This window comes from Zeugodacus cucurbitae, chromosome 3 (genome assembly GCF_028554725.1).
Source record: "Zeugodacus cucurbitae isolate PBARC_wt_2022May chromosome 3, idZeuCucr1.2, whole genome shotgun sequence".
NCBI lineage: Eukaryota > Metazoa > Arthropoda > Insecta > Diptera > Tephritidae > Zeugodacus > Zeugodacus cucurbitae.
In genome coordinates, this window is record NC_071668.1 from 60,639,597 (window position 1) to 60,783,775 (window position 144,179).

Genomic DNA, 144,179 nt, shown 5'->3' on the forward strand with positions numbered 1-144,179 from the left:
TTATATAAATAGACACTTTTTTTTAAATGTATGTATGTAAGTGAATAAATTTATAGCAGTATAAATTTATATGTAAGTATTCTCCCTTGTCCAAAATGAGCGAATATTTAAACCAGAGGGGAGGATGAAAAGTCGAATATCGAAGCATACTTGTAGGCTATAAGTATGTAGTGTATGCCGATTTATTATTGAAAGCAATTGTGACTATGTTAAAAGGAGCAGTTCACTTTTCCACTTTTTTCCAGTGGCATTTGTTTGATTATTTTATAGTAACACGTGTCTGCTTTCGTTATTCTGCTTACCAATAACTGTGATTTCGTCAAGCTTGAAGTGTATACACCAGACCACGTATAAGTATAATAAAGACACATATATATGTGTACATAGTAAATTCTTCCACTCGTATTCCCAACCGTTTTATAAATCATACGTTAAAACGTCATTCATATAATGTCAAGGTCAATTACACTAAGTGCTGTATAACCACCTGTTGTGCATTGACATTCCTTTACAAAGATATGCAATTTTTTGCAATAGTGGAAGTGGAAATATACACAGAAAGTTCAATGCTCGCCTTTATACACATATACATACAGAAACCTTTTGTATTCTTGTCTGGGATTTTTATAGAGAACTTCAGAGTGTGTCTGGTCGTCAACATTGTACGTTTAGCAATATTATGGCTCGAAGCAAATGTCGCTTGCAGGACACAAAACTTTGTTGCTACACACTTACAGGGTAGTCATAGGATACATGGGCTTTTGCTTTCCTCGGTTTGGAAATATGTATGAGAATTACTTTATTTGTGTGACTTGCTAAACGATGGTTAAGTGACCGACTGACTTTTCCTGATTGAAACACTTTGTTAGTTAGTTTGTTCATTATGTACTTACATTTTTGGTTTTTTTGTTGAGACATTTTTTATAATACTTAATTTGTTTGGCTGACTTGTTAGTTGATTTACAAATTCATTTGAGTTGTATATGTACAAATTCGTATTACTTTTACTTCTAATGCATTAAATGTGGTGTAGGGATATGGAACTTTTAGCAAACCAAGTGTAAGTAGTTGCAAACAATACAAGAAGGTTATGTAGAGTCGACATCCATCTTGGTTTAAAAGTTGCGTATACGCCATATACTTTAGTTTGAATACATACGAATGAATATTATTTATTGATTATTTTATTATTTCGCTTTCGATTTATTGTATATGTAATATCATAACTGTTGCTATCAACGAATTTAAAAATTCATGCGCATTTTTGGTATTACATAATTTTCTTTCCACTTCTTTAGTTTTCCGTCCGTCCGTCTGTGCAAGCTGTAACTTGAGTAAAAATTAAGATATCTTGATGAAACTTGGCACACTTATTTCTTGCTTTCCATAGGAAGGTTGATTTCGAAAATGAGTAAAATCGGACCACTGCCACGCCCACAAAATGGCGAAAACCGAAAACACATAAAGTGCCATAACTAAGTTATAAATAAAGCTATGGAAATAAAATAAAATAAATAAAATTTGGTATGAAGGATCGCACTATGAAGGGGCATATTTGCATGTAATTTTTTTGGGGAAGTGGGGGTGGCCCCGCCCCCTACTAAGCTTTCTGTACATATCTCGCAAACCAATAGAGCCAAACTTTCTCCAGTCATTTTTTTTAACCACTTCCTACTGCAGTCCAAAAATGAAAGCAATCGGATCATAACCACGCCCACCTCCCATACAAAGGTTATGTTGAAAATTACTAAAAGTGGGTTAACTTAATAACGAAAAACGTCAGAAACACTAAATTTCACATAAGAAATGGCAGATTAAAGCTGCACTCAGATTTTTTTACAAAATGGAAAATGGGCGTGGCGTCGCCCACTTATGGGTCAAAAACCATACCTCAGGAACTACAGGACCGATTTCAATGAAACTTGGTTTGTAATAGTTTCCTTACACCCCAATGATATGTTGTGAAAATAGGCCAAACCGCTTCACAACCACGCCTACTTCCTTTATACCAGAACTTAGAAGATGTTCTGAATCGTTTACTTTACAATATATAAAGTAAGCACTAGTGAAGTTATCGGTGCAGAACTTTGCACAAATACTTCATTCCTTGTGTGGCAGCCCATTTCTAAAAATTCTAAAAAAGGTTTTTAAGGCCCTATATATCGAACACGAGGACCTCGGTGCTTCCAACCTAAAATTATGGTTTCCAACTTTCAATGGACTTTATACAATACATATGACGAATATGTGGATCAAATTGTGTATTATATAATATTACATATATATTTGGCGTAGGAACCGCTTTAAGCGATTATAGCCGAATCCACCAGAGCGCGCCACTCATTCCTCCTTTTTGCTTTTTGGCGCCAACTGGAAACACCAAGTGAAGCCAGGTCACTTTGCACTTGGTCTTTCCACCGGAGTGGAGGTCGTCCTCTTCCGCGGCTTCCTCCAGCGGGTACTGCATCGAATACTTTCAGAGCTGGAGTGTTTTCTTCCATCCGTACAACATGACCGTGTGGTTGTTGCTTCCGATGATATCAATATCATCGGCATACGCCAGGAGCTGTACACTCTTGTAGAAGATTGTACCCTCTCTATTTGGTTCTGCAGCTCGTATTATCTTTTCCAGCAATAGATTGAAGAAGTCGCACGATAGTGAGTCACCCTGTCTGAAGCCTCGTTTGGTATCGAACGGCTCGGAGAGGTCCTTCCCGATCATGACGGAGCTTTTGGTATTGCTCAACGTCAGCTTACATAGCCGTATTAGTTTTGCAGGGATATCAAATTCAGACATCGCGGCGTAAAGGCAGCTCCTTTTCGTGCTATCGAAGGCAGCTTTAAAATCGATAAAAAGATGGTGTGTGTCGATTCTTCTCTCACGGGTATTTTCCAAGATTTGGCGCATGGTGAATATCTGGTCCATTGTAGATTTTCCAGGTCTAAAGCCATACTGATAAGGTCCAATCAGTTCATTGACGGTGGGCTTTAGTCTTTTCTGACGGACATTAATAATAAGTTAAGTAAAAACGTTTTTCCAGTTCCTCCTGGTGCAGTCTGGGCTGGAGTCTATTTTACGTAAAACTTGATGGAAAACATGATTTTGCCCTGGAAGTAATTGAGGAACTAATTCAGTCACTTGATGTTGGAGGGCTATGAAATCATAATCTAGCTCTCGCGCAATTTCATTATCAAAATCATCCATATTGTCTCGTCGAGGGCTCGACATTCCAAAATCATCTAATTTTTTTCCAACCATCGTAAAAACCTTGTTTTCGATTATAATTAGCGTTTTATTGTAGACATGTCCATTGAAAGTAATATCTGTGTGTACTTACTGCAGTTGATGTAAAATATCTTCAGCCATGTATTCTTTATACTTATTCCAAAGAGTTTGAGGGTTAGAAAGACCGCAAGAAGATAAAAGCGTAGCGTAAAGTTCCCTGATTTTATCTGGTGATCGGCATTGTACAGCTTCCTCCATAGTTTCGTCCCAATGATGATCATTTTCAAACACTCGCCGAGCTTCACATGCTTCTCGGTATGTTTGACATTCTTGACCATTGACAATTTTAAGTTCTGTAAAGCTAATTGGACCTCTAACATGATGCAACAACATGCGCAGACAAAAGCATTCAAAATTCGAAACATGTACGGTATAGACACGACCAAGAGCATCCGATGCTTTAACCCCAGGTTGGTTTTGAACAGGTGTACCATGAATACGACGACGCCATTCTTTTTTTGTACTTTTCCATGTATAATAACGGGGAACCTCAGAGTACAATAATGTCATTGCAAAAGTATCATTCTGATAAAGGTGAAAAAAGGCAGTTAGCGTGGTCTTTGGAGGAGATAAAATCCTGTCTTGAAAGGTATTTTCATCAAAAAAGACACGCTGTCCATTTTCTAAGTGTACTGCAAGATGGGTAACAGTGGGATATCTTTCGTGTAATGGAAACCCAAGAAGCCGCCATGCAGCTTCATTAATACTGACATATCTTCCAGTTTTATCTTTCGTAAAAAAAATTTTTTTTTAAATATAAAGTACCCTATGTTGCTTCTAGTACCTATGTTTCATGATGATCGGTTCATTAGTTTTTGCGTGAAAGCGTAACAAACAAACTTACATTCGCATTTATAATATTAGTAGGGATAAAGTTGTGCCGGTTGGTGTTAATGTCTTTATGAGCTTATAATTTAATATTGATGGAAGTGTATGATATAGGAATCTTTATTGTTTCTTTTTTTTTGTAATCTGGGTGATTTAGTTGAAATTGACATAATTCTCAAGAAAAATTGTAGGTTTTCCTTTTTTTTAGAATACATGTTATTTTTCCCAAACTGTTAAAATATTTTCTTTCCGCCGAAATGTAGGCAGCTTATGCAAATAACCTATATTTATATTATATATTTTACATATATTGTTGGTTTTAGACCAATAATAAAATAAGAATTTATATATCAATTTATATATCTGTTGATTAGGTATATATAGAAATGATTAGTTGAAAATCAATTGAATATTTTGTGATTTTTACGGAAAATATTTTGATAACTTCATTCTAAATCTTTATTTTACTTATTTTTGATTGACTGCAATAATTTGAATATCACTTTTCCACTCAACTCAAATATGTTTGCAAAATTAATATTGCAATAAATGAATTTAAAAACCAATTATTGTCGGAAATCATATAAATATTTTATACTGTTAATAATAGACAGTTGAGTTTTATTTTACTGAAATTTTAACATCATAAAAATTATAAAATTTTCCAACTACTGCAATTCTAATATATTATACTCATATAACCATATACCCTGTGGTAATTGCAAAAAGTTTGAGAAATAAATCCAAAATATTGCAGAGTTGCAGTTATACACAGAACACTTTTTCGCAAATGCAATGTAATTGAATTAAATCGAAAATATATAGTTTCAAGTAGTTGTGTGGAATATTTAAATTTCTAATTAAAATGCAAAGCTTTTAATTAACTTGAAATGTAAATATGAAGTGTTCTACGTGAAATGCTCGAACGTGCATGCCAACCTCAAACTAATACCCACACAACCCATACAGTTTTATTTCTATATTGGTTTTACTTAAAAAAGTTACACAATTTTCGTGTGAGTGTAAAAGTTGGTGTGTTTTGGTTATATCGTTTCTTTAGAAATGACACTTCGTGTTCATATATTTGTATATAGTAATTATATATATTCATGTAGATTCTGAAAGAATTTGCTAAAGTGCTTAAGTCTTTATTTTTAAGAAGTGAAAAGCAGAAGGTGAAAATAATATCAAGTATTCTTAGATGTGTTCTCCCATAGTTCAATAGTTGTCCTTGGAGGCATTATTGGACAGCTGGTTCCGAATTGGCAATGGCTTGCACTGAACATTTCAGACTATTTTTTCTGATTTGAAACCTAAATATGCTACTTTCTAACTACTGCAAATTTTATGCTAAACCTTTTACTTGCAATTTGTGCATAGCACCGTCCGTCGTGTTTGGCCCAACCTTTGGCTTGGCGGTATCAACGACAAACAACACAGCAATTTTCTTAAACATGGAAATCCTTTCATCGCCTGAGCAAGTGAGTTTTGCAAACGGTTTTTTCCTCTAATATTCGGTAGCGAAATTTCTCTGACATTCAACATTCAGTACCTTTACCAATGCCGCAAGAGCCATAGAAATAAAATAACCTCGGTTCTGCATTGAGTCACCAATAGGTGAAAATTACATTGGTATATATTATATTGCTTATCGCTTACCGAGAACTGAGAACTGACTTTAGACAATATATAAGTGAGTACGATGGTAGAGTTAAGCTTTGATATATCATATTTCACTTAAAGTTGAATAAGTGCTTTCCATTTACTACTAAGTACATAAAAATAGTTCCACTTAATTTACTTTTTAATATCGCTGCTATTACAATAAATATTTCGCCACTTGCGCGGGAAATGCCATTACGCTGAAATCATAAGGCAAACAGAGATGACATTCATATTCAAGTGCGAAAATACTGCATAACACACGTATGTACAATGTAGTTGACACCAATAAAAAATTACACTTCGGGGAAGTCATTAATAACAGCGATTGAGGACAAGTACTCCGTTTTGTTCTTGATTCCGTAGCACTTTCTTGCATCTATAGACTCACACAAACCAGAATTATAGTTTCTCACAAATATTTTGCTGTTTATATATGTGAACTTTTAGTATAAAAATCGAATGCTTTAATGAATTTCTGTTCTGTCATATGTCTTTTTATACTCTCGCAACAAAAGTTGCTAAAGAGAGTATTATAGTTTTGTTCACCTAACGGTTCGTTGTAAGTCATAAAACTAAACGAGTTAGATATAGGGTTATATATATCAAAATGATCAGGATGACGAGACGAGTCAAAATCCGAATGTCTGTCTGTCCGTCCGTCCGTCCGTCCGTCCGTCCATCCGTCTGTCCGTGCAACGGATAACTCGAGTAAAAATTTAGATATCTTAACGAAACTTGGAACACGTATTCCTTGGCACCCTGAGGAGGTTGCTTTCGAAAATGGGCAAGATCGGACCATTGTCACGCAGACAAAATGGCGAAAACCAAAAACTTATAAAGTGTCATAACTAAGCCATAAATAAAGTTATGAAAGTAAAATTTGGAGCATAGGATCGTATTAGGGAGGGGCATATTTGGATGTAATTTTTTTGGAAAAGTGGGCGTGACCCCGCCCTCAAAGAGGTTTTTTGTATATAACTCGCAAACCAATAAAGCTATATAAACGAAACTTTCTGCAGTAGTGTCTTTCAGCCGTTTCCTTATACAGAAAAGAAATGAAAGAAATCGGATAATAACCACGCCCACCTCCCATACAAAGGATAGGTTGAAAATGACTAAAAGTGCGTTAACTTACTAATAAAAAACATCAGAAACACTAAATTTTACATAAGAAATAGCAGAAGGAAGCTGCACTCAGATTTTTTTACAAAATGAAAACTGGGCGTGTCATCTCCCACGTATGGGTAAAAAACCATATCTCAGGAACTACTCTACCGATTCGAATGAAATTCGGTATATAATATTTTCTTGACACCCTGATGACACATGTGAAAAATGGATGAAATCGGTTCATAACCACGACAACTTCCCATATAACTCAATTTTGAATTCCATCTGATTCCTTCACTTTATAATGCATACATAAGGAACCAATGAAGATAGAGGAATAAAACTTTACACAAATAGTACATATCATCTCTGGCCTCACTTGAGAAAAAATTGTCGAAAACGGACTATAGCTTTTCAAGACCCCAGATATCGGACATGTTGAACTCAGTGCCTATTGTATAAATTGTTTTCTTCTAATAGTGTGTCTCTGTTCCAAATATTATTAAAATCGGATAATAACATCTCCTAGCTCCCATGTACCTAATTATAGGTTTTTCAAAAATACGGTGGTCTTTAATCTACATATATGTATTGGTTAATATGTGAGATACTATATCTTTACTAAATTAAGTGCGTGTATAGTTTTGGATATAGTGTACCTAGCTCGTGAAAATAAATGAAATCGGTTCAGAAATTACCTCAGTCCTCATACACTATATAGGACGATTTTCGTTATTCTATTAAACTTTGTGCCGAATTTATAGGTAAATTGGGGTGTTATCTTATAAAAATTTCTTCAATAAATTGCGAGAGTATAAAATGTTCGGTTGCACCCGAACTTTGCCTTTCCTTACTTGTTAAACGTAAAATTTTATCGCATATCCTATCCTACACTTCGATATTCGTCCTATGTATTTGGAAATCACTGGTGGAGCCAGAAAAGCACGAAAGAACATCAAGAGTTGATAGTAAATTTCGCGCTTTACATAGTAGTGAAAAGTGCATATTAAACAAACAGCGAACGACAGTTGCAACGCCTGTCGATAGTTCAGTCTGACCAAGTTTATAATTTGATAAGGCTTTTGCGTTTCGAGCACATCCTCTTTAGTTATCAAATCTGTCATTGAAGCTGTGTTGAGTAACGAAACTGGCCAACTAGTCACGACAGCTCAAATGAAAGTAGTTATTTTAGGAAAATGTTAGATCGAACCATAATTTATTAAAACCATATTCTGGCTTAACCCAAATAATGAGTGAAAATCATTTGAAAACGCGAATATGCCACACAAAGTGTTATAGTACAGTGCAGTTATTGGAAATATTGATAATTTTTATTTAGTATCCAAATATTTATAAAATCAAATTAAAAATTTCACGTAATTGAAATTCCTCAATTTCAATTTAATTTATCAGTTGTGAGAACACTACCTTATCAAATTGACTATTTAATAACGGTTGGTTGAAATATTTTTTTTTTTTCAATATTTGTTTATTAATTGAATCTGCTCTTTGGAACCTAACAATAAGTTATTAAATCTTAATTCTAATTAAAACTAGACAAACTCAACCAAGTGATTGAGTTGTTTTGGTGAAACGTTGCTTATCAGTGTGCTGGCATATCTCTTCTTTTTAGACGTGATTGATTGCAAGAATGTACTAAAGCGTTAGCCAATGGGTTTGGGTGATCTCGGAGTTTGGATAAATATTTGTGTCTGCTGTTCTCTACTTCTTTCTTTACCATGAGAATACCAAGATCTTTATGGATATTTTCATTACTCATGTACCATGGTGAGCACGTGATTGTTCTAAGCATTTTTGATTGAAATCTCTGAATTATATCGATATTGGTTGCACAGGTCGTACCCCACAGTTGAATGCCGTACATCCAAATTAGTTTTATTATCGCGTTATATAACAGAACTTTGTTGTCTAGGCTAAGTTTTGATTTTTTGTTTAGAAGCCAATTTAAATTTGCAGCTCTTATCTTCATGTAGGTTATTTTGCTCGATATGTGTTTTCTCCACGTGAGCCTTCTATCTAAGTGAATACCAAGATATGTTACTTCAGTCGCTTGGGGCACTAAAATATTGTTCATTTTAACTGCCGGGCACGTTTTTGGTCTTAGGGAGAATGTAACATGCTTGCATTTTTGTTCGTTTACATTTATACGCCAGTTGGTTAGCCATTCTTCGACAAAAATCAAATGATCTTCTAATACTCTTGATGCTATAATTGGGCATTTGTTTCGGCTCACTAAAGCTGTGTCATCCGCAAAAGTTGATGTGAAAACATTACTAGCTGTTGGAAGGTCAGATGTATATATTATGTATAGAGTTGGCCCTAAAACACTGCCCTGAGGTACACCAGCTCTTATTGGTCGTTCTTCAGATATGAAGTCTCCTACTTTGACAGTAAACTTTCTATTTTTTAAATAAGACTCCAAGGTTTTATGCATTTCGAGAGGTAAGCTTTTTTTAATCTTATATAAAAGCCCGTCATGCCACACTTTATCGAACGCCTGAGCCACATCTAGAAATATAGCAGAACAGTACTCTCTATACTCGAACGCCCTTCTGATTTCGTTAGTAATTCTATGTACTTGTTCTACAGTGCCATGTTTTGCACGAAAACCGAATTGGTGCGTTGGTATTACATTATTTTCATGGAGGAAAGGAGACATCTTTGATAGTAACACTTTTTCAAATATTTTAGAAAGACAGGGTAGAAGACTGATTGGTCTGTATGAAGACGGCTGTGTCAAGTCTTTACCTGGTTTCTCTATCATGATGATCTGCGACTTTTTCCATGAAATTGGGTAGTACCCGAAACTGAAAATAGCGTTAAAGAGCAAGGAGAGCACTGTTAAAGCAATATTTGGTTACTCAATTATCATTTTTGGAGTAATTTTATCGTGTCCTGCCGACTTTTTTGGATTCAGCGTTGAAATATGACAGATTTCTCCACACCAGCTTTTATATTACAGGCGCAAATATTACTCATACGCAATGTATACCCATTTTATTGCAGTGGTTTATAAAATAGTGGATATCTTTTTAAAGATTATAAGAAATTAATATTGGAAAATAAAGCGTAAATAGTACAATTTAACTCGCATTTAATATAGTATTAAACATTATAATTTCTCTGCTCTTAAAATATGATATTTGCAATTTGTACCCATACCCAAATGCACTCAACACTACAAGGACTGCCTTTTGATATTATTGAGAAATAATGATACGGAATATCCACAACATACCATTCATATATTATTTCCTCTACAACGGTTCTCCGACTAGTAAATCTGCTCGGGCAGTCACCTTACTTGCCTGCCTTTTACACTTACCATGTTAGGCAAACATCATTCTGACTCCTGTTAACTGTCACTTTCTGTGTTGCTTTTGTCGACATTTCGCACCCACTGTGACTAGTTTGCCTTTTAATAATTGTTATAATTAGCCGACTGCAAGTTGGTGTCCTTTAGGAGTGCTTGGAGCTATTTATCCTTTTTCTTCTTGTTTTGTTGGTTTGTCCATTAATGGTACATGCTACAAAATGATGCTGCACGTCCTTCTATTTGTCATCATTTAACTAATCACAGCCCAAATTTGTTTTATTAAAGCACAGAATTGTCATTCGGAAGCGGTACCAGTAAGAACATCGACGAATGCCGCCCAGAAGAAATGAAAAGAGCTGAAAATATTTGCCCATTTGATACGGGACTGATGAAGGTTGTATTTGTTGCATGGTATGGAAGCACACTCAGGGTTCTATCAACACATTTGGTACATCAACCCATGGGAAGTACAATACTAAGTAAAATATTAATTATAGAAATTAAAAGAAATGTGAAGTTATAAGAAAGATGAAAATAGGTAAAACCCAAACTTTGAATGAATATGATACGTGATACAGAACATCGGTATAGGTAATGTTGACACCCAGACTTTTGGCAAAAGTCAACCAAAATGTTAATATGCCGATAATTTAAAAAATTCAGGGGTACCTATAGCATTCTTAATAGGGTTTGTTTTACAACTTGATACTTGTAAAATTATTGATCTTTGTATATTTTTTTCAACAGGATCAATAAAAGCGCCTAAAGTATGTTAACTTGACACGGTTACCGGGAATCTTGTTTGCTGTTTTCACTTCATTGTTGACGATGACTGCACACATCCTGGTTATGCTTTTAAAAAGCAATAAAGCAATTTAATAAATAAATATAATCATTATATTTGAAGGTTCATGAATTTAAAAAATGTGATCAGCGATTTAATGTAATTCTCTTTCTTGAAGTATAAATAAATTAGCATACAATTTTTTGATCGATTCATAGACTTATAAAAGGTATTAAAACGGCAAAATTTGTGTAAAAAATTAAGGCCAAATTTAAGGCGTTATAGTAAATCAGACCTTTTATATTACAATGAGTATATCGAAAAATATTTATTTTTCCAGATATTTATACAAAAAGAATGTTTATCTAAATGGAAATTGCGTACTAAAGAAAGTGTTTCCAATTTATTTAAAATGTTAAATAGAGAACATTTTATTATTTAACAGAATAATAAAATTTAATATATGAAAATATAAGATACAAACATTTATTTTAATTATAATATTATTACAATACTATGTATACTACTGTTCGCGATAGATCTTAGTTGTTTAGTTAGCTCGCTTAACACTCGTTTTATACTTACTTATTTTTCATGGTTACGTATACGACACGTATGTCACGTGTACATCATGTAATTTACTGCCATGTTTTACACCCATCCATGTTTTCGCGCAGATGTCGGTGTGCGCTCGTTTAAGTTAAGTGTTATCTACTCGTACCCTAGCTATTATTGGTTCCAAATGGGTTAGCATCAACAATATTGTAAGTAGTGCTAATTAAAGCAAAGTTTTCTAACCCAACTACATAAGATACGGTTTCATTATGGTGGCCAATGTTCTTTTGTTGTATCACTATACATATACACTTAGATCTAAATATGGTTATGTTATTAAGTATATTGGCTTCCCTACAAGCAAAACTTGTGATAATTATTCAAACAAACATACTATCAATATTTTGCAGAATGTATGTCTGCATATGGTTATGTAAAATATTCACAGAACTATGCTGGACTTGTATATCACTTTTGCACAGTTTGCTTATAAAACCATGTGACATTATATGTATATGCTAATAATCTTTATACTCACCTTAATAATTTTTAATTTTATTAATTAAATATTGTAAGTAAGCATATTTTCTATCACTGTCTGCAATGACTCTTTCTTGACGATCACTAAGGTACAACGCAATATGGTCAGTAAGCGCGTTAAGTAATTTGTGCACTGTAAGTAATTGCAACAAATAAATTCATTACAATTTAAGAGTAAACAAGTAAGGAACGGCTAAGTTCGGGTGCAACCGAATATTTTATACTCTCGCAATTCATCGAAGATAACATACAAATGTACCCATAAATTCGGCATAAATTTTAATAGAACAACGAAAATCGTCATATATAGATTGAGGGCTGAGGTAATTCCGATTTCATTCATTTTCAGTAGCAAGGTACACTATATCCAAGAATATACGCTCACTTAATTTTGCTAAGATATCTCACATATTAACCAATACATATATGAGGAATACAGCCCACCGTATTTTTGAAAAGCCTATAATTAGGTATATCGGATTTTAATAATTTTTGGAACAGAGACACACTATTACAAAAAACAATTTCCTCTGAATTACATTAAATTATCTGAGAGATTTGCCAATATTTTCGGTGAAACTTTACCCTTAAGCGCTGAGTTCATCATGTTCGATATCTGGGGCCTTGAAGAAAAGTTACAGTCGGTTTTCGACAATTTTTTCACAAGTGAATCCAGAGATGATATGCACTATTTGTGTAAAGTTTTATTCCACTATCTTCATTGGTTCCTTATGGATATATTATAAAGTGAAGGAAGAAGATGGAATTAAAAATTGAGTTATATGGAAAGTGGTCGTGGTTGTGAAACGATTTCATCCATTTTTCACACGTATCATCAGGTTGTTAGGAAAGTATTATACACCAAATTTCATTTAAATCTGTCTAGTAGTTACTGGGATATGGTTTTTGACCCATAAGTGGGCGATGCCACGGCCGTTTTTCATTTTGTAAATCTGAGTACAGCTTCCTTCTGCTATTTCTTCTGTAAAATTTAGTGTTCCTGATGTTTTTTATTAGTAAGTTAACGCACTTTTAGTAATATTCAATCAGACCTTTGTATGGGAGGTGGGCGTGGTTATTATCCGATTTTAATCATGGTGTGTAGTGGGGTACGTAAGAGAACCGACTGCAGAATGTTTGGTTTATATAGCTTCATTGGTTTGCGAGATATATACAAATGACCGATTTGAGGGCGGGGCCACGCCCACTATCCCAAAAGTAATACATCCAAATATACCGCTTCTTAGTGCAATCCTTTATTCCAAATTTTACTGTTATAACTTTATTTATGGCTTAGTTATGAAACTTTATAGGTTTTTGGTTTTCGTCATTTTGTGGGAGTGGCAATGGTCCCTTTTTGCCCATCTTCGAAAGCAATCTCCTCAGAGTGCCAAGTTTCGTTAAGATATCTCAATTTTTATTCAAGTTATCCATTGCACGGACAGACGGACGGACAGAGAGACATCCGGATTTCAACTCGTCCCGTCAACCTGATAATTTTGATATATATAACCCTATATCTAACTCCTTTAGTTTTATGACTTACAAACAAACGTTATGTGAACAAAACTATAATACTCTCTTAGCAACTTTTGTTGCGAGAGAATAAAAATCGCTTTTGAAAATTAATACCAAAATATGTAATTTAAAATAGTAGGAATACAGTGCGTTTTATGTTTATCGGTGTACCACTGAGTAATGATTTATTTTCATTTGAAATCTAATTAAAAATACAACATACTCAGACATATGTAAGTCAATGAAGCCGCGTGTAGAGTAAGTGCAGTTTGTCGTTAGTGTTTCTACAAACCGTACAAGTTAACACTGCGATGGGGACTTATCTCGTTTGCGACTCGGCAACAAGCACTTCACTTACAATCTAGCTGTTTTTTTTCTATCCAATATTCACTAGTGTACATAAGTATAAATATACATTCATAGTATAGGTAATAGATGTATGTACATACATATATGTATATGTGTACTATTTTAGCACACTAGCGATTTGGAGTGTCCGAGCGCTCTTTATTATTTGTCGAATAACTCAAAAAGTAATTATGGGATCAACTTCAAACTTTCAGATATTACACTTAGCAAAAATGCAAAAACAAGTAAATTAATTTTTTGAAAATCCTAACTACCCCTAACCCATTAACTATACTATTTACACAATTTTGTTTATATAAGAAATGAAACATTTAGTTCAATTTTTTTTTCCTAAACATACACATTTATTAAGGGATTACAAAACAATTAATCGTGCAACTTTATCAGACTGCGTCTCCACAACTATCGACTATAGAAGAATATTCTAGAAATGTCAAACCAAAGTAATCCTCATGCCATGGAATTTTTCAGGTGAACATTAGTAAAGTAAAGGAGGGTTGTGCAAACTGGGGTGCAATGGAATTAACTTGTAGCTTGTGACTACAGATATAAAGCAAGCTTCTACAAAGGGCATTTATTTATTTTTGATGGCTGTTGGAACAAATTAGGTAACAAAGCGCTTTGTGTGCGAACGAAATTCACGAGTAACATAAACGAAATGTACACTACGAGATGGAACTAGCTGACCAGTTTGTATCTGCGGACCTTTTATGTATACACTTCTCCAATCAAAGCTGACGTCCTTACACGTGCTGGCTGATGATACATATGTTGCTCCTGAGATGCGAACCTTCACACGTGATTCAAAATTTAATAGAAAGTAGTATTGAAATCGTTCAATATTGCAGGCAAAATGAATATTTGCATAATAATCAAAATACATTTTATATTTAATATTAACAATAATTCAGTTAGGAAATTTTCTATATTTACATTTCTGAAGGTTAGAAGGATTAAGAAATTCTGAATTTTCGTTTATCAAGTTTCATAAATGATTTATGTAAAATATGCATTTGCTCGTTGGTTGTTGCCAGGATGTAAACTGTTGTGATTGTGGCATAACGTTAACTCAGCATCTGAGTGTGAAGAGAGAACAAAGAGCGAGAGTACGCACACTGCACTGCACTGGAGAGAATTGCACTCATTACTTGAAAGGCAATTGATCCGAAAGACAATTGATTCGAAAGGCAATAGTCTCAATTGTATGTACATATGTATGTACATAAGTATGCATGTAATTAAAAGGAATAGCTTCTAGTGCAAGTAATTCAAAGAATGTTATTTTGTTTAATGAAAGTATGTACATTTAGATAAATATATACGTGTATATGTATGTATTAATGTAATTGTTAACATGTTCTAATTCAATTCGTTAATATCCATATTGTTATTCAGAAACATTATTTGATGTATGGAAAATGAATTACTACCAATTACACTCCGCTTTTCTAATATCAAGTGCCTAGCTGTTGAGAAAACTCTTTCTGAAGCGGCTGGAATTACTAGCAGACTACTGGCTACCTTATAAAGCAAAGGAAATTCAAATTGATTTAGATGCCACCACTGAAAGACACTGAATTCGTCATAATATAGGACATTAGTCGCTTTGTATTTAATAACCTCGGTATTGATATTATTTTCCTCATTTAAAACTTCAGGTTGATGTAGAAATGCTGTAAAAAGCTGCGATTTGCGAGTGGGTAGAGCATTGACCGATGTGCTGGGCTGATCGTGATCGTCCGCCTCGCTAATGAAATTTGACATTAGAGACTTGCATTCCGTTTTTATGATATGCTTATCGTTTTGGTTAAATGATATTAACTTGTTCGTCGGTGGAAACAAAAATACAGCAAGTTTATGATATATAGTAAGATTTTCCAAGACAACGGTGTCCAACAACTCATTTAGCTTTTCTTTAAACTTACTTATAAAAGTTAAGCTTTCACCTCTTGAACAAGTTTCTTTCAGCCTGTATACGTGGGGAAGTACCAAATGCAGAGTTGGACAATTTTCTCCTTCTAGCTCTTTGGAAGATTCTTCGAAAACCTCCAATACTTTCAAAATTTCCTCTAAATGTTTTAAGCTAATACCATTAAGTCTTGATAACTGTTGTTTGCTTTGTAAAATATTTGTAATTTCTGTCCAGTTTTTTTGGACTGACCTCAGCACGTAAAAGATAGTATTCCATCTGGTAGGTGAAAAGCTTTTTAGCGAAGTTGTAAAGCCTGAGTTCTCACTTGATTTTTTTTTTTAAATTTTGCGATTTTCGTAGCTGCTTCACACATTTCATTTAACTGCTTTTACCGATTGTTCCAATATATTATTTAATAAATGATTAATGCACGATATATTTTGATAAGGTTCAAAAGCTTTTTTCATATTTCTTCCTCTATCAGTGACAAAAACGGCTTTTTTAACAGGTAGTTCGTGAAAATTTAATATATTTAACACCTTACGCTGAATGTTTTCCCCTAAAGACAAAATCTAACAAATTCACTATCAAACATATTAAAATATATTCTGTACATCTTTCTCCTTTAAACGCAGATAGTCCTAATAAACGATTGACAAGTTCGCCCTCTTTCATATAATGGACAGTCAGACTAACATAGGACGTTCTTATGAAATTATCGGTCCAAATACCGGAAGTTAGACCATAACCCATCTTATTTCTGTTATTTATAACACTCTTCATTTCATTTCTAATTATTTGCAGATTTCATATAAACTTGATATGTTCCTCGATATTGTTGTTGAATGAGGTAGCAATGCTGCAATATTAACTTGTGGTCCATATTTTGCGCCGATTGATACGAGAAATTCCGAGAATTTTAACAGACCTGTATCTTCTACCATTTGAAAAGGGCGGCAATTTAAAATTACCCATCCCGTCAAAATTTTTATTCCAGCGTGTTTTAAATCAGCAGTAACTTCTAAATTAGTTACAGTGGTATTGGCTTTTGAATTTTTATAGCACTTATGTCTCACTAAATTAGAAGTGGTATTCTTATTGTATTTGTAAATATTCCAGCAAGTTCTACACGCAACGATATTATTTATTTCGTCGCCACTGTTAGTCTTAACTGTACCAAAAATACTCCAAACTTTGCTACGCCCTCTTTTACAACATATTTCGTATTCTTTGCTTATAATTTTAGACTTTATTTTCGAAAAGTTTAACTCTGCCATATTTTCTACATTATTCGGTGGTATCAACACATTCGAAGTTAGCTACAATATATTCTTTTAATTACTTTCTTAATACTAACACTATTTAACTAAATTTTAAAGTTACTTAATTAAATGAACTTACATTTCCTTCCATTGTAGAGACTTTATTTTCTTAACAAAGGCAGAAAGCAAATAACTGTTCAAATGATTCAATTGATTCGCTTCATTTTTTACGTTGTCATGTGTTAAATCGGTCATCACTCAAAAGGCTCGAAAGGCAATGGAAATGGACGTAAGACAAATCACTCAGTGTGCAGGCCTTTAGTTGCAACCGAACATTTTATACTCTCGCAATTTATTAAAGAAATTTTATTTAGATAACACGCAAATTTACACATAAATTCGACATAAAGTTTAATAGAATAACGAAAATCGTCATATATGTTATATGAGGGCTGAGGTAATTCCTAAACCGATTTCATTCATTTTCAGCAGCAAGGTACACTATATCCAATATACGCTCACTTATTTTTGCTAAGATATCTCACAAATAACTAATACATATATGCTTAGGCGTTGAGTTCAACATGTTCGATATCTGGTTATAGTCCGTTTTCGACAATTTTTTCACAAATGAAGCCAGAGATGATATACACTATTTATATAAAGTTTTATCCCGCTATCTTCATTGGTTCCTTATGTATATATTATAAAGTGAGGGAATAAAATGGAATTCAAACTTTAGTTATAAAGAAAGTAGTCGTGGTTGTGAACCGATTTCGCCCATTTTTTGTCCGTGTTATCAGGGTGTCAAGAAAATATATTCGGTATATTATATACCGAATTTCATTGAAATCTGTCGAGTAGTTCCAGATATATGGTTTTTGACCCATAAGTGGGCGATGCTACGCCCATTTTCCATTTTGTAAAAAAGCCTGTCAACACAATCTGTGAGTTAGATGTAGCCTTTTACAATTGTGTGCATAGTGACTTGTCATCTTTGCTGCTTTTAGAGAAACAATTGTCATGCTATTTACATACATATGTATGTATGGGTTGTCATACAAGTGAAATGATAAATGAAGAGATTTTCGTATAGTGGTTTTATATATTATTCAAGAATATTTCTACTTTTTACAGATTTACATATGTGTATTTAGCTTGAAAAGCTAAACTAACTCAAATTTTAAATAAAGATAAATATTTGTTTTTCTAGCAAAAAATTTTGAATTTAAGAGTAAAGCCGAGAACTTAAAGCACTTGCCATGCTTATGCTATTTGAGCAATTCTTGTTTTTGTAAAACAATGTTTCAATTTTTGGTTGGTGACATATTCACATGTGTACGCATTTGTAAATGAAACAAGAAATTCAGACGTTGCTATTTATCACAATGAGCAGGACAAATGTCATATTCTCACTCCTCATTTAGATATAAAGGCTCCGTACGCGAGTGATGCTGATGTGACGATATCAACATTAACAAGAATTGGCGATTTGTGTGCGGTAGAATGCAAAATGAACCCTAGCGATAATCATAACAGTAAAAAATTGAATTTAATTGCCATTTATATATCACCAAATTCATAGATGAAAGATATAAAATTGTACTTCGGTAGAGCTTTATTACCGTTGTCAACTGCAGGTTCGCAAGCTTTTGCAGATATTATCGGTACTTCTTGCAGGAGATTTCAATGTAAATTTCTCATTGCCTGAAGCTGAACAATTACTGGCATACCTCAGAGAGAAATTTTCATTAGAATTGATCAATGGAAGAAATGATCCTACGACAAAAGGAGGTACGACTATTGATGCGGTATTCGCGAGAAATATAGATAAAAAAGATGTAAGACATTTCATATCGTATTTTAGTTATCATAATCCAATTGTAAATATTATAGATATCAATCCGTCTGAACCCAGAAATGATAATTGATTTGGACTTTCTTTATAAAATGTGCATAATAAATTTATAAAACGTGAATATAAAAAAGTGTTGGACACTCCACCATATTTTTATCCTTTCCCTTTCGCCAGTTTTCTTTCACACAAAATGATATGCATTTCTTGGAATATCACTAAGAAGTATAACTTCTTCCGCGCGTAGGGACTCCAGGTACCTTTTTTTTATTGAATTGAACTGGCGTAACATAAAAACGTTCGCCACGGCTTTGACAGTCGAAACGAATTTTCTATATTCGCCAGTGATAATACCAAATATAATATTAAGTTTTGCCGGTTCATTTGCCTATACTTGGCGAATTCTCCAAGTGACAATACCAGCATAAATTAACAAAAGACAAAAGTCTTTATCTCAAACTCCCACATTATTTCAACCCTCCGAACCCTATGACATAATTACAACAACCAGAAACTTGTTAAGGTTAATATTATTTGTCAATAGACAATTCAAAAATTTATTCATCATCTTAATTTATAAAAATTTTGCCAGTATTTTTACATAGATTTGCATATTTATGACTTGGAACGCTCTCATAATAATCACATTCGGACGCTGAGGAATTGCCTTTCTTGTACGTAAAAGTACCATTTACATTAGTGGCTGAGTAATTACAGGTAACATGTATGCAATAAGGCTTTTGTGAACGGTTTCGACATATCGACAAACCACAACCGACAAAAGCTGCATGTTCGTATGCAATTGCAGAGAAGTGGGCTGTTATAGTCACGTTCAATCTTATATAGGTAATAATCAAAACTAGTACGTTATATCCATAAATTTATTAAATTATATTCTTTAAACTCACCCATCCGGATACTCGTCTACCATCGCATTGCCATCCTCTATATGTTTACTTTCCGACCACCAAGAATGTACCGAATGCAAAATCATGTCAATCACTTCCTTTGGCTTTTCTTCAAATTCCCTATGCCAAAGAACTTGATTAGAGTCTGGGAACCGTGTAGCGGCGTGGCAATCAGCGCGAAATATAGAACAACGTTTGGCATGCATTCCGGCTAGATACGCTAACTCGTCATCCCATATCATTTCACGCATGCGTGTGGCTTTAGGAAATTTTCCACCGCCTTCGAATTCTTGGTCACCTCCAGCTAATTTGTTGCGATATTCATTGTGACGATCCACATAAAGTCGCTTAATCGACCCTGTCAATGGCAAAAGACCTAGAAGTTCGCCTTCGCTAGGCTTATAAGAGAGGTTACTGGTTTAATCATGTAATAAAAATATACAAGTTACTCACCACAGCATCCGGATCACACATAAAATGCTTCTTATCACCACATAATTTATACTGCTTATCACAATAATAATAAGCGTTGGTGAAAATATAAGGCCACATCAAAACAGCGACTAAATAAAAGCGGAAATAGTGAATGTTAAACATTTTTTGGTATTTATAGTGCGATATGAAATAAATGTGTAAAACTTCTCGAAAAAATATATGTAAGTAAAAATAAAACTTCTGATTTGAAAATTTTTTGACTGAAAATTTTTCACTACAAATTACATCAAAGTGGCTTGGAGAATTTACAAGCAAGTTAATGGTACAACACAGTATGAAAATCTTAAGTTGAGTGGAAAATAATTTATAATTAATTAATTAAATACCTAGTTTATTCCAACATCAGAAGTCTCACATTTTCAATTAATTATATAACAAGTAAGGAAGGGCTAAGTTCGGGTGTAACCGAACATTTTATACTCTCGCAATTTATTTATTTAACTTTATTAATATTATATAATACACAATTTGACCCACATATTCGTCATATATATTGTATAAAGTCCATTGAAAGTAGGAAATCCCCAGGTTAGAAGCACCGAGGTCCTCATGTTCGATATATGGGGCTTTGAAACCCTATGGTCCGATTTCGGCGATTTTTAGAATGGGGCTCGGTCGAGTAGTTCTTGAGATATGGTTTTTGACCCATAAGTGGGCAATGCCACGTCTATTTTCCATTTTGTAAAAACATCTGAGTGCAGCTTCCATCTGCCATATCTTATGTGAAATGTAGTGTTTCTGGCGTTTTTCGTTAGTGAGTTAACCCACTTTTAGTAGTTTTCAACATAACCTTTGCATGGGAGGAAGGCGTGGTTATAATCCGATTTTCTCCATTTTTGGACTGTATAAGGCAGTACCTAAAGGAACGACTCCAGAAAGTTTCCTTGATATAGCTTTGTTAGTTTGCGAGATATGTACAAAAAACTTAGTAAGGGGCGGGGCCACGCCCACTTACCCAAATAAATTACATCAACATATGCCCCTTCATAGTGCCATCCTACATAGCAGATTTTACTTCCATAGCTTTATTTATAGCTTAGTTATGGCACTTTATGTGTTTTCGATTTTCGCCATTTTGTGGGCGTGGCAGTGGTCCGATTATGCCCATTTTCGAACTTAACCTTCTTATGGTGCCAAGAAATAAGTGTGCCAAGTTTTATCAAGATATCTCAATTTTTACTCAAGTTACAGCTTGCACGGACGGACGGACAGACAGACATCCGGATTTGAACTTTTCGTCACCCTGCTCATTTTGATATATATAACCCTATATCTAACTCGTTTAGTTTTAGGACTTACAACCAACCGTTATGTGGACAAAACTATAATACTCTCTTTACCAACTTTGTTGCGAGAGAATAGAAATTATATGATATGAATCTAAATTTATTAAATTCATGTTGGTTCTTTTTAAATCCGTTAAGCGTTCTATCTACCCCATCACCAATGAAAGCGAAATAAACTTTTCTCACTCACTTTTAAATGTCAAACTCTCAACACTTCCAGTATCGCATATTTGAGAAAATAATTCAGGAAATGCTAATTGCTTGACAACATTTAAATCATAAAGTTTTGTGCTGCACCAGTACTACCGATATTTACACAGCTAATTAAGTAGTAGGGAGCTTAAAGGCTTTACGTGTATTTGTATCCAAATGCAATATACTTAAATTCAGTAATTGTGACATAATTGACTGTTCTCAATTGAGACTAATCAAAATATTCTTCAATTACATTATTTGCTAAAAAATATTCTTAAAACTACTAAAAAGATCCAAAATATGCGTCTGTAATTAACAAAACGTATATTAAAGTCTTTGTGGATTTCGAAGTTGCTATATTTGCTCTTGCACTTACAATGCTTCTTAAAGTTTTCGATTGATATCTTTGGAGATTTTCAATATCAGATGTACTCGCCTTACCCCATAACTGCATTGCATACATCCATACCCGTTTTAGAATTCACTTGTAAAATTGTACTCTATTTTCAAGTTGTGATCGTTGACCTAAAATACAGTACATTATTTTAGTTTTAAATATGAGTTGCTTCGTTTTCTCTTTTATATGTGTTTTTGAAGTCGTTTGCCCACGTAAAGGCCAGGTTTTTGACAGTTTCACTTTCTGGTGTTGTAGAGCCATTTTATATTACAGGGGGACATTTCTCAGTCCTTAATTTAGATTTCTGTGTATTTACCTATAATTTCCAATTCTTTAACCCTTAACCTGGCCATGTGACAGAAATGTTACAAACCCTTTTTTCGACTGTAATTTTACCATTCTTATTTGATATAGTCATATTGGTTTTTGTAACACAACTGGTACAAACTGTGAATAGTATAAAAGTAATAAGATAGAGCGAGACATCCCTATTGTAACGTATTTTTGTGCCAAAAGTGTAGTGCATTAAGTTTGGTGATTTCACAACAAGTGCTGAAATTGGTGACGAAAAGCGGTTTTTGTGAATGTGAAAAACGTGTTTATTTGTTTAAATACATTGGGTGAGCATGTAATTTAGTGATTTTACTAAGTGCAATCGAAAAAAAATTTCATTCGTCTTTTCTATATTGTATTTATTGTTTGTTACATATATGTCACATTGCCTTACAGCGCGAGTATATTTTTAGCAGAATGTCTAAAACTTTGCGCAAGGGTGAAATTCGAGAAATTCTTGACGAGAGTGAAGATGGACTCGATTTTGATGATGATGATGATGTGGATGATCCTAATTATAATGAAGAGTTGGTACATGCTGATTTTGATGAAGTGGTTGAGAATATATTAGAAGATATTGAAAATGAAAATATGGAATTGTGTGCAGATCCTTCGAACGATGTTCCGCCCATTTTGGCAGAGAGAGCACAACAAAAAAAATGTTACAATGACATTCTCTGGAAAAAAAAGAATTTAGTTTTGGAAGAGCACCAATTGCGTTTTACAGGCAATACATCATTGCCCGATGATATAAAGATTATCGAAGCGCCAATTGAATATTTCTTGTACTTATTTCCAAAAGAATTGATAAAGTGTATTGCCAATGAAACAAATTTGTATGTTGTCCAAAAGGACGTTAATGATCCATTTCGTGTATCAGAAATGGATATTCAGCAATTTATTGGAGTAGTTTATATGATGTCCTTAGTACAACTTCCTAATGTCCAGTCATTGGGGCAAAATTGGTACATCCATGATACAAGAAGCGATGCCGCTGAAAAAATTTGAAAATTTACGACGTCGCATACACTTTAACGACAACAGCAAAAATTTGCCGTCGACTGATAAAAATATTGACAGAATGTACAAAATACGCCCAATCCTGGATGAGTTAAATAAGAATTTTGCAAAAGTGCCTCTTGAACAACATCTATGCGTCGATGAACAAATATGTTCCACAAAAGCCCGAAACCTTTTGAAACGCTACCTGCCAAACAAGCCTCATAAATGGGGCTACAAAATATTTGTTCTCTGCCGGACAACTGGATTTGCTTACAAAATTGAACCGGAAACTGGAAAAGAAAATATCGTTGGGGATAACGAGCCGGATTTGGGAGCCTCTTCCAATGTAGTCATGAGACTGTCACGTATGATTCCACGAAACCAAAATTTCAAACTTTATTTCGACAATTATTTTACTTCAATTCCACTGCTCGTATACTTGGCAAATGAAGGGATATTCAGTGTGGGAACAATTCGGAGGAATAGAATTCCCAATTGTAAACTACCAAGCGAAAAAGAAATGATGAAAAAAGAGAGAGGATCTGGCATAGAGTACGTGTGTCAGGCTGAAGGAATCGACATTTCAACAGTTTCGTGGTAGTAAGATTGTAAATCTCGCATCGACTTTCCTTGGTGAAATACCAAAACGTAAAGTAAAAAGGTACGATAAAATTCAAAAGAAGTACGTTGAAATTGATCGTCCGTCTATTGTTGGTGAATACAACGCGCATATGGGTGGTGTAGACCTTATTGATTCCATCATGGGAAGATATAAAATAAAACTTCGAAGCAGAGAACTGCAATTATTCCCTTTTTTGAGTCATTGGTTGAGTAACACAAAAAGTAGTATTAGTGCATATAAGTCAAAAATCATCAAACACAAAGATCCACTAAAACACATTTACGCACAGCACACAAAGCGAGAGCATGAAAAATGAGTAAGTTTCTCTTCATACGTATCGTTGAAGTGCTCAATTGTCTCATGAGCCAATAATTCAGTCAAGTTAAACAAAAATGAGCCATACCACCAAAATAACACCAATAGTACAGCTAAATAAATAAAGTGATACGAATAGGATCAAAGTAAAACTGACGAAGGCTGTGCTGCCGCTAGGTAAAAGTGCCCTGCGGGAAATGACTAACGATGTGTTTTGTTCTTTGATGTCGTGTATTACATTTAATGTTTTTTAATAGTAATGTATTGAAAATAAATAAAGACGCACGAAAATGCATGTTCAATGAAATAATGAAACATGTAATATGACAAAGTTCCTACTGGGTATCTTTACTTTCGTGCTCAGCTACGAAGTCACAATTCCACTCATGCCGATCAGTGTAGCGAGCTCATTCAAGTTTATTTTCATCGTGACCAATGAACAAGTGAGTAAAATGAAATTTTTAATATACGCTCGTTTGAGTCATAAATTGACGGCACATATAAGTGTAGAAATACTATGAGTTTTTTTTTGGTTTGGTGGAAATGAGTCTTTGCCATTTTTGATATTTGTATTAGTACTCATTTACACCAATTTGTTTGGCTCATGAGTTTGTGCACTAATTTCATTATTACTCAATGCAGATCTCTGCTTCGAAGTAAAAGATGGCAGGTTCGAGTATTTTACCACCTATTAGATTTAGTGATGGCAAACGCTTGGCTTCTATATAAAAAAAATCGATCCAATAACACAGAAAAGTTGTTGCCTGCGGCAGAGTTTCGCTTACAGATCGCGGAAACACTTTTAAAATACGGGCAAAAAATCAACGTCAAGAACACTAGATCCCTCGAGCCACAAACACAATATGGACGGAAAAGAGGATAAGATGCAAGATGCCTAATTGCCAAGGAGTTACCCAAACAATGTGTGAAAAATGCGGAATTGCATTGTGCTACAACAAGCATAATAACTGTTACCGTGCATACCATTTGACATAAATTTAATTTTCCTTTTCCAGGCAATGTAACATATCTGTCACAAAAGATATTTTCTTAAATAAATAGTAAAAAAAAATTAAAAAATAAAATCTAAGAAAGTTGTATTTTTATTTTGACTGACGCTACCGAAAAACAAAAAAATTTTCAAAATTTGTGGCCTTGCCCGATTAAGGGTTAACCATTTTTCGGAAATATTAGGTTGGCAAATAGCCGCCTTTTTTTGAATTTCGTGGCTAAGTATAAAGCGCTACAGAGCTCGCCTCTGGCAATACTATACATCTTTGAAAGGTCTTGACAAAACCTACAAAACGATGCCATGCATGATTAGGTTGGATATTGCGTTCAACAGTTATAGACGTGTAAATATGGAGTTCATTAACGCCGAAATCCTCGCTATTTTAAAGTTTTTGGTGACTGGCGACGAAAATTGGATCACATACGACAATATAAAACGAAAACGGTCGTGGTCGAAGGCCGGTGAATCGTTCCCAATAGTGACCAAGCCGAGATTGACGACCAGGAAGGTTGTGCGGTATGTTTGGTGGGATTGGAAGAGAATCATCCCCTATGAACTGCTCTCATATGGCCAAACGTTAAATTCTACCATCTACTGCGAACAACTGTACCGCTTAAAGCAGGCGATCGACCAGAAGCGTCCAGAATTGGCCAACAGGAAGGGTGTAGTGTTCCAAGAGGACAACGCCAGACCACACACTTCGTTGATGATTCGTCAGAAGCTACGGGAGCTCGGATGAGAGGTTTTATAGCGCCAAGTGATAGCCACTCTGAGAGCACTCATCAGCATCTCAGTATAAGGGAGCTGTGGGATGGCATACTCCTTACGTACAGCTGCAACCGAAACCATTGGTTTTCGGAAAAGTCAAAAAAACAGTTGGTATGATGAGGAGTGTCGTCTCGCAGTGGAGAGAAAACAGACTGCCTACCTCGCAATGTTTCGATCGACCGCAACACGAGCGGGATGGGAAAGATACCGAGAGCTGAAGAGGGAAGCGAGACGCATTTGCAGACAAAAAAAGAAAGAGGCCGAAATGCGTGAGTATGAAGAGCTTGACAAGCTGGCCGACAGGGGTGTTGCTCGAAAATTTTACGAAAGATCCGGCGGTTTCAAGACCGGAGCACACTCCTGTAGGACCCCCAGAGGTGATCTAGTTATTGATGACCAGAGTATACTGAGTTTGTGGAGGGAACACTTCTCCACCCTGCTGAATGGCAGTGAAAGTACAACACCAGGAGATGGCGAACCCGATTCCCCAATCGACGACGATGGAGCAGATGTTCCATTGCCCGACCGTGAAGAAATTCGAATAGCAATTACCCGCTTGAAGAACAACAAAGCGGCGGGAGCTGATGGATTACCGGCCGAGCTATTCAAATACGGCGGCGACGAGCTGATAAGGTGCATGCATCAGCTTCTTTGCAGAATATGGTAGGAAGAAAGCATGCCTGACGATTGGAATCTCAGTGTACTCTGTCCAATACACAAAAAGGGAGACCCCACAATTTGCGCCAATTACCGTGGGATAAGCCTCCTCAACATCGCGTATAAGGTTCTGTCGAGCGTATTGTGTGAAAGACTAAAGCCCACCGTCAACAAACTGATTGGACCTTATCAGTGTGGCTTTAGACCTGGAAAATCAACAACAGACCAGATATTCACCATGCGCCAAATTTTGGAGAAGACCCGTGAAAATAGGATCGACACTCACCATCTCATTGTCGACTTTAAAGCTGCTTTCGACAGCACGAAAAGGAGCTGCCTTTATGCCGCGATGTCTGAATTTGGTATCCCCGCAAAACTAATACGGCTGTGTAAGCTGACGTTGAGCAACACTAAAAGCTCCGTCAGGATCGGGAAGGACCTCTCCGAGCCGTTCGATACCAGACGAGGTTTCAGACAAGGCGACTCACTCTCATGTGATTTCTTTAACCTGATGCTGGAGAAAATAATACGAGCTGCAGAGCTAAATAGAGAAGGTACAATCTTCCATAAGAGTGTACAGCTACTGGCGTACGCCGATGATATCGATATCATCGGAAACAACACCCGCGCCGTTAGTTCTGCTTTTTCCAGACTGGATAAGGAAGCGAAGCGTATGGGTCTGGTGGTGAACGAGGACAAGACGAAATATCTCCTGTCGTCAAACAAACAGTCAGCGCATTTGCGTCTTGGCTCCCACGTCACTGTTGACAGTCATAACTTTGAAGTTGTAGATAATTTCGTCTACCTGGGAACCAGCATTAACAGCAATAACAATGTCAGCCTGGAAATCCAACGCCATCAGATTTGTTAAATCAAAATAGCTTTTCGCTACTTTATGATTTCCTTCACTTTAATTGTTTAGATATTCCGCAGCCATGTATAGAACCATTTTAGCTACCGCAGTGCGTAAAATAGAAAGAAAAAGGGAAGTGTCCATGAAAGGCACCACTTGCCTTCCGGATACTCTAACCATTTTGCTGTTGGCCACTCGCTGTGTTTGGCTTCTATTAATTATAGTAATTGTTATTTGTGCTACAATAATTAGCACTTGCTTCGTAACGCGTTGGTGTTCTTTAGAAATGTGCGAAATATTAGACTTATTTATACTACATACATACAATTGTGAATAGAAAAACTACATTAACAACAATAACAACAATACCAAGGATATTGAGCAATTAAAACAAGTATAAAGCTGAATGACAATTACCTACTCTATGTAAAATTATGCCTAAATATTTGCAATCCCTTTTCAGATCTGTAAGGCAAAATGCACTTCGTAATTCTATAAAATTTTTACCGCGAGCACTTCCTACTTGTTTTCCAAAACAATTTTTTAATTATATTGCTGGTTTGATGAATGAAACGAGTGCGGTCTCGATATGAAACAACTCATATCGACATATTAAAATATGATTAAATCGATTAGGAGTCAACATTGCAGACTGATGCGAATAATAAAGGCTCATTGGATGGGCCTTACAATTTCTATGAAGAACAATTATGTTGACGATTTCGTGTGTTATAAAATATATAAATATAGAGATCAAGTTACTCATAGTGTATAGTACCGGCCTTTCAAGACTCCTAGTGACCCAGTTATATGCTCGCGGTCTACCAGTGGCCGGCAAAAATTACGATAGCTTAGACATTATATGTAATCGATATACTTAAACTAACAGAATTTACCTTTTACTATTGTGTAAGACTACAATTGAGTTATCTTCAAAAAATATTAAATGTATAAAAAGAATTTGTAATCTCTCCGCTTTTCATATGAGTATGAGTATTGTTTTTGCTGGTGTTATTATTATTGTTATTATGTACAATATTGAAAAGCAATTGTATGCAAATTTTTATTGCTGAACATTGTTACATGTTCGTATTAGCAATTCACATTAACTGCATTTGAATATCATTCTAACAGTTGGCAAATAGACAGTCGGCTCAATTGAATCAAAGGGGTTAACAATGAAGTGAAATGAATTGTATTGAAATTGCATGGCAATTGTTTCATTTTGTTCGATGAATGAATGTGTTGTTGAAATGTGTATCTAATAGTTGCACATGCGTTCACTTTTGTTGTTACTTTTTTTTTTTGCTTGAAAAGCAGTCCATATTTCATTATTTTCAATCGCGTTGTAATATTCAATTTTTTTTTAGTTTTTGGTTAATCGAAATTGAAATCGGTAATTTGCTTGCGTAAATTGAATCGGAATGGTACATAATGCTTATTGGATAGACTTATAAATATTAGCTTTAACCTAATGTTTGAAAAACTAACAAGAGCGACAGAGCTAAATAGACAGGGTAAAATATTTTACAAAAGTGAACAATTTTTTAATGATTTCGACTTAACAACCGTGACATTAATATACTTTCTCCAGGCGTGACAAAGGAGCGAAGCGAATTTTTCTGGTGGTGAATGAGGGCAGGTGCTACTTTGGAGTGAGTAGGCAACTGAAAAGTAAATTCCTCTCTCGACGATCCGAAGCCAAACGTGCGGAAGCGTGGACGACATCCGATGAGACAACACTATCAGTTTCTGATATAAGAGTTGCGTGCTGTCTATAAATGCGTTTACCACAAACACAGGAATGTACTATTTTTTTTAGATATCCGGAGTTTTTTATTTAATTCAGACATAATAATACTAATACGACTACAAAACTAAAGTTTTTCAATTACCACTACAGAAAACAGCAACAAAACCTCACATATTCTCTCATCGCTGTGGCATTTTAGACGATTGTCTTCATCCATGCACTACTTATGGGAAAAAATGCATAAAAAAGTGTAAAGTATTTGAATTAGACTATGTACATACTACATTTCTGATATCATAAATAATTAAGTTTGAACATTTGAAATAAAAATTTAAATTGGTTTCAATTAAAGATCTAATTGAATTTAGATTAATTTAACAATTTTTACTTCATTGTTCAAATTATATCTGGTATGTTAAAACATGTTTTTTTAAGATGTGCTCATCAATTTAACTTAGACATATTCTTAGTCATAATGTTTTTATTGTATGTGATTGGCGTTGCAACCGTTTAGCCGGTTATAGCCGAATCGACGATAGTGCGCCACCTCTCTCTCTCCTTCGCAGTTCGGCGCCAGTTGGAGATCCCAAGTGTAACCAGGTCGCTCTCCACCTGGTCCCTCCAACGGAGTGGAGGCCTTCCCCTTCCTCGGCTTCCTCCGGCGGGTACTGCATCGAACACTTTCAGGGCTGGAGTGTTTTCGTCCATTCGGACAATGTTTATTAATAAACATAAAATATTTGAAACTTGAAAACATTTACATTGAAGCCTTTTATTAATATTTATTATAAGAGATTTTATAAATTGCCAAAACAAAAATTGTAATTGATTGATGGATTGATATCCTTGCAATTTAATAGGAAGTTACCTGCATTTATTTAACACGTATATGTCTGTTTACAATAGTTTTTGTTGACAAGCCATGTATGTATAAAAAAATGTAATTTGTGTTTGAAAACTTTTTAAATAAAAACTCTGCAACTTGTAAATCGGTAAATTGTTTGCTGTTTAGTCTAACTTTAATTTCTGATAACTGACATATGTATTTATAGAATTCTCACCATTTTATTGAAATACGCATACGTATGCATATAAACATGGTATTACAATCTCATCAAGGATTTACAAAATGTTTAACTTTTTTCAGTTTTGCTCAATAAACCCCACTTGTTCACACAAAGAAATTAAATCAATTGAACTTGACTCAAATCTGTCAAGATAATTTATTGTCGAATATTCGCGGCAAAATATGTGTGTCTATGTACTGTACTGTAGTGGCTGGAAAATGCGGTATTATGACATTTGGAAATTTGGAAGATCATACATTTTACAGTTTTAATTATTCTGAAATTTGCTATCGTTTACAGTGGCTATGTAATTTAATTTCCTTGTTATTTGTCTCATAATCTTTTTTCTCTTATACTGTTCTAGCTTTACAAGTAGTTATGTTTTCGTTTACATTATCTGTCTATATTACGACATATGAGGTCTATTGGTAGCCTTGGCGATGCACTGAAGTTATTTTTTAGTGACCCTTTTGGCTGGTTTGGAGTTACAAGGTCCGGAGACAAATCAAAATTTTCAAATGGTCAGATCATTGTATACACATCTGATCATGTGTGGTATTGTAAAGGAAAACTTCCAAAGCTCCAACTTTCAACTCACCAGCTGTCGTACCACACATTGAAAGCACAGCAACTTAGCTGTATTCCTTTGAAAATATGTCATAAACTTCACATAAAGTAATTAAATTCAGTAATAATTAAGTCAATTTATCACTGAGCTACCCACAGGCTTTCTAGTTAAGTCTTCTCCCCCACACAATTATTCACATATGATTGTTGTCGGTATCAATTACACATTCGCAAACTGGCAAATGAAAAAAGAAGAAAAAACTTTTTTTTTCATTCATAACTTGTCACACAGCCAAGTGCGCACATTGTAATTGTTTGTATATCTGCACATGTATGTGTAAGCAACCGGCTACTCTCCAATTTTAACCTACTCAAATATGTAGAGAGCTGGTTGTGTAAAGCAGTAGACCGAAGCATATTAATTTGTCGCAAATGCGAACAAAGGACTCAATGGAAACGATTATGTAGTTGTAGATTGAATTTGATGAAGTGTAAAGCGCGTCGGCAAATATGCAAAGCTGTTAAAAGATTTACAATTTAATAAATTTTTTTGGCTGGTTGGCGCATAATAAAATTTGATTTACCACAAGGCTTTATTGCCAAAAGCTATGACAATAATAAGAGTAATATGCGTTTACATTTGATTTTATTTTTTCGCTGCTTTTTGTTTGACTGGACTGACAGAGTGTTTTTTTTTTTAATTCCACTTATTTTATATTATTTAAGATTCTGTTAATATGAAAAGGTATTTTTTCTTAGGTACTGCAAAAAAAAGAAAAGTTATCGAATTTAAAAATTTATGAGACATGTTTAGCCTAAAATTAGGCGCTAAACTAAATGTAAGTGTCAGTTTATGCATTTTAGGAGCATAAGAATAATTGGCAAACAAGATTTTCACATTTACATTTTTTAAAGCTCCAACGTGAAATTGCTAGAAATGGTTCATGCAAATAAACAAAAAAGTTATGCGGAAAAAGTAATGAAATTTTAGTTGCGTGTTGAGAATATATTTCCTTAAGACAACAACAAATGCAATGAGCTCTTTCCCAAGGCAAATGCCAACTATTGTCCAAAAACTTTTCTAATTTAAATCAACTCGTTTTCTTAATTTCATTTCCTAATTTGTTAGTGTTTTCCACTGTTATACCTATATATATGCTTGTGACGTTCAAGAGGGGTTAAAGTTTTAAAATATAAAGAAAGAGAAAACTCGAGATCGTTTAAAATAGAAAGCTTGATTAAGTTTATGTAGCATAATATCATACGGTGGTCTGAAAGCCACAAATTGCACTTCATTACCACAAGGAAAATTAAAGAATTATATACGGGTAAAAGCTTTTAAACAATTTCAATTTCAATTTATTTTACAGAAATAAATATTTGAGTTTTAACAAAAAGAGTAAAAAAGAGAGTTAATGATGACTTTTCGGCGTGCAACAATGCAGCAGAGTATGTAAGTATGTTAGTATGTAAGCAATCGGCCACGAACATGCTTTCCCGACATTCAAACACCTCTTTGGTTTGTTTGAATGCTTCGCACTATCCACTTTATGACGGTAACATGCTTGCAAGTGCACGAAGTTGATATAAGCTTTAGCTAAGCTATAGACAGCCGGAAGGGAATGAGGAAATGAGTTGCTAGCTGTTAATCGTTCAAGTGATGTTAACCTGTTGTTGTTGTTTGATTGAAAATTGGCAACAGGTGTGTTCGTGAGGAACTTGACATAGACTGACAGAGTAACAGATAATGGTGTTTAGAACATTCACACTCAGAAATTGGATTTTTTTCTGTTTGAAAATTGGCAACAGGTGTGTTCGTGAGGAACTTGACATAGACTGACAGAGTAACAGATAATGGTGTTTAGATTATTCACACTCAGAAATTGGGTTTTTTCTGTTTCTATTCTTTAGAACATGCGGACGTTATTATATTGCAGAAAAATTTAAGAAAAATAAAAATAAAAAGAAAAGAAGAGTTCTTTCAATATATAAGTAATTGCGAAAAATTATAAATAATTTTGAAATACGTGCATTAGCACGCCATACTCAAATTTCTTGTCAAAAGAAAATTGGTTATATTTTTCCAACACTTGAGGCGAATAAGACAACTCATTAGAATAAAATTTTTGCATATTACGTGATGATAAGCTGTTTGTGAAAGAGTTTTCTCATGGTTTTTAGAAATATTTTCTTGTCACTTATATACATTTGAAATTGATAAAATTTACAGAAAAATGCAAATAAAATGTTTTCTGTCAATACATATCACACAAGCAAAACTAACACCTTAGACATCTCACTGCATAAATAAAATAAAAAATAAAAATTAAAAATATTTGAACTTTGTTGAATATGTTTCAAGGATTCATTTATACCTACTGCCAATATTATTCAGTGCGTATTTGGACATTTCTACAATATTCGAAATATTTCCACAACATGTATACTACGACAGGAAATTATTTTTTTAAGTAAACCATGATTTTAAGGCTTTTTGCACGTAAGAAAATTCTATTCAAAGCATAGAAAAAAAACTGTGAAAATTATTGATACGCAAACATACTAACACTTACTTTTCTGTCCAACACTCGTTCTTTGTGTTGATATTCAAAATTTATTGTTATTTATAATTTTAAACACAATATGTTTCCAAAATTTAGGAAGCAACATCACATATTCTACACATGTACTATTAAATTTATACATAGGTAAGCAACTTAAGTACCAGTTCATTGAAAGTATATTTTTGTGCACAAATATTTTCCGAAAATTTATTTTGTATTTTCCGTCTTCATTGAGTTTATTTTTGTCACATATTAATGTGGGTTTTAATTCTGAATAAGACTAAGTGTAAATATAAATTTTTTCATATTCAGTTCCTTTACCAAAGACAGAAGAGAAAGTTGTTATATATTAACTATGCAAACTATTTTAAAATATATGAATATGTTGCAGTCTAAGTGTACGTATATATAAGTTAAGATATACCACTATTGTTGTTGGTGGGGAACTACAATTTGTAACATGTACATCAAAATTAAATATACGTGAAGCAAACGTGTGAAGTAGGCGTATATTCATTTCTTTAGTACCTTATAGATATTAAATACGTCAAATAGACTTTCAATTTACATTATTTTTGCAGTGAAAATATATAAATACATTTCTTTCACGTTCCACGACCACACGACTACTATTAACACAATAGCTAAATTAATCATTCTCAACTTCGACGTAACCTGAACTCTAAGAACTTCGCGTCACAGTTAACGCATTGCGTTGTTTTCTTATGTAATCGCGAGATTGACAGGCGAGCGAATATTAAACAAAACAAAGCCCAAGTCCAAGTCACAAAGCATTTGTTAAGACCAAATGTCAAGAAAACGGTGAAAACAAACGAGAAGAGTATTGTTAGATAGGGAGAAAAAAGGAAGATAGTATACTACCAGAAACAAAAATTGACAACTAACAACATGGATTGCTAAATGTGACACCACCAGCAGCGTTAAATGGCACGCAGACCAAGAGTCGAACATAGTGGCTGTAAATATTTCGCCATATTATGGAAATGAGACTGAGGCTAAAGGGACTAAAGCGTAGCATCTGACATATTTGAATTTTTTATAAAAGCGTCACTAGGAATATTTTGACAGGCAGCATATGTTTCTTATATCGTGCATTTTACACACCATTTAAGCAGCAAATTTTGATTAATTGTCGCACGAAAAAATAAGGTGTTAAATGTCAACGCGCCGTCATACTCATTCCCTTAGCTTGTTGGTATGCGACAGTCGCTTTGATAGGGTGTGACCAGGGGGTGGTCAAACGGTGACACATATTTTAATATCCACGTAAAAGTTTTTTGTTGAATTTATTTATGTTGTTTATTTCATGTATCTCATTTTTGTCGTAGATTGATCGTAGAACTTGGTATACTTAATGACCGCTTTAGTAAAATAATGGATTTGATTGAGATCTCTAAAATAATTTTTTGATAAAAGCCAGAAACTAAGAATTTAACGAGGTTACATATTGAAATGATAAGTCAAAAAATGACTTATTGTTAAAAGGCTTAAGAAAATCTACTTTAGAGTCATAGTAAATTCAGTACATTACTGAATCATTCCCAATTTAAAGGAACTAAAGCAACTAAGTTTTTTATTTATCTACAAAAGAGTCGTTTTTCATGACAGTACGTGTTAACAATACTTTTAAAGTGCGAAACACTCTGCACACTCGAATCTACTTTTTTGCATAATATATTGCAGAAGTTTACAAAGTTTAAGCTTATTTACGGATACGTTTGTTTTCAAATTAAATTTCTCAAGTCAGTAAGAGTCTCTCTAAGGTCTCCTTCTTACCAGTACATCTACAACATACAACCTATATGTGCTGTTACTGTGCTATACTTAAATACTTGTGCAAAATTTCATGATACATTTTTGACAATACTATGATATACTAGGTATCTCTTGTTAGATTAGCAGTTATCTTATAGTATTTTAGTTAATGTTCTAAAGGTACAAAGAAATAAATTGAAAATTTATTGATTTTTGTAAATCTAAATCTAACTTATTACCGCTGTTTAATAGAATAAATAAATATCATCATGTTAGGTTCTTAGTTTAAGTGCTACATGGCGTATACGCAACGTGTTTACCCTTTCCATAGATTTAACTAATGTTGTGTTAAAATTATGAGCAGGCCTTGGTTTGAGAATAATCTTTTATTGTTACTAATTGAAATAAAATTTTAGTTTTCAATAAACAACACTTTTTAGACGTAAGACAAAAAGCCAATCAGTTATTGGAAAGCTTACACAATATATGTGCAATAATATTTTAAAAATATTTTGAATTTTGAAAAATATGAGAAAGTATTAGCATTACATCTTCCCCCTTTCCTTTCATTTACCCCCTACGTATTCATCTTCCATAACTACTTTCCACTTATTCACTCACATTCTTAGTTATTATCCATGGTGAATGTTTACAATCAGTCGCTCTTACAACTTTATATACGCACTCACAAACAAAAACTGCATGATAAGCGGCAATTACCCCCTTTTAATGGTTCGCCTGATTTTTGTCTCCCGTAAACGCACTTTTACTCTAGTTTTCTCTTAAACTTCTTGTTTGCTGCCGCCAGTCGACATTGAATGAGAAAAATACAACAGCAATGACGGTAATGACTTATCTTATTATGCGCAAATTTTGTGTTAGTTTGTATGTATAACATCCGTATTTAAATATTTTTGTACACTTGTTGTCCCTTTATCTTCATTTCACTTCTTGTGAGCAGCAACACAGTCAATTATAAAATTGAGTGCATACGTTTGCTATAGTTAAATTATTTTACTTTTATATAATAAATTTTTTTTATACTCTCGCAACAAAGTTGCTAGCAACAAAGTTTCTAGAGAGTATTATAGTTTTGTTCACATAACGGTTGTTTGTAACACCCAAAACTAAACGAGTTAGATATAGGGTTATGTATACCAAAGTGATCAGGGTGAAGAGTGGAATTCAAATCCGAATGTCTGTCTGTCCGTCCGTCCGTCTGTGCAAGCTGTAACTTGAGTAAAAATTAAGATATCTTGACGAAACTTGGCACAAATATTCCTTGGGGACCGTGAGAGGGTTGCTTTCGAAAATGGGCGGAAAGCACCATCGCCACGGCCACAAAATGGTTAAAACCGAAAACACATAAAGTGCCCTAACTAAGCCATAAATAAAGCTATGGAAATAAAATTTGGTATGAAGGATCGCAGTATGAAGGGGCATATTTAGATGTAATTTTTTGGGGATGTAATTTTTTTCACTCGCACATAGAATTGTGTTTGATAGACTATAAAGTACCACCAAGAGAAATGTATACACATATGGGCATATTTAGATGTAATTTTTTGGGGATGTAATTTTTTTCACTCGCACATAGAATTGTGTTTGATAGACTATAAAGTACCACCAAGAGAAATGTATACACATATGTATTTAGTTTATAAAGGCATACAAATAGTAGCATACAAATTAAAATCCAACAATTGTATAAACAAATATATATATGAATAAATGTATGAGAATTACAGAAGCAATCTAATACAAGACAATGTCAGTATTTATGAACTTATACAATAACTCAGATTTATATACATACATTTGAGTTAGCATGCGAAATTTTATTAAAACTGAAAATACGAAATTATTCAAATGGAAGATACTAACAGAGACGAAATGCATTTGCAGAAGGAATATCTTACATAAATACATATACATATGTACGAGAAGTGAAATAGACTTAAATTTGCCTAGCAATATAATTACTACGTATTTTAGGTGGTATATAATTCACAACATATATGCCTTCTAGTTGCCCATGTTAGAGTAGTGTAGTAGTTAAATTAAGCTCTAGCCAAAAGCGTATGCAACAACTCTTAGAAACACATCCATATGTATACATAAAATATAAATACATATATACGAGTATATGATATTTATAAAAACTTAATGCGCACACACCTTCTATAACTACTTTTGCCTCAAGAGTAATGAAATTGCACTGGCTACTCTGTGGTTGATATGGCGAAAGAAGAAGTTAACATACGCTCATACACATGAAATTCTAAATTTCTCGTTATTTCTTTTAACACGCCAGAAAAGCGAAAGTGGATGTTACTCATACAATATGTATGACTATTGTATTAAAAGAAATATTTTCAGTTTTTCTATATTTGCTCAACATTTGGATCTTTACATTATCTGGGGCTGATTTGCATTTACACCTGCAAGTGGGGTCAGTATTAATCCTTGTGTGTTTTATTTTTCCCATTCTACGAAAGTAAATATTTTTGATACTGCCACTACGACATTAAATAAATACACACACACTTTGAAATACATACATACATATATGCTACAAGAAACAAAAGCCAAAATTTCAAATGAAATAAATATGAATTAAATGAAAAATGTATGTTGTGGTTCGAAGCAATTTTGTAAAATATTAAAATTTCTAGTTAAAATGTAAAGCTATTAGTTAACTTGAAATGTTTGAAGCGTGCCAACGTCCTATGTGCAGATATATGGATGCCATACGCTTATCAAAGCACCCATCTGTATGACATGCGTAAAGCATGCACGTACTTATTTGTATGTTGGTTTTCATACTAAAATCTTACGATATTTTCGTGTGAAAACATGTGTGAGTCTCTGTATGTTTGGCAATTTTGCGTTCTGATTTTTTAGAAAATGGCAATTCTGACTACATTTATGGGTACGTACCGGCCAAGCATTGTGGAGGGAGTAAGGAGAGTATCAGTTGGTGTTTATTTCTAGAGAAGAACTAGGGACAAGAGTTGCTCCTAGACGAAGAGGAAATGAAAATTTGTTTGGCAAATCACGAGTCATATCGCCGCGAGGATCTGTCTGCCAACCTAATCTAACCTACTATAATAATATATCGAAGTTCTTCCAACTTCAAGCACAGAACCATTCAAAACAACAGATTTATATAAATAACATAATCGAATAGAGTCATTAAAATATGCATTCGCAATTGTTATATGGGAAGCAACTATTTAAGAATTTTTAAAGAAAACAAGTAAGGATTTATACTCTCGCAATTTATTGAAGAAATTTTATTAAGATAACATACAAATTAACCAATAAATTCGGCATAAAGTCCAATAGAAAAATGGAAATCACCATATGTAGTATATGAGGGCTGAGGTAATTCCTGAACCGATTTCGTTCATTTGCACCAGCAAGGTACTTTGGCTAAAATATCTCACATATTAACCAATGCATATATGCGGAATAAAACCCACCGTATTTTTGAAAAACCTATAATTAGGTATATGGGAGCTAGGAGAAGACATTTTTGAAAAATCTATAATTAGATATATGGGATATGATCTATACAAATAAAATGTAACAGTTTTTACCACAGAGTTTCCTCATGTGTTCTCCACTATCAAACTACTAGATACAAATTTTACATTGCCTCTTTCACCTGCAATTTGTGCAAAGTGCCGTCCTATTATTGCTAGTGGCTATCCGAACTTGTTTGCCTCACGGGTGTCAAAGACAACCAACCAACTAATTTACTAAAACACAGAAATCCTTTCATCGTCTCAAAAATTGAGTTGCAAAATCTACATTTTTTGTTTTGGGTTTGCTTCCACTTTTCGGTAGAGAAACTTCGTAGACATTCAACAACTGCCGTAGAAATAAAATAATCTCACTTCGCTCCTGCATTGAAGCAGCTGCAGTGGAAACACAAGCATGCGAGCTCAACTAATTTTGTAAGTATGTATGTATTTCCAGGTGCATATATATGTATGTGTAACACCGTTTCACAGCTCATTGCAGTCAACGCCATTATATTTTAAATAACATGTATGTACAGACACATAATCATATTGATGTTGGCATCTGCACCTACGAGCGCTTCAACTGCAAGTATATACAAGCATGGAATTAATGCTCAATGTCTGAATGAAATGTATTACGGCAAATGCTAAAACTCCATAGCTCCTTTTCTGTAATTGCTTCTTACGAGGGACGGTATATATACGATATACATATGTATAAACATATATAAGTTGGTACGTATGGTTGTGAGGAGGCAATGCATTTGCCAATATTGAAATATGAAAACCAACCGACCAACTTTTGAGTCGTCGGCATAAGGCAAAAACAATACCAAATGCTTTCAATTCATGCTTATGCCGCTTATGTGACACTGTATACTCTCGGCTATTTATATACCTATGTTTTCCAAATATGGTCTTTGCTCTAATATTTAAAGTTTTAAGTACTTGTAACTTGAGTCTATTCACCTTGTGTTTAGTACAATTTCCAAAGCAATCCTTGCTTTTGTTACGGTAATTTAAGTTCAACAATTTCTACAACTACCAGTTCCACCATTTGCACCACAACAACTAGTGAATGGAGTAGTGTATCCTACCATTCATGTTATATATATCTTAATTTAATTCAGAGGAAATCTTTTTCTTCTAATAGTGTGTCTCTGTATCAGCAATGATTAAAATCGGGTCATAACTTCCCCGAGCTCTCATATAGCTAATTATAGGATTTTAAAAATACGATGGGCTTAATAGCTTATAAATCGGCTAATATATGAAATTCTTAGCCGAATTTAATGAGATATAATGCATGTTGGTGATGAAAATGAGTTTAATCGGCTCAGGAATTACCTCAGCCTATATACCATTTATGATGATTTTCGTTTTTCTATTGGACTTTATACCGAATATATGGGTAAAATTGTGTGTTATCTCAATAAAAAGGTATCAATAAATTGCGAGACAATAAAATATTCGGTTGCACCCGAACTTAGCCTTTCCTTACTTGCAATTAAATATTAGTTATTGCCATCTATAAGACATGGTATTTTATTTAAACACCAAAAGACAACAGCAGCAATAACGTATTCTATGTAGCTAAAGTACTTCTGTATTCAACATTTAAAATTAGTCCGATATATTTCTCAACTAAATAAATTATTACATTACTCAACTAACAGATCGAATTTCGTAAACTTACTAAATTACACATTTCAGTATATTCATATTTGCCTCATCCAACAATTTCAAGTCATAACACTCTGTTCTTCTTCGACTCCAAATCTATAACCTTGTTGAAGTTGATTACTATTGTCACAATTACTTGTGTCACAATATAGATAAATTATATACCAGAAGCTGTAGAATTACTCAAATATGCGGTAATAATAAAATATTTCCTATTTTTATTTGAATTGTTTTTAATTATAGAGCTTATATACAAGACCTCTGAATTAACTTTAATACTAAAATTTGTAAAGCTCTGAAAACTACCAAACACCCCTTATGTGTTTTTAGACTTATGCCTTGCCAAGGCGCATTTTTTTTAATAATTGGAACCATATGTCAGCCATAAACCTTGTTTTGGAGTAGGTTTGTTTAGATTAGAAAGATATTTAGATATATACATTTGTAAATAAATCTGTTCATGCCTCTGTGCGTCCACTGGATATATTTTGGTTTTTCTTATGGTCGTCATCATTTCCAAGGACATCTGCTTTTGTAGTTGTTGTTGTAAAAACTTCTTGGAAATTTTTGGATTGTTGCGTCATTTTATATCGTGTCAAATTTCATTTTACGACGGCTTAAACGTGTTTTAATTTGCAGCAGAGGATATAAAAGCAGGGAATCCATCGTTCTTGCTAATATTTACTACTTTACAAAACCACAAAAACGTAGAGTAAACGTAATGTATGTGGCGTCTCGAAAATTTATAAAATCTTTGTTGTTGCGTTTGTAGAAAGAAATTTAAAATTTTACTTTGGCACTCAGTAACGGGAAGAAACTTAGGGCATTATTGGCAAGTTAATGAAGTGAAGTTACAACAAGAGTAACAAGGAAGAAACCTAAAGAGATACTCTTATACTAAGACTACTAAGTATTAGACCTATACGTCAGCTGCCAACTACCATATTTTAGGCACTTAAGCCCTTTTAGTATTAGTTCGATCACAGTAGTAATTGCAATTCACTGAGCTGTGATCGCAATAAAACAGCTAAATGAAAATATTACTCATACGCTGTGGTGTGCGATTATTTCGTTAAAGCTGTAGTAAAATAAAAGGAAATGAAATAAGGAAAAAGTTTCCTTATACACTTTTATTTCATCTTTCTGCAAATGGGTGGATTTATTGCGAATGCTAAAGGAACAAAAATATTTCTTATAAGAACGAAGCAAGAATGATTTAGTTTTTTAAGGGGAAAAAAATTTGAAAAAATTTTCCAATACCCTTTTTTTAATATTTATGCCGCGACGCCAGCTGACAATAAATTGTAGAAAAATTCAATAACGAAATGCAAATCGTTTTATTCTAACATGCGTTTATATCTATGAGACTGTGGGTAGGCACGTTGGCGCCTAACAGCATGCAACGAAATATTGTCTTTGTTCTGTATAAAAAAAAAAAAACATTTTTATAATCTCCACTTCTCTTGAGTTATGCAAACACTTTCAAAATTCAACAAACCGAAGAATATATCAATATAGACGTGACAGTATGTGACTGCTGCAAATTGTAAAGCATTATGCAAAAAAATATGCTGAGAAAGTAGAATACGAAAGCACTACGTTTGTGGCCGCAATTTCGGCAGCTGCGAGAACCAGTAAGCCAACTAACATAACCGAGACAAGAGTTGAAAGTCTTAACGTTACTTGGCGTTTTTTATATAATCATATAATGAACGTTCGATAGGCAGCGAAAAGTCAAGACGAAACATTTTATTTTGATTATATTTCCCAAAGAACAGAAATATTTTGTAGACAATGGGTTTGTGAGCCGATAGAACAAGCGCTACAAAAACTTATTTTATGCTATTGAAAATATGCAATTTTCTTAAATGTGTCTCTTTGTTATTGTTTTCATAGCTTTTATTTGTTATTGATAGTTCAAAATGCGTTATGTACTTGACGTTTTTCAATTACATAACAACAACACAAAATACTAAATTATTTCTTTATTTGATTAAAAAGCTTTCCTCTATTAAAAATATACATTTATTTATGCCAAATAGCAATGTGTAAACTAATCGTTTTTCCTCTCCGAATATATGACATCAATTTTAGCCACATGTAAATATTTGTAGGAAAGGAAATATCATAGATTTTATTGTATGAATATGTTCCAAACAAAGGGGTGCATGCGTGTCTCACTGGCACGTTGCTGCCATTTCACGCGAAAATAATATGCATAAATAGCAAACAAATACGTTATTTGCTGCTTTGAAATTGTTAATGTTAATGCTGGAAAGGAAACAATATATTGGTGGATGAAAGTTCGGCAACATGCTGTCAACATTTGGAGGGAGCACAAGCAATTTATACAAATGAAAAATTTAATTTACGGTCGTGTTTTGTACTTTTTGACATTTGGAGGAGTTTATAATATGTAGCACTAAACCAAATTAACTTTGTGTGTAAAAACATGCATACTTTGAAAGCTCTGTAATTTATATTTCAGTAATGTTTTGCTTAGTAAAGATTTTTTTGTTTTATAGATTAAAAAAAGATTTGGTATATAAAATTTTTTTAAGTAGACACATGGTATTAGCTTTCACATTGTTCGAAACGTTGCCTACTTTTGGGAACTAAAGAAAGTACTTTCATACTAACTTGCTATTGTTCACGTAATTTAATTGTACAGTTCGACAAAAGCATTCAAGTTGTTATATAATATGTCCCCATAAAACCTCTACTGCAGAAATAATAATTCAGCAAACTCTGTACGCTAATGTTCTCAAATTTAAGCCTAACATAATTCTTTATTTATTTCAGTTGCATAGAGATTATACGCCATAGCTTTAGGTATACGAGTAAATACTTCGTAGCAGCTAATATCCAGTCACTAAATAGTCAAATGCTACTATATATTTGTAGTGATAGAATTAATATTGAGAGCCTCAAGAATGAAATTGAAGTAGATTTGAAGAACGGAACAGAGAGTAAACAAGTGTGAAAGTGAATAGTTAACACTGTTAAAAATAGAATTTCCTGAAGGAGTTGTTGACAAATGTTTATATGAGTCAATGTATGATCATCTCACAATAGACGGAGAGCAGCTGTATCAATGCAAAGCAGTTGACCACAGTTACATTGCCACGGTGGACCATATGCCTGTTGGGTTATGTTGTAAGCTCGTTGATGAAATGGGTAAATCAGGCTACACTTTCAAACTGTCCGTGAATACATGAAGGACATAACTGGTGGCTACGGAAATGCACAAATGACCGACCAACTGAATGATGAACACATGTAAGTATTAATTGTCTGGCAAATGGCAAGGCAGTCAAGCGCACATATGACGCTTTACAGTAACTGGAAATCTCAATTTCAGCGCAATAATATACTAGAGCATGGAAAGTGTTTCTTTCATTTATGAATGTTTTTGTTTTTGAATGCACTTGCATTGATCATTTTAAACACACTTTTCTCCTTTACAGTCACAAACATGTTAAATGCCTAAGTACTATATTTTTTGTTGAAAATAAATCCTAAACTTTAGAAAATATAATTTCATTTTCAAAGAATGAAATAAAGTACACACGAATTCACTGCCTGATTTCAATTACTTCCAATTTCAATACAGTAATCACTTTTTGCAGAGCAATTTTTTGCGAAATTTGACCAATATAAAATTGTATTAAAACTGAAGTTTGTTTTTAATATTTCAATGTTATTGTAAGCAAAAATTCATTTACTAAAATGTCTATATATGTATACTTATATAAATATATATTCAGTCTCTCACACTCAAAATGGGATACTACGTAATATCTTCAGTTCTATATAGTGTTAGTGACTGCACATGTATACGTATTTTACCAGTATAAAATATATATTTGGTTAGGATGATGTGTATTTCTAACAAACTGCAATTTGTATAAAATTTGTTTGAATACCTTATGGCACTTGCACATATGTTATTCTCGTTGGCCTTTAGATGGAAGAGTTATTTTATTTTTTAGTAGCAAAAATGTTTTTAAAGTACTATGTGCAAGTAATAAAATATAAGCATTAATCAGAACAGCAGCACTTGTTGCTACATATCATTCTTAATGACTTTTACCATGATATAAAAAATCTGGCTGATGTATATAAAGATGTGAATATGGATATTTTATACTTTCCACGGTTGAAAGGAGTGCTGGCATAAGTGCATAATATGAAATGGGAATTATTGTGAACTCGACAACATTATTGTAGATGAATGAATAATTTTTTTTTCAAAAAACTGAAACTACTGATTCATTTTTAAAACACTTTATATTTATTTTGCTCAGCTCTTGTGTTCACCTTTGTGTTGCTAAACTCTCCGTACTCACTCTTATTGAATTATCAATTCCTCACTGCACCACTTTGCCCCCATTTCCTTTTTATCATCTACAAGGGTTACTGGCATTCGCAAATCGCTTTCTTTTTAATTAATATGCATGGCGTAAATTTTTCTTAAACCATGATCCTTAAATCGACCTTTACCGCCGCATTTAGTACGTGCCCTCCAATAACAGCGAGAGCCTCGCTGCAGTAGTTTATTTTAAAATTTTCTCATTTTATCTGCAGTTTTGCATTCCAATTCATTTCTTACACCAGTTTTGCTCCGCATTTTCTTGTTCAAGACAATATCCCATTGTCCCTACTCCAGAATACAATCAACACTTGATTTTGGTTGCGCTTTTCGGTCTGGAATATTAAACCTAAAATAATTTACACACTCCTTTTTGTGGTAGCACGGTTGTTGCTTGTTAATTTTTCACTATTTTTATATTCACTTCGTAGTTACTGCTGAATTAGCGTTTTCCGGTTATTTACCACAACTGAATTTTAAAATACTTTATCCATTCGTCTTGCTATACAAAGCACCGAGGCTAGGTTGTGGAATTTTGGTTATTAAATACGTTAGTTTCTTTTTCCTCTTTAACCCGGGTTGAAAAGTAATAAAAACGTTGAAACTACTTTTAAAACACTAGAATGTGTCTATACTTTTGACCTAGTGTATACTTTTGACCTAGCTAACTTTGAAAAAATAATTATGAAAAGCTCTAACTCAGAATAATATATTCTAAGCACCATTAACTGTACTGTACATTAAAAAATAAAAACATTTCTCTGCTAAAAATACATGATGGTTACGTAATTCTCGATATTCTAAAACTAGTGAAAGGGAATAACAGAACTCCAAACTATAATAACTACTTAACACCAAAGAGGATGCCTCAAAAACCTTTACGATAATTTTGTGTGACCACAAATATCTTATCATACACTTCTAATATACCCATACTTATTCTTTATTGAATCCATCTTCGCGAACTTCCGATCCCTTTCTTTAATTCAATGATTCGACATAGAATTAGTTTTCTTCAGCATATTTCACTGAACTCCAAATGTTCACATTTCGCTTTTCGATCTGCTGAGTGTCCGTAAATCCATATTTGTATGTGCCCCACTGTATAATCCACCATTCACCGCGAAACTCGTCACATCTTCTATTTTTATTTTTATATTCTGTTAGAGTTTATCTTCAAATTAATAAATTTTCACTAAATGTACTGGGGCACCCAACAATGGTAAAACTTTTTCTCTCCTGCGTAAGAAAAAATAAATTTATTAATGCGATAACAATTCCTAAATTATGTGTTATTCTAGTAATGAAATATAAAAAATAAAATGGTGAAAGCAAGCAGAAGGTTTCATTTTTATCACGTATCTTCTACAACACTACAACAACTGCCGACAGGCAATTATTGCTGACCATCAAAATAAGTAAAGTCATAACAACATAACAATAGCTAGGACAGTCATGGCACAATTCATAAGAAATTGAAATATTTATCAGTTTTGGTAGTGCGAAGAAGAAGCAATGTGAATGTACAGATCATACAACTTATATTATATTATTATTACAAGAAAGTATTGTAAGAGAAACAATAACGCTAATGCTTCAATGAACACCGACCATAATAGTAGAAACACAAGTACTTAATAGAAAAGAATGCTATTGAAGTAGCGGAGTTGAACATTTGATTACAACCACTGAATAAAGCGCTATAAAAGGAAAGAGAAGACAAAAAAGAATAAGAACAGTTCAGAAGTTCAGGTTGACAAATGCAGTGCCTCAGCTAAAATTGTTCGAATGGAAATAATGCTAATAATTAGCTATGAAAACAAACATCACATAATTCGGACAATGAATTGCAATGAAAATGAAAGTGAAGTGGGAATGAAGTGAAAGATCAATGGGTCAGATAATTTAAGGGTTTGCTTATAAGCCAAGAGCAGTACAGTTCAAATATATTTATTATTTATTGCAATCATGAATGCGCAAAATGTGAAAAAGACAAAAAAATTTTAATGTTCAAATATAATATGGACTAATACTACCATGTTTGTTTTTGAATAGCATGAATGTTTTAAATATCTCAATATTCATAAATTACTATCCTTATTCTAATTCATAACATTATAAAACATCACATCAAATTGTAATATTTTGCAAATCAAATTAACTTTCTTATTGCTACTACCCACAACTCCACAGTGAGTCAAACAATAACCTGGAGGAGCACAGGAGCTAATTGATCAATTAACCGGCATCTGCTCGATTAAAACGCTGCTTAAGATCAATTTACCATACAAAATAAAAATTTACATTAATTTTCTTTTATTGAATTTTAATCGACTTGATGCAACTCTACAAAGACGGTATATGTAATTATATATACGTTCTTTTTCTGAGAGTTGTTGTTCACGCTACACTACGGAAAATGTCGCTGCTGGAAATAAAAATAAAAAAATAGGAATCAGCTGATGAAACTTATAAACTTCTTATGAAAAACAAAAACAAAAATGTATAACAGCTGATCGATTATCGAGTAGCCGGCAGTGCGAAGGGCAAAAATATAATAACTAATTAATTGGTTTCTCATTTAAATTTTAATTGATAAATTAATTTGGCTGTGCGAAAAGGCTATTCAACGAAAGTCTTAAAAATGATTTCGCATACGTTACAGCCGCAACTGGCTCGAATAAATTCCAGCCAAGAGGCCAAATTTTCGACAACTTTTTCAGCAATTAGCTCCGTCAGCAAAAAGCGTTGTTCGGAATAAGTCCGTTCCTTGTGATATAGCAGATCGAAACACTGCTGTCCTGTCCTTACTGAATATTTTTCAGAAACCAAATATTTGGAGTGGAACATCATTTGCTCACATAGATGACACAGTTTTTTTATTTTATATTGCAATAAATGGAATAACAAGCAGCCAATTAAAATTTAATGAAGTGAAAATTTACAATTTCTAATAAATTTAAAATTGTCAGTGGCAACCGCATCACGCAACCGTAATATCATAAACAGCTGATTCTTAGTTGGCAGTCTCACCAGCAAGAGCAATTATAATAATAAAAGTAAATTACAAATATATAAAACAAAACAAGCGAGAATATGCCTTTATCAATTATTATTATATTTTATATACATATACCAATGTACATATAATACAAAATATTGTTATTGTTTTTTTTACAACAAAAACGTCTGACACATGTTGGTGACAAGTGAAGTCAACTACGAAATTTTAATGAATGTTCACACAAGCGTATTTACAAAATAATAAAGCTGTATTTTGTCATTTCAATGTAGTTATGTATGGAAAATCACAGGTATTTTCAAAAATATTTTGTTTGGGCATAAAGCCAATTATTTGATTTTATTCACATTCCAAATCAAGAGAAAGAATGTACACATATTTAGTTTATGAGTATACACGATATAAGTAAATTACACCGAATACGTAGATATTTTTTTAAGGCCACGCGTTTGGCATTAATCTATATTATTAAGATTCAAAAGTTTTGTTTGCCATTTATTTGAAATTATTTTATAATTACATAGGTAACTCTTAATTACTATTTCATTACCAGTTCCTTTTTCATAAGATTTGCTTTTGGAATAACGCCATCAACAACAGTAGCGACAACATCAGAAGTTCAACCTACGCAAGTGCCTGTTGGGCCATACAGAACAACTTTGCCTCACATCAAATGCTTAGTATGCGCAAGTATTTGTAATGATTATGTTAATTTAATAATTAAATGTTAATTGTCGTGAATTTTGTACTTTGATATATTTATGTTTCGTGACAACCATACCACTTTATATAGTTTAAAGATGTAACCGAACATTTTATATTTTCGCAATTGACAGGGCTCAATGTGAAATGGAAATTGCTTGACAACTTTTAAATGTTCAAATTTCACTCCACACGAGTACTGCCGATGTTACCACTGCTTTCAAAGCAGTTAGAGGGCTTAATATATAATATTTAAATTTTGAAAAGTTGCTGATAGAAAATGAATGTGAATATTATGAACACTTATCGAACATATTAAAACAGATTAATTAAACAATATTTATAATGCGATAGGACAATTCAAACCTTGTGGAAAATGATCCATTTAGTAACTAATTGTGTAAACCCTTTGCCTGCTCTGAAAGGCTATGAAATGTCTGTTTTACTGATTTTGTTTGCGCATATAGTTATACACAGTTATGCTAGGGAAAGTCTTCTGAGTTTTGAAAGGCTTACTAATAGGAGCTTTAGGCTCCATCCCCCAAATAAAATCCTTAAAGCCAATATATCACCTACTTATATACACTTGTTAGCCGTTGTTTGCATGTTCCTTCGAAATAAAGTAAGCCAACAAACCCCCTTGTTGCTGCCGAAAGTTCATCATAGTTCAACATTTTTTAAGTTTTGTTGCCTTTCCTTCTACTTTAATATAATTTTAACTTTTCTTCGCATTTTTTTCATATTTCTCTTTATTTTGGTCTAAAAATTATTCTTGAGCGCTTTGTTTTGTTTGAGAATTTGTTACAGGAATTACTATCAAAAAGTATAACTCAATTAAAAGAGGGTTGTATTTCGCTAAACATAGTGCATCCACTGGCTATGTGAGCCTAAGTTGAATAAATGGTCCTATTAATTCAAGCATTAATTGCCTTCAAAATACAGTTTCCTCTTCACTCAAATATACAAAGAAACTAAGAAACTCAGATACTTCATTTCAATACGGTTGCTTTGGCCGGAGACTTTTATCGGAAGGTTTCTCTACTGACTATATCGATATTTTATTTCAACAATATAAATATATGTCTGCTTTTAATATGGGTAATTCAATATTGTGATGTAAAATAAACATTACATTTTAATTAAATAATTTTATATAATTTTATTGCAGTACAAATATGCAAGGTTTCACAGTTCGTACTTAAGTTGTGCCCAAATAAAATCTTAGCTAAGCATTGTTGTTGACTGAGTAGTCATTTGCGTTTCACAGTCGATGCTTATTTTTTATAAAATTCTATTATGATATATGGCAGAACAATGAAAAACATTTGTTTACAAAAACCATCTGACAAATTGAAATTATTGTTGATGAAAAATAACTTTGCGACGAATAACAATAAAAGGGCACCGAATTTCACCGCAAGCGAGTGGGGGCACCTATTGCAACTCGCAGGAAAGCATTAAACCGTCATTGAATGCAAGAACTTCCAAAAAAAAAAAAATTTCAGCAAATAATTTTTATTTTATTTTTTTTACAAATATGTCAATATTCAAAACAAAAATTAGCTGTTACTTAAGCACTGCTTAAGTCTCCCATTTTCAGTAATTAAGCAGAACTTAAGTATGAACTGTAAAACGCACTATTTCTGTTTTATCTTAACCCTTCGGCTATGTTAGGAAAAAATTACACATATAGTGTTTTGGGTCAATTTGACCCACTTATAAAAACTCCACTAATAACACTATTTTATTGAAAGAGTTCATATTTTTTTATTTGAATCAAGTTAAGTGTATGTTAATTGTAGAAAATAGTTGAAATATGTATGTTTTAACGGCAATTTTCACAAACTAAGCTGCCGTGTTCCTTGCAAACAAATTTTTGGCACGTGCTACAAACAGCTGAATATTTGTTCGAATTTTTTGTATGATGACAAAAGAAACATCGCTGTCGTTTTTTGGTAGATTCATTTCTGGCAGAGCATAGAGCTGTGCAAAATATACTGGATTTCCGATAACTAGCTTTCTTTGTCGGCGTTTTTGATCGAGTGATGTAATAATAAACGGCAAAATGTTTCAAAATACGAGGTGGGTCAAATTGACCCAACAACGTAATAAGTGTAATGAAATTACATTTGGCATCCTCCAGCAACATAAAAAACAGATATTATTTTAATTTTCATATTTATCTATTCCTTTTACTGCAGTTAACAAATAGAAGAAGAATCAATACAATACGTCTAGACTAGCACGCGAATTTCGACGAGTTTTACTGAAAATTGGGTTAAATTGACCCAAACATAGCAGAAGGGTTAAGCACAACCTAAGCACTGACTGTGAATTCTAGTTTTGTTCATATAACGGCTGTTTGTAACACCCAAAACTAAACGAGTTAATCCGTCCGTCCGTCTGTGTAAGCTGTAACTTGAGTAAAAATTAAGATATCTTGATCCAAGAAAAATTTTGAATTTTTTCAATTTAATTTTAACAAAATCGCGTTCACAATATTTTAACCGCGAAATATAACGGAAGTTATTGTGCCAATACGTTTCCATTCATTTTTTCTTGAATTTAGATATTGTTCACTTTTCCGCCAGTTTCTGCTATCTCCACAGCCGACTGCAACGCATTACAATTAATACACTTGACCGCCGAACAAAAACCAAAAAGTGCACAATGAAAATATATGCATGATTCTGCCAATGTGTTTATATCAGCTTTTATGTGAATGGACTATCAAAGTGGCTAGTCGACTGGTCGCTGAACAATGGCGTCAATATGATCAATGAGAATACAATTTATAATTTTATTTTTTATTTAACTATGTATATAGATACAGATATTATTAAAAATGAAATTGTAACTTTTCACGCCACGCAGCAACTCAAAGAGTTTGGTTGTTTAAAAATAATAATAATTTTCAATGATTTATACAGATTTTAAATTAAAAAATGAACTGACTTGTGTTCACAAAAGTTAAGGTGCAACGTAACATGTTAAAAGTTCACACACTTTACTGTAAAAGTGAATATATCTTACATTTGACAGCAACGTGCCCTCTTTCGTACATATCCCCACTAAAGAACCAATTACAGAATATAATATTTGACACTTGTAAACAAGATATATGTAATACAATTTAAACTGCTGCAAAATAATTTTAAATTTGTGAAAATAAAATATGATGATAAATGTGACCTTTTCACTTCTGCTTTCGCTTGTCTGCCCAATTCTAAACAAATACCTTTGGCACCGGCAAATTAAGCAAACATTACAAACTAGCACAATTTGCAAAACGAAGCATTTTAGATGCATTAGAAGGCGGTGGAGTTGTATTCCTGTAGCTTGTAAGATATAATATATTGAAATGAAAAGAAGCAAAGCCCAATAAATAAGAGAAGAAGGCAGCATCAGGGCAATATTATGTCCACGATTAAGTAAGATTAAGTAATAAATCAAAGCTAGCCTTTTTTTGCTAAAAAATTTAAGCAATAACACACTGAACTAGAGAGAGTGTATTTGTGGTGTGGAGGTAGAACAGATTTCATGTGGTGAGTAAATTGCGGGGATATCATACTAACTGCGTAGAAAGAATGCTCGCCAGGTATTTATACAAATTGTTTGAAGAAGCCAACAAAATAGGTGGAATCAGACATAGCTTATATATATCTCCATATAAAAATACATTCATGCCAACGCTGTTGGTAATAGCAACTTAAATATTTAATTTTTCAATCTGTAATGGGGCCCTTACTAATGATGTAGCTGCCAAAAATACCAGGAAGCCATATGAGAATCACAAAGACAATTTAAGAGAATAAGAATAATAAAATAAAACAATAATTCATCAATCAGTCACGCCACGACAAAGTCATCATGATGAGTTGATTCTGTTTACTGTACACCGAAATTCTCTAAAATAACGTCATGCAGTCTACTGGTTGGCATTGCTGTTAGGCCCGTTCTTCAATAATTTCTCATGTCGTTGTGCAAACGCGGTTGAATTTCCTGTTTTCAATTTGCACGCAAAAATATTTCGAGAATTTTTAATCCTACCAAATTCATAAGGTAATAAAAGCTGTGTGAATTGAATTAATTCCAGAAGTTTTACTGTATTTATTCTGTATTTTTTGAAAATTTAATGAATATGATATTTAAATTGAATTTGCATTTAAATTTGTATGTGTCAAAAGGCGATTACTTTGAGCGTTTGTTTTAGTTGGCAGAGAAATTTTAGTGGTACCACTGATGTAATTAATGTTCGATGAATTTTTCGTGATCAAAAATCTTTGCTTTTTTGAAGGGGAGTAACTGTTCGAGTTCACTTCAGTTCCAAAATGATTCAATATTTTATTTCATGTTAAATAGTGGACATTGATAAAATACTAACCTCCTGTGACTCTTTTTATATATTTATGTTTCATTAGAACACATTCAGATCTTGTATTTATTCATTAATACACATTAATATGAAATATAAACCTATTAAATAAATATTTTTAAAGGTTTGACAGTTTATGACCACCAACATATTTAAGTTACTATTTATATAGATCTATAGAGTTGCTAATATATCGAAATCTGATAGAATTTAATATCTTAAATTAAAAGACTCAATGAAAATCTTAATTGAATACATAATTTATTTGTATGCGCTTCAGTTTGAAAAGTAATGAGGCAACGTAGATTTTGAAGCAGATCATGTGCACATAACATGGTACTGTTGGTTATTGAATCTTAATGGCAACACGGCTTGTTTTTTTCCGCAACTAGACGTTGTATTAGCTTCTTTTGAGTAACGGTAGTGTATCCTATGATGGCAAACCATACTTTGGGTTTAGGCGCCTTGGGATATGCTATCATGTGTTATGTATATGAAAGCAGTGCCGGCAATAGTTGTTCGTTTATTTGTATACAGCTCAGGCTGGGTACATATGTGGAATGTAGCGTGAAATCAAGTTTATTACCTATAAATTGCGACAACAGCAGCAACAATAACAATCATACCAAAGGCTGTATCCACGTATACATTGTGCATTTTGGTTTTGCTCTGGCATTCAGCACCATTTATATGGTCTAATATTATGGCATATGGCAATATAAGTCAAATTTCATTTAAATTTCCTTCCAGAAATCGAATATTTGACGAGGGTGTAATACAAAATTTGAAGTTTTACTATCGAGGCAGAGTTTTGAAAGATTCCCTACAACAAATGTTGCCAAAAACTTTTTGTGCTTTCCATATTAGAACAATAGCAAAGAAATTGATATAAAAATAGTAGCGAAGAGCAGTAGTAGTATCACAATTAACAGTAAAACAGTTGGGGAACAACAACAAAAAAGTATATTTTATACGACTGATGTAATACGAGTAGCAGTAGATAACAACAACCAAGAACGTTTTCTTTTCCGTTATATTTTTTGCTAAATCACGCGCTCAATTTTTGTGTGTTAAACGTTACAGGTATCTTCATAGTAAGCATTTGCTTTAAAAGTTCACCCAAAACTTACACATTATAAATGTATTTCCGCGAGTTGTCATATGCATGTTTACAACACTATTTGAAAATGTTACGTATACGACACGGATGTGCGTCACGTGCACGCCGTTTAATTGGCTGCCCCACGTTTTTCGCGCTTCAATTTTTTTCGCGCAGGTGTGTATGTACTCAACTAAGTTATGCGTTCTACCATCAATACCGAGTAGTTTGAAAATGGTAGAAATCAACAATGTTGTTAGTGGTGCCAATTAAGGCAAAGTTTGGCTTTCAAAACTATCAAAACGTTTCATTTGACATTATATAGTTTTTGTTTTGCTATCAGTGTTGTTTTGTTTTAATTGGGAAACTAATAAAAAGTGGAACTGGAAGTAAATACTTCAACTACTTAGAAAGTATCGCTACTACGAAGGGGTGATTTTAGTTGCATTAGAGGAGTTTGAAAAGAAATGGATAATTTCTATTTGAAGAAGTTAAATATTAATAGTCACATTTTTTTTGAATTGATTTAGTTGACTTCAAAGAAGAGTGAAATATAGTATACATGATTATGCTGTTTATGTTTTGTTTGTTATTATAACTAAAAATGTTACCCCTTTCGCCTTTAACCACTTTGCATTTTCAAACAATTAAATTTTCATCACAGAAACTCCATATTAAGCTCTAATAAATTTAATTAGCATTTTTGTGGCACAAACCACAATCTCTTACAATATTAAATTGTTATAAGTCTTTATATTATATTTATCGATTTGGCAACATCATGCCAATAAGTTAGCAATTCATGCGCACTTCCAGGAATGCTGACACGAACATAGCATAAAAGGAAATAACTAATAAATAAGCAACAGTTAGGTATGCAAGCACCTGCTGGTATAAAACTTAGTGCATAAGCCTAATTGTGTCCCTTTTAACTTAGCAGCGACTGCGTGCGCATAGGCGCTTAAAATATATTATTAAATTAATTTTAACCAACGCGTTTTATTTCGGGAACCACAATTTTATTGCAGTTTTTTAACTGCTAGCTTACAGCATTTTGATTGCAAATATTTTCAAGCAAAAAAAAAATCAGAATACCGACGGAACAGCGGTACACTACACTATTGGATTTTACATATGTTGAAGTCAATAACAATTTGAAATAGTAAAATCCGCATTTAGGTTATTTGGAAAAAAAATAATGTTTAGTTAGAATCTTAATTTGCACTCATGGCATAGCAAAAAACAGTCTCACACTACCTATGGCTATCGGTAATTAAAAATGTATTGAGGATATACTTGCAATTGAACAAATAAAGCAGCTAAAGCCAAGAAATTTCGAACACACGTAAAAAGTTTTATATAACAATTTCATAGCAAACCGGGATGGCAACGAACGAATGCAATCACACCTAACTAATTATTAAACAGTGAAAGGGATGGGCTTATGTCAACCCATTCATGCGTAAAGAGAAAATCGCACGGGTATTATAAACTGTCATTTATTGTGTAGCTGTACATGTATAAAAATACAAAAAATACAGTAAATGCTTAAAAATAAATTAGCTTTTAATTACATGTGTGTGGACTTGAAAGCTGTTTATATATGAGATTGTATACACATGTTATCTTTTGTTTACAATCTTATATTTATATATATTATTTTCAATTATATTTTGTGTGTGTGCTGCTGAACACAACTGAAATAAAATATCATATAAATAAAATTATTCCAACTATAATGAAAAACAACTACACTGGTGTACATATTAATATGTAAGGTGTGTGCAGATAGTAAAATTATAGCGAACAATTTACTTTAGTTTTCTTGAAAATTTTTCAGTACACAAAAGTAATAGTATATACATAACTGTACTTTCAAATAACCATTATTTAAATGCATAGCTTTGACTGAAATTTTTATAAAATTACTATATAATATTTTCCAGTTTTGACCAGTTAAGTATTACCAACTTGAATTCAAGATATAAACACAAAATAAAATCTCTAAAAAATACTATGAGAAACAAAAAAATAAAATAAAATTTTAAAACAAGTAAGGAAACGCTAAGTTCAGGTGCGACCGAACATTTTATACTCTCGCAATTTATTGATGTAATTTTATTAAGATCACACACAATTTGACCCATATAAGTCCAAATGTATAAAGTCCAATAGAATAACGAAAATCTTCATACAAGGTTTATGAGGGCTGATGTAATTCCTAAACCGATTTCATTAATTTTCCCCACCAAGCTACTCTATATCCAAGACTCACTTAATTTTGCTAAGATATCTCACATGTTAACCGATATATGCGGAATAAAGCCAGCACATAATTAGGTATATGGGAGCTAGGGGAAGTTCAGATCCGATTTTAATAATTTTTGGAACAGAGACACACTATTAGGGGAAAAAATATCCTATGAATTAAATTAAAATATCCGGAAAATTTCTCGATATTTTCGGTGAAAAATTATCCTTAGGCTCTGAGTTCGTCATGTAGACATCCAGGGCCTTGAAAAGTTATAGTCCGATTTCGAAAATTTTTCCATAAGTGAAGCCACAGATGATATACAGTATTTGTGTAAAGTTTTATTCCGCTATCTTCATCGGTTCACAGGCACATAAAACACAAATAAAAAGAAGAACGAACACCATTGACTTATGGTTAAAAAAATATTGACCTTCGTGAAGTTGTTTCCCGCTACTGCATCTCTTAAGCTTTACTCTTCAACACAAAATTGCTTATAGTTATATATAAAGACTGTATATAGTATGTCCATCCTCACGAGCATAAGTATGCGTGGAGACTAGAATTGTTGCTTTACTTTTTATATCGTATGTATGGCACGGCAATAATAATAATAATATTCGTTGAACGTTAGATGAAATAGCGTGCAGCTTGAAACAATGAGAGCATTTTCTTAATACATTACGAAAACTCTATGTTCAGCACTAATAATGAACTTCGCATTTTAGTGCATATTACAACTATTTGCTAAAAGGTTTAACATCATTAAAAAATTAGAAATTAAAAAAATTAAATTTGAAAATAAAAAAATATAAATTATATATATTTAGTCAGCGGCCACTGTAGAATATGGCACACCACGTTGTATACGTAACTTAAAAATTAAATCTTTTAAAAGTGTATACGCACGCCACGCAACTCAAGCGAGAACAGACAAACGAATATTATTTTATTAGTTTGATGCATTCATTATTATAATTGTATTTTTGTTCAGATACGTTAGAAACAATTTAACCGCTTTTTTTCAATAAAAATTGTATTTCCTTTACCCTACAATCGAATGGAATTCATGTTTTTCGGCTGGTCTCATTAATATTTTAAAGCAACAAACGCTTGTTATTGTATAAATTTGTTATTGGTGCCATTTGTTTATTATTTTTCTGGCAAGTAGGTCATGTGACGCACATGACATCGCGCAACCAACCGTAGCCATTCGTTTTTTAAAACCATTTGGGGCATACTTTCTTAAGCTTGTCCAACTCAAACTATGGCAGTGTTCATATTTCCCGTGTAGCCTTGGTGGCTTCACCGTGGCTGTCATGCTGCTGATGTGACACTATTTAATTTTTTAAATATTTACCTCGCTTAATAAGCAGCAAGTAGTTAATGTTACCACCGACCTGGAAATACAAGATGGCTACCAATGTTACATAGAAATGTGCGGCGGTGGGCTCATCAACTACGATCTTTATATGGCGACGCGAAGGACTCTATACCTAACAACACAGTAGGTTAATAAAAGAAAATTATTAAAATATACATTTGGTATAAATCAGATTAAATTTTTCCAGTTCCTTAGTTATGATTTTATTGATTGTCAACAAATATACTGCAGTGCAATCAATATACCAATTTCCAATCATCGTTGCCCACAACTTTTCAAGTTTTTGCAACACATTTTACTCATACCCCTAAATTTTTTGCGTCACAACGATATCTTGATGTCTTTTCTATACAACAACTTATATCTTTCTCTCTTCCCTTCTATCAACAATTTACATAATTTACACTTTAACTCTCTGTATGCCTATGATTTAAAATTTATTTTTTGCACGCAAAGGCAAACATTATCAAACAATACTTCTTTATTTCGTTGGCAAAAAGTTCTTGTATAACTAAATTAAAAATAAGAAGCTTGGTAACTTGCTACATACACATGGCGAGTGTTATTAGAAATATATTTTACTTATGAATGTTGCGTATTTACATTTACTAAAAATATAGGAAACCTAATCAACTTGTAGACAAGAATGTGATAAAGATAATGTTGTCTAATAGCTCATCGTTAGATATTGGGATATCGGGTGACATAATATCGTTAATATATAATATACATTTACTGTGTGATATCCAAACCACTACTTGCATATAACTAACTTTACGTTTTATACGAAAATATCGATGACGTTTTCGGATCTTTAAATGTTCTATTTAAAACGAAACCACACAAACAAAATATTTGTGGAAATATCTATATATTAAGAAGCATAGAATGCAACCGACGTTTAATTAACATTTGACAGCCATTTTTAACCGCATCCAGTTATATGAACAGCAGCATATTCGTATTTACAAACTCTCACATTTACATCAACCGTTGTTATAAGAGCGAGTAAATATTCGAACAAATAGCATTCAGCAGTGAAAGTGTATGAAGAGAGGAGAAAGTGACCATAAAGTGACACGTACAGAAAACGAATGAGAAATGTATGTCCACTGTGAAAGAATTGCAAGGAAGTAAGCAGAACGGAAACAAAAAGTGGTATGGAAACTTAGTGGTTTAAAATGATTCACTCAAATCGTAAACGCTTCAGCACTGAATATGGCGTGTGAGTCATCATTTGCATATGACCAAAAAGGGAATTGAGAAAAGACACATACGTAGGCAATATATATGCAAAAGAGAGTCTGAATGAGAAATTCTGTCTGAGAGAAATTGGAGCTCCAATTAATTGGTGTACTACCAACATTTCTATTAGTACAAAACAGATCAGTATGTGAAAAAGCTGTATGGTTTTATATACACAAACACTGTCAACTGCACAAGTCAAAGTCATAGTGTCAGTTTATCAACGGGCTTCAAGCAATATCTGTGTCAGTAAAATGTATTTTATGTGTACTTTCGAACCAATGCAATGCTGAACTTGTTTCCAAGACGGACGTTGGGAGTAATCACGTACTTAATTCGCACATATGTATAATATATATTCTAATATATAAAATTTTCGTGTCACGGTGTACGTTATTGAACTCCTCTGAAACCGCTCGACCGATTTTCGTGAATCTTAGCGTGCATATCGGCTAGGGTGGAGAATCGGACAACATCTATTTTTCATCCTCCTAAATGTTAAGGGTGGTCCACCAATAAATTTTTTTAACTTTCCGCGAAGAAAATTAAAAATTTTCTAAAATCGGGAAGTTATTGGTTGTTGAAATTCAAACCGATCTGGCTAATTTTAGTCTTGAAATATTCGTGGAAGGCCAGAAAAAGATTAGAAAGTGAGTAAATATGGAAAAGTATAAGGTTGTGTCGATAGCCCAAAACAATTTGTAAAAAATAAGAAAAGGCTAAGCTCACGTCCAACCGAACATTTTACACTCTCGCAATTTATTGATGTAATTTTATTAAGATAACACACAATTTGACATATATATTCGGCATAAAGTCCCATTGAAAATCATAACATATAGTATATAAGGGCTGATGTGATTCCAGAACCAATTTCACTAATTTTCACCACCAGGGTTAACGGGAATAGGGGTAACTTGGCACCTGTTAGTAGGCAAACAAACGGCACATTCGGCCTTGAAATTACTCCTAAATTGCAAATGAACGAAACACCAGTCGGCAAAATCGCCGAAAATAGCGCTATAACAAAGATTTTCCAAATATTCAAGAAGTCGCTGGAGCGACGAACAATTTAGAATTTCGGTCCAGGAGAGTTGACACAGCTACAAACCAAGATGACGTAGTCAATTATCCCAAACTATTTAAAATTGCCTGTACTATCACCACTCACTTTGCAATTAAAAGTAGTGTGAGTTGTCATCATGCTGCGTAACATAAATCGACCTCGAGTAATCAATATTGTCGCCAAAGCCAAGATTGGACCAACTTAATTTAATGTATACCTTAGCCACAACAATGTGTGGCCGGGTGTGCTAGTAAAATTATAAAAAAATAGAAGAGTGAGAAAAAAAATTAATAGATCAATTAGACATATTGACATGCAAGCAATTAGAGAGAGTTGGGTTTTGTTTAAGTGGATTGGTGTGCATCAATTTACAGCCAGTATCCTTGTCAAGATGACTTAAAAAATTCCGGCGCTTACAATTGTCTAGCTGCTGGAGAATTCTTATTTGTTTGCTACTGCAACCTGCTGCCATGCAAGCTGTTGCACGTATACAATTTGTCGTTTTTCCAATATTGAAGGAATGTATGCAGGGAAAAATGGTCACACGAAAGCATATTACACCCTACGCAGTGTCAGTGTAGGATGTGGTGATCTGCATCCTACATAAAAATGTACTCTTAAAAAAAGGATTTGAATAAAAAATTTAGTAATTGCGGTGGAAATCACACTGCAAACTATATGCATTGCCCTGTATATAATAATTTAAGGATAACCTCCTCACCTATTAAAAACAAATTGACAAAAATCGATAACAATGAGGGGTAACAAGCTCAAAATATGTCAAATCAAAACATTTTAATTGAAAATGTACTAGATTATTAAGAATATAAAACCTTAATTACCCAATATTCATGTTTATGTTAACGACAATAGTTGATGTTCCAGGGCCATATTTTCAAACAAATTATTTACAAATGACAAATTTGTTAGAAATTCAAACACGCTAACAAAACGTATGATTGATACTCCTTAAATATATATGTATGTATATACAAATCTGTAGTATGAACAATTTGAACAAATTGAAGTCAATCAGTGAGTTTGTGCAATACTTTATCCATTTTTGTTTAATTTTTATTTATAGACAAGATATAATCTTCAATTAAACTGTAATTTTTTAATGAAAATATATATGTGATATTGCATGCAATTAATAATGCATATGTATTAATTGCGCCTCTTACAGTATGTGTGAGTGCGTATCTTTTCCTTAGTGACTTCATTTCCACTTAATGCAATAATATTGCCTTTGTCTCTGAGGAATTTTTGCACATTTTAAATGCACTGCACTCTCAAACTTTTTCATTTGCTTGCAGTTATATTGCTGTATGTATGTACGTTTGTAAACTCCATCCTCACAGCATTCGATTCAAGCACCGACGCGTAACGTGTGAGCAAAGTTATGGCAAAACAATTGTTGAAGATAACACAAATTAAGGGAGAAAATTAGTGGCAAAATATTTACCCGTTTTGTGGTAATTTACTGTTATAAGAAGGACGCTTTTATCGCAGATGTCGCTGCTGCTCAAGTTTCTTCTTATTTTGGTATTTCTCATGCAACAAGTTCGTAATTTGATTATTGTAGATAGTCTGTTTCAGCGTGTGTCATTTGTTGTGGCTATTCATAATATTTTACATCATCGCTCTCAACCACAAATTATGAAAAATAATTAAGCAATATTCAACGCGCCTGCGTATTGGGAAAAAAATCAAAACCAAAATATTTACGAATATGGGAACAAATTATAACAAAAGTCTATTATTGGCGTATATAATGACATATTACTCAAATATTCTGATAAAACAAATTTTTGTTTACACTACTCTTTCCTAGGTGATGAAGCAATGCTGTTGAAAAGAAAGATGTAAGAAACCTTCGTAACATCAAGTAGTGATATTAAATACATTTGAACAACAAACATTAGATTAAAGGAATAGCTGATAGAATGAATGACCTAAGAGTGCTAAAAGAGCTCGCTTAAGGAGTGAATTAAGCTATATGAGAGATTTAATAGAAAAAGATCGTTCTTTCAACTATATATAAATTTTAATTTATAATTAAACGTAGTCACATAATATTCAAATTGTATTCTACAATTTTACTGACGCGAAGATTTATGACTTGCCATATGTACTAAAATATACAAGTACAGGGCGTATGAGTAATGTTCGGTAATGTTTTAATTTAAATATCTTGTTCAGTAGTGACATGCGGAGGGAAACTGTAATTTGCGGTCAACTGTATGGCATTAATTATTTCTTTACATTAAATACAATACTTGTGATTAGATGTGTGAGAAAATAAACAAGAACTACAAGAGCAAAATGAAGTCGAATAATTTCAACTCGTACAGGGTTTATATCCTAGTGGTGAGCTTAGCAATATATATTTCTACAAAGATTTTGCCTAAATATTTTTCAAAATATTACAATTTACGGTGCTTTTTTTGCTTTTATGCTACTTAAAAAAAAAATTCCATCAGGTGTAAGCACGCTGGCAATGTAAATATCAGTTTTCTCAAGCTCTTGCACTTGCTTTCCTCTTAGTTGTGTTTCTTAAATACGTGTTAACAGTCAATTCGATGTGAGTATACAGAGTGAGTGAGTATACTTTATATACCTTTTAACTCTTTTTTATATGGAAATATATATGTGGGAGTGGAACCTGTGGGTAAAAGGTCCACACGTAGTGGCTGTTACTTTTAATTACAACCCTGCAAAGTTTAACGAAGACACAACGACACATACGACCATTTTTAATAAAATAAGTATAGTTGACGAGTAGAGTGAGTCGAGTGAAGACAGCGGCATCAACCGCTAGCACGATAGTGAAGACAGCGGCATCAACCGCTATGACGATAGTGAAGACAGCGGCATCAACTGCTTGTACGATATAATAATCAACAAATAGTGTGGTAATTATTATTGGATATAAATGAACTTTAATCTACATGTAACTAAAAATAAACGTGTAATCTACAATAATGTGTGTAATGAATTTAAATAAATATAAATCAAACGCATAATCTACAAATGTGGGCTCATCCGAGATGTGAACGTATGTGAGCGGTGTCGGAAATTCGGAAATTTGTTAAATTAAAACTGTTTTGTGTAAAAACTTAAACTAATACGTGTAAAAATATCGTTACATACAAGGAAATTTGGAGAAAATGTGTATTACATTAAAACTAAAATGTGCAAAAACTAAAAGTGATACATGCAAAAATCGTTCCAGACATGTTCAATCTTGCAACAAACGGCAGTTACAGTTGGCGTCATAATTCAAATTTGTCAATTCAAAGGTCCAGAAAGTTCGAGAGAACGAGAGAAGCAGAAAGACGGAAAAGTGAGAAGGTGTGAAGCTGCAAAGATTCAAGTGACTGCGCCAATTAGAAAATGAGATGAAGGAAAGACATAGGAAGATGAGAGAGAATGTATGTATGTAATTTGGTAGCACTGAATTAAGAACAAATGGACAGAAGCAAAAATTGGAAACGAAACATATGTTTGTATAAGTTGTTATAAGATTCCAATAATGGTAATGAAGTCCAATAAGAATTAGCTACATATGCATATGTGCTGTAAAAACTTATGAATGTTAATATTATTTTCTAATACATAATGTTATTTGCTACAACATTGTTATAAGATTCCAGTAATGAATTCCAAATAAGAATTAGCTACATTTGCATATGTGCTGTAAAAACTTATGAATGTTAATATTATTTTCTAATACATAATGTTATTTGCTGATACATAGTATGTCCAGAGAACCAGTATAAATACTCTTAAAATGTTTACTTAAATTGAAATATTGTAACTTAAGCCTGAATTTGAAATCACTTAAGAATTTTTATTGATATAATATTGTTTATGAGATAAGTTGTATTTTAAGATTTTGTTTTTTGTAATCATAATCAACACACCAGGAAAAGACGATGGACGTACAAGATATTTTGAGTTTGACAGTGGTAGCTCTGAAGAACAAATTGAGGGAAGTTGGACTGAGTGTTCAAGGCAGGAAATGTGAATTAAGAGATAGGTTGCTCTTATATTTCGGACATGTGTTGGAGGATGAAGATGAAAGTGAAAGTGAAACACGTTCAGTGACAATGGTAGAGGCACCAACCTCTCACCAAGACAATGTAGTGTTTAATCCGCAGTTCACACTGAGGGATGTGGAAGGGAGTATTTCATTGTTTAGTGGTACGGATGAGCTAGGTGTTGATAAATGGTTAGAAGAATTTGAGGATAACGCGGTAACTTTAAATTGGAACAGTTTACAACGATTTGTGTTTGCAAAACAACTTCTTAGAGGGGCTGCTAAATTGTATGTACGTAGCCAGACGGGAATCAATAGTTTCAATTCGCTAAAATCGGCGTTGAGAAGTGAGTTCGGTGTAAAACCAACATCACTAGATATTCATCGCATGTTACAAAATCGTCGTAAGAAAAATAACGAAAGTCTTCGTGAATACTTGTACAATTTGATGGAAATTGCCAAGCCAGTTGGTTTAGATGACGAAAGTCTCATTTTGTACTTTATTGGAGGAATTCCTGATTCAAAATTAAATAAAACAGTTTTATATCAAGCACGAACAATACAAGAGCTCAAAGAGCAGTTAAGAGTATATGAGAGGGTACATGATTCTCGACAGCCTTCAAGCAAGGAGAAGTCATGGCATGGGGTGGCAACACCGGTAGAACCAAGGGTTCAAAGGAAGTGTTTCAAGTGTGGAAGTGAATCTCATTTGGCCAATGGTTGTGATAAGAATGAGAGGGTACATGATTCTCGACAGCCTTCAAGCAAGGAGAAGTCATGGCATGGGGTGGCAACACCGGTGGAACCAAGGGTTCAAAGGAAGTGTTTCAAGTGTGGAAGTGAATCTCATTTGGCCAATGGTTGTGATAAGATTAGGCAGATCAAATGTTTCAAGTGTGGACAGATGGGCCATCGTAAAATTGAATGCGATCGTAGAAACGACGTGCATGTTAATACAGAATCAAAACGCAATAGCGCTTTGACTGTCTGGAAGACAAGTGGCATCTTCAAACCAATGAAGATGGGTAATTTAGTGATCAGTGCTTTAATTGATACGGGTGCTGACGTGAGTTTAATGAGGTATGATATGTTTAAGCGTACAGGAATTTCGAAGCTTAGCGATAATCGTTCGATCCTGGGAGGCATTAAAGGCAGTGAAGTAAGTACACTAGGTACTTTTGAAATAAATATCGAAGTGGATGGGATTAATTTCACAGTGACTTTTCACGTTACTGGGCTGAATGACTTGCCATATGAAGTAATTCTGGGAAATGATATTTTAAAAAACGTAAATATTTTTTTTAGCGAAAAGGGCGCTAAGTTCGGCAGGAAAAGTCTCGAAAGTTTAAATGATAAAGAGAATTTAGGGATAAGACAAATTTGTCAAAGTAAAGACGGAAAAGATTTTGAATTGTTAAAGGAAAAGGAAGAAGAAAACAACGCAGGTGGTAGTAATTTGGCTTTAACTGAATTTGCTGCACTTTGCGTAGCAATGGAAGAGAAAGATAGCAACTCGATAATAGACCTTGATTTAGGACATTTGAAAATTGAGCAAGCAGATACAGTTTTAAAGATGGTGCACAGTTTTAAACCAGTAAAGCAGACACAGTCACCAGTACAAATGAAGATTTTGATAACAGATGACATTCCTGTTTACCAAACGCCAAGACGAGTTTCATGCGTTGATCAGAAGATAATCGATAATCAAATAGATAATTGGTTGAACGAAGGTATAATTCGACAAAGCAATTCTGAGTATGCTTCACCAGTTGTTTTGGTTTCAAAAAAAGACGGTACGAAACGACTCTGCTGTGACTTTAGAAAAATAAACGAGAAGATTATACGTGACAATTTTCCAATGGTACTTATAGACGACGTTTTGGAAAAGTTGCAAGGGGCTAGTGTGTTCACTACGCTGGATCTTGCAAACGGTTTTTTTCATGTTCCCGTGGATGAAGGATCAAAACGATACACATCTTTTGTAACATACGGAGGGCAATATGAGTTTAACTTCGTCCCATTTGGACTTTCTAATTCACCAGCCATATTTTGTCGATACATTTCATCAATATTCCGTGATTTGATACAGCAAGGTATTGTAGTTATTTATATGGATGACATTATCATACCCGGACAGACCATTGAGGAAAGCATTGAAAAATTAAGAACTGTTTTAACAAGGGCAGCAACATACGGACTGCGTATTAAATGGACCAAGTGTTTTTTCTTAAAAAAGAAAATCGAATTTTTAGGATATGTAATCGAGAACGGTAGTATCAGGCCCTCTGAAGGGAAGGTAAAGGCCGTGCAACAGTTTCCTTTGCCGCGAGATAAAAAGGGACTGCAACGGTATTTAGGATTAACATCTTATTTTAGAAGATTCATTGAGGGATATGCATCGATAGCGAAGCCACTAAGCGACATGTTAAGAAAGGATGCGAAATATCATATAGGAGAGCAGCAACTGTTAGCGTTTCAACAATTAAAATTAGCTTTAATGAAAGCTCCGGTATTACAGATTTACGATCCAAAGGCTCAAACGGAGATACACACAGATGCTTCAATGTATGGATATGGTGCCGTGTTACTGCAGAAAAACTCGGATGATCAGCAGTTTCATCCTGTACAGTTCATGAGTAAGAAAACTACTCCAGCAGAGGAGAAATACAACTCCTATGAACTCGAAGTGTTAGCAATTATTCAGGCATTAAAGAAATGGCGTGTGTATGTGCTAGGTCAGAAATTCCGAATTGTAACCGACTGCAATGCATTTACGATGACTATTAAAAAACGTGACGTACCATTACGAGTAGCTCGTTGGGCTATGTACTTACAAGACTTCGACTATGTCATCGAACATAGGAAAAATTCAAGAATGCGACATGTTGATGCTTTAAGTCGTGTGGCATGCATGATAATTGAAGATTCGGTCGCGCATCGCTTAAGGGAAGCTCAAAAATCTGATGAGTGGATCAGGGCGATTATTCAAGTCTTAGGAAAATGTGAATACGAAGATTTCTTTATGCGAAACGGGTTAGTATATAAAGACCACGTTAACGAGTTGGTGGTAGTACCAGAAGCAATGGAAGATGAAATAATCAGCATTGCACACCGGCAAGGGCATTTATCCGCTAAAAAAACGCAAGAGTATTTAGAGAAATCGTTTTATATTCCAAAAATTTCGACAAAAGTAGGTAAAGTTGTAAAAAATTGCGTTGAATGCATCATCATTAACACAAAGGCAGGCAAAAAAGAAGGTTTCCTCTCACCGATAGACAAAGAAGATAGACCATTACAAACTTATCATATAGATCATGTAGGACCACTAGAGGTTACTAATAAAAAATATCAACATTTATTAGTAGTAGTAGATGCTTTTTCAAAATTTGTGTGGCTTTATCCCACTAAAAGCACGGACGCGAATTCCGTAGTTGATAGATTAACAAAACAATCGGCAGTTTTCGGTAATCCTAAGAGAATAGTAACGGACAGAGGATCTGCTTTCACGTCGAACATTTTCCATAATTATTGTACAGAACAAAACATACAACATTTGACTATTTCCACAGGCGTTCCTCGGGGAAATGGTCAAGTGGAACGGATGCACCGTATATTGGTTCCAATGTTAGCTAAACTATGTCATGATAATCCTGCTTGTTGGTATAAATATGTTGAAAAAGTTCAAAGAATCATTAATAATACACCTCCAAGAAGTACTAAGTTATCGCCATTCAAAATACTTACTGGTTTGGAAATGAGGCAATGTGAAGACATAGAAATTAAAAGTTTACTTGAAGATTGCATAATGAAAGAATTAGGCGACGAACGCGATAACATTCGAAAACTAGCTCAAGAAAATATTTGTAAGATACAAGAAGAAAACAAACAAACATTTAATTCAAAGCGTAAAGCAGAAGTCATATATAAGGTAGGCGACTTAGTAGCTATAAAACGGACACAATATGGACCAAATTTAAAATTAAAACAAAAATATTTCGGACCGTACGAGGTAAAAGTGGTAAAGCCTCACGGCAGGTATGAAGTTCAAAAGGTGGGCGAAAACGAAGGGCCACGAAACACTGTTACGGTAGCAGAATACATGAAGTCATTCGGGGCGAATGACGGTGCAGGACGGCCGATTGTGGGAGTGGAACCTGTGGGTAAAAGGTCCACACGTAGTGGCTGTTACTTTTAATTACAACCCTGCAAAGTTTAACGAAGACACAACGACACATACGACCATTTTTAATAAAATAAGTATAGTTGACGAGTAGAGTGAGTCGAGTGAAGACAGCGGCATCAACCGCTAGCACGATAGTGAAGACAGCGGCATCAACCGCTATGACGATAGTGAAGACAGCGGCATCAACTGCTTGTACGATATAATAATCAACAAATAGTGTGGTAATTATTATTGGATATAAATGAACTTTAATCTACATGTAACTAAAAATAAACGTGTAATCTACAATAATGTGTGTAATGAATTTAAATAAATATAAATCAAACGCATAATCTACATATATATTTTTCATGTTTACCTAAAAAGATTTAATTCTTTTAGACACTTCAAGAATTTTTGCGTATTTCCTGCCTTCAGAGTATGGTCCCATATCCAGCAGACAGGCCATTCACGTTAATTGTCTGCGTCATATCTCACATAGGCATTTGGCAACCGCCAAATTTCAATCACCAGTCACCCTCTTTGACAGCCATAGAGCATTTGCTCAAATAGTGTAGGATTGTAGTAAACTATATTTAGTCTGACAGGCGTTGCAACACGGCGTCACCTATTAGTTTGGTGTGAACTTTTCAACGTGTTTCAAATGCGTTATGAAATTTTTCTTCCACTGTCGGAATTTTACCATTATTCGACTGAGGTTTAAAATACACTAGCCTACAAAAACACGAATCAAACAAGCAGTAATGGATTGTGAATTTTTCTTATAAAAACTGGCAAGTTTAAGTGGATTAAATTTGGCCCAACACTGTGGAAGTGTGCAAAAAAAAGCGCGTTCGTACTTTTTGTTGTAGCACTACACTTCAGATTTGGTTCTACTTCAACCAGCAATTTTTAAGACCACTTGATTGACTCACGTACATCTGAAGCAATATTGAGGCACGCATCGAACTTTAATATTGCTTGATAGAAATGTTGCAATGCGGCTTAGCATAAAAACGTGAAAATACACTAAAGTGTGAGGACTGGGCTTGGTATCAGTAAATTATTATTTTAAAAGTTAGAACTTCATCTTGCCTTGGTAATTTTTATATTCCAAAACATCATTCCAAATTATTCCGAATTGCTGAGTTTGCTGAGGTTTAAAATTATAAAATTTTCTAAAAATTGTACAACTTTTTATTTGCATACTGGCAACCCTAAAAAATTAAAAAGAAATTAAGGCAACGTCTTGATTTAAATTAGAAAACTTGTTGGGCAATTGTGGTCATTGCAATGCGAGTAGTAGTCATTGCTGTCTTGCACTTCTTAAGAACTTTGAGTTAGGTGTTTTACACTCAGCGCTTTCGCAGAAAACTGTTCAAATGGCAGAAATATAAAATAATTATTTACATATTTGTTTTAAACCGAAATGCAACAAGGGAATAGAAAATATAATGTTAAAAGTTTTATTCATAACTATTTTTTCCTTAGTAAGTGCATTTTTAGCTCATGTGGCTTTGTAACGCTTTTAATCATAACAAATTACATAAAAATAATGAACACAACTTTTTGATATAGTGATTTAGATATTTCAGTAAGTTGAACAGTTTTGCCTTTGATACTACTTTGAAGGTTAGTGGTGTCAGTTAATTTTTCCTATAACAACGGCTAGATATTTTTATTTCCAACCAGTTTATTGGCTTTTGAAAACCCTTTTTATATCTTCATAATAAAGCTAAATTATTGGCCATAACAATTAATTTTTAAGCATTTTATATCTTCACGAATTCCACATATCCTATAAAACAGGCTTTCCAAAATTTTTGTCTAATTTAAAATATCAATTATTATTATTAACCCTTCTGCTATGTTTGGGTCAATTTGACCCAATTTTCAGTAAAACTCGTCGAAATTCATGTGTTAGTCTAGTCGTATTGTATTGATTCTTCTTATATTTGTTAACTGCAGTAAAAGGAATAGATAAATATGAAAATTAAAATAATATCTGTTTTTTTTTTGTATTGGTGCACAATATTTTTGGTTAACCTGTCTCGAGCTAACAAAAATAGATTTGATGGTTTTCCCACACGTGAGCATGCAACATATAATTGCCCATGGGATATATTAAGATATATTAAGATATATAAAAATCACATGTCACGTTGTTTGTTTTCGATGGACTCCTAAACTACTGAACCGATTTTAATGAAATTTTTAACACTGTGTGCAGTTTGGTCCAACTTGAAAGATAGGATAGTTTATAACTCTCCTTATAGTCGCATTATTTATTTATTGCAAATTATTTGTTTATTATTAGCACAGAGCTATCCACCAGTTGGTGGCGCTAATTGCGCTATGTTACAGTAGATGGCTTTACATTTCTTTCTAAATTTTCATGGATTTAGGCCAGTGTTGTCCAATGCAATAGGATGTAGCTTTCACTTGTGTGCGTAAAGCGTTGCTGCAAACTGTGTTGGCAGAAAAGTACACTGAATAAATAATGAGCAATTTTTTTTTTAATGTTGATGAAAATGATTTAAGTTCAATTTGTACAAATGTTGATCAGTGCGTTTTCCATTACTTTGTCCACATTTACCTCAGAATTACACTCCTTAATTCGAATGAGGTCAGCTATATGTTGATCCGAAAGATTGTTTCTATACTTATTTTGGACAAATTTAAGTGTTGAAAATGAAACTTCACAGCTATATGTGGATCCAAACATGGAATATAATTTAAAAATTTGTGTTTTATGTTATAATATTTTGTTTCATATATTTTCTTCCAAAAATTAATCAATGATTCAATAGCCAATGATAAATCACTCCGCATCTTTAGTAATTCTTCTTGAACCTCAGGGTCTTGGTTATGAAGAGTGCAATATAAGGGATTATTATGAATCGAAATAATTTAAATAGTATTCTGCTTTATTTTGTAAAAGCAGACTTGATCGTTCGGTACCTAAAATTAAATCATACTGATTGTGGGAGGATTCATAATGTCTACATAATGCATAACGTGTAAGATGTGCAATCACTTTATTACAAATGAGGCAATGAGCTTCTCCCTCCATATTTTCAACAAAACAAAATTTGTCACCCGTTCAATTTTAAACATTTTTATAAATTACGCAAGGGGGTATTTTCTGGCAGTGTAAAAAATTAAACTTGCGCATACGTGCTAGCTCACAGAATTCTGAAACGCAACTGAAATAAGTAGCTTCGCCATACGCTGCTGCCGAACCAAGCTATTCGTATATTATACGAGCAGTTTACTGGCTCTTTCGTTTTTTCTGAAGCTGGCAGAAGAGTATACGTGTGAGTATACGTGTTTGACATCGCAGCAGCTAGCCTATGCCCCGGGCATAGGAAAAATGCATTTTGGCCGACACTGATTTAGGCTGTCATAACAAAAGCTGCCACTTGCTGAAAACATTAAATGAAAATGCGTTGTTTGAAGTTTATATTATTTGTGGTAAAATTATACGAATCTATGACTTCCAATATTCTAAATTTAAGAAAAAATCATATACAATTTGTGAAATAAATAAAGTTATGTACATATGTATGGTCAGACAAATAAGCAATGCTGCCACTCTTTTCCAGTAAATCTTCCTCGAATTTGGGAGATTTCAGAGGAATTTAGGAAATCGCAGAGTTGATTTCTGCATGTATTTCCTAAATGCAAAAAAAAAAATCATTTATTTGCATTTAGGTATAGAATTTTGTATGGCCTATATAAAATCTGCTATATAAAATGTGCCTAAATAAAATCTTAGCTAAGTATTGTTGCAAACTGAGTAGTTGTTTGCGTTTCACAGTCAATGCTTAATTTCTATAAAATTTTATTATGATATATGGCAACGTTATGGGCAACATTTGTTTTACAAATGTCATTCATAAAAATATATTTGAAATATTTAAATTATAACAGACAATACATAAATTTGCGAGGAAAATTATATCAAAAATTGATGAAAACAACAAAAGAACCCCAAATTTCAACACTAGCGAGTCGGAGCACCTATGGGAACTGAAGGAAAAGTATAAGCTGTTATTGAGTGCAAACGAACGGACACTTGCCCTACGCTACGAAAGATGTCGCTGAAAATTCAAAGCAAATTCAAAACAAAAATCAGCTGTTATTTAAGCATTGCTTAAGCCTCCCATTTCCAGTGCTTAAGCATAACCTAAGTATGAACTGTAAAACACTATTTTCCTGTTTTATCTTAAGCACAACATAAGTATGGAGTAAAATTATAAATAAGATTGTGGGTTAGATTTGGATAATCCATGTTTTTCCCATGGGCAATTATATGTTGCATGCTCACGTGTGGGAAAACCATCAAATCTATTTGTGTTAGCTCGAGACAGGTTAACCAAAAATATTGTGCACCAATTAGTGCTAAGTTAAATTAAAATGTTTATAATTCAAAAAAATAAATACTACTATTAAAAATTAAGAATTATCTATCCTAAGATTATAAAATTAAATGTTACATGTTATCAACTAACAATTTTGTAATTAACTTATTTGTTAAAAACTTGAATATAAAATCAAAAATGAACTATTTTATGAAAATTTGTGCGTATTATCAACTCTACGAAAATTTTCATCAATAATTTTAAAAATTTTGACCTCAAGTTCAAATCTCAATCCCGTGGATTTTTATACCAGATATATACTAAGGTTTCCGTCTTTATTCATAAATAATAATTTCACTGTAGTGAATAGTTTACTACAACACAGCAAATCTAAAAGTGAGGAAATGTTCATTCTGAGAATTCTAATGATTCAAACCGATTTATCGTTTAAGTTCAAAATTTTACAGTTTCATATGTACATACATAGGTATGTATGTGTCATGTTAGCGTGTTGGAGAGCCATCTTCTTTATTTGTTTACACGCTACACAACAAAACAAAGAACGAACTTCGCTAATAATATTTAAATTGATCAGAGACGTTATTCCCTGAATATATTGACATTCCATACAAATAAATGGCCTTCAACAGAGTTCAAAATGCGTTTTAACTATTTCAAATAAAAATTGGCCGGGGCGAAGTTCGCCGGGTCAGCTAGTATTAGATATATATATTTACTTTTACCTTATCCACAGCAATGCGTGGCCGTATCTCCAAGTATTCAAATCAAGCTGGACTAATTCATTCCCTATCCCACCTTTCATCTTTTATTCAACTAAATAAGCTTGTTATTATTTGTTTCACCTTTTCGCATTCATGACTGGGTGAATAAAAAAGTTGCGACCGCTTCTGTTCACAGAAAGATCCCTCCAGTTATCTTTCCATTGACCATCCATTTCATTTCCTCTTCACATTCATTTGTATTCCGCGCATTGTCCGATTTATGTAATGTTTATTTACATAGCTGATTATTAGCATCATTTGACCATTTTTATCTCCATAATTTGCTTTTGTTAACTTGAATTTCGTTTTTTTTATTGTCTGGCACTTTATCCTAGAATTATGATAATTTACTACATTTCTTTTAACCTTATTTCATCGCCAGCATTTTTTTTCTTATTTAACTCTTCTACTTGTATTATTGTTGTTTATTGAAGCATTAAATTTTTTGTTTTTACAAAGTTTGGTATAAGTTGATATAGCCTGCACATTCACTATGCTTTCCCTTTTTTCTTTGCTCTTTCCATTTAGTTCATTTCCTCATAAATTGTGTTATTACTTCCTTAACGTACGTTATGCCTTCATTGTTTTGTTAGAACTTATTATCTTGTTGATTTCTTGATTGTCAGCTATAATAACTTGTCGGCAGGGGTGGTGCAGTGTGGCAAAGCGGCGCAATTAAAATGTGTCCTTCGGTCATGTTTATCTTCATTACATTCATATTATTTATGAATTGTCAACACTTTAATAAATTTATAGTTTCTTGTTTACTGAAGATAAACTCGAAAATAAGAAGGGTGAATTATAAAAAGGAGAGTGAATCTCGATCAACACAAGAATAACTTTCATTGTAAAATAGATAGCAAAACAAAATGATGGAAACTGCTTAAGCTGAAAGGAAGCAAAGAAAGGCTTAATAAACCTTACAAAAAAAAGTAAAAATATCAAACCAAAATTTTGCAATTAATAGACTCGTTGTATGCCCCACATAGCATAATTCAACATTTATGAAGTTACTTTGGCAACTCAGCGCATAATCATACAAACGTTTATGCAAACCTACATATATGAGTTTACGTGCATTTCTGCTATAAACCGATTGCCCTACTACCATTGAGAAGTACAGCAACTTACTTTATATAGTGGCGAGTACACACACATAAAAGCGTTTGAATCCATAATACCTTTTACTTTGTTTTGTAATCCTATTCTTGTTCCTATTTTCCCTATTTAGTATCTTTTTTTTATTTTATGCTGATGCAATTTTTGTATACAATTATGGCTAGCAATTAGTTGGTCTGCCTTTGGAGACCATTGAGTTCTTTCAGTGTTTTTCATCTTGGTGAACAGAACTACGAATTGGACTTAATATTAGGTAAGCAAATAGTTTTAAGGCATTTATTATTATATAGCGGAATACTTAAGTTCACTCATAGAGATTTATGGTAAATATTAGAGTTGTTTTTGGAAATAAAGAAAATGTACAATGCGTCCTATATTGTCGATCTACGATCTTCTAGATCGAGTTATTAAAAGTATTGTGTGTATGATTGTGTATTGTAGTGAATTTAAATAGCTTCTGCTTCATTTATATATAATAACAACAGTAACAGTAACTCATTGTCACCGCTCTGTTCTAGTTACAGAAATATAGAGATTTTACGCTATTGTTGAGTGTCAGCATCTATACAAATCTATCGTCAGCTATCTGGCTATATGAGGTAGCTGGCACATGAGCTTGTGGATTTGCGCTTGTGTGCTTGTATGCGCTTGACAGCAATCCTCATATTGTATTTATATACAAATACCTGTGTGTATGAACCTGGGCATGCTATAAATGCTTATCACTCAGTTTGCCGGTCACATACGCATTTCCGTTGCGACAAACCATTCCAGACCACTGGTACTACCCAACAGCATGTTGGTTGAGCGTGGACCCGATACTGTGGTCAGTTGCATTGAGCTACGAGAGTTGCTGTTCACTCTCTCTATTGTTTTGTCATATTGATTACTTTGCATATGCAGCAAACACATAGCATATATGAACACATATAACAATCACACATTGCATTGTTTACAACCTCTTTGGGAAATTAAAATCTTCAAACAACTATATGTCATGTTTCCGACTTTAACTGCAACTGAGATCGATTCACTCAATATATATAGTACAAAGCACAATACTTAAACAATAGCAATCTTTTGGCAGGATAAAAATTCTAGTGGTTTGGTAAAATTGTAGTGGCTAATCGAAAAAATCTATAGATTGTTGCGACAAAAATGTTTAAGTTGAAATTTCTCAGCGTTCATAGAGCAAGGACGGCGGTGACTTGAATAAGAAAAAGCGAAGAAAAAAGTACATCCAACTTCAAGCTGCGGTTACTGTTCAATTTGCATTTTTTAAGGTTCTTCTGTGGCTATGGTAGTTGGCCTCAATTCAAAGGTACTAAAGGGCTACTTTGTGCATATGTACGAATACATTTACTCTCTTCTTCGTTGATGATGTGTTTAACATTTGCAGTTTTCTTTGTACTTTCAATAACGTCCGTAATAGGATGCTTCCGCAAAAACTATTTCAATGTGCCTTTCTGTTATTGATAGCTACTTATAGCTTCTTTTGTGTTTTTTTGAAGTTATACTTCTTATACTAGTTCGGAAAAGGTTGCAACATGCAACTAAAAGATGCTAGATCTTTTAGAGTTTGTCAGGATTCGATTTATTCATTATTAAAAGATTATATTCCATACAATATTGTTTATTATTAGATATTTCAATTGCTTAAATGTATTACTCGTTTTTTAAAGTTAAAATAAAATAAAAAATAAAAATAGACCAGTCTCGAACGATGCTGACGCGACACTGCTTTTTTTCGACGACTCTTCCTGGGTTGTTGGTGCGCTCGTTCTTTTGTGTTGCAGGGATGCAATTATGCGGTTTACCTTACAGTCGGCCAATCCTGATTACAGGAGTCGACCTCGACTCCGACATCATTATCAAACCCATCGAAATTCGGCAAATTACACCATGGCTTCAACTTATCAGATGCATAGATTGATGTATAATGTCGTTGTTTTCGTTTCGACCCTGGTATATCTTCAACGAGATACCTGTCGTGGCCAATCACCTTGGTTACCATGAACGGACCTTTGTATAGTGGCTCCAATTTGCGAGAACCACCAGTACTAACAGGCTCATTCTCGGCGAGAACCAAATCACCAACGTTATATTGTGTAGGTTTCCGATGTTTTTCGTTAAAACGCTGTTTAGCTTTTTCTCGCTGCTGATTAATACGACTTACTGCTTCAGTTTGAATTTCGTTCATCTCGTCATTACTCGTAACATCATCTTCATGTAAAGCTAATATTAATTTATTCTGAAGAATATCTCGAGGCTTGTAATTGAATAAAAGTTCTTGTGGAGTTCGCTGAGTTGTTTTGTTCTTTGTAGTGTTTAGTGCCCACTGTATACCTCTAAGTTGATCATCCCAGGTTTTGTCGTCTTCCGTCGACGGAAGTAACATACCCAGTAGAGTTCGGTTGGTACGCTCTGCATGTCCGTTTGCGCGCGGAGTTCGAACAGCATTCAAAATCTGTTTAATATCATTATCGTTGCAATATTGTCTAAAATCCTGAGAAGTAAACGCTGTTCCACGATCGGTTACTATTCGTGTTGGCACTCCGAAATAGCTGCTTACTTCGTTAAGTAATGTCAATACATGTCGTGTCGCTGTGCTTCTAACAGCTCGTAATACTGTAAATTTCGTGAATGAATCAACGAGGACTATTACGTGTTCGTTCTGCTTCTTGGTACGAGGAAAAGGTCCTAGATGATCGATATGTACCGTCTTGAATGGTACAGGTTCTATCTCGTCATAATGATACGCTCCTTCTATTTTGCCACCCCGCTGTTTATTATATGCGCATTCAATGCACGATTTCAAAAATGTCTTTACAAAATTACGCATTCTAGGAAACCAAAAATATTTATTTAATTCTTCTAAAGTCTTTTCTGTACTAAGATGCTTAACTTTCTCGTGCACGCTCTGTACAATTTTGTATCGCATTGATTTCGGTACTACCCATAGCTTGTTACTTTTCTGTTTTCGATAAAGTCTTCCGTTTTCGATTTTGTATTCATCATTAGTAATTTTATCACCGCTGGCGAGTTTTTCTACAATATCTCGAATATCTTTGTCTTGATGCTGCATACTGTATATCCAGTCACCTACGTCTAAAGTTGTTTTCGCAATCTTCAGAGACGCTGTATCGATTTCTTCACCTTTTTCATATGGCATTCTGCTGAGAAAATCGACATGCTCCATTCTTCTACCTGGTCGGTGTTCCAATTTTACAAGAAAGTCTTGAATACGTAGCCACCAACGTGCAATTCGTGGTATCAACTCACGTTTGTGCATTGCTGTAGTAACCGCGCTACAGTCAGTCACAACTACGATCTCTTTCCCTTGCACATAATACCTAAAACGCTCTAGGCTGCTCACCACCGCCAGTACTTCCAGCTCATAGCTATGAAAGTTTCGCTCGCTGTCTGTCGTAGATCTGCTGTAATATGCAACTGGTTTCCAGTCGCCGCCTTCTCGTTGTAAAAGTACACCCGCAATACCAACAGAGCTAGCATCAGTATGAATCTGATGATCTGCCTCGACACGATATCCTGTCATCAATGGCTTCGATGTTAACGCTGTTTTCAATGCTAAAAATGCTTCTTCTTGTTTTTCTGCCCATTGAAATTGGTGACCTCTACGCAGCAACAAACGTAACGGCTCACTTATAATCGAGTAGCCTGGTACAAAGCGTCGAAAATACCCGCTAAGACCAAGAAAACGTCTTACATCTGTTATAGATTTTGGAGTTGTAAAACAATTTACGGCAATTGTTTTCACAGTACCTGGACTTATGCCACCTGAATGAAGTTTGTGCCCTAAAAACTCGATCGTCTGCTTCATAAACTCGCATTTTTTAATATTTAATGTTAAATTAAGTTCGCGCAATGCCTTAAAAACACGTTTAAGTTTTTCATACATCTCGGTGACGTTACTGCTACCTACTAATATGTCGTCCATATAGTGGATCATGTCACCAGGTCGAGTTCTATCTTTGATATTTTGCATTAGCCGCTGGAATACCGCAGGCGCGTTTCTGAGGCCAAACGGCATTCTCTTAAACTCAAACAAACCTTCAGTTGTTATAAACGCTGTATACTTGCGACACCCTTCTTCTATTGGTACCTGATAGTACCCGCTGTTTAAATCTAGTACTGAAAAATATTTGTATCGCATGGCTTCGCTAAGCCTTTCTTCAATATTTGGTGTTGGATAAACTTCTTTTATCGTATGCTGATTAAGTCGCCTATAGTCGACGCAAAGGCGTTCACCCCCAGTTTTCTTTTTTACTAAAATAATTGGACTTGCGTATTCGGATTTAGATGTGGCAATTATATCGCATGCCAAAAGTTCTCTAATCATTTCGGTAACTAAATGCTTCTTCGGCTCCGGCACCCTGTACGGTTTTTGAGCTATTGGTACATTCGTTGTCAATTCGATTTTCATTTCCGTCGCGTTAGTCAAGCCAATATCAGTAAGATTTTCCGCAAAAACGTCTGTGTTATCAGCTAACAACACTTGCAAGTCGGCTTTTACATTTATATCGTCAATACTGCTAATAATTTCGCTGAAATCAGTTTCTCGATGCTTAAGTTCTACCTTTGTAACCTGCGTAGAAAATACGAAGTCGTCGTTCTTTATTTCTGCAACAACATCTGCGTTTTTAAAAATATCTTGCCCCAAAAGCACGTCCATTGTTAATATATCATCATCAACAATAAACAAATTGACGATTAAAACCACATCATCAACAGCCATGTTCACGTTGATACTCTCAGTTGAAGTACGTTTTCCACCGCAAATGCCTATTATTTCTACAGCGCATGGATACTTCTTGGTATTTAAATTTGTTACAGCTGATCGTCGTATCATACTACATTCACTACCAGTATCTACGAAAGCTACTAACGCCTTACCGTTTACGCTGATTGGTTTTTCGAAAAACTTAGATGGTTGGTGTATGTGTGTTTTCTTCACAGCTACTGCTTTTTTACCACAATTTTCTGGTTCGTTACTTCCGTGGAATTTATTACAATCTTTACATTTACGCGGTTGCCTCGGTTTTGGACAATTCCGCGCGATATGTCCGCATTCTTTACAATTATAACACGTTATGCCTTTTGTTTCGATTGTATTCCGGCGCATGTCTTTTGCACTGTCTTTACTTCGATCACTCGTATATTCATTTTTAAGTTGCTTTGTCACAGTTAAGTTTTGAAGGTAACTTTCAATTGTTTCGCGCATATCTTTTAACGAATTAAACTTCAATGCAGCTATTGCAGTCTGCAATTCACGGTGTTTCAATCCGTCGCGAATGTATTTTATAATTGAACTTTCACTCAGGCCATACCGTCGGCCTAGTCCGCTCATTCTAAAACAATACTCTAAAATCTTTTCGTTTTGCATACGTGTAGTACTTGCCATTTTATAATGTACTTGCGCTTCATTCAATTCACAACCGAATTCGCTTTTTAATGCTTTCGCCAAATCAGGCCAATTGGAATAAAATGCTGGTGCTGCGTCTAACCACATACGCGCAACACCTTTTAATTTTCCATACACGGCTAAGAGTAAACACTTTTCGTCCCAGTCGTAAGCACTTATGGAACTGTCCACTCTATTTACAAATTGTGTCACTGTTAGTGAGTTATCAGTAGTTGGGTCAAACTCAGGAATTGTCTCTGCAATTTCCTTTACACTGGCACTTCGTCCCTCTGTTCGTATTGAATTCTGTGGTGTAGTAACTAAACGTTCTTCATTTACATTTTCTCGCACTGTATCATTATTTCTTTGCTGCATTTGACCAGCAAAACTTTGCATAGTCGTCATCATATTCTGCATCATTTCACGCAAATCATTTACCTGGCTTTGTAAATTAGATTCTGTTTCGATTTCGATTTCATCACTACCTAAGAAATCATTTAATCGCATTATCAATTCCGCTTTTGAACCCGATGTTAGTAAATTATTATTACGTAGTTGCTCCTTCAGTTCGTCAACTTTCAAAGATGCTACTTTTACTTTCATTTTGCGTTTTTTTTTTTTTTTTTTTTTTTTTTTTATTAACAAATATTCTTATTGGATTTTACTTTTCACAATTAGACAATACAACACACAATTGTCACTGTTTGTCTTCTTTTGTTTTTACACTTTCTGTATGTATCCGTTTCGCAAACTCTCGTCCATTCGTACGCGAGAATGTAATTCAAACACAAACCGTCACTTGTTTTTTTATTTATTTCTCTCTCTCGTTTCACCGAACGCTTGTCCGTTTGTACATGCGCAAATGCAAACCTTCGTTTTTCTTGCTTTTATGCCTCGCCAACTGCTCGTCCATTCGTACGCGCAACAGGCAAATTACAAAACAATTATGTCTACGTTTTTAAATGCAAACCGCCGGTTTCGTTTCTATGCTTCGCTAATCGCTCGTCCATTCGTACGCTCGATAGGCTAATCGCAACAACAATTCTGTTTGATTTCAAACGCAAACCGTCACCAACATGACGTTCTTGCCACACTTGCTCTGCTATGTTCAAACGCACGACCACTCGCATGTGCGACTGCTCAAACCGATCACAACAATAACACACACATGTGAGGCTATGAGAAGCATCTCACTTCTGAACTAAAAGATGCTAGATCTTTTAGAGTTTATCAGGATTCGATTTATTCATTATTAAAAGATTATATTCCATACAATATTGTTTATTATTAGATATTTCAATTGCTTAAATGTATTACTCGTTTTTTAAAGTTAAAATAAAATAAAAAATAAAAATAGACCAGTCTCGAACGATGCTGACGCGACACTGCTTTTTTTCGACGACTCTTCCTGGGTTGTTGGTGCGCTCGTACCTTACACAACATTATGCATAAACATACATATGTACATGTTTATATGTCATTGAACAAACACACAAACTTACATTTGTATATGAGTGCACGTAAGTTTGTCAACAACCAAAAATCAAAAGCAATCTTCTACAAAAACAACAAGCGCCAAAAATTTATGTCGATATGTTTGCATACTCATACATATTCATACATATTTATGACAAGCCGATTTTCTACCAACAGCGCAATGTTGCGTCGCTTTGGCATTGCGCAGGCGGCCATCAATTTTTCGAAACATCGAGCTTTACAGAGTCGTTTCAAGTGATCCCTCCGTAATTATAAATGCGCAAAATATGTATTGACTTACTATTAGCAAATATAAATAATTAAATTTATTTAAATATTCTACTAATATATGATGCCAAATATTAATGTACTACAATTGATTTTAGTAAGAATCAAGACATAAAACAATCCATAATAATATGAGTTGGGGACATGGACCCCTTTGCCTGCGAAAACGCGACACTGATTACAAGTCTGTAAAAAAAAAATTATTATTTGCGGTCATTCGTTGTCCGTGGCAACGAAGATATTACAAGAAATGTACTACAAGTGCACATATTTACACACATATGCATGTAAACAAATTTGCGAACATTACCCGTATGGTTGTTTTGATTTTTTTCTTTCGTTTCTGTTTCATTTCTGGGAATTCTCAACTAGTTTATGTGACTTTTGGTTGAAATTCTCTGCGTTTGCCGTTGAAAAGTTAAGACTATGCTTCACAGGATCATTTCTTGTAGTCAGTCTTCATTTACTTTCTTTGCAAATCGAAAGTATTACTTTTGGTTGGTGACATATTCACATGTGTATGTATAACCATATTATTAACATTATTAATCTTAAGGTTGTGGGTTTGAGCCTCACCCGTGGCATTAAATTTTTTATTTATTTCAATAAAATTTAATTTTTCAAATTTCGTAAGGTTGTGGGTTCGAGTCCCACTCGTGGCATTAAATTTTTGATTTATTTCAATGAAATTAAATTTTTCAAATTTCTTAAGGTTGTGGGTTCGGGCAGTAAATTTTTTATTTTTTATTTCAATAAAATTAAATCTTTTTGAAGTTATACTTCTTATACGACTTCGGAAAAATGTGTACGGATATGTATGATTGTAGTTCAAATGACCAATGGAAGAAATGATCCTACGACAAAAGGAGGTACGACTATTGATACGGTATTCGCGAGATATAGATAAAATAGATGTAAGACATTTCATATCGTATTTTAATTATCATAATCCAATTGTAAATATTATAGATATCAATCCGTCAGAACCCAGAAATGATAATTGATTTGGACTTTGGTTTATAAAATGTGATTTTAAGAAAGTGACTCTCGCTAGTTTTCTATCATACAAAATGATATGCATTTCTTGGAATATCACTAAGAAGTATAACTTCTTCCACGCGTAGGGACTCCATGCACTCTTTTTTGTGTTTTTTTTTGCTTCATTGTAAGATTTTGAAGCAGAATGAATGTGAAAACATTCTGAAGATAAAAATTTTATGGGTTTTTTAAACCGAACATTTTATACTCTCGCAATTTATTGAAGAAATTGTATTAAGATAACATACAAATTTACCCATAAATTCGGCATAAAACGAAAATCGTCACATATAGTATATGAGGGCTGAGGTAATTACTGAACCGATTTCATTCATTTTCACCAGCAAGGTACACTATATCCAAGACTATACGCTCACTTAATTTTGCTAAGATATCTCACATATTAACCAATACATATATGCGAATTAAACCCCACCGTATTTTTGAAAAACCTATATGTAATTAGTTAGATATATGCTTTCCAAGCAATTTCCTCTGAATGACATTAAATTATCTAAGAGATTTACCCATATTTTCGGTTAAAATTTTTCCTTAGGCGCTGAGTTCAACATGTTTGATGTCTGGGGCTTTGAAAAGTTATAGTCCGTATTCGACAATTTTTTCACAAGTGAGGACAGAGATGATATGCACTATTTGTGTAAAGTTTTATTCCGCTATCTTCATTGGTCCATTATGAATACATTATAAAGTGAAGGAATAAGATGGAATTCTAAATTGAGTTATAAAGAAAGTAGTCGTGGTTGTGAACCGATTTCGCCCATTTTTTATCCGTATTATCAGGGTGTCGAGAAAATATTATGTACCGAATTTCATTGAAATCTGTCGAGTAGTTCTTGAGATATGGTGTTTGACCCATAAGTGGACGATGCTACGACTATTTTCCATTTTGAAAAAAAATCTGAGTGCAGCTTCCATCTTCCATTTCTTATGTGAAATTTAATGTTTTTCGTTAGTGAGTTAGCCCACTTTTAGTAATTTTCAACCTAACCTTTATCCGTTAAAACTTTATTTATGGCTTAGTTATGACACTTTATGTGTTTTTGGTTTTCGCCATTTTGTGGTAAACAACCGTTATGTGATCAAAACTATAATACTCTCCTAGCAACTTTTGTTGCGAGAAATAATAAAGATATCTTCAAAAAAATTATAAAATAATTATTTATTAAAGGTACCAATATATTTATATGCCACCACCACCACCAAATTTTATAAAAAAAGGTGAAATCGCGTTTCACTATTCCATGATGTTTCTTTAAAGGGCACTTTGTTTTTTTTTCAGCTCAGCGTTGGTTGATTTCTTTTTTTGAACCTTATGGTAGGTTATAATCTAATAATTTGCAAATTGTCAATGGCAATTTTGTAAAAGCCAAGTGAAACACCATGTGTAGATATATATTTAATATTTTTTCGCTGTTCTTAACTCTCGAAGGTGCTTGGCAAAATTTTTACCAAGTTCACATTTTAGCACTTTTTTGAATGTGTAAATATTGCTACAGCTTTTGAGGCAATGCGAGCAAAAAGTGGATGTCTTAAAAAAATGGCATGAGCCGGCTCGTTTGCTGTATAGTGCAACACCCATTTTATTAGGCATACATCCACAGTGTTGGCGCTAACTTTAATCCACTTAAAGTTTATATTTGTAAAAGAAGTGTTCAAATTCTCCAACACAGTGAGCAGTGTGACAAAAATACTGTTAGTAGAAACGTAAATTTTGCGGTTGCCTTCGTAACCCGTTGACATTTTTTTCTAGAGCTGTTAACTTTATAAGTACTAGCACTGCAGCTGTCAAATCAGTTTTGAAAGCAGTTTTAAAAAGCGATAGGAACAAACTTGTTAAGTCAGCTCGAAATATAGTAAGTATGTTTGGAAAAATTATGACTTGTTAAAAATTAAGTAAATAAAAATAGTAATTAAAATATTATTTGGTAAATAGTTGAAATTTTTAGCATTTAATGCAAGGCTGTTGCTTTTGTCAATGAAATAACTACCAATAAACAAATATGTAAACAGATTTTCCTTTGGACGCGTTATAAATGGTTTTGGTATTGGTGGCAAAATCGGCTGTTTACCGCATCACTTTCATACCTCACACTTGAACACGATTCCAAACGTTTGCTCATTAAATTTACGCCTCTTTGCAATTTCAATTGGTTAATATTTTTTGTAGTTTTTCCGAACATTCGAGCTCTGCCGACGCATGAGTGGTAAGCGAATTGAGCAAGGACCTGAAATTCCAAAACTTCACCCATCTCAGCAGCCTATGGAGAGGGCAAAAGTTTAAAGCTCGTACTGGCTGAGTGGGTGTGCAATGTCAGCTTGTAGTCCGTTTTGCGAACAGACACGGATGGATTTTTTTTAAATGCACTGCAGCACAATGCCTTTGAATCCGTTTTGTCTTCTCACGTTTCGTTGCACTTTGCTGGTGTTGTGCATTTTATATATCCTCCGCTTAAGTTCATTTTTCTTTTACGTTGGCTCTTTCATATTTTTGCACCATCGTAGTAGCTCATGTTGTTGTATGTTGCGGTTGAGGAGTTTGTTCCATGTTGCATTATACTTGTTGGGTGTGAAGGAAAGCTTTAATTTAAATTAACTGTACAACAAAACAAACTTATCATGTAGGGACCGAGGAGGTAATCTGGTAACGGATGTCCAGAGCATACTGGGATTATGGAGGGAACACTTCTCCGACCTGCTCAATGGCAGTGAAAGTACAACACCAGGAGATGGCGAACCCGATTCCCCAATCGATGACGATGGAATAGATGTTCCATTACCCGACCATGAAGAAATTCGAATAGCAATTACCCGCTTGAAGAACAACAAAGCGGCGGGGCCGATGGATTACCGGCCGAGCTATTCAAATACGGCGGCGCAGAACTGATAAGATGCATGCATCAGCTTCTTTGTAGAATATGGGCGGAAGAAAGCATGCCTGACGATTGGAATCTTAGTGTGCTCTGCCCAATCCATGAGAAGGGAGACCCCACAATCTGCACCAACTACCGTGGTATAAGTCTCCTCAATATCGCATATAAGGTTTTGTCGAGCGTATTGTGTGAAAGACTAAAGCCCACCGTCAACGAACTGATTGGACCTTATCAGTGTGGCTTTAGACCTGGAAAATCTACAATGGACCAGATATTCACCATGCGCCAAATCTTCGAAAAGACTCGAGAGAGAAGAATCGATACTCACCATCTTTTTATCGATTTTAAAGGGAAGGACCTCTCCGAGCTGTTCGATACCAAACGAGGCTTCAGACAGGGTGACTCACTATCGTGCGACTTCTTCAATCTATTGCTGGAAAAAATAATACGAGCTGCAGAACTAAATAGAGAGGGTACAATCTTCTACAAGAGTGTACTGCTCCTGGCGTATGCCGATGATATTGATATCATCGGTAGCAACAACCGCGCCGTTTGTTCTGCGTTTTCCAGACTAGATAAAGAAGCGAAGCGTATGGGTCTGGTATGAGGACAAAACGAAATATCTCTTGTCATCAAACAAACAGTCAGCACACTCGCGTCTTGGCTCCCACGTCACTGTTGACAGTCATAACTTTGAAGTTGTAGATAATTTCGTTTATCTGGGAACCAGCATTAACAACACCAACAATGTCAGCCTTGAAATCCAACGCAGAATCACTCTTGCCAACAGGTGCTACTTTGGACTGAGTAGGCAATTGAAAAGTAAAGCCCTCTCTCGACGAACCAAAATCAAACTCTATAAGTCGCTCATTATTCCCGTCCTGATGTATGGCGCTGAAGCGTGGACGATGACAACATCCGATGAGACGACTCTTGGGGTTTTCGAGAGAAAGGTTTTGCGTAAGATTTATGGTCCTCTAAACATTGGCAACGGCGAATACTGCAGACGATGGAACGATGAGCTGTACGATTTATACGACGACATTGACATAGTTCAGCGAATAAAAAGACAGCGGCTACGATGGCTAGGTCATGTTGTACGGATGGAAGAAAACACTCCAGCTCTGAAAGTATTCGATGCAGTACCCGCTGGAGGAAGCCGCGGAAGAGGACGACCTCCACTCCGGTGGAAAGACTAAGTGCAAAGTGACCTGGCTTCACTTGGTGTTTCCAGTTGGCGCCAAAAAGCAAAAAGGAGGAATGAGTGGCGCGCTCTGGTGGATTCGGCTATAATCGCTTAAAGCGGTTCCTACGCCAAATATATATATATATGTACAACAAACTTAAAAATTTGTTTTAAGAATTATACAATGCTTAATATTCAACTCCAATTTTTTACAAATTATATTATTGATATCTTGTTCTCTTGAATACATCAATTCTTATTAACTTAAGTTCAACGAAACGTTCATATCATATATATATATATATATATATATATATATATATATATGTATATATACGTATCATCTGTTAAGGAGTAAAAATTTCTGCACGGCTTAGCACCATTGCGTGTTAACAAAAATTATACGCCGCCTAATGTTAACATCAAATGAAGTACATAATAAATAAGTGAGAGAATAATGCAATCATTTTTTTCGTATTTCGTATTTTTTTGTTGGTAAACTAAAAATTATTCTGTGTTCCAAAGATATATATTTGTGTAGAAATTATGAATTCTTCTGCACATAAATATCCATCCATTGACACATCAATTTCACTAAATTTTAAATAAATAACTGTTGATACGCAAATTAGTGTATATGTTATTAAGTTGACCCAAAAAAATAACTCGCGAACAGCGCACCCAGCGTATTTATATGAAGCATTGTTACTAGGCTACCACTCATTTAGCGAAAAGCTATTACTTCTCGCTTTTCAGCAACAAATAAGTCATTTTAGGAATCAAGGAAAGCTGTAAGTTGAAAGTTAACTACTAAATCGATTTATTTGCAGCGGTATCGGTAAGCCACCAAAATATTGATGGATGTATGTATAGATACTGTTCGCATATTTTTTAGTGCGCCTTCCAAACCGTTTCACTTTTTTTTTTGTGAGCTTATCAGTTTTATTCACAACCAAATATTTTTTATTGCCAGTTTGACTCTTTTCGTCAAAAGTTGTTAAATTTATAGATATTGGTATGCCATTGTGTTAGTTCCCACAAGCAGTTGCTCACTACGTAGAAAAGTAATATATTGCGTGTAATGATATTTTTCTCCATTTTGTTAAATTCTTTGCTGTCTTTATGTAAAGCCTCAAACCATTAGTTGAAATCTATGTGATAATAAAATCCGAAACCAATGAACAAGTAAATAAATTTAACAATATTTACTGAGTCGAACCATAACACGAAACATAACAAGAACTATTAAAAGAGGCGAATGTAAGAAATTTAACTAGTTTAGTATAAACGGCGTTGGCGCTGTTGACACTTGTGCCACTACTGTGCATCTGCGCTAACTATAAAAGCACTTAAACTTTTACGCAGCAGAAAAGTAACTGCGTTAAGGGTAATTATGCGAGTATAAATAGCCGCAATGTTAACAACTAAGTGCTCTCCTCGATTTAATTTCCGTCTTTTAGTGAGGCTAAGAGCACATACATATACATATGTAAATACATAATGAATAAATATATTTATGGTGGGAAGATGGAATATCTTGGCTCTTCTGAGATGCTACTTAACTTTGTATAATTATTGTTGTAATTAAATAGATATGTCACTTCATTGATTCTCTGGTGTTGCATTGTTTTGAACAGATTATTGTTGCAAAATACCTTTTCACATGGGGGAATGTACGGTTAAGTTTATTAGGATCAATGTTAACTTAAAACTTATTAAATATTTTTCATTGGCTCTGAGTTATTGTTTTTTTTTAGGAAATGATTTGTAGTTTATCTAGCAACTTTATTAACTATTACATTTATTACCAGAACATAAGCCTTAATTTCCAACACCCTACAATGTTCAAACCAAGTCTAAAATCCAACAACTTTTGGAATCACACAGCGCAAACTTCTCCATCTTTCGCTCTTCTTAACTTTACCTTCCGAATCACATATAAAATATTTCATCTCTCACTCTTTCTACTTCGAATAAATCTTTGATTTTGGGATCTTCCAAATTACATTATAAAATATTTTCGGACAGGTCTTTGTCGGTCTTTCTTCCATTCATACACATTTACGACACGTGGTAGTCCACAACTTTGTCCTATTTAACAAGCGACAAATAGAGAGTAACTTTTAATGTTCATGTTTTTTTCGTCTCGCTTGTTTCCTGCGTCAATTTAACGTAGCACGTTTACATGCTTCCGCTTTGTTAAATGCTTTCGTAATTATTTTCCAGCTTATTATGTGTTTATTTGGTTTGTGGGTAGATATAAGTGGATATATATATATATTACGTTTTCAATAATAATTCCGTATGTTTAAATGCATGCATTTGCGTGACATATATTTAACTGGTAGTAATCAACTCATTCTGAAATTTATTTGATTACTTGCCATTTAACCATTTTCATATTTGTCGTATTCCATATTTTCCTTATCTTCATAATTTCTATTTATTTCTTCTTTTGTATCATTTGTGTGTAGTCCAATTGGTGTTGGGTTTATATTCATTAGCAATTGTCAACAAGCCATCAACTATATTATATTTTTCATTTCTATAGTGTCCATTTTATTGCCGGTTTCTTTCTTTATGATATAGACTTATTTACCCAAAATGATTTAGCTTTTTTGTTATAAAGATAGAGAAAGCAAGTAATGAGAATTGGCGACATAAATATTCTGTGTAGTTATATTTAATTAAGGTGAACAGTATTCAATTCTTTATATATATATAAATATCATTTTTCTATATTTTATAAGTGGACATAGAACGTTAGTTTGCATATTACATATTTGCGATTAGTACCAAAAGTGAATCCCTATACTTCGATCGTATACTACTGGTTTGTGATAAGAACCGTTTCAAAAAGGTGTCAAAATAAATTATAATTAAGCATTCGAAATCTATGGATTTTTTAATGTCAAGGAAATTAAAACTTTTGGATAATGCTCTGAGAAAAGCTGTAGTATTTGTGGAATGCTTTAAAGGCTCTCTGGTGCTCTGTTTATGTTTTTAAATCTGCATTATTTTATTTTATTTTTATACAGTTGTTGCTACTTTCTGAACAAGCTTATTGCGCCTATCCAATAAAAAACAAATAGGTGATCAATAAAATGACTATACTTGTAAATTTCTCTACGACACCAGAACACACATAAATATACGATAAATTGAAAGAGTGTGTCAGTAATCTGCATAAAATTATTGTAGCAATATGATAGTAATAAAATAACAAAAACACTGCTTAAGCTTTTAAGTTTTGTTGTTTGAAATTAAGAACTTAAGCATTAAACAACTTAAAATTATTTACCTGTGAAATTTAGTCAACATAGGAGTATAAAATACAGTAAACATTTTATCTACGCAATGCACTCGTGCATTGAGTTATTAAATATTTATGTGTTTATAGCTGCATTGTGTCTAACCGATTATAAACTAAGCACACAAATCCTTTGAACATATATGAACATAATTCATAGAATAATGTTTAAAAATATTTTATATTTAAATATATAGCATGCAGCGCGATAGCAGAAGGAGTCAATGTTTACTCGCACTTATCTATAAGTGTATGTATATTGTAAATACATGTGTGCGTTTTTAGATTCTAAAGCCCAGTATATACATTTACTTATCTGTGTTTACATGTAAATCGATAAGATTTTGCTTGTACTGCTTCGTCTTTTTCTTAATCAAATGATATGTTACGTATACGCCGTGGTTGACGTGTTATCATTGTTCTATAGCTAAAACATACATTATAATCTATTATTAAAAGCAATGTAAATACTCTACCGCAAGTAGTATTGGAGTATGGTAAATTTAGCAGAGGTTTTCATCAAGGCTTAACTTTTTGTATAAAGAATCAATCATCAAACACGCAGCAAATTAAAGAGTTTTTGAAGAAACAATGGGCCTCATGCATAAAACGTGAGCTTGAGCTCGGACTCCATTTTTTGAGTAAAAGGTGCTTGTCGTATGCATAATAAAATTTGATGTGTTTGCTTTTTCTCGCTGCTTCGGTTTGATCTCATCTTGCTCAGTTTGAACGAAGTTAGATGAGCTAGTGCTCATTGTCATATGCATAAAAACAAGCTTTTGCTTTCTTTTGTGAGCTCTTGCTCAAATTTTGTTGAGGCTGCCTTATAGTTGACTCGCGTACACTCGGAGTCGCGTTTTTGAGGAGTCAGGAGAATAATAGAGTGGTGCCCTCAGTAACATTGATAAAATTTGACTAAATTTAATATTTTGTGCAGATCCTGTATTCCAAACTGGTATAATCACAAAGTTGGTACGAGAGTATAATAGTTTTGTTCACAAACTAAACGAGTTAGATATAGAGTTATACATATATACCAAAGTGATCAGGGTGACGAGTAGAGTTCAAATCCGGATATCTGTCTTTCTGTCCGTCCGTCTAACTTGAGTAAAAATAGTCACATAGCTTGTTTAAAATTGGTACACGTGTTTCTTGGCACCATAGGAAAGTTGTTTTCGAAGGTGGGCTAAATCGGACCACTGCCACGTCCACAAAATGGCGGACCCCGAAAAGGCAAAAAGTGCCATAACTAAGCCATAAATAAAGCTATGAAAGTAAAATTAGGTACAAAGGATCGCACTGTAAAGGAGCATATTTGGATGTTATATTTGTACATATCTCGTAAACTACTAAAGCTATACCAACCAAATTTTCTACAACCATTTCTTTTAATCGGATTATAACCATGCCCACCTCCTATACAAAAGTTATGTTGAAAACTACTAAAAATGCTATAATTCATTAAGGAAAACCACCAGAAACCTTAAATTTCATTATAAAGATGGTACAGAAGAGCTGCACTCAAAATGGTATACAAAATTTTAAATGGGTGTGGTACCACTTATGGGTCCAAAACCGTATCACAGAAACTAATCCTCCAATTCCAATGAAATTCGGTTCATAATAATTTCCTGTCATCCCAATAATATGTTGTGAAAATAGGCCAAATCGGTTGTGAAGTCAATCTGAATCGTTTACTATAAAGTAAACACTAGTGAAGATATCGGAACAGAACTTTGCACAAATACTGCATTTATAGTTTCGCATTGCCCTTCTAAAAACCGAAATTGGACCATAAGTTTAAAATTTATAGAGAATATTTTTCTTTTAATAATATATCTCCGTGACAAAAATGGGTTAAATCGGGTCATAACTTCACCTAGCTCCCATATATCTAATATTAAAGTTTCCAACTTTGAATGTACTTTATACCATATATATGACGAATATGTGGGTCAAATTGTGTGTTATAGTAATAACATTAAATGATTAATCGCAATTTAGAGAGTATAAAATGTTCGGTTACACCCGATCGTAGTTCTTTCCCTGTTAATTTAATTTTTGCTCAATTTCTTTTACACATGTTATTTTTAATGCTTGGTAATTTAGCCTTTTCTAGTAAATATTTATTTTGTTTTAGTTTTTCTATTAATAATTTAGAAATGTCGTAAGTTTCTATTTTATTATTATTATTTGATCCTACTTCTACTCCACTTTCACTTGACGACACGTTCGCACTTCTATAACAATTAGATGTTTGATCTCCTTTTGCTCAAGTAATTGCAATTTGTTTGAACTCAATTTTATGCATACGAAATTGAGCAAAAGCTGTTGCTGTTTGATCGAACTCGACTTACGAGAAATTGCTCACATGCCTCAACTCAGCGCTTTTACTCGTTTTTATGCATGAGGCCCATTAAATCATGAATGTCGGTGAAAAATTCCATTCTTTTTGTTCGGATTTTGATCGTGCATAGGAAAAAATGTTGAAAGCATTGTTGGAAAAGTTTGTAAATATATTCAAATTTATATTTTTATTTGGAACCACTCTTCTCAAATACCTGTTTAGTATGATTTACAGTTTCTAGACTATGACAATGCAATTTTTAATGAAATTAGAAAATATAACTGACATATCAGTTTTAAGATTTTGTAATTGTCATAAGGTACTTTTTAAAACTTTTTAACATTAAACTACTAATAGCAATTTCATGATCATTAATTAAAAAATATGAAATTATATTATCGAAATTTATGGTTAGTTGTAATGTCAAAATTAAAAAACAAACTCATTCGTTTCGATTTTTGTATTACTCTGTAAATTTGAATAAATAGAGAACGGTCAACTAAATAAACAACAGGTGCAACCAACACGAACTATGTCAGCCTCAAAAACCAACGCAGAAACACTGTTGCCAACAGTTACTACTAGTAATAGAAAAGTAAAGTCCTCTCTAGACGAAAAAAATTGCAAACTGAAAACTAAATTCAAAAAAGTTTACATCGTCAGAGCAGAGAGTCTTCACAGAGCTAATAGAAGATACCAAAATTGAAATTAGTTTATTATGAGTAAGAAATAATATCAATTTAAAATTTTGTAATTGATATGTATGTTTCCGAGATCGATTATCTGAGGATGTATTTAATATTGTAATAGAAATACTAATTTCGAAATAATTATTCGTAGAGTTAGGTAGGAGAGGGGAGTAACATTTTCGTTTGTAAATTGACTTGTTTGGATTCCGGTCAAATGGTCTATTGAATACACTTATATTGTATAATCGAAGCTCAAGCAATGTACTTATGATTCAACGTAAAAAGCTGCTGCTTTTTAGTTACCTTAGGTATAAGTTAGTGTTAAGTGCTGTTAAACTAGTAACAGTAGAAAAAACTAGTAGTTATTTATACTTGTTACTGTTGCAAAAGACTTCATTTACCACAAAAATGCGCACCGTCATTTTCCCACACTCACTACGTGCTGGTGATTAATAGACACAGCAAATGTTGGATGACAACTAAAGTCGGGCGTTGTCAACGCTCTTGTTACAGGGATTTTTTAACTTCCCGATCTGACGCTGTTGTCCACAGCTTGGTACATGTTGTACGTGTGGATATTTATGCTAAGTACTTAAGCACAAAAAAGTGGCTATAAATGGCTAAGTGGCGTTGTTAGCTTAAGAGGATTTGTTTGATATATCGACATTACTTTGCCACAGATGCAACCTTAATATAGTACTGAATCAAATGAAGGTAATAATTGTGTTGAGGTGAAGCTGAAAACTATTTATTTTGTTTTCAAGTTTTTCAAGTATAATTAGTTGAAACCATTTCGACGTTTTGCTATTGAATTTCTTTCTATGGCAAACAATGTCCAACGGGTAACCTCTTGTTCTGAAAATATTTAGTTTCGAAACTATCAAGAAGGTTACCATTTTGGTAAAAGAAAAATAATTGCATTTTCAGCTGATACAAAAACGTAATAAGAGCATGTTTCACATTGCATCCTTTTACATATGTATTCCATTTCGCTCTCAGTGTGTAGACACATAGATTACCGCATTTTCACTGAATCTGTATTTCTTTGAACTCTCCTACATTCACAACCGTAAGTGATCTGAGAAGAGAGACATTCACTTAACTTGTCTCCCATTCCACATTTCACGCAACTAATCACCTCAATTAGCAACAAACAAAGCGTCGCAATGAAATTGTCGTAATATTTTTTATCGTCAACTCACAGCACTTAATGAATGGTCCCAGACAATTGCCTTAAGCAACAATCCCTCTAAGCGCTAATAAGGGAGAGAATATAAAAGGCGAAAACAAAGAGGAATCACAAAACTGAAAGGGAGGTAGTGTGTGTGCCCTTGAGTGATGAGACTGGTTGTGGCGCTGTGTTACAAACAAGCATGTCAATTGTAGATTTGACTTTTAATGTAAGTTTTTTTACGGTAAGGCTGTATATACAAAGGGAAATTTGTTTATACTTATCGCGCAAAAATTCACAAACCGCAACATTTATATTTATTCAACTTTCAACACTGTTGGATTTAAGCTGAAAGGGAATAAAGAAAGTTAATAAAACAAATTGAGCAATATGGAAGAATTCTACAAGTGTTAACTTAAGTTGTTTGCTAGAAAATATCATTATATCAGGCTCGCATTTGTTTAATAACGCGTGGCATGTTAGAATATTCCCATAGCACGTTACGTTAACGCATACCTATTAAGGTTTTAGATATTATGCTATTTTAGATATATCATACTACTCTACTTGATTTATACTTAGTTACTACACGATGGTAATTGGTTATGGGAAATGCCGGCACTAATGCCTATGTCCAAGCACAAAGGTGCCTTGGTTAATAGTAATAGTAATTACGTCTTTTGAAAGGACATTTACTAGAAATACAAGAATAATAACACCATTTATTATCACTTATAGAAGTACATATAGGCCCTTAATTTAAATCCGACGGAAAATATGCATATAAGGACATTGCATCAAAATGTATTATATTTGAACTATGTATACGAAAATGAGAGTTACTTTTCGTTTTTAAGCAGTTGAAATTTGCTGTGAAAATAATTCAGATAAACAATAAAATAAAATATGATATTTGCTGATTGTTTAAATGTCAAATATTGTAGATGATAAAGAAAAATAATTGCAAGAGGTTGTAAGCTTTATGTAAAGCATTTTGCTCTTTTATGAGAAAGGTTTCAGTTGAATGGTGAGAGATGTAAACAATTTACATTTTTTTATTTAAGTGTATGTATATTTTGCATATTAATGACAACGTTATATTTGTTGAATGATACAAATACTATTATTATATATATGTACTATATTATACAAACACTGAGCATTTAATCATTTACAGTATCGAAACGCCAAAAACTTGTCAGTCAACAAAATGCAATCCAATGCAATATTTAACAGTAATTTCATCTACAATCTTGTCTATATTAAGCCTTAATTCACCAATTTATCCAAAGTTATAAACCTTCAAATGACATTTTTTGTCCCATATCACTGTTAAGTTCATAACAGTCGAAGCAACGAGAACCAACTTCACAGCGAACTTAATTTAAACACCAAATCTGCATCTCTGGTTTTGCATATAAATTTGGGAAGAGTAACTAATAACCTAATTTATTAATTAGTGGTTTGTCCTGAAGATTCGGTTTCATTGATAGCTGTCGTCGAATAAATCAAATATAGTAACCTAAGAATAAGGGTACAACTAAAAATAAAAGGCATATTTAGTAAGTTAAAATTAATGCTCATATTTCTCAATATGTATAGTATTTTTCTGTATGTGTGTCTACTTATATTGTTTATACACATACGGCGCGTCATCCTTTTATTACTGCTTCAAACAAAGCGGAAGTTAAACGCTGTCGAACGGAAAAGTGCGCAATGCAGGATGGAGAAGCAAATGTACAAACGGAAAAATAAAGCAAAAAATAAAATGAAGGAAAAAAAATATTCAAAAGGAAAATAAAGCGGGAAAAGCTGGAAGTAGTAACGAAATCAAAACATGCAATACAATTAGAAAGGGCTCCGACGTGAATGGAGTCAAGTTCATAATTTGACATTTCACTGGTAATTTATGCGGTATGTATAACTTGTACTTCTGAGCTGAGAAAGCCATTATTTGTGTTATGTTAGTTCTGTTCGTTGTCGGATTTATGCACTTATCATCTCTGTGCACAGACGAATCCATTTTTCGTCACTATTATAATATCGTTTCTTGGGCAGGTTTTAACTACCTTCATACTACTATTTTATCATACAATACACATTTTTGTTGTTTCTTCCAATCGTTTTTGTTTTCACTCCATTTCATCGTAAAAGAAGACTAACTCACTATGTGTGTTCTTTGATGTTACTCATACGCCCCGTGGCAGGCTATTGTGTGGTAAATTGTTAATTGTAGAAAACCAAAATAATAAAAGATATGATTTTATATGCTCTTTATTATCTTTTGAATATGCAAGAAACTATTTATTGCATAGTTTTTTTGTTTACTAATGCACTCAGATTTTTTAACAAAATGGAAAATGGGCGTGGCGTCGCCCACTTATTGGTCAAAAACCATATCTAAGGAACTACTCGACCGATTTCAATGAAACTTGGTTTGTAATAGTTTCCTTACATCCCAATTATATGTTGTGAAAATAGGCCAAATCGCTTCACAACCACGCCTACTTCCCATATAACCGAACTTTGAAGACAATCTGAATCGTTTACTTTACAATATATAAAGTAAGTACTAGTGAAGATATCGGTGCAGAACTTTGCACAAATACTATGTTAATAGTGTGGCAGCCCCTTTCTAAAAATCGCCGAAATCGGACCATATGTTTTCAAGGCCCCATATATCGAACACGAGGACCTCGGTGCTTCTAACCTAATATTATGGTTTCCAACTTTCAATGGACTTTATACAATATATATGACGAATATGTGGGTCAAATTGTGTATTATATAATATAAATAAAGTTAGATAAATAAATTGCGAGAGTATAAAATGTTCGGTTACACCCAAACTTAGCCCTTCCTTACTTGTTTTCAGTACTGTTTAATATATATTTATATTGTTAGACTTAACAACCCTCTATAATTGTTGCCCCCTCCTTACGTAATTTTTATACTCTCGCAACAAATTTGCTAAGAGGGTATAATAGTTTTGTTCACATAACGGTTGTTTGTAACACATAAAACTAAAGGAGTTAGATATAGAGTCATATATAGTATACTTAAGTGATCCGTCCATCTGTGCAAGCTGTAACTAGAGTAAAAATTGAGATATCTTGATGAAACTTGGTACACGGAAGTTTGCTTTCCAAGATGGGCGAAATCGGACCACTGCCACGCGCAGAAAATTGCGAAAACCGAAAACACGTAAATTGCCATAACTAAGCCATAAATAAAGCTCTGAAAGTTAAATTTTGTACAAATGATCGCTTTGTGAGAGGACATATTTGGATTTAATTTTTTTGAGAAAGTGGGCGTTACCCCGCCCCTATTAAGTTTTTTATACATATCTCGTAAACTACTAAAACTATATCAACCAAATTCTCTACAGTCCTTTTTTACCCACATTCTTAAACAGTCCAAAAATGGAGTAAATCGGATTACAACCCAGTCCACATCCCATACAAAAGTTATTTTGAAAACCCCCAAAAATTCTTTAATTCATCAAGGAAAAATACCAGAGGCTTTAAATCATTCACCCCGAGTAACATAGGCTATATTTTTTGCAAGAATCTCAACTTTCTGGAGATAGTTTCGAGGTAAGGGTATCAAAAAGACTCCGTGATGGAGAATCTTAATCTGAAACTGAAAATTGTCTTGCAAGTCATTCTCTTCGCATCGAAATCGCGTGCTAGAGAGTCGAATAAAGAGCGCTCGAGAGTCGAGTACGGAGCGTGTGCAGCGGCTTGAAGAACAAAATATTAGGAATATTAGTACAAGCTCGCACTAGGAAATCGAACTCTGAGCGTTCCCAACGCCTTCATAATCAAAGAGAAAGACATCTGACACCAAAGACAAATAAAATATTATTTCATGTTCGAATTTTCCTCATTTTACTTTTTTAAAATTAACCCAGGCAAGAAACAGGAAAGTACATATGTATGTAAAAACTTATAACTTTTGACATATTTGTTTAAACCCGAGCGAAGCTGGAGCGGTCTTCTAGTTTCATCATAAAGAAGGTACATTCAAATTGGTACACAAAGTTTGAAATGGTCGTGGCTCCGCCATATGAATTTGGTTCATAATATTTTTCTGGTCTGTTGTGAAAATGTGTCAAATCGGTTCACAACCACGACTACTTTCCATATAACAAAACTTTGAAGTCGATCTGAATCGTTTACTTTAGAATATATAAAGTAAGCACTAGTGAACATATCGAAACAGAACTTTGCATAAATACTGCATTTATAGTGTGGCATCGCCCTTCTAAAAATCGTCAAAACCGGAAAATAATTTTTTAAGGCCCCATGTAAAGAACATAATGACCTCCCTCAGTGCTTCTAATACATTTTTAACGATATAGGTAAATCTGTCAGATATGTTTTGTTCAGAAAGACTCCCTTTCTTCTAATAGTGTGGCTGCGTGACAAAAATGAGTGAAATCGGATAGAATGTAGATAGGTGGTTAAAATCGGTATATGCACTGATATTTTCTAATGAACATTATGCCGAATATGGGGGTCAAATTGTGTGTTATATTAATGAAATTAAATTAATAAATTGCGAGAATATAAAATGTTCAACGCAAAAAACCAGTTGGTACGATGAGAATTGTCGCTCCGCAGTGGAGAGAAAACAGACTGCCTACCTCGCAACGTTGCGATCGACCACAACACGTTCGGGGTGGGATAGATATCGAGAACTGAAGAGGGAAGCGAGACGCATTTGCAGACGTAAAAAGAAAGAGGCCGAAATGCGTGAGTATGAAAAGCTTGAAAAGCTGGCCGACATGGGTAATGCTCGAAAATTTTATGAAAAGATGAGGCGATTTACAGAAGGTTTCAAGACCGGAGCATTATCATGTAGGGACCGAGGAGGTAATCTGGTAACGGATGTCCAGAGCACACTGGGATTATGGAGGGAACACTTCTCCGACCTGCTCAATGGCAGTGAAAGTACAACACCAGGAGATGACGAACCCGATTCCCCAATCGATGACGATGGAGCAGATGTTCCATTACCCGACCATGAAGAACAAGAACAACAAAGCGGCGGGGGCCGACGGATTACCGGCCGAGCTATTCAAATACGGCGGCGAAGAACTGATAAGGTGCTTGCATCAGCTTCTTTGTAGAATATGGTCGGAAGAAAGCATGCCTGACGATTGGAATCTTAGTGTGCTCTGCCCAATCCATGAGAAGGGAGACCCCACAATCTGCGCCAACTACCGTGGTATAAGTCTCCTCAATATCGCATATATGGTTTTGTCGAGCGTATTATGTGAAAGACTAAAGCCCATCGTCAACGAACTGATTGGACCTTATCAGTGTGGCTTTAGACCAGGAAAATCCACAATGGACCAGATATTCACCATGCGCCAAATCTTGGAAAAGACCCGAGAGAGAAGAATCGATACTCACCATAATTTTATCGATTTTAAAGCTGCCTTCGATAGCACGAAAAAGAGCTGCCTTTATGCCGCGATGTCTGAATTTGGTATCCCTGCAAAACTAATACGGCTATGTAAGCTGAAGCAAAAAGGAGAAATGAGTGACGCGCTCTGGTGGATTCGGCTATAATAGCTTAAAGCGGTTCCTACGCCAAATATATATATATATAAAGTCAATTCTATGAAATAAAAGACGCCAACTAGTTTTTGTCCAAAAATACAATAAACTTAAAATGAAACAGTAGGCAGATATTTACTTTCAGAATCATGATTGCAGTAGTAGAACTTTATATGCATAAAATGAGAGATTGAAACAGCTGTAACACATTAATCAATATTATATTGAGTGCTCTCACCAGACTGTGCTCAACTTAAGTCAATAATATGTTATACCAATAGCTGTTCTACAAAAGTAAACCAGTGCGAATGGAAATTATTCGAAGTAATCAATTTAGTGTAATGAAGTAATTAATGCCAAACAGCTGGCTGCTAATAACATTTTGGTTCTACATACCACTACTGAACCAGAATATTACTCATACGCCCTGGCCACCTATATTGTATGCTGTTATCGAGTAAAACTGTTTATGAATGGTTAATAATTTGACACTAATTTTCTCCTGATGCTTGTGGTATCTTTCACAATTATTTTGCCCTAATTTTGTTGCCACGTTGCGCGTCGAAGCGAAATCCGTGAGGTTGCAGCATGCAAACACAGTTGCAACAATATTATTCAAGCAAAATACGAAAGATTGGGTATGTCGTGTAATTATTATGTGCATTAATTCCTCAGAAACAAAGACAATATTATTGCATTAAGTGGAAATAAAGTCTCTGAGGACAAGAGGCAAGCACATACTTACTATAAGAGTAGAAATTGATATTAATATAAAATGATGGAATCCGGTTTCCGGTTGTACATATGCATATGTAAATTATTATTATTAGAAAAATAATATTAAAAATAAAAACAAAACAGGATATTGCAATAAAATTTTCACAGCAATGATTTACCCTATTTAGCATACTTTAAGACGTAGTAAATGGCCGATTAATTTGTTTTAAGGCCTTATTCTCACTGTAAGATAAAAATTTAATGTTGTTAGCAAATATTGACGACCTGATCACTCTATTTTAGAGATGTAATTGACTTAATTTTTAGAAAACCTTAATACATTTTTTTTCTCTGACCTTTAAGTTTTACCAGAGATTAATTATCATTGACTTTATATACATATATGTTCAAAGATTGTGGTCCGCACTATCATTTAATAATACTAATGATTACATACTACTTTGTTTTGCTTAGAGATCTAATTTTAAGGAAAAGCTATCCCATACATTTACATTTTATGCAAATACTTCGTTTTTTTTCAGGCAAAACCCTTATTTATTTTTACTTTGAATTCAATGTACTGTATTTTTATTGCAAAACGGTCTTATTTGTATTTTGTTTTCAAACAATTAGCTATCAGTACTATGCAACTCAGTGATTGATTTCATTTGAATGACTTTTACAGTATGTAATTTTTTCACCAATTTAATTAAAAACTATTAGAATTTTATTGCAAACAAAATGTGCATGTTTTATTTCACATACTATGCAGATTCACATGCATATATTTTAGGTGGATCAACAATTCCTTTTGTTAGCGCGTTTGCATTTCTATTAATTTGCAATTTGTATAGAAATTGTTTGAATAACACATGAAGCATCTGTGTTGTCGTTACATTCTCTTGAATGTTGTTAAGGTTTTGTATTTCCTGTTTTGTTTCTAGTTTTTCAATAAAAAATAAACAATAATTTTAATTTAGCATTAAAAGGATAGAAAACGAGGGAATTTTACACGGCGTATGTTGTTACGGATATACAATATATACACTCATTAGAGTAACTCCAATTTAATTGATTCGATTTGATATATTTGAAACTTATTGGTACTAATTGTTTTCCGTTTTTGTTAAGTATTTTTTTGTTTGGTTAGATAGTTGAAGATTTGTGTAAATATTTTTCGCCAATTACGTTATATAGTTATTATGTATATTATAGGCTTTATAAAGCAGCGTGTATTACTTACCTTTCACGACCTTTAATTGAAACATAAATATTTTAAAATAATTCATTTTTTATTTATTTAACTTTTTTTCTATAATTCGATTTTGAACAAATTCACGGGAGTATATCAATAATTACAGCAATGTAAAATTTATGATTAAGGGTGAGCAGATAGATTTGACTTCATTCATGTATACTTATATACAAGTAATAAAAAGTTACTTAGAATTTTTGTTTATTAAAATATATACAAATCTTTATTCTCATTGAGTGCTTAAATGATAATGATGATTAATACTATTTTTAAATGTCGTCACCCACACTTCTTTCTTATCACTAAGTATAAGAGATGAAATGCGGGAAAGATTTTTGGGAGGAGTAACATATGTCTACAGATATATACATTTACAAAGTACATATGTGACTTACATGTTTGTACTTGTAACAATTTTTTTCAAAAGGATCAAAAGAATATTATTTTATCTACAGAAATTTAGAAAACAATGAAAATAGCTTATCTTAAATCTTCGTGTGCATATAGTAAGTGAAGTAGATATGTATGTCATGAAAACACAGAATGTGGAATTAGTTGCAGAAAAGGGATTGAAGAAATTTAAAATAAATATTAATTTAAAATAAATATGAAATGTGTGTACGTTCCTCGATTCACAAAATTTTCCTTATCCACTATTCCCTGGATAAATTCCGTCTGTATTGGAATAATGACAAATCGTATTTGTGCACCAGCGAGTATTGGCAGGAGGGTGTTACTGTAACCTGATTGCAAAGGCAGGCAAAGGCATACTCCACCAGCTAAACAATAATTTGCGCCAGAAAGCATCTCTCTGGCTGTAAATTGATGTATACTCGCCCACTTAGACAAAGAGGAGTTCACCCTAACAGCAAACACCTTCAGTATAAACATTAGACAGCTGTCTGTCTGTCTGTGTAATTCTCTGATTGTCGCCTACAATTACCCGCATGCAAATGCATTTCCTTTGCTTTTTCCTTCTCCTTTGTAACTTACATCCCTTTATTAATATGATTAAAGAGAACAAGCTGCAGGTGCATGCACCACATCTATTTGCATACTATTTTGTCACATTTGACGCCTTTGTTGAACGCAAATAAAATCGTATGTAATAAAACTTAAACTGAGAGTGTCGATATGAAAATAAGCTTAGAATAGGTAGAATAGAATCAATACATTGCTCTAGTGAAATAAGTCTACTCTTGCCTTTGGAGTACTCAATGTGGGTATTGGATGAAATGGCAAACAAAATTCTTAAAAATTTGAACCCACGGAATTCACATTTACGCCTCTTCCTAGGTTTCCTCCAGCGGGTACTGCATCGAACATTTTCAGAGCTGGAGTGTTTTTGTCATGACATCATGACCTAGCCAGCGTAGCCGCTGTCTTTTTATCCGCTGAACTATGTCAATGTCGTCGTATAACTCGTACAGCTCATCATTCCATCGTCTAAGGTATTCTTCGTTGCCAATGTTCAGAGGACCATAAATCTTGGGCAAAACCTCTCTCTCGCAAACCCCAAAAATTGTCTCATCGCATGTTGTCATCCATGCTTCTGCGCCATACATCAAGACGGGAATAATAAGCGACTTGTAGAGTTTGATTTTGCTTCGTCGAGAGAGAACTTTACTTTTCAATTACCTACTCAGTCCAAAGTACCACCTGTTGGCAAGAGTGACCCCGTGCTGGATTTCGAGGATGACATTGTTGGTGTTGTTGATGGTGGTTCCTAAGTATACGAAATTATCTACGATCCTAAACTTATGAATGTCGCGAGTGCGCTGACTGTTTGTTTGATGAAAGGAGATATTTCGTCTTGTCCTCATTCACCACCAGACCCATATGCTTCGCTTTTTTATCTAGTCTGGAAAAAGCAGAACAAACGACGCGGTTGTTGTGTGTTGAGTATCGATTTTTCTCTCTCGGGTCATTTCCAAGATTTGGCGCATGGTGAATATCTGGTCCATGGTGGATTTCCAATCAGTTCGTTGACGGTGGGCTTTAGTCTTCCACACAATACTCTCGACAGGACCTTATATGCTATGTTGAGGAGGCTTATACCACGGTAATTGGCGCAGATTGTGGGATCTTCTTTTTTATGGATTTGGCAGAGCACACTTAGATTCCAATCGTCAGGCATGCTCTCTTCCGACCATATTCTACAAAGAAGCGTGGCCAACCAAAACGTAAAATACATTTTGGTTACACAGATATTGTTTGACTGCCGTTGAAAAACTCACATTATAACTTCGACGACCTGTGCATTTGACACTACTTGGAGTGTATGAAACCATACAGACTTTTCACAAGCTGATCTGTTCTAATACTAATAGAAATGTACGCATTATACTTCGAGGTTGGAGCTACAATTAACTGGGTTATCCAGTAGTTGAACTTACATTATTTCAAACCCCCACATCCTTTTGTCTCTTCCCAAAGTGACCATTCACTGCTTTGTCAGTTGCTGTGTGCTATGTGTCTTTTCTTTCCTTTTACGGCTTTGCAGCTTTTTTGGGTTGCAATGCTCAGTGCTGTTGCTTTAACAAGTTGAGTGCGTACTCTTGAACCAATGCATTGCTCACTGATGGACTGTCCTGGCGTTCTGCTTACTCTACTTGCATTTCACTCACAGTGAACATACACATCTCATTCATTTTCTGTACGTGAGACTATTTGGTCATTTACTCCTCTCTTCATAGACTTTCACTGATATTTATTCGTATATTTATTCGCTTTTAAGGCAACGTCTGACTGTTGGGAGGTAAATTTGAGAGTTTGTAAATACGAATATGCTGCTGTCCATATAACTGGTTGCGGTTAAAAATGACTGACAAATGTTAATTAAACCTCGGTTGCGTTCCCTGCTTCTTTAGTTTAAGGTCATATGTAGATATTTCCATATACATATATTGCATATGTGTTATTTACATTAAATTATAAATCAACTACTAGTAAAAGCCTTCACTCGGTACTGGTTTGTTGTGGTTTTGGCTTAAATATAACCATTAGAGATCACTTAACTTGACGAATATTTTCATGTTAGACAATAATTACTATCGGTCTAGCTAAAGGCTAATTCACAACTTTCGCAAATAAAATTTGATTATAATATCCGACAGGCAGAAAATTGTCACACAATATTTTTGCCAAGGTCACTGTTGCTCCCATTTCCATAAAAAAGCCTTTCAATGCATCACGATAAGTTGCAATGATGTGCCGTTGGCTGACAGCACGTTGCCACACTTGTTATTTTTATTTAAGTTATGCAACAACTTTCTGCCAACAAAATCAAGAAGTAATGCCTGTTAACGTTTGTCCTTTGCGTTCAAAAAATAAATTTTGAATTGCAATTCATTGCAGTGCAGAGGCGAAAATAAGAACAACAGAAACTAACAGAACATAAAGTTAAAGTGCAAGTTAAATAAATTTTTATTTTTGTTTATATTTTGTTTGGTTGGGGAGAGAGATGTTACTTGGTGTACAGAGAAGGCAGCAAGACATTCTTGTAATGGAAAAGCTCATTTATTTTATATATGAGGTATGAGTGAAAAGTGTAGCGAAAAGTTTTTGGTATATGTTCCTCTTATTTATGCTCATACTTGGTTGAATTAATTGTGGAGAATTAATGAAAACGTAATTAAGAAACCGGAAAGCAACTTGAAAGTAGCCGACAACTGCATATACATATAGATATATACTTTTTTTTAAATAAATACTCTTTTCATTCACTCACCTTATGTGTTGTTAGGTATGGAGTCGTCATATGTTGATTGTGGTTGATGAGCCTTCCGCAACACATTTCAGTGTAACGTTGGCATCTTCTCATATTATCGAGATTGTATAATCGAAGATATCAGGCAGCATAGCTTACGAGAACGTAGTACCAACAACAGCGATGGACATAGTGAATAACAAATAGTGATGGAAGATAGAAGCGAACTACAACATTTCATTAAATTGATAAAATGTTTGTTTATTATTGTTGTTGTTGCCTTGCAAAATGCAAACATACAAATATGGTGTGGAAGGGTTGGTTTCACTTTCTTCTACATTCCACATATTTTAACTGACGATTGCTCGCCACGTTAGATGGTCAATCATTTCACACGCTTGCCTTTACCTCTCAAACATATCCACTTAATATTGTATTTCAATCGACTTCTGTTTATTCAATTTCAATATTTGCTTTTTCGTGTGGATAGCATAACTATTTGCTGCGTATGCATAGGTATAAGCATACTGTAGGGAGATCAAAAAGAAGGGAAATAAGTATGTGCAAGGTTTAAGAGTAGATGAAATGACCGAAATGAAACACGTTTTCTAAGTATTAAATGTATCAAAAGTTAAGCAATTGAGTAGACAGTCAATTATTTTACAATCCAAAAATTTAATAATAGTCATTACCTTGTTCCCACTGCATATCCGTGGCGTATACGTAACTTTCAAAACCCACATATAAAATAAACTTTCATATTCATTTTCAGTGCGTATAGTAAATAAATAACGTATACAAAATATTTATTCTTATATATATTCTTAGATATTAAAGCTATGCAATAACATATTGTTAAAATACGTAATTGATGTTTTTGAGTATCCCAATAAAGTTTGTCTCACTCACCCATAATAGCCAGGTAGGAAACTTGACTCCTCGTCCAGTTCGTATTGATCTGATACATATTATATGACTTCCATGACATGGTTTTTCATTATTACGTGATTTCATATTGTCAATATGGTTTGTGTGGCGCCGCATAAGTGCATATGTATAACTATACCAAACGGTGAGATGGGTCAACCCGTTCGCCATAACTCATTCATCCATATGTGTTGGGCTGCAACACATATACATTAATTTGTATGTTCATTCATTAGTTTGTTGTTGTTTAATTGTATTTCCAGACAGGCGTGCATGTTTTCGGTTTGTTTATTTTCCCGTTTGATTTGCAGGTGGTTATATCGAATTTTCCACAAAGTGCCGCAGGATACAACCTACATTTGTTTACATTTATATATTCATATGTATTTGTGAATGTAAGATGATTTTAGTGGGGAGTGAAAAAAGAAATAGAGAATATAATTCATATGAAAATATCTGTTCACCTTCAGTTTAATAGTTGCCCTATTTGGTCGGCTATGTCTTTCAGAGTTTGCATATATTCGATTACACATGTGAGTATATTTATAAATCTTAATATCCGTATGATTACTAGTGGCCATTACTGATCCACGTTTGCATAAGTTAAGGTAAATTTCGATTGTTGTGTTGGCATTTAAGGCAGTAATGGGATTGAACAAATTTATTAATATGAATAAGTTATTGTTGGAGTTGGAATTGGTGAACGGGTGGTTCACGTTCTATTATGAAGTATCGTGCAACTGAAAGTCTTGGTTAATAGCTTAATTTGATATCGGTCTTATTTGAGCACTCACGAATAATGAATAAAGATTACAAATTAGTTCTTTACTTTCTTCGGAATTGGATTACTGAGAGTTATATTAACGTCTGAATGGTGAATCGAACTATGAAAAATATTATTTACTACATAGATCTATTCACCTATATCACCTTACTCACCCTTTTGCACCCACCCATTTGTAGTATATATTTTAGTTATTTAAGCTTTTTTTATTCTACGTAAAGTCAACGTCCTTCAGCAAAAAAAGGGATCAACAAAAAAGTAAATATTTTTCACGTTGCCTAAATTCAGACAAAAAGTCGCACACTCTCACATTGTATGTGCATGCGTAGCAGTGCCGTTTTGTCATGATTGAGTGAAAATTGCTCTGGTGAAAGGTTTATTTTTTCGCTAAAAGGTGTCGAAAGTGTGTGTCCGGTGTTATTCGTACACATAATCATTCCAACATAAATATTACTTCGGTCGTAATATGGTTGAGTGCGCTCTAGAAGCAGGAGGTCCTGTATGGGTGGAAGTGTTTTTTATTTAACGATAAAAAACACGTTGGGTCACTGCGTCTGCGTGTTTCGATACGCTGTCGTGAGTGAAAATAATTTGAGCGTATAATTTGTGGCATAACCTTTTATGTGTTATTTCAATTTAGTGATTTGCTGTTGTCATCTTTTCCAGGTGTCTTGTTTTCTAGCACCAACAGAACACAGAGCATATTTAAGCAACAAACAACCAAGACTTAAAAAATTTGGAATTCTTTACCCTCACTTTAGAAAAATGTACGCTATTTAGTGACTTTTAAGATATTTTAAAATTATATATCACTCTTGTTTAGGTTAGTTTAAAATTATTAAAAAAAAAAATATATATATTTTTATTAAGAAACCTATTTCGTAGCAGGAACATGTTTAACTTTATTTCATATTTGCATTTATTCATATCGCTCCATAGGTCCATAGTCTGCATTCAGAGGACCATGAGTCTTGTGCAAGACTCTCGAAAACTCCTAGTGTCGTCTCATCTGATATTGGCATCGTCCAAACTTCTGCATCATAAATTTGAACGGGAAAGATGAGGGACTCGTATAGTTTGGTTTTTGTTCGTCAAGAGAGAACTTTACTATTCAATCGCCTACTCAGTCCAAAGTAGCACTTGTTTTCAAGAGTGGTTCTGAGTTGGATTTTAAGGCTGACGTTATTGGAGTTGTCGATGCTGGTCCCAAGGTAGACAAAATTATCAAGAAGTCAAGTCACAAATGCGCTGACTGTTTGTTTGCTAACAGGAGATAACCTCTCCTTCCTTATCCAATCTGGAAAAAGCAGAAATAACGAGGCAGTTATTGCTTCAAATGATATCAATACTATTATAGGAATATAGCTACGAAATTTGTTGACTAGAAAAACTATTCTTACAAACATAGCATTAATAAGTACATCGAAAATATTTCGAGTGCTTTAAATTTATTGACTTCATTAAATTATTCAGAAGCTTGACCGTCTAGCAGTGCAACATGCAGCCGGTATCATGGTAATATGTGGAAACATGCGCGTTCGGGTAGGGAAGGGTCAAGTGTACCGCTAACCGTGGTCGGTGTGATGTCATGTGTACAACTTTGAGTTGGATCATCATAAAAAGTGCTAATCACACGAAGTTGACGTTTAAATTATTGATATACAAACATTATTATGAAAATGTAAACATCGCTTTAAAATATCAATTCGAACGACCGAAAGGAATGAATTTCAACAAATGATGCTGGAGTGGTTGCACACATAATGTCCGCAAAAGGATGCACTCAGCGGAGGTATGTGGCGTATACGCAACTTTTAAAACTCGCATTGCGAAATAATTGAAAAATATTTGCATCGTATTTAGCTGTTAGTTAACAGTTGAAAAACTGCAATAAAATGCTAATTTAATTTATTAGTGCCGAATATTAAATTTTAGCTTTCGTAATTTAATGAAATAATACCCTCAAACAAGTGCGGATAGCTTTAAACATAGATGTTGAGGGATAAATAGAGTGGTTAGCGTAAATTAATTTAAATTTTATAGTATGATAACTAACTAGACTTAATTGGAAAAGTGTATCAGTATAAGAATGAGAAGTTTACTAGAATGAGTCAAAATTGTTATTAATTGATATATGTATATTTAAGTAATATTTATGAAAATAAATAATAAATAAACGAATTTAATCTAGTGAGAATTCCATAAGATCTTTAACCGATGAGAGTGTGTCGTATTTGTAACAACAGATACTTCTATCATTAGGAATACAAATGTTCATTCCGGAAAACCAATATTTTAAATTTATTTTCAAATTTGCATTTCAAACATTAATTTCATTTGTCCACATATAATAGTTTTTATTTTCAGGTTATACGTTACGTATATCCTATAAGCAATGATAATTTTTAGAACAGTTATTTGAAAATATAGAAAGGTTCACGACAAAGTGCTTAATTTTTAAATATTCTAGAGAGCTTAGAAATGTTTACTAATATTTGACCTTTCTTTGCAGTGAACTACATAATATATTTAAATATAATTAGATACCGGAATTCCATTTATTCTAATATAGCTAAAAGTAGCCATTCTTAGTAGAGATATTTTCTGGATGGTTGGAATATTAACTTCAAGTTCCACTATTCATTATTTTCCTAAAGAAAACAAAACCACTCTGGCAGTATAACAAAAACAATATGATATCGAATGAAACAGTAATTCCATAGTTTCGAAACTTTGCTTTGTTTTACCTGTCGTATACGTAACATTGGCAAATAGTGATATATATATATATATATATTTGGCGTAGGAACCGCTTTAAGCGATTATAGCCGAATCCACCAGAGCGCGCCACTCATTCCTCCTTTTTGCTTTTTGGCGCCAACTGGAAACACCAAGTGAAGCCAGGTCACTTTGCACTTGGTCTTTCCACCGGAGTGGAGGTCGTCCTCTTCCGCGGCTTCCTCCAGCGGGTACTGCATCGAATACTTTCAGAGCTGGAGTGTTTTCTTCCATCCGTACAACATGACCTAGCCAGCGTAGCCGCTGTCTTTTTATTCGCTGAACTATGTCAATGTCGTCGTATAACTCGTACAGCTCATCGTTCCATCGTCTGCGGTATTCGCCGTTGCCAATGTTCTTAGGACCATAAATCTTGCGCAAAATTTTCCTCTCGAAAACTCCTAGTGTCGTCTCATCTGATGTTGACATCGTCCAAGCTTCTGCACCGTAGAGCAGGACGGGAATGATAAGCGACTTGTAGAGCTTGATTTTGGTTCGTCGAGAGAGGACTTTACTGTTCAATTGCCTACTCAGTCCAAAGTAGCACCTGTTGGCAAGAGTTATTCTGCGCTGGATTTCGAGGCTGACATTGTTCGTGTTGTTGATGCTGGTTCCCAGGTATACGAAATTATCTACGACCTCGAAGTTATGACTGTCAACAGTGACGTGGGAGCCAAGACGCGAATGCGCCGACTGTTTGTTTGATGACAGGAGATATTTCGTCTTGTCCTCGTTCATCTCCAGACCCATTCGCTTCGCCTCCTTATCCATGCGGGAATAAGCAGAACAAACGGCGCGGTTATTGCTTCCGATGATATCAATATCATCGGCGTACGCCAGGAGCTGTACACTCTTGTAGAAGATTGTACCTTCTCGGTTTAGCTCTGCAGCTCTTATAATTTTTTCCAGCAATAGATTGAAGAAGTCGCACGATAGTGAGTCACCCTGTCTGAAGCCTCGTTTGGTATCGAACGGCTCGGAGAGGTCCTTCCCGATCCTGACGGAGCTTTTGGTGTTGCTCAAAGTCAGCTTACATAGCCGTATTAGTTTTGCAGGGATACCAAATTCAGACATCGCGGCATAAAGGCAGCTCCTTTTCGTGCTATCGAAGGCAGCTTTAAAATCGATAAAAAGATGGTGAGTATCGATTCTTCTCTCTCGGGTCTTTTCCAAGATTTGGCGCATGGTGAATATCTGGTCCATTGTGGATTTTCCAGGTCTAAAGCCACACTGATAAGGTCCAATCAGTTCGTTGACGGTGGGCTTTAGTCTTTCACACAATACGCTCGACAAAACCTTATATGCGATATTGAGGAGACTTATACCACGGTAGTTGGCGCAAATTGTGGGGTCTCCCTTTTTGTGTATTGAGCAGAGTACACTGAGATTCCAATCGTCAGGCATGCTTTCTTCCGACCATATTCTAGAACCTGATGCATGCACCTTATCAGTTCTTCGCCGCCGTATTTGAATAGCTCGGCCGGTAATCCATCGGCCCCCGCCGCTTTGTTGTTCTTCAAGCGGGTTTAGAAAATTTGCTTATAAATTTAGCATATTTGTGGGTTTGCCTGTGTATTTATGAGGAACGTTTAAATATTTGTGTGGTTTCTTGAAGGATTGGACTATTGATGAAAGAGTGGAGGGAGGCATGTTACTATCAAATCAACTTAACTTCTAAACTTAAACTTCTCTTCTCCAGCTTAAATAATTTAGCTCTATTGTAGTATTTTTCACTTAAACTCGAAACATTTCTCTTTTAATATATTTCTTTCGATATTACTAAGTATTTTTTCAGATTTTTATCAAGTAAGTAATTTTTTGGTATTCTGTGACAATTTTTGTAAAAGAAAAAGATTCTATACGCATAGCTTTTCCCCACACGTGTGGAAAAAAAATAATGTAAACAGAAACATTATTACGTAAGTTTTCAAATGCATTTCAATATTTGTTATAAAATAGTTAATAATTAAACATTAATTTCACAGTAAGTCCTTTGCTTTTTTTCATTACAATGAAGTCAATGTTGAGCGAGCAGCCGACTAGTCATTTTAGTAGACAATGCAAATTGCTTGCATTTTAAAAATTAAAATTGAAAATACAAAATTGAATTTTAATGCTCTGCAATTTTTATCACGCGATACACACATTAACACACTGGCAGGGACATGCTTATACTGCGAGAGCGTGCTAATTTATCGTTATATTATTATTTTCATTGCGCTGCAACATGACCTCACACATATCTCTCATATACATATATATATGGCTGTATGGTTGCCATTGTTGTTACATGCAGAATTTTCAATTGTAATCTTTTCATTTGATAGAACTTAACAACCAACCGCTTGTATGCGCTTGTAGAGAATATATATATTTTGGCTCATTTAGATGGTAATAATACGCGGCAAACCCGCTTAACCTAAGCTACAACATCCGTTTAGCAGCCAACTAAATGTGAGCAGCCAATAAATAACCGCAAAAACCAAATTAAAATGCATATGGCAAAACGCGGGCGCTTATGTGAAACTAAATATGTGACTAAAGCACAAATAATTTTATATGCTTCCACACAGTTAACAAGGTTTACATAGATATACATAAATGTGATTGCCTTATAAATAGTGCTTACTAAAAATTTATAGTTTTAATTGGCTGGAAGGAAACTCACCAAAATGATGGGCGGTCCACGGTCCACGGTCCTCTACACAGTTACTGCTTCCAAGGCCATCGCTAGGCCACGGCTAGAAGCTGTTAATCCAAATTGCCGCAATTAGCAATGAAATTTCCGGTATTTTACTTTCCGTTTCATTTTCATTATGTGCGTGGGCCGTGCTGCAATGCTGGCTATGCTCGCTCTTTATGTCACTCTCATTGCCGTTCTCGCCGTGCGTAACATAGGATGTGGTCGCCGATTATGTGATACTTTTACATTTGCATATGTATGTATTATTAATTTTTCATTATGCAATATTTAAAATCATTATTATTGTTATAATGCACTTTTCTATGACGGTGCTAGAAGTAAATTTGGAAAGGAAAGATATGATATATAAGTGAAACAGTGCCATACATGCCCTATGACATACTTATCTAATTCTTAATTATTTATATATATTACTTATTTAATTTTGTTTAGATATCATACTATTTGACCCATATATACGGCATAAAATCCACTAGAATAATGAAATAATTTTCGCAACCAAACAACACAATATATCCAATATTATGCGCTCACTTGGACGTGTTGTTTACCGATTTCGCCCATTTAGCATCGGTAGTATCTGGGTGTCGAAAAAATATCATGTACCAAATTTCGTTTAAACTTTTTCGAGTAGTTTTTACGTTTGATTTTTGACCTAATTGTGGCCGACGCCGCACCCATTTTCCATCATTATATCGACATAAGTGCAGTTTTTCTATACCATCTTTTATTTAAATTACAATTGTGCAGAGTTAATTAGCAGCCACGAAGAGGCAAAATGTTATCAAAACATAAATATATTCAGATAAATTTTATACAAATACATTCATTCATTTGCTTTTTAACTTCGCTAAAAATCTGCAGTTATGTGAAGGAAGCCGCTTAGTGAATACCAAAGAGGCTACTTATGTTCTAAGCATTTTAGCAGCAGCCGCAATGTCAGAAGTGGTTCGACGCATTATGCGTTCTTAGTATGAGATTTTACTTCTGGCGCCTATTTGTTTAACCTGCTACGCTTCGAACTAATGTAGTCATAAAGACATGATTCATTTGTCAATCTTGTCTTTCAGTAGATAACTTTTCCACTCTTCTTCTCGTTATTTTGCTATCAATTATTCATATTTTGTTGTTTTTTACTGTTTTCTTGACTTTATATATATACATTACGGAATTCAATCTCAGTGCATTTACTTGCTGCATATATGAATGTACATGTAGTCTTTGTATTTTTACTTGCTTTGAAAATGCAGTATAAATGTGTAGCCTTGAGACATGCAAATTAATTTTTTTTTTGCATTTCCATTTCGTCACATCTTGAAAATAGCATGTATTGTTACGTATAGAGGTATATACTTGTATGAATCATATGTACCTTCCTCGTGACAGTTTTTTCATTTTTAGAAACTTTAGAAATACATTGTATACATTTGTTGCTATCAGGGCTCCTGCTTTGATCATAACTTATCAAAAACCTTCAACTTTGAACTTTTGTCGGCATTTTGACCGGCTTTATATATGTACTATGCATTTGCAAGACTACGTAAGTTAGGAGCGCTTTCGAAAAAAAAAATTAAACACAACCTTTGACGACGGAGACACGAATCAAACTAAACAAATTTGTTAACGATGTATACGAATTAAACAAGCTAATCGCCCTGACGAAATCATTCTATCGCTGCTTAACGAAACTTCGACAGTCAACAACGAACTGCTTTACAAACGCAAAAGTATGTGTGCAAGAGCAACATAATTTCGGCAGCGCAAGCGACGAATGAAATTTGTCAAAAAATACGTTTACGTAGTCGGCGTTTTGTAAGCCGAAGCGTTCTCACATATCATCTTATTCATTACCTAGGACAATGCATTTCATGTTGGTTTAGTTGACGCTACAGTTGGTAGTTATTTTATTTGTTTGATTACATAGAACATGTTCGAAAAAGTAGAGAAGATGTAGAGAGTCAGTCTCAATAAACGAGTAATACAGAGATCTCGTGAGGGTTATATAAATACATGGGAAGAGATGTTGCTGATTTTATATTTTGAAAGAGCAACTACATATTTAATGTAAAATTTTTATGAGCGTAAGGTGTACATCACAAAAAATTATACGTGTATCTGAATTAGAAGAGAACTCGAAATTTCGAAAGAGGATGATTATTTCTGTAATTTAGAAACCTCTTTGAAACAGCTGGTACATTTGGCGTTTGTGTTAATAGCCACAACAATCACAAATTGACAGCAAATTTGCCATCAGTTGTTACTCAGTGGAATGAAACTCGCTGTAATTTCAGGTTTCTTGAAGCATATCCTTTCTGAATTCAGTAAATAACCTGCAATTGACTCACTCTTATCATTTCTGATCAAATTATAATATATGTTTCTTTTTATGGAATCATGTATTGTGCTTATATAAAATCTACTCAAAAATATGTACACGTGTGTAAGAATAAACAAGCTTAATGTAGGTCAGTTCTGTTTACTACCATTTCGAGTGTCATTCAATGAGCGAATGCGAAAATTCGCCGCAAATGAACTGCGTTCTTCGAAACTCGAACTTATGAGCTCAAATTTTTCTCGGAGTATTAAGTATGAGAGCGTTCGAGTGAGAAAACACGTTCATCATTATAAATGAGTCGTTGAGTGAGAAAGTGAGACTTTACAAAGAAACTATATTGCAAAAGGAGTATCTGAGTGTCTTTTTGAATTTGAGCGTTCAGGGAAATGTAGTGTTCAGGCAACTAACACTAGAAGCATGGAACAATTCGTCATATATTTAATGGAAATAATCCGTAGTTGAAGTATTTTTATTGATATTATTCCTTAAAACTGTCAACATGTAACTTATAACTGATACACTCATATGCGTTTTCGAAAAGCATTAGGTGCTTTGACTTATTGCTTTCATCATTTTTGTTGTATGCACCTATATTGGAGGATGGGATCATGTGTAGAAGTTCACGCAAGTGAGAAAATTTTTTGATTGTCATTCACTTGGGAGTGGCCAGAAACGATTCTTCTCCACATGGTTCAAGCAGCTCACGACTTCCGGTTTTAGACCAAGTATCCTCTGGGTAACCAACAGACATCCGTTTGAAGGCGAGATAAAGTGAGAAGGCGAAGCCCGCTTATGCGGTTGTGCGTAGGGCTTGGGACCCACCACATAAAAACGAAGTACCAATGAAAAATCTACGAAAGCCTCGGATGAGACACCCCCTTTTGATGATGACCCCTGCAAACGTTTTAAGGATTATGATATAAGGGCATGCACCTGGAATGTCCGGACCCTTAATTGGGAAGGTGCCTCTGCCCAGCTGGTTGATGTCCTCATACGACTCAAGGCTGACATCACCGCCATCCAAGAAGTGCGATGGACGGGACAAGGACGGAAGAAGGTGGGTCCTTGTGACATCTACTACAGCGGCCATATAAAGGAGCGCAAATTTGGTGTTGGATTTGTGGTGGGAGAGAGACTCCGTCGCAGAGTCCTGGCATTCACCCCGGTGGATGAACGTCTTGCCACAATCCGCATCAAAGCGAGGTTCTTCAACATATCGCTGATTTACGCCCTCGCCCCAACGGAAGAGAAGGACGATGTGACCAAAGATGCTTTCTATGAGCGCCTAGAACGCACCTATGAGCGCTGCCCCCGCCACGATGTAAAAGTCGTGCTTGGCGATTTTAACGCCAGGGTGGGAAAAGAAGGTGTCTTTGGCACAACAGTCGGAAAATTCAGCCTCCATGACGAAACATCGCCAAACGGCCTGAGGCTGATCGACTTCGCTGGGGCCCGAAATATGGTCGTCTGTAGTACCAGATTCCAGCATAAGAAAATACATCAAGCTACTTGGCTGTCTCCTGATCGAAACACGCGGAACCAAATCGATCACGTTGTGATAGACGGAAGACATGTCTCCTGTGTTTTAGACGTGCGTACGCTCCGAGGACCAAATATAGACTCGGACCATTATCTGGTCGCAGCGAAGATACGCACCCGCCTCTGTGCAGCAAAGAACGCCCGTCAACAAACACAAGGAAGGTTCGACGTCGAAAAGCTGCAATCGCAACAGACAGCCACGAAATACTCTACTCGACTTGCACTCCTGTTCTCTGAGAGCACTCATTAACATCTCGGTATAAGGGAACTGTGGAACGGCATCTCAAACTCACTGCGTACCGCTGCAGCCGAAACAATTGGTTTTCGGCAACGACAAAAAACAAGCTGGTACGATGAGGAGTGCCGTCTCGCAGCGGAGAGAAAACAGACTGCCTATCTCGCAACGTTGCAAACGACCACAACACGTGCGGGATGGGATAGATACCGAGAGCTGAAGAGGGAAGCGAGACGCATCTGCAGAAAAAGAAAGAAAGAGGCCGAAATGCGTGAGTACGAAGAGCTTGAGAAGCTGGCAGACAGAGGTAATGCTCGAAAATTTTATGAAAAAATGAAGCGACTTAACGAAGGTTTCAAGACCGGAGCATCCTCATGTAAAGACCAAGGTGGTAATCTGGTAACCGATGTCCAGGGCATACTGGGATTATGGAGGGAACACTTCTCCGACCTGCTGAATGGCAGTGAGAGTACAACACCAGGAGATGGCGAACCCGATCCCCCAATCGATGACGATGGAACAGATGTTCCATTACCCGACCATGAAGAAATTCGAATAGCAATTACCCGCTTGAAGAACAACAAAACAGCGGGGGCCGATAGATTACCGGCAGAACTATTCAAATACAGCGGCGAAGAACTGATAAGGTGCATGCATCAGCTTCTTTGCAGAATATGGTCGGAAGAAAGCATGCCTGACGATTGGAATCTCAGTGTGCTCTGCCCAATCCATAAAAAGGGAAATCCCACAATCTGCGCCAATTACCGTGGGATCAGCCTCCTAAATATCGCATACAAGGTTCTATCGAGCGTACTGTGTGAAAGACTAAAGCCCACCGTCAACAAACTGATTGGACCTTATCAGTGTGGCTTTAGACCTGGAAAATCGACAACTGACCAGATATTCACCATGCGCCAAATTTTGGAGAAGACCCGTGAAAAGAGGATCGACACACACCACCTTTTTGTCGATTTTAAAGCTGCTTTCGACAGCACGAAATGGAGCTGCCTTTACGCCGCGATGTCTGAATTTGGTATTCCCGCAAAACTAATACGGCTGTGTAAATTGACGCTGAGCAACACCAAAAGCTCCGTCATGATTGGGAAGGAACTCTCCGAGCCGTTCGATACCAAACGAGGTTTCAGACAAGGTGACTCACTATCGTGCGACTTCTTTAACCTGATGCTGGAAAAAATTATAAGAGCTGCAGAGCTAAACCGAGAAGGTACAATCAGGTACGCCGATGATATTGATATCATCGGAAGCAACAACCGCGCCGTTTGTTCTGCTTTTTCCCGCATGGATAAGGAGGCGAAGCGAATGGGTCTGGAGGTGAATGAGGGCAAGACCAAATATCTCTTCAGCGCACTCGCGGCTTGGCTCCCACGTCACTGTTGACAGTCATAACTTCGAAGTTGTAGATAATTTCGTATAACTGGGAACCAGTATCAACAACACGAACAATGTCAGCCTCGAAATCCAGTGCAGAATCACTCTTGCCAACAGGTGCTACTTTGGACTGAGTAGGCAATTGAACAGTAAAGTCCTCTCTCGACGAACCAAAATCAAGCTCTACAAGTCGCTTATCATTCCCGTCCTGCTTTACGGTGCAGAAGCTTGGACGATGTCAACATCAGATGAGACGACACTAGGAGTTTTCGAGAGGAAAATTTTGCGTAAGATTTATGGTCCGCAGAACATTGGCAACGGCGAATACCGCAGACGATGGAACGATGAGCTGTACGAGTTATACGACGACATTGACATAGTTCAGCGAATAAAAAGACAGCGGCTACGCTGGCTAGGTCATGTTGTTCGAATGGACGAAAACACTCCAGCCCTGAAAGTGTTCGATGCAGTACCCGCCGGAGGAAGCCGAGGAAGGGGAAGGCCTCCACTCCGTTGGAGGGACCAGGTGGAGAGCGACCTGGTTACACTTGGGATCTCCAACTGGCGCCGAACTGCGAAGGAGAGAGAGAGGTGGCGCATTATCGTCGATTCGGCTATAACCGGCTAAACGGTTGCAACGCCAATCACACACACCTATATAAGAATATGTTTCCTTCGGATTTTAGGTTTACGATGTTTGTATTTCATACACTATTTGCAGCTTGTTATAATATTTATGCGCCATTGATATAATATTTTTAGATTTTTCCAGTTAAACTGCGGCAAAAGTTGGGCAAACGACCAAACTTATTTGAAGTATTAAGTACAAAGGGCTACAGCAAATAGACTATAAATTGCTTTAGTGCTCTCTTGAGCTGTTCAGCCTATATTATTGCTAATGATAAAGCATTGGCTCTGTAAATGTTAAAATACAATAAATTATTTTCGTGATTTTTCGCGTAGTGTGGATCAATATTCATGTTATTAATCCTTTAAAAGTAAGTAGTAATTCTGATGCATTTTCATTGAAATTGTAACGTAATTTTTGAGAAATTGTAACCAACTCTTTAAATTAAATTTAAATTTTATATATATTTTAAATATGTAGCTCTACTTAACTTAATATGATTCTATTTTCCAAACTTCCCTTTCTTCTTTGGCAAATATACATTGTTGGTATCAGCCATGCAATTATATTTGTATAAGTACATAAATTTCGACAGCTTTGAATGGCAGCTGTTCAAATACTGAAAGGAAATTTTCTTGTAGTGAGTGGCATATTGACTGGAATGATTTTTCAGTGATTAAGTCAGTAGGTGTAAAGATTGAGGGAGAAAGACATTATATAAATCGTATTTGTTTAAATTCATTATACAAGAACATTAAAGCACTTAATGCTCAATACAGCAGTAAATGCAATCTATTTCTAATTACTAATTTGCAACAACTCTTGCCTTAAACACTACACCATTAAGCTATATTCATTATATTGTCTTTATTTTTTTCACACCTTTTCACGAAACTAAATAGTTCAAAAGTTAAGTCCCATGTCATTCGCACAAAAAACATTGAATTAAATTATTCAGCGATTCAATTTAGAAGAGACAGTATCTAAGTACACTAAAGTTTTTTTGTAGAAAGAAAAGAATAAGGGGCAACGCACAAAAATGTTGCTGTGGAAAAAGATACAAATGTAAAAAAGGAATGTGAAGCGTTTTGTATTATAGCTGTCTACCATGAAGGTAAAATGTTGCAAATGAAAATAGTAATAGAGATAGTTGTAATGGGAGAAAGAACACTTACGCAAAGTACTTAAATAATTTGCGTAGTAGGTAAAGAATAAACAGGTAGTGTTATTGAGAATGAAAAGAAAAAAATGTAATAAGAGCGAATACCCAGTGAACTAACTAATAAACTTAGAATTTTTAACCCTTCTGCTATGTTTGGGGCAATTTTCAGTAAAACTCGTCGAAATTCGAGTGTTAGTCTAGTCGTATTGTATTGATTCTTCTTCTATTTGTTAACTGCAGTAAAAGGAATAGATAAATATGAAAATTAAAATCATATCTGTTTTTTATGTTGCTGGAGGATGCCAAATGTATTTTCATTACACTTATTACGTTGTTGGGTCAATTTGACCCACCTAGTATTTTGAAACATTTTGCCGTTTATTATTACATCACTCGATCAAAAACGCCGACAAAGAAAGCTAGTTATCGAAAATCGAGTATATTTTGCACAGCTCTATGCTCTGCCAGAAATGAATCCACCAAAAAACGACAGCGATGTTTCTTTTGTCATCATACAAAAAATTCGAACAAAAATTCAGCTGTTTGTAGTACGTGCCAAAAATTTGTTTGCAAGGAACACGGCAGCTTAGTTTGTGAAAATTGCCGTTAAAACATACATATTTCAACTATTTTCTACAATTAACATACACTTAACTTGATTCAAATAAAAACAAGTAAGGAAAGGCTAAGTTCGGGTGCAACCGAACATTTTATACTCTCGCAATTTATTGAAGAAATTTAACCAATACATATATGCGGAATAAAGCTCACCGTATTGTTGAAAAACCTATAATTAGGTATATGGGAGCTAGGAGAAGATACTTTTGAAAAACTTACAATGAGGTATATGGAAATGTTATGACCCGATTTTAATAATGTTTGGAACAGAGACACACTGTTAGAAGAAAACAATTTCCTCTGAATTAAATCGAGATATCTGAGAGATTTACCCATATTTTTGGTTAAAATTTATCCTTAGGCGCTGAGTTCAACATGTTCGATATCTGGGGCCTTGAAAAGTTATGGTCCGTTTTCGACAATTTTTTCACAAGTGAAGCCAGAGATGCTATGCACTAATTGTGTAAAGTTTTATTCCGTTATCTTCATTGGTTCCTTATGTTTACATTATAAAGTGATGGAATAAGATGGATTTCAAAATTGAGTTACATGGGAAGTTGTCGTGGTTGTGAACCGATTTCATCTTCCACACGTGTCATCAGGGTGTCAAGAAAATATTATATACCGAATTTCATTCGAATCGGTCGAGTAGTTCCTGAGATATGCTTTTTGACCCATAAGTGGGCGATGCCACGCCCATTTTCCATTTTGTAAAAAAATCTGAGTACAGCTTTCATCTGCCATTTCTTCTGCAACATTAAGTGTTTCTGACGTTTTTCGTTAGTTAGTTAACCCACTTTTAGTAATTTTCAACCTAACCTTTGTATGGGAGGTGGCCGTGGTTATTATCCGATTTCAACTATTTTCATGGTGTGTGGTGGGGTATGTAAGAGAACCGACTGCAGAAAGTTTGGTTTATATAGCTTTATTAGTTTGCGAGTTAAATACAAATAACCGATTTGTGGGCGGGGCCACGCCCACTTCCCCAAAAAAATTACATCCAAATATGCCCCCACCAAGTGCGATCCTTTATTCCAAATTTTACTTTTATATCTTCATTTATGGCTTAGTTATGACACTTTATGTGTTTTTGGTATTCGCCATTTTGTGGGCGTGGCAATGGTCTGATTCCGCCCATTTGATCTTCTTATGGTGCCAAGGAATATTTGTGCCAAGTTTCGTCAAGATATCTTAATTTTTACTCAAGTTACAGCTTGCACAGACGGACAGACGGACAGACGGACAGACATCCGGATTTCAAATCTACTTGTCACCCTGATCACTTTGGTATATATGACTCTATATCTAACTCTTTTAGTTTTAGGTGTTACAAACAACCGTTAGGTGAACAAAACTATAATACTCTCTTTAGCAACTTTGGTTGCGAGAGTATAAAAATATGAACTCTTTCAATAAAATATTGTTATTAGTGCGATTTTATAAGTGGGTCAAATTGACCCATGATTGATTGATTGATACATGTGTAATTTTTTCCTAACATAGCAGAAGGGTTAAAGAAAACCAAATTAAATACTCTCTAAGAAAATCTGGACATGATATATTCCCTATAAAAAATAATCAAATTCGTCTCATCTTACTATATACAAGGTTTATACTGATATTGACGATGAAAATACTTGTGGAAACTACTTAAAAACAAACTGACATAAAATCATTATAACGTGTATAAAAAAATTGTTCAAACTGTCCAAATTACAACCATGAATATTGCTATTTAAGCCATACACATTCATATATGTCTTTAATTAGTCTCGAATTGCTCTGTTTACATAAGTTGAATATTTTATTTTCTGTTTTTTCGCAAATTTTGTATTTCTATTTTGTTTCCGACAAATTTGCTGCAACTTCACGCATTTTCGCACAAAGCTCACACAAAATGCAATGCTAACGACTAAATTTATTGGCGAACTCACTTAAGACACCAATTCAGTAGAGAAAACATAAACACACTGAATATCACACATGTACACTTAAACTGTGCTCATTGATAATGGATAAATACACATTCTTGTGGCATGTAAGCATTTTTTATGCCTTTTGTACGTGCATTCATTGTATGCGCCCTTTGCATTATTACTTCCCCATCTTTTCGAATGTTTTTATATAGGTTATGTGAGATGTCGTAGAAAGTATCTTTTGTGAAACGGTCTTTTGAGTTTAGGAATGCACCATCGTTTACAAATATATCTATGCATTTTTTATAGGTTTAACTCCAAATAAATTGTCGGCAAATGTATTTAAATATTGTAGAGTTTATATTATCGAACGCCGAAGCTGATCTTAAAATATTCGCCTCTGTAATACTTATTCCTTCCTCAAGTTTAATTTTAATAATAAAGTGTAGAAAATTATAAATATTTTAAAACAAGAATTCATATGATATTGTCAAGTTAAAGCAGGGACAAACGTATTTTATTTGCCGCCACCAAGCGTTGTTCTTCAATCGCCCTATAAAATATAACTTGTACTTGTTGCTACTGTTTTATGTTGTTATTGTTGCAGTTGTAGAATCGGACAATTGTGTCAACTGCTGTTCTAGCATTCTAGATTCCTTTTGTTGAAAGAAGTCAACCACGGAGGTGCGCAAAGTCATTCCAATGGGACATAGTGCGGTGATACGCAGGAAACACTTGCAAGAGAGACACATACATATATACTTTTTATGAGCTTTTTTGTGCTTAAATTTGGCGGTGCTAATGGGACCCATGCGACTGGAGAAGAACTGGAACACAAGCGAAAGCACTCAAAAATAAATATTTGTACAAAATAAATAGAATATTGAAAATATATAGTAAAGTTGAAATTAAATTAAAGGAGAAGAAAAAGAAGCGGGAAAATTGTGTCAATAAAAATGAACAACTTTAAACTATGATGCACGGACGGTAACTTGTTGGGTTGCTTAATTTGGAGACCACATATAAAACAAGGGCATATTTTGATTTGTGGAATTTTCATTTTTTTAATACTCTTCAACCTTCAGAATTATGTCAACTATTAAAATCGAAGCATCTCGGTGGACATACCTTCGGCAAACTAAGCGAACTGACTGACTGTATTAGTATACTTAAGAAATTCGTGAATCACTCTATGCGCTTGTGATGGCGTGTTTTTTCATTGGCATCACAAAGAAACAACATTTATAGTTGCTCAAGTGGGATCCGCTATGCATGTATATGTCTTCAATGGAACTTGTTAACTCTTCAACAGTTTCAAAAGGAACTGAGAAATTTTCCTAAATATTTCTCTGAAAATTTCCTTGTACTATTTCCTAATAATTTATATTTTAACCTGCAATTTTATCTCCTTAATGCTTACTGCTGGATAACACCTGTCTGCTGGTTGTTAGTGTTGAGTGTTTTTGCATATGGCCGGTACGACTATTAGGTATTTCAGTTAGCTGACTATCTGACTGCCAACGTTGAAGTTGATGTTGAGTTCGCATGTTAACTAGTGCTTAATCAAAAGCAAAAAAGAATACATTTCATGATGGCGTGTGAAAATTTCCGCAGTCGCTGTTAGTTGTTGACATCGCCCGTGGCTTTCAGTTCCACTTCATGATTCGTAGTTACAGTGTAACTGTTGGAACGCCTGTATATTATTGTTTATGTGCGAGTATGCATATTTATGTTTTATTGTTCGAGGAGTTTGTAGTTTATTTCTACATACTGTCGGAGTATATTGATTGACAGTTTTGCTATTTGCCGACGCACGATTTCATATATGGGTGTGGATAGGTGCCAGGGTATTCATAAAATGTTGCAATTATGGCGACAAAATGGAAAATTTCAATGTAGCTAACCTAATTGTTTGTAAAACTCAGTTTAGTGGATTTATGGAAGCACAGTACTTATATATATCTTGAGGAAGAAATTCATAATAAATAAAGAAATATGTTAGAATACGAAATAAAATTGAAAATGTAACAAGAAACAGAAAGGGTTAACGGAATAACCACAAATCACACTTTCATAGCCATTTTATAAAAGCAACACAGTACTGGATTAAGCGAAACACCTCTCTTTTCACCATTTTTTACATAAAATCCTCGATTGCGTAAGTATGCTCTTCTATGTTTCTCGCATGTTATAAACACTCATTAATAGCTGCCAACACAATAAATGATTGCTGACATAAATCATGTCAGTGCGGTGACAGAAGTTGCAATTACTGAGAGAACGTGCGTGTTATTGTCCCTTTATTAACAGGCCTACTTGTTACCATAGCTTACACTCGTATGAATAACTGAGTGAAACAATTTAGAAAATTATTTAATTGTATATTTCTGTAGTATAAAACTTAAAGCAAGTATTTCTAGAAAAAAATTGCACTTGGATTCCATTTATGTAGTTATTGTGACTGTTGCTTTACTGTGTCACATATTCATGCAGTGTAAAGTCGTCCATACACAATCGTAAATATTCACGCACATAAATAAATGTTGTAAAATTAGTGCAGTCATATATTGTGACAAAACAGTGCAACATACTGCATATGCTCAACAATATTTCTTGCATATGCTGTATATGTCACGTTTCATTTATTCATTTCGCTTGTCAATTCTTACTTTTGTCCACGTACTTCCACTTCCAACTGGTAAAGGCCGAAAATTTTCATAGTAATAAGTGATTCAATATGTATGTCTCAATTTGGATCAATCAACTTGATAATGTTGCATTGCAGCTGCCGACGGCTTACTGGTATACTGCGTAGACTTTACAAACATATATGTATATGAGTTTGTAGTGGTTGCCATATTTACAGCATTGACGCTTTCCAAAGGAATAGGTCATCAATATAAACATTCTTCGGAGCAATTTTTGGAATATAGCTTATGCTGTCTGTTTGGTCGCCCTTTTGATGCAACCACATGCCGTTCTGGTAGATTTTGTTGTTCTTAGCCAATGCTATAAGCAACCGTTAGTATGAGTTTTTTATGGATTCTTATTTATTTTTGTCTCTGAGTAATGAAGCGCACACATACTTATCACACTTGTTCAAGTGATAGGATTACGAAATTGATAGCTTAAAAGTAGCATATTAGAAAATTCAATATTCAATATTTGATAATATGTGAACCTACTCTGTTTATAACAATGAAGGAAAAACTAAATTAATGGTAGTAAGGTTATTAATGTGTTTACAAATCTTTAAAGTGGTATGTTTATTCAAATTCTATATATCTTCATAGAAGCTTCGTTGAAGCTACTCATGGATTGAGAAAAGCCAAGGTAGGAAGATAAATTAATATTACAGTTTTTTTATTTATTTATTGTGTAATATTTCTGGATGTGCGCATTTATGCAGCTTATATTTTGTGGTAACACGCAACGTGGATACAGACACAAGCATACTTTGGGTGCATATGCTACAGAAGTTTACACATGCGCAGGGTGTATGAGTAATATTCCCGTTAATCACCCAACCAAATGATGTGCATTAACAATAAATGAACGGCCACATGTTTGTCATTAATTTCTTCATTACACTAAATCGATTACTTAAGATTAATTGTGCGAAAAAGACTACAGGAAAAGGTAGAGAAGTTGGATAACTCTATACCACTCAGATCTAATTTGATCGAGCGTCTACTGGCTGAGCATGTTAATAGGTAAACATTTTTGTGAGAGTACTTAATTTAATGATGATTTAGATGGTACAAGTTTTATAGATCCACAGCTTCTCAGAAATTATAATTGGAAGATTTGTCAGCGTTGTTTTCAGTACATATTCGTATGTTAAAATGTACACCGTATAAAATACCGAACTATTTATATATTCATTAACATATCTATTACTGCATGTAAATAAATATAATCAATATTTCTTATATATTTGACAATGTATTTTTCTTCAATAGTTTAATACTTCGTTTCTCCTTAAGCTTCGAAATATGTATAGCTTGATTGTTTGATGTCTTCACTTATGGCCTCATTTTCCTACCATAACCCACTACACTTTGTATAGTACTTAAACCAATCACTGTCCTGTGGAACATGGTCGCTCGTCAGTATGCTGCTCAGGAAGTACTTAGTATGCAGACGGTCATTCGAAAACTAGCAGTACTTGTGATTCGATAGACCGTTCAGCTTAGTCTCAACGGATGCTATATGAGAGCATCTATATAGAGTGTTGATGTACATATATATGGTATGCTGAAAGCAATTCAGATTTAGTTAATTGCTTTTAGAAAATCCAAATCTACTTACACCCTTATACGCAAATAATTTCTGCGCCAACATGCATATAAGCGAAAAATTATTTCCAAAAGTAATACAAAAGCTTTTGTACATACATCAGTTAATAAGACAACAACTGCAAGCACATATGCTATTCATATGTCCAGTTGGATTTTTATGCTGCGTATACGTGATTTATTGACAAAATGCTGCGCCACTAACAGACTGACCTAGTCGAACAATATATCATATTATAAACTCTTTTAACAGTTACTGTTTTATAATACCACTGTCGAAATATGCGAAAAATATATTATTATACCCAAGACAAATACTTTAAGCTATATCACGTAACACGTAAAAACACACATATGTAAAATGTATTAATTTCATTCATATTCGCCATTACATTTATACGCCAATGTTTTGTGAGGTACATAGGGGGTAACATTTTAACCTTCCCTTTTAAATGTTCGCCAAAACAAAGTAAAAAATATTTAAAAGGGAAAGCTAAAATACAAAAGGATTAAGATAAACATCACTTCAAGGTGTGAATGCAAAACAGCCCACAGACAAGGTGGTAATGATTTAAATGTTGGAAAACATAAGGCAAGTATAAAAACAACTAAAAGTGTATTTAATGAAAATAGTCGCACATGTCGTATGAGTAACTTTAACTTTCAGAATTAAAGGATTTTTTAATATATGCCAGCAAATATTTCTACAATTTTTAATTGAAGACAATTGAATAACGAATTGCCACAAAGTACTTACTTCATACTGAGAATATTCATCAGACTTCACTTAATAACCTACATTTACAACTATTATTGATTAAAAAGTCGAAGGGTAAGGTCAAGCAAATCCTTTTAAGCCAACGACACCACATAACGATATAAATATAGTCACTTTTGTGTACTAAAGTACTTATTATAAATATCCACAAGTACGACAAGCTAAAAGTGACAGATTAGGAAGTGAAAAAATTGCAATAATCTTGAATACATAAAACTCAAAAAAATTTGATTTTTTTCGAAAGTATTTTTTCTAATGATTATTCAATACTTACAAGTTCATACACGACAAGTATGAGCTGGATAGTTTCTCGATTAACTATATTCCAACATTTATCGTAGCTAGCTCGTTTTCTCAGATTTCTGTTCAAAAAGTTGCATATTTTTTTGGATTTCCATATCTCTTTTGTAAAATAAAAATATCATGGTTTTCGCTTTAAAAATATTTTTTTTTTTATTCTTAATGTCTTAAAGAAATTCCTTCAGTATTAGATTAACGACAAATTTGTCAGAAAGCGGAAGTCTGTCTGATTGTCTGAGACCCAAACGGAATTACCCGCATGCAAATGTACATCTTTTTATACACTCGCAACAAATGTTGCTAAAGAGAGTATTATAGTTTTGTTCACATAACGGTTGTTTGTTTGTAACACCCAAAACTAAACGAGTTAGATATATGGTTATATATACTAAAGTGATCAGGGTGAAGAGTGGAGTTCAAATCCGAATATCTGTCTGTCCGTCCGTCCGTCCGTCTGTGCAAGCTGTAACTTGAGTAAAAATTAAGATATCTTGATGAAACTTGGCACACTTATTTCTTGGCTAATACAGTATGAAGGATCGCACTATGAAGGGGCATATTTGGATGTAATTTTTTTTGGGGAAGTGGGCGTGGCCCCGCCCCTACTGAGATTTTTGTACATATCTCGCAAACCAATAGAGCTATATAAACCAAACTTTCTGCAGTCGTGTTTTTTAGCCACTTCCTAATACAGTCCAAAAACGAAAGAAATCAGATCATAACCACGCCCACCTCCCATACAAAAGTTAGGTTGAAAATTACTAAAAGTGGGTTAACTCACTAACGAAAAACGTCAGAAACACTAAATTTCACATAAGAAATGGCAGATGAAAGCTGCGCTCAGATTTTTTTACAAAATGGAAAATGGGCATGGCGTCGCCCACTTATGGGTCAAAAACCATATCTCAGGAACTACACGACCGATTTCAATGAAACTTGGTTTGTAATAGTTTCCTTGCATCCCAATGCTATGTTGTGAATATAGGCCAAATCGCTTCACAACCACGCCTACTTCCTATATACCAGAACTTTGAAGACAATCTGAATCGTTAATTTTACAACATATAAAGTAAGTACTAGTGATGATATCGGTGCAGAACTTTGCACAAATACTATGTTAATAGTGTGGAAGCCCATTCTAAAAATCTCCGAAATCGGACCATAGGTTTTTAAGGCCCCATATATCGAACACGAGGACCTCGGTGCTTCTAACCTAATATTATGGTTTCCAACTTTCAATGGATTTTATACGAATATGTGGATCAAATTGTGTATTATATAATATTAATAAAGTTAAATAAATAAATTGCGAGAGTATAAAATGTTCGGTTACATCCGAACTTAGCCCTTCCTTACTTGTTAATTTTCCTTTTCTCCTTGAGGTGTGATCGATATTCGCTGGTGCAGTTGCAATTGACATTCTCTGCTGATGTGTTCATATTGTTGAGTGTAGTACTATGTAGTAAGGAGAAAGTGTGAAGCATTTTGGTTACTGTCATTATTAGCGAAATATCTGAAATGAAATAAGAGTGAGAAGGAGTTAAAGAGAATTAGAGTGCACAATTTCAAAAACTTGATTACGCTAACTTAAGGCACATAGTTAAATATTTAAGCGAGTGACAATAATAAACTCTTCAAGCACCTACTAATCCCACCAAAAGGGGTGATTACTGTGACCGTATTTACGTTTCGAGGTTAAAAAAATTAAAATTTTATTTCCTTCAAAAGCATCTCCTTTAAGATTATCTCTGGTGCGTTAGAATTCTACGTTTCTATGTTTATCATTAGTCCCTTCAGCAAAAAAAAATAAAAATTGATTGCAACAACAGTACATTAAACGCCTATTTGAAGCTTAAGTTTTTTTGCTAGCAAATGCTAATTTGCAATTTCAGTCACTATAAGTTAAACCTAACCACTTTAGCGGTAAGCATGTGAAAGTTAGGAAAGTGATAACACATTTCAATACATAACGCAATGTTGCAACAACGTGCTGTTAGCTGGCAGTGAGGTTTCAAACTTATTCTTTCTACTCAGTCCTTCTTTAGTTGTGCAACAACTAATAGACAACAACTTAAAAAAGTGTTGCCAGCTAACTTTTACACTTTAAGTTTTAAATTTTGATTTATACTAACACATAGAGGCATATAAAACAAACAGAAGATGTTCAAGAAAAAACAAGTAATTTAAATTAGGCAAATTTCTGGTCGGAAGCGGTGGAAGGATACTGTAGTAAGATGTTTTAGAAAGCATACAGGTCCCGTCTTTGAGTATACGTGTGTATATAAGAAAATTGCCAGGACACAAAATAGAAAATCCTAGTATATTTAACCCTAGAAAGATAACGTACGTCGAAACGACGTACACATTTTTTTTTACGCCCTCACACTTTTATTTGTCTACTGAGCAACTTCTTGCGCTCATTTATCTCAGTCGGTAGCAGCAGCTTATTGGTAGTGGTTGATTTTTAGCGGTGAGTATTTTCTTATCTGAGTTATGATCAAATCGTACGTCGAAAAGACGTATTGTTATCTTTAGTGTGACTTTTTGGTATATGTAATTTTTGCATATAATATAGCTTGACTTTATTTTTTTTTTGTTCTAAAACAATATACAAAGAGTTATTTTGTAAACAAAATAAAAAAAAAATGTTAACCTAGAATTAAGAACGAAAATTGTACCTTTTTCTGAAGACTGCCTTATTTTTGCTACTTTTTATGAAAAAAAATTAAATGCTTTATAAATTTTATATTATCTTTAATTTTATGATTACATGTTTCAAAATGAACTGAAAATGAATGAAATAAATGATCTCAGTTAAAAAGCACACAGTTTTTATATTTTTCGGAAGCTCAAAATCCATTAAAAGGAGATACGTCATTATGACGTATCGTTATCTTTTCAGGGGTAAAAAATAACGGTATCTTTCTAAGGTTAAAAATTAACACAGCTAATAGGATAACGAAAAACCTTCTAGATGCATGATGAGATTATAATGCCTGATAATTAACTTCTGAAAAGTGTTTTAAAAAAATATAAAAAAACAGATATGCACATAAATACGCTGTGTCACAAAGCTATAGTGCTCCGGGTGTCATCATGTGCTTTACATATCACAACCGCAACATGCGCAGCAAGTAGAGCACTCTTATATGTATGCTTTTGTGCTCTCATGCGGCGACTACACCACAGAAACATATGTACACAACCAGACAACAACAAACAAACACATATTTCCATGAGTAAACATAAACACTTGAGTTTGTGAATGCGATGCTGGAAATGGTAGAGTGGATGATAAGAACTGAAAAGCGATTTACCAAAGCGAAAAGACCTGTGATAAGATTAAGTATAGTCATTCGTAAATGATAGCGAGGAACATGATACGGTTATTATGTGTGTGTGTACTGTTTTTGCTGTCAAATGTGTTTGGGTGGTTTCTTGTAATATTATTGCTTGAAATATTTATGCTTAAATGTATTTATTGATGTGGTTTTACATTCAATGCATCGATGACATAGTTAAGAGCCATTTAATTATAAAGGCAATCAAAATTAAAATTATAAGAACTGAGACTAAATATTGATACTTAAAAAAACAATTATGTCAACTTGAAACGAATTAATATCAAAATATATCAATATAAGCCTTGGGTTATCCCACGAAAAATTAGGCGATTCTCGTGAAGTTTTTTTGGACATAATAAAGTATATTTTCAGCAATATGCTAAGATTTTTTTTTTTCAAAAATACTGAAAAATAACGGAGTTATGTGATGTTTTCGAAGGGGCCAAAAAACGTGTTTAAAGTTTCGGCTATGGCGGCTTATACCTGCAAGCGGTCGCTCTATATGACTCTGCCATTCCAAAAATATTCAATAAATGACCTTACCGTTTTCATAGGATATTTTTCAAAGTATAAACTATCGTATAAGTAAAATATTAAAAAACGATTTTTTGATAATTTCACACTGGTATAGCCCCGTAATGTGAACCCCTTCCTTGATTTACTAGAAAATATTTCATGATACTAACTTTCACAGCTTCACTAAATTACCTTAGTAAGTACTCTTGACAGCTATTGAAGACAAACTATTTGCCTCTTTACACATTCCAATTACGACAGTTTCGCTGCATATCCTGTTGAGTAGGTGCATTTGTCACTTGGGCGTCATGGGCGTCATCGCATCAGCATATCAAACACGTGTGTTGATTCTTAAATAAAGTGAGTGTATTTGTCAGCCCGCTGCTACCAATTCTTAGGTGCATGCATATATTGACATAGCTATACTCTTCCTCATATATTTGAATAAATATGAAAATATTTGACAGCTCACATTTACAAAATTAAATTTATTTCTTATTTTTCTACACTTCATATGCATAATCATAATATTTTCTTAACGAAAGATCACAATAAAATTCTACTTTAATAAAAATATCAACCAAAATATCTTTTCAGCCTAAAAGTAGACTAGAAATAAAACAATAAAATTTTAAAACGACGTTGCTTTTGTTATTAATTACATTTTATCAATTGGCATCAGTAAGCCATAGGTATATTTATTTCAACCAACAATCACATATCAAGGAAGTATATGCATAAACAAGGATGTGGGTGGTGTCTCCTTAATACTAAAAAAACATTTTAATTATTATTTTATTGTGAAAGCAGTATCATATTATATGTTGAGTATATATCTTTATGATAGTGAGAGTATCCACTGAAATGTAGTATTTTATGCGCACTGAGAATTTTAAGCATTATCAGCTATATAATAATACCGTATTTTTACTTACCACCAAGTATCTCGACATACATGCTGCCTCACTGGCAGCCTGCTCATGCATAAACAAAGCCGCAGATTCACCTGCCAGCGCAGTATTGTGGTTGCTTTGGTATTGTGGCGGCTAAATTACACGTTGTCACCGGTTACATGACTTGCCATACTCTCTATGCTTTGCATACACCGAAACGAATCTCGCTCTTATTTGCATATTCTCTAAGTATGTGTATTTAAGTGTGCAATTTTGCTAAAAGCGAATAAAGTAGAGAAATAATATACAATGTTAACTAGCAGAATAAGCTAACACGAAAACGAGAAAAATCCATAGTGTACAGCATTCCTTTGGTTACAGAAGTGTGCTGGTTTGTGTGCGCTGAAGGACATTTATACCGAGTCATAATATAGGTATGCGCACATTGTGTACGACGAGATGTGTACGAGAGTCTTAAATATTCTATAGAACAAGTAAACAAAAAACTTGTCACTGTTTAGGTATATATGTGTCACCGACAGTTTATGACTAGAAGATTCGTTGGTTGACTCTCGAGCAAAGCGCTGGTTGCTTAGCTCTAGCACATATTGATAGACTTTAAATCATTTATTTGGTCAACATATAATAATAATAAAATAGAAAATAAAGTGTGTGCTAGTTATTTATTTCATTCATTCGGATGTGCAACAAGTGGTTTACGAAGTACTTCGTATAATTGACCTTAACTTTTTGAGAATTATAATTTAAATCGTCTTTGTGTGTTAAATGGTTGAAAATTAAAAACATTCGGCTTATAAGCAAAGATCATGAAATTTTAAAACTTTCTAATGTTGTAGATATATAGTTTATTTTCAAAAGGTTTCTCTCCTCAAAATCACTTTTGCTTTTTAAATTTTCTTAATCAAAGTATACAATTTGGTACATTCTAAGACAATATGGATTTATGTGGCAATGGCTAAACGTAAGTTGACTCATTAAGTTAAAAATTTGCGGAATAGGAATATTTTCCAAATATTTTTAACCCTTTGAAACTTGGAAATTTTTGCAAAAATATAGTTATTCCAAATCAACTGAAACCCAAAAATTTGTTGGGATGTTCTACATTCGTATACTCGTAGAAGATTCACTTGTATAAAAGAATCAGAAATGCATATACATAACTCGTGGTAAATATTGCATTGCTCCATCCGAAGGATTGTTGAGACAAGCAAAGAATGCTGTATAGTAACAAAACAAACGTTCCACTTGCATATTGAAAGCGCAGAACTAACGTAGTTGTGCTTCTGCGATGTTGTTTGTTTGTTGTTACACTTGTTGCAATTGCAGGCAATAAACCTGATTTCACACTATAATTTTGACACATGAGTTCAGCCTGAACTGCATTCAAGTAAGCAAACAAATTCTGAACGAATTCTTTTTATATATGTAAATGAAAAATGATATTATATCACATATGACTTGCATCCATTAGGATGTATTGGCATAAGCTATGAAGTGAAGTATAAGTGAAGATGGTGTGAAATTGTGCGCAAATTCAATTTAAAACAAGTAGGAAAAGGCAAAGTTCAGTTGCAACCACGGAAATACAATATAAAGTATAATTGTACAATTTCCCCATTATTTTTGAAAATAGAATTTTCAAGAGATTTTAGTGGCTTCGCTAAATTAATAGAATCTATTACGGATCTAAAATCAGAAAAATAAAAATTACTTAGAAAGCTTTTACATAAGTTTATGAATATGAATGAATCGCGTAGTTTCTTAAAAATATGCTATGAAAATTTGAAGTTGATCCGGTAATAACTTTTCGAGTTATTCGACAAATCACAAAGATCGCTCGGGCGCTCCATCACACTGATGTAAAACTTTAAATGCTTTTTTCTCAAAACTATGTTTTTTTGAACTGGTGGCAACTATAACTCGATAACCGCTCAGTAGATTTTAATGAAATTCATACATCTTTTAGAATACATAATAAAGTCAGGCCTAATCCGAAGGATTTTTTTTTTCAAAAATTTAGAAAACAAATGTTTTTTATCCAATTGATTTTAGATGAATCTACAAGGACTTATGGTTGTTTGCGGTGACCTTTTTTTTGCACTGAGTATAAGCAAATAATTTCAAAACAGATTTTACCGGCATCATGCTTTAGTATATAGAATACATAGTTTTCCATGGCGTATACGTAACTTACAAGTCACTTTGCAAAGTAATTTTATATCACCACTAACATACAACCACAAAAATGTTTGTGAGCACCTTTAATACATTTTTTTCGTTCGATTATGCCTTTACCTATATAACACTCATAACAGCCAGTGCATTTATAAAGGGTGTGTATGTATTTATAAACATCTTGTTGTTAGTCGCATTTTGACTGGCAGCTACTGATATTGAGGGAGAAAGGAACATATCGAGCATGTATAAGCATATACCTGCATTTTTCTTGAGCTTTATTTATATGACAATCTTATAGAAACGAAACATTTTCAATTTGTGCATTTTTTATTATTACGAATTTAATATTAATTAAAGTAATTTTAAATAAAGCATCTGTGCAGTCGAGCGAACAATTCGGAAAAATTTCTTCAGGAAAAAAACTGAAAAAATCCGTAGATTGCGAGACGAATGAGATAGACAGAGATTTTTTCCAAACTTACTTTCTTCAAAAATACTATTCACATATCCTTAATGAGTTTTACTCTAAAGCCTTCTTTATGATTTTTGAAAGTTCAATATTATTTCTAAAAATCATTATAATTTGTTCAACTTGACATTTATTAAAAACTATATAACAAAATATTGCTTTTTTAAACAAGAACATGTATGACTTTGCCTGACTTCAAAGGCGAAATATAAAATGCATGTAGGAAAACTTCAGCGACAAGCCAAAAAGTCACCACACATGGCGTAAACATTATGTATGTATTCTCTGCCACCAAGGATTGCTCAAAGTAAAATTATTGCTCCTACTTTTCTACTTGTTGCTCTAGCTGTTGAACATGTTGAAAAACTATGGATTAATGTAAGCATACATGTATATACATATATGAATGTACGTAATATTACGGTGCTAATGGGACCCATGTGACTATAAAGAAACATTCGCAAACAAATGATAGCGCTTAGGTAATAACTTTACGTTGGAACGCGTAAAAAGCGCAAGACTCCACATTTTTTTATATAATCATAAAGTTTAAATTGATTTAAATTACAATAAGAAGCTCAAAGTGTGGCTATGAAAACAAACACACATTTACACAGGTCTCTAGAAATTATCGTTTACACATTAGCATTGTGGTTGTTAAACAGACAGGCATATTTGCACACAAAAATTCATCATTTTGCCACGTTGAAGGTGAACAGTTTGCTTTCGTATTTATTGTCTCTTATCGTTTCTGTTTTGCTGTGGTACAATATAAACTTTCCGAATGCTGTCGCAAATAATATGTCATGTGCATGACAAATTGTTATCGCTGTCGTCGGTTGGGTGTCAACGTGAGGATTGCAGTTCATAATTTCTCTTCAGTAACCTCTCATACCAGCATGTTTATGTAGAGTTTTCGTAATTAGCTTGTCATACTTCCATACACTCAAAGTTACACGATTTAATTAATTTATTTCTGTTCTGTTACACGAAGTTACACGATCTAATTAATTTATTTCTGTTCTGTGCTGCTCCTTCTCCCAACCAACGCTGAGTCAATCTGATATGATATGAATTTTGTGATATAGAAAGTTTAGACGAGAGATCATGATATGAGAGAGATGAAAAATATATAAGTTGAAAAAGTATGCTGTAACTAATGTGATTCTAAGAACTCTTGGTTTGTTTATATATGGTTATTTGTTGGTAAAATATATGTATAAAATTTATCGAATTTTGCTTGGACTTCATATTCTTTTTTTTCGTTTGTAATGCATGTATGTGTTATGTAATTAAATTAAATTGCATGAAGCTGAATTCAGTGCACCATACCCTCAGTTCGCGAGACAACCTTGTTAACCTGCTTACTAAACACTGTTATCACACAAAAATACAAGTCTTAATAAGAAGGGTAGTTGCAGCAGGACTGGTGATTTAATTTAAACATTTTTCAAATAATTCTTGTTCATATTTTTTTGTTGGAAGAAGGCATATAGTGATAAAATAAAAGTTTTTTTTTTTCAGAATCCATCCAAATTATTTTGTATATACATTAACTACCCCCCGCAAAATGCACACCTGCAGAGATATTTCTCTTCTTAGGTGAACTCACAGAAAAATGTTTACGCCATCAGCAAATGAAGTCAGTAATTATGTAAATAAATTTATTTTCCAGCCTACGGTGCGACTCTCCATGGGTGGTATTTTTATAGAAATTTCATATAGCAATAATGTGGCAACAGAAATAAGTTTGACTTTCTTATGCTGTACAGTTTTCAAGCTATAATATATGATTTTGTGTAAATAAACACTTGTCTAAAGCAGCATAAGAATTTCTAAACCATATATGAGCGAAATGTTACTCATACGCTCCAGGGTACTATGTTCTTAACAAAAAAAGAGTCCTTGTAATTAAAAAAAAAATCGAGAAAATGCACAAAACAACAACTAATTATCATTTTTTTCAAATATGGCTGCTTTGGCTTATTACACATTTTTGATATTAGATATTGCTGTTAAAGTATTTCCCAACAGTATGTATAAGTATTTTGCTAACAATATAAGTAATTTATTAGCCTCTCAACATGATGCTCTTTCTGAAATCGTTAGTTTTGGTTAGGTTAACAACCTTTCTGAAATCGTAAAGAGCTGAAAATTTATTTATTGTACAAAATCACAGAGAGAGTTCTTGTTCAAAGTGTAATTAATGACGTAATTAATTATTGAAATTCAGACCTCAGTTTGGTTAACATCTGTCAAAACTTCAGGCGCCAACACCAATTACTACATAATCATTAATAATTTTTTTGGCACTTATCTCAGCCATTGTGGCATCCTTTCAGTAACCGCATAGTCTCAGTCATCTATTTTAATTTACATAATTAATATATACTTATTGTTGTACTTGTTCTCATAACTGTATTTGTAGTAAAAACAAATTCGAGTTCAGTTTAGTTTAATGACGAACAATGAGCATAGTACACGCAAAAGTACACGCCAAAGCAAAAACAGAACGCAGAATTCAAGTATTTCTATGTTTACTAAGGACACCAACAAGTGACTCGATATGCTTGTGTTAATTATAATAGAACAAATAGTATTATTATTATTAATATAAGGCAATGTAAGCAGAGCGGTTTGACAATGTCAACGCAAACGACAAATGACTGTTGACAGACTAGCCGAGTGAAAATAATAGGTAGGCAAATGGTGTGGGCATTCATGGTGATTTCATTTTGTTGGGTCTATTTCTTATGCACATGGACAGTTGGCATAATGGGGATGTTGAATATTTAGGGCGTAGGATTAAATAAGCAAATAGATCGTTTAGGAAGACTTTAGCAAATCTTTATTGGGTTAAGCAATATTGAGGACAGTCCAACAAATAATCATTCAGGCATGTTTAGTAGAGCTTTACATTACAGGTTTGCTTAAAGCGAAAGAAGTCACACAGTGAAATAACCGAATAGATTTTTCGCATAGGAGCTAATTAATTAATTAACCTGCGATCCTTTTGATCGATTAAAGCGCTGATTTAGATCGATTTTTTGCAATTTTGCACAAGAGTTAATGGATTCATTAACCGGCCTTTGTTCGATAAGAGCTGATCGATCGATTTACCATACAAAATAAATATAATATATCTCTACATGAATTTTTAAACGAATACAAATCGAGTTGAAAACGGAACGTAACTCTGAGAGTTGTTGTCCACGCTGAAAATTGGGTTTGTTTATTGATAAAATAGCAACCGGCTATTAAAACTTACCCATATCTTGAACAGCAAACACAAAAATATATTACAGCTAATCGTTAATCGAAACTGGTTTTTCAATTATGATCCTAACATATTAAATTAATTTTACTGTGCGAAATTGCTAAAAGCTTTATGAATAATTACTAATAGTAGATTCGCTTATACATCAATTTTTTTCATAAGTAAAATTCATTGTGGTGCGAACGAATCAAATACACATGAATTACAATGTAATAACAAGAATAATGAAGAGCGAAAGCGAATAGGTGCTAGTAAAACTAACAGTCGGAAAATGTAACAACGTATTTGATGCGTGCAAAATTACGTATATATGGGGTAAAATGATATTTCAGGCCGTGAAGCGAATATAATATCCAGAAGCTTATGCCAATGATGCAGAGTGATGGAAGTGGAAACCAATATATGAATGTGGAAATTGTTAGTTTTGTGTTGCTGTTCTTCCTAGTGCTCATAAATACACACAAATTCATAAACAACAAAAATATTGTTTGCAGCTCTGCGCTAAACCGCAAATGAACAATAATAAAATATATACAGTTGCCACAAATCTGGCCAAAAACAATATTTTTGGTTCATAAACGGACACATAGAGATATACAAGATTTAAATCGTAAAATATCTTTATGTTGTATGTACATATATACATCCATCAATTCACTTGCGGGTTCTCATGTCCGCTGCCTTTGTTTTCTATTCGCGATCGATGGAGAATTACAATAACTAACCAATGGTAGTTGAATATATTTATTTGACTTTAACCGGTTTTGTTGATCTCAGTTTCCAGCTGCAGCTATTGTATATTCACCGTTCACATAAAGCAGTGTTCTGCGACAATGTAAATGTGTACATATAGTGCATTGGTTAGTTACCTCCAGTTTTTAATGTTTCGGAAACCATACATTTGCTGAGCTTTTCCTAAAACATATATAAGTGATTAATAACTAACGAGATATACATATGTATAGTATTGTATTTATGAAACAAAATAGAGATGAATAAATATATGTAAACCTATAAAGCAGAAATTGCATATTAAAACTTTTCTCTGATCAAATTTTCCATGTACTGGAAATAAGCATAGTGACTAAAATAACTTTCTACCACCTAGCTAATCTTAATTTATTTGTTGTTTAATTCTGGTGCTGTTAAGACTTTCAAACATATTGCTCATTTACTTGAATAGTGTCATAACTCAATAAACACGATTTTTGAGTTGAGCATGCAGAAATATGCGCAATTTTATCGTCCATATTGTGTAAATATTTCATTCCGATGCGTAGGAAAATAAACCGTGATATAAGAATGTGCCGTTCTTAACTCTTAATTAGGCGCATTAGGTCAGGGCCACTTGAAAATAAAAAAAGCTTTTACAGTGGTTAGATCGCGCTCGCGCTTTTTCTAGCTTCTTCACTCCACGCGGGGTACGCAAAGTAGTCGCGTCCAGAACACCAACGGTTACGTAAAATTTTTTGGAGGAGGTAAGTTTTAACTACTGTGTCTTCTTTTATTTTTTATTAGTATATTACAACATTCGAGGGCTTACTGTGTCGGATGCAGAACAGAAGAATCTGCTTTTGAGACTGATTAGTTTTTTTTTTTAATTTGATCTCGGCTATGCCAAAAAATAGTTTTAAGAGAAGTTACGTTTTTTAATTTTTTTTATTAGGTATAATGTTCCAGTTATGTTTTTGTTTCTTAAAGTTAATAATAACAAATAACTTTATTATTTACTATAAAATTAATTTCATTTTATTTCGTTTTGACACTCATTTCCTAATATTTGTTTGGTCACTCAAGACCCCATGCGCCTAATTGTGTGATTTTTTCGATGCGCTTAATTAAGGGTTAAACTTGTTATGTTGCATTAGTTTTCAACCACAATAACGACAATTTTCAGTTGCGCCAGAATAAGTTATAATTTTTTTCGAAATAACGACATATTTTGTGTTCCAACACATATTGTGAAAAGGTGAATTTGATTTTCTTTTCAGAAAGAACGACACATTTTGTATTACAACGATATTGGTGAAAAATTTATTAAATTTTTCAGATTGCTTTTTTCAGCAAAAACGACATATTTGACTTATGACGTCGAAATTGATTTATATTTTTCACAAAAAAACGACATAATTCAAAGTAAGTCACATTAATAGCCAAGAAAAATCATTAGTACACTCTATTTGATCCATTTATGCTTAACATTGTATTTAATTTATTACAGGCCTATATTTGCTAAATAAGAGACAATTGAAAACTTTAAATCGCTCTCCTGAAAATTCGACTTTTTTTAGTTGTGACACTATTCAAGTAAATGAGCGATATTTTCTTAAAAATCATTACTAAAAAAACGTTTGAATATGAACAGCGACAATGAATATGTGCACTCGTTGGTGTTGTGAGAGATTGAGCGTAAAAATAAAATAAGAAACTAAATTAAACAAACATTTTTATTTGCATTTTTTTAATTTCCTTTAAATCAAATTTTCATTTATGGAGAAAAGTGTGAAAACAATTTAAGTGTAAATATTACAAAGATAAATTACTTTTGATAATATTTTGAAAGAAAAGTACCATAAATCTCCACAACTTCTTCATATGCCAACAACTCTATGCATCCTTTAAATATTATATTTATTAGTATTATTATTTGTGGACTAAAAATAATATCTGTTTATTCATGATGGATTTTATTTTAAGTTATACAAAATATTTGACAACTTCTTCTTTAGAACATACACTGCGTATACGTGATTTATTACCACAACAAAATGCTGTCCGGTTTATTATGGATTTCGTTTCATCGATTATGTCCTCCCCTCGGGATATGTCATCTTCATCTAGTTGAATGAAATTGTTGTTTCTTTTTAAATCATTGTAATATGTTCTCGTACATGTATACATCTAAATAATATATATTGCAGATGTCATTTAACATAGTTAGAATGTTACGATTTAGACGAAATGTGCATCGTTTTGTTCAAAATCTTATTGCTATTTTTAAGGAAATTTCATAATACCACTCTCGTAGAAATCGTCATTCAAACAGTCGATATATACTTGAAGAACCTGGTAATACTATAGTGGAACCAGTAAATTTTTTATCTCTGCCATACTTTTAATTATATATATATGCATAAAACATATTATATTCTGCTGCGTTTATCACTATAATAAAATCACAAACATAAACACTATTAATTTAATCCAAACATATGACGGCGCAATATGTTATTTCAAGACGGCAGATGAAGTCAAATTATAAATTATCATAATAAAATTTTTACAATAGTGCTTTTTAGCTTTTAAAGTTAAACTTAAATATATAAGGTTGTTTAAATTCTGTAAATTGTAGACTTTATTGATTTTGCACTTAATAATTGAAAATAGTTACTCGCTTGCAACTTCAATTAGCCCATATTTATTTTTCTAAATATTATTATATTAAAGAATATTTAAAAGACTTCGTTGTCCCCAGGGAAATACTCATTTCAAATTTGTTTATAGTTGTGGAAATCTGTATTAAAAGAAAATTAAGCAAAAAACGCAAAAACAAAAGATCTTAAATTAATAAGTGAAAATGTGGCTATTCAACAGCGCGGCGTAGCTAATGAAGTAGTAAATGCTCTTTTGCCAAACTTAAAGTAACTGGTCGAAATTGTTTCGATGTTCTCATTACATTATTATCATATATTACAATTTTTTTTTCACTTCAGCTCAACACTTTGTATGTGGTTCTCTTCACTTTCTCATTTTTATTGTTCGTATATGGTGGCAGGTGTTTATTTAAACTTTTCAGAGGAATAGAGTCTTCCGTGGACACTAGTGTAGTCATAGCAGCTCTTGTAGAATGCGGAAATTAAGTACAGAAAGGGTGGTATGTGGTGTGGTGTAAGGATAAATAAAAAATTGAGTGAAGGAAATCACAACCAAGTACTGTGCTGTTGAACAACTTGTATTTAACTCATGTTACCAATAAAAGTTGTGCTAGTCAACATGAGAAAAATCTGTCGGCAATCACAAAGTTTTAGCTGCTTTTTCAAATCCAATTTTTATTGTCCAAAAAAACAATTTCTTAAAAGGCATTGTTTCATGTCATATATAATACCTGTTCATTCTTAATTATAAGTCAATTTCCATATAGTTAACTTAACAAAATAAAATAATTTACTACTCGGAGTTTCCGATTTATTTATTTCTTACGGATATTAAAAGTGCTTCTTTCGGGAAGGCTTCTACAAAAATGTGATATACCTATATTTTAATTTATTTATTTGCAAAAAAGTAAAATCCAAACGCAATCTGTTATTTGAAATTCATAAAATGATAAAAAAGTGAATACTGATACTTATTTATGAATGGAAATTTATTTGTGAGTTAATCAAATTTGAATGCAATACCTTTTGATTACCTAGAAAGTGAAATCTATTCTAACTGGTTTTTCATACCTCTTCTGATTTGTATACATTTATAAAATTTCCATCATCGATATTCCCTTAAATAATTTGAATTAGAGAGCAATGAAAGTTTAGATTATAATTCTCACGTCTCTTCAATGATAGAGAAAGTCTTACAAATTCAACCCAGAATATCTCGTGCCCCTGAGAAAATATTGCACAAAAGGAAAAGAAAAGGAATCGCACCTAATGTTCAAAGCGTAGCGAGCAGCCGAATTCATTTTCCATACCTCTCAACAAGATTTGCTATGTCTCACTTCTGCTAAATGTTGCGCGCCTGAAAGCTTGCTAAACATACAAATAATTCAATATTTTATGTATGACATTGTGGTTGAAAGGTTTGTTTGGTCGAAAAAAGCCCTTTTTTTAGGAATTTTTTTAGAAAAAATTATTGCTGTAAGTACAACATTTGAAGGATACTTAAAAAAAAGTTTTACCGAAAAATAGCAAGGAATAACGGATGTATCGTCGATCTCTGCAGGCACCTCGAAAAGAAGTTTTTGTGCGGTGACCAGCTTACCGCATCACTGGATCATCCGAATCCAAAAAATCAAAATGCTTTCTTGAGTTTATTAGTTTATCATTCAATTGACGTTGAGTTTTTTTTTAATTTTTCAATTTTTGGTACCATTTTCAAGCCAAAATGACGATTTTAGACGAAAAAATCGACCTATTTGTTATTGTAAAATTGTTAGTAATTAATTTTTGGAAAAACTCGACGTCATTTGAGAGCTATATATATGTAGAATATTTGTGCAAAATTTCAAAACGATCGATGCAG

General features: G+C 33.9%; 2 protein-coding genes across 2 annotated transcripts; one reads left to right on the top strand and one right to left on the bottom strand.

Moving 5' to 3' along the window:
* Nucleotides 1-19,536: 19,536 nt before the first annotated feature.
* Nucleotides 19,537-20,604, bottom strand: LOC128920449 (venom allergen 5-like). The gene is made up of 3 exons (XM_054227715.1): nt 20,383-20,604; nt 19,930-20,327; nt 19,537-19,858 (listed from the first exon to the last, which is right to left on the bottom strand). Exons 1-3 carry the CDS (start codon nt 20,524-20,526, stop codon nt 19,591-19,593), a joined length of 810 nt encoding a protein of 269 aa, XP_054083690.1. The 5' UTR covers nt 20,527-20,604; the 3' UTR covers nt 19,537-19,590.
* Nucleotides 20,605-23,052: 2,448 nt separating this feature from the next.
* Nucleotides 23,053-67,995, top strand: LOC128920342 (uncharacterized). The gene is made up of 4 exons (XM_054227432.1): nt 23,053-23,256; nt 64,250-65,442; nt 65,668-67,395; nt 67,932-67,995. The coding sequence occupies exons 1-4, from the start codon at nt 23,053-23,055 to the stop codon at nt 67,993-67,995; spliced, it is 3,189 nt and encodes a 1,062-aa protein (XP_054083407.1).
* Nucleotides 67,996-144,179: the final 76,184 nt, after the last annotated feature.

What these genes read in the sequence shown, in the direction of transcription:
- LOC128920449 (XM_054227715.1), bottom strand. Translation starts at nt 20,526, where the DNA reads ATGTTTAACATTCACTATTTCCGCTTTTATTTAGTCGCTGTTTTGATG. An exon ending in TGTGTGATCCGGATGCTGTG is followed by an intron (nt 20,328 to 20,382) that starts GTGAGTAACTTG and finishes CTCTCTTATAAG; the next exon opens with CCTAGCGAAGGCGAACTTCT. An exon ending in GTAGACGAGTATCCGGATGG is followed by an intron (nt 19,859 to 19,929) that starts GTGAGTTTAAAG and finishes TACCTATATAAG; the next exon opens with ATTGAACGTGACTATAACAG.
- LOC128920342 (XM_054227432.1), top strand. Translation starts at nt 23,053, where the DNA reads ATGTCTAAAACTTTGCGCAAGGGTGAAATTCGAGAAATTCTTGACGAG. An exon ending in GTGCAGATCCTTCGAACGAT is followed by an intron (nt 23,257 to 64,249) that starts GTTCCGCCCATT and finishes TCAACACACCAG; the next exon opens with GAAAAGACGATGGACGTACA. An exon ending in GATTTCTTTATGCGAAACGG is followed by an intron (nt 67,396 to 67,931) that starts GTTAGTATATAA and finishes CTATTTCCACAG; the next exon opens with GCGTTCCTCGGGGAAATGGT.